Source organism: the organism of the source record quoted next, unplaced genomic scaffold (assembly GCF_019419815.1).
Source record: "Pyrus x bretschneideri cultivar Hongxiangsu unplaced genomic scaffold, Pyrus_bretschneideri_v1 Contig10, whole genome shotgun sequence".
NCBI lineage: Eukaryota > Viridiplantae > Streptophyta > Magnoliopsida > Rosales > Rosaceae > Pyrus > Pyrus x bretschneideri.
Window position 1 is genome coordinate 4998812 of NW_025999391.1, and position 140353 is coordinate 5139164.

At 37.6% G+C, this 140353-nt stretch overlaps 17 protein-coding genes, 1 long non-coding RNA gene and 1 pseudogene across 26 annotated transcripts; 13 read left to right on the plus strand and 6 right to left on the minus strand.

Annotated features, from left to right (window-relative positions):
- The window catches only part of LOC103940027, a 5361-nt pseudogene extending 4795 nt beyond the window's left edge, over positions 1–566 (minus strand).
- Positions 567–3686: 3120 nt separating this feature from the next.
- Positions 3687–9559, plus strand: LOC103940013 (serine/threonine-protein kinase MHK). The gene is made up of 18 exons (XM_009350090.3): positions 3687–3966; positions 4708–5032; positions 5134–5212; positions 5494–5562; positions 5707–5796; positions 5934–6072; positions 6157–6259; positions 6426–6478; positions 6685–6751; positions 6980–7091; positions 7169–7234; positions 7326–7394; positions 7489–7546; positions 7660–7764; positions 8540–8574; positions 8685–8727; positions 8886–8961; positions 9241–9559. The coding sequence occupies exons 2-18, from the start codon at positions 5025–5027 to the stop codon at positions 9368–9370; spliced, it is 1302 nt and encodes a 433-aa protein (XP_009348365.2). The 5' UTR covers positions 3687–3966; positions 4708–5024; the 3' UTR covers positions 9371–9559.
- Positions 9560–13032: 3473 nt separating this feature from the next.
- Positions 13033–17277, plus strand: LOC125469414. The gene is made up of 3 exons (XR_007251718.1): positions 13033–16818; positions 17058–17134; positions 17213–17277. It is a non-coding gene; the product is annotated as an uncharacterized LOC125469414 (long non-coding RNA).
- A 603-nt stretch (positions 17278–17880) lies between these two features.
- Positions 17881–21392, plus strand: LOC103940015. Of its 3 annotated transcripts, none has more exons than XM_048566734.1 (9): positions 17881–18553; positions 18655–18724; positions 18947–19207; positions 19552–19733; positions 19831–20005; positions 20098–20309; positions 20422–20547; positions 20632–20726; positions 20835–21392. In XM_048566734.1, the coding sequence occupies exons 3-9, from the start codon at positions 19002–19004 to the stop codon at positions 21162–21164; spliced, it is 1326 nt and encodes a 441-aa protein (XP_048422691.1). In that variant the 5' UTR covers positions 17881–18553; positions 18655–18724; positions 18947–19001; the 3' UTR covers positions 21165–21392. The 3 variants fall into 3 exon arrangements, with proteins under 3 accessions (XP_048422691.1, XP_009348367.2, XP_009348369.2); XM_009350092.3 differs by having other exon boundaries at positions 17886–18553; positions 18989–19207; XM_009350094.3 differs by having other exon boundaries at positions 17895–18553; positions 18989–19207; positions 20635–20726.
- An 81-nt stretch (positions 21393–21473) lies between these two features.
- On the minus strand, positions 21474–24954 carry LOC103940014 (GTP cyclohydrolase 1-like). The gene is made up of 2 exons (XM_009350091.3): positions 24104–24954; positions 21474–23003 (listed from the first exon to the last, which is right to left on the minus strand). Exons 1-2 carry the CDS (start codon positions 24315–24317, stop codon positions 21835–21837), a joined length of 1383 nt encoding a protein of 460 aa, XP_009348366.2. The 5' UTR covers positions 24318–24954; the 3' UTR covers positions 21474–21834.
- A 6780-nt stretch (positions 24955–31734) lies between these two features.
- Positions 31735–33207, plus strand: LOC103940017 (transcription factor MafB-like). Of its 3 annotated transcripts, none has more exons than XR_007251726.1 (3): positions 31735–32433; positions 32547–32815; positions 32974–33207. XR_007251726.1 is itself a non-coding variant. In XM_048566751.1 (3 exons), the coding sequence occupies exons 1-3, from the start codon at positions 32030–32032 to the stop codon at positions 33021–33023; spliced, it is 588 nt and encodes a 195-aa protein (XP_048422708.1). In that variant the 5' UTR covers positions 31748–32029; the 3' UTR covers positions 33024–33207. The 3 variants fall into 3 exon arrangements, 1 of the variants encoding a protein (XP_048422708.1); XR_007251724.1 differs by having other exon boundaries at positions 31737–32433; positions 32539–32815; XM_048566751.1 differs by having other exon boundaries at positions 31748–32433; positions 32682–32815.
- Positions 33174–37049, minus strand: LOC103940016 (cyclin-C1-2-like). The gene is made up of 9 exons (XM_009350095.3): positions 36671–37049; positions 36457–36563; positions 35592–35631; positions 35458–35502; positions 34699–34817; positions 34470–34584; positions 34253–34303; positions 33868–34015; positions 33174–33406 (listed from the first exon to the last, which is right to left on the minus strand). Exons 1-9 carry the CDS (start codon positions 36700–36702, stop codon positions 33302–33304), a joined length of 762 nt encoding a protein of 253 aa, XP_009348370.2. The 5' UTR covers positions 36703–37049; the 3' UTR covers positions 33174–33301.
- Positions 37050–41102: 4053 nt separating this feature from the next.
- LOC103940018 (dimethylnonatriene synthase-like) lies at positions 41103–43393 on the plus strand. The gene is made up of 2 exons (XM_009350097.3): positions 41103–42144; positions 42492–43393. Exons 1-2 carry the CDS (start codon positions 41158–41160, stop codon positions 43122–43124), a joined length of 1620 nt encoding a protein of 539 aa, XP_009348372.2. The 5' UTR covers positions 41103–41157; the 3' UTR covers positions 43125–43393.
- Positions 43394–45192: 1799 nt separating this feature from the next.
- LOC103940019 (cytochrome P450 CYP82D47) lies at positions 45193–48231 on the plus strand. The gene is made up of 2 exons (XM_009350098.3): positions 45193–46233; positions 47463–48231. Exons 1-2 carry the CDS (start codon positions 45244–45246, stop codon positions 48087–48089), a joined length of 1617 nt encoding a protein of 538 aa, XP_009348373.2. The 5' UTR covers positions 45193–45243; the 3' UTR covers positions 48090–48231.
- A 12821-nt stretch (positions 48232–61052) lies between these two features.
- Positions 61053–63487, plus strand: LOC103940020 (xanthotoxin 5-hydroxylase CYP82C4-like). The gene is made up of 2 exons (XM_009350099.2): positions 61053–62125; positions 62698–63487. Exons 1-2 carry the CDS (start codon positions 61178–61180, stop codon positions 63322–63324), a joined length of 1575 nt encoding a protein of 524 aa, XP_009348374.2. The 5' UTR covers positions 61053–61177; the 3' UTR covers positions 63325–63487.
- Positions 63488–65018: 1531 nt separating this feature from the next.
- On the plus strand, positions 65019–67340 carry LOC125469434 (xanthotoxin 5-hydroxylase CYP82C4-like). The gene is made up of 2 exons (XM_048566772.1): positions 65019–66062; positions 66633–67340. Exons 1-2 carry the CDS (start codon positions 65115–65117, stop codon positions 67257–67259), a joined length of 1575 nt encoding a protein of 524 aa, XP_048422729.1. The 5' UTR covers positions 65019–65114; the 3' UTR covers positions 67260–67340.
- Positions 67341–86924: 19584 nt separating this feature from the next.
- LOC103961233 (ER lumen protein-retaining receptor erd-2.2) lies at positions 86925–90184 on the plus strand. The gene is made up of 6 exons (XM_009373769.3): positions 86925–87311; positions 88291–88490; positions 89166–89306; positions 89396–89476; positions 89584–89711; positions 89886–90184. The coding sequence occupies exons 1-6, from the start codon at positions 87086–87088 to the stop codon at positions 89926–89928; spliced, it is 819 nt and encodes a 272-aa protein (XP_009372044.2). The 5' UTR covers positions 86925–87085; the 3' UTR covers positions 89929–90184.
- Positions 90185–91725: 1541 nt separating this feature from the next.
- On the plus strand, positions 91726–93571 carry LOC103961753 (ninja-family protein Os03g0419100-like). Its single transcript, XM_048566777.1, has 2 exons — positions 91726–92721; positions 92864–93571. Exons 1-2 carry the CDS (start codon positions 92043–92045, stop codon positions 93364–93366), a joined length of 1182 nt encoding a protein of 393 aa, XP_048422734.1. The 5' UTR covers positions 91726–92042; the 3' UTR covers positions 93367–93571.
- An 11005-nt stretch (positions 93572–104576) lies between these two features.
- On the plus strand, positions 104577–108059 carry LOC103961224 (nuclear transport factor 2). The gene is made up of 10 exons (XM_009373761.3): positions 104577–104756; positions 105198–105265; positions 105368–105505; positions 105674–105962; positions 106050–106357; positions 106542–106707; positions 106809–106930; positions 107025–107084; positions 107314–107374; positions 107471–108059. Exons 2-10 carry the CDS (start codon positions 105209–105211, stop codon positions 107761–107763), a joined length of 1494 nt encoding a protein of 497 aa, XP_009372036.2. The 5' UTR covers positions 104577–104756; positions 105198–105208; the 3' UTR covers positions 107764–108059.
- A 1165-nt stretch (positions 108060–109224) lies between these two features.
- LOC103961216 (galacturonosyltransferase 8) lies at positions 109225–111845 on the minus strand. The gene is made up of 3 exons (XM_048566784.1): positions 111565–111845; positions 110125–111375; positions 109225–109768 (listed from the first exon to the last, which is right to left on the minus strand). The coding sequence occupies exons 1-3, from the start codon at positions 111763–111765 to the stop codon at positions 109493–109495; spliced, it is 1728 nt and encodes a 575-aa protein (XP_048422741.1). The 5' UTR covers positions 111766–111845; the 3' UTR covers positions 109225–109492.
- Positions 111846–113902: 2057 nt separating this feature from the next.
- On the minus strand, positions 113903–115174 carry LOC103961209. Its single transcript, XM_009373743.3, has one exon. It carries the CDS (start codon positions 115172–115174, stop codon positions 113903–113905), a length of 1272 nt encoding a protein of 423 aa, XP_009372018.2.
- A 6396-nt stretch (positions 115175–121570) lies between these two features.
- Positions 121571–124381, plus strand: LOC103961742. Its single transcript, XM_048591182.1, has 5 exons — positions 121571–121578; positions 122113–122184; positions 122813–122877; positions 123068–123186; positions 123457–124381. Exons 1-5 carry the CDS (start codon positions 121571–121573, stop codon positions 123898–123900), a joined length of 708 nt encoding a protein of 235 aa, XP_048447139.1. The 3' UTR covers positions 123901–124381.
- A 489-nt stretch (positions 124382–124870) lies between these two features.
- On the plus strand, positions 124871–130119 carry LOC103961201. Of its 5 annotated transcripts, none has more exons than XM_018650867.2 (7): positions 124871–125271; positions 125944–126041; positions 126269–126372; positions 126597–127355; positions 127443–127574; positions 127948–128889; positions 129798–130119. In XM_018650867.2, exons 2-7 carry the CDS (start codon positions 125999–126001, stop codon positions 129843–129845), a joined length of 2028 nt encoding a protein of 675 aa, XP_018506383.2. In that variant the 5' UTR covers positions 124871–125271; positions 125944–125998; the 3' UTR covers positions 129846–130119. The 5 variants fall into 5 exon arrangements, with proteins under 5 accessions (XP_018506383.2, XP_048422754.1, XP_048422757.1 ...); XM_048566797.1 differs by having other exon boundaries at positions 125947–126041; XM_048566800.1 differs by having other exon boundaries at positions 125950–126041.
- Positions 130120–132041: 1922 nt separating this feature from the next.
- Positions 132042–133496, minus strand: LOC103961189 (wound-induced basic protein). Its single transcript, XM_048566810.1, has 2 exons — positions 133330–133496; positions 132042–132299 (listed from the first exon to the last, which is right to left on the minus strand). The coding sequence occupies exons 1-2, from the start codon at positions 133398–133400 to the stop codon at positions 132227–132229; spliced, it is 144 nt and encodes a 47-aa protein (XP_048422767.1). The 5' UTR covers positions 133401–133496; the 3' UTR covers positions 132042–132226.
- Between the last annotated feature and the right edge of the window lie 6857 nt (positions 133497–140353).

The window sequence follows — 140353 nt, forward strand, 5'->3', positions numbered from 1 at the left end:
AATAAATATAATTAATTAAATGGATATAACAAGTAACTGATCCAAAATTTCAATCCAAGTTTTAATAGGGTAGTTTAGGCATTCGGAAAATACACAATTTGAAAAGGTCAAACTTAATTAAAGAATTTACTTAGTTGGAGCATAGTGCATGAGCTTTAATCAAGATAACAAAAGGGAATAGGTTTTAGTTAAAGAAAATATATTTTCAAAGAGTAATGTCAAATTTACAAAATAATAAAAGGAGATATGTAGGAGATGAAGAAAGAAAATAGAGAACTTTTTAAAGCAAAAGTTCCTCCTCCATCTCCATAGCTATCGTACTAAACCACTTGCATAAGTTTTTGACATCGGAGAATGATTCTCTTCCTTCTTAATCTCTATTTCCTTCATACTTGAACGATTACCATTAAACTATGTCAATATTTCATATTAATATTTTTATACAAAAAACAATATATAAGAAAAGAGAAAGGAAGAGAAAGAAAATAGAAGAAAAGCGAATCTTACTCCTTAACACCATGTTGTCGTACCTTACTGAGTCGGAAGAGACAGACGAGTAGATTCATATTTGTAGAGAGAGACAGAGATAGAGTCTCTTTATTCTTGCCGGATGGATTTTTGACGTATTATCTACCGCACACACGTGGAGTTACTTTGGTTGCCAAGTGTTGAATTAGGAAAACGCTGGAAATAACCCTCTAATTTTGTTTGGCTTTATTCCATCACAATTTTTAGTGTATATCGTTATATCAAATAAAAATGTAATTTTCACCATTTATTTGTATTATTATGTATATTATCTTCTTAATAGAGATCAGAATCATAAGTGTTGGTATGTTCTACCTCTATTAAGAGCACTTCAACTCTTACAAAGTTCTTTGGGCAATAGGCAATTCAATCCCCAAGTGAATAGTAAAGTGCATCTCCATCTTAACTAAATAGGCAGGCCGTTGGTATTAAAATATTATTATCATTAAAATAATAATAAATTATTTTTAATTTCGGATAGCAATAAAATATTAGTTGAAAATATTTATGAATATTGAAATGTTGTGTAAGATGAAAGAACATGATTAGGTATTTACAGAAAAAAAAAAATTTCTATTGTTAATTAATTTTTAAATTTTGTTTGTATTTTTAACAAATTTTTATAATCTTTTGCATTTTTAATTAGTTTTTCTAACTTTTTTATTGAATTTTTTTTTTTTTTTAAATTGACTGTGGCAGATGTCACGCTCATGCAACCTTGCCTCACATGGCCTAGGGGTTGGGCCAGTTGATTTTGGCATGGTGAGCAACTAGGCTTCCTCGAGCCCAGTGGATTGGAATGGGATGGAAGAGTTTTAGAGGGAGGGGATTTAATCCACTATCTCATAGGGAATTTGAAAGGGTGGAATTGTTCTAAGAGATGGTACAAATAGATGGTAAGTGTAGTGCTCACAAGTATGTGTACTATTATGGGTTGCCTTAATTATATTTACGACCAAGAGTAGTATTATATTGACTAGAATTATCGAAATACCGTAGCATGATTATACAGTCATACTTATGTTACTGCCCATCATACATGCTTACACTAACGTTTATTCACCTGAGGCCAGAGCCAGTCTTTACGTGTATGTTCACATCGAATTGAATTCGCTTACGTTGGATCTATTGTAGGTGAAGTAACATGTCCTAGATTGCTATGGGCAATTAGGACTCATATGTGATGCATATAAGGCCAATTTGCACGTGATTGTAGTACTAGAGCTTAAATCGGTATTACATCCAATCTTATTTATGTCAGAATATCTCTGCATAAACTTGTGTGTTAGCATATGTTGATCAGTACCGGATGTTATATGTTTTATATGCGAAGTATTGTGAATTATTGCATTCTTGGGGTATTACTGTTTATGGTAAGTGTTTTCATACTATGCGTAGTATGATATTTGTAAACTATACTTGTTTTACGGCAAAGGTTAATATGTTTTCGAAAAGGTTTTACAAAGTTTTATTTTTAGGCCCACTCACTCCTATTTTTCGCCCCTCCAGTATTTAGTAGCAAAGTTTTTGTATCGACAAGGATTCTTGGCAAATGTTGATATTGGAGATTACTTTCGATGGTATAATTCTTATTTTATTTTTACTGTATTTTACTTATGCTCTGACATCACGTGTGAAATGGATTCAATTCCACGTACACGCGCACTCTTGCATTTAGTCACTTCTAGGTTTAAATTTACTCACATTTTCCACGTCAATACACTTTTTATTTGTTACCTTCCTGATATCGACCAACATAGCTTGATTAGAGTCAAGGTGGACATTACTGGTCGGGGTGTGTCAAAAATAAGTTTGTTCTCATTTATTTTGTATAAATAAATAATAAAAAAAAAAAAAAAATTCAATTTTTAATTTAAAATGTACCCATTCATGTTATTTTTCAATTTTTTTATTGAATGTACCCATTCTTAAATATATCAAATTGTTATATGTAAAGTATACCATTTGTTTAGATGTAAAATAAATCCATTTTACGTAAAATTCATAAAAAAAAAAATTCTAACCCATTTTTAAAATTATATGGGTACATTTCTCTGGTTGATTTAAGAATGTATACATGTCAAGTTTATTCGAATAAATTTACTAATATAATTAAGCCTAATTTATATTATTATTTTTTTGGTTTTGTGAATGTACCCATTTTTCTGGTTTGACGAATCTTCCAAACGGTTTATGGCACAATAATGTTTTGGTTAATGTATAAATATGCCATGTCGATATATATATATATATATATAAGGGAAGAGACTTTCATTTTATTATAAAAATAGAGATCAGTTGTGGGATCTACACCACGTCGAACCTTAACAATTTGAAACATTTATTTTTCAAGTTGCACCTTATAGATTATCCTTACAAAATATTAGCCAAATCAGAAATATTTAAAATATCTAATTGGGTTAAAAAAATTAACGAATATTTTGTTATATAAAAACCAATAAAATTTTATCTTGATAATTAAATAAACAAATGATTTCGGATTGAATTGAATTTTTGCAAAAATAATCTATGAATTGAAAATTACAAAATAAACAATTTGAATTGTTGAAGTTTGATGTAGATTGTACTTCACGCCTAAGTTTTATTTAAATTCTCATTAATAAAATAATGACCAACATGGAAATACGTGCTTTATTAATGTCAAGGCTTTAATAAAAAGCTAAAAACTAAGAAGTTTTTTTTTTTTTTGAACAAATGATACTACCTATATTAAATGAATGAGAAGTTAACTAAGTTTTATACTGAGTTAGCTAATATAATGTAGTTCAAATTCGTTTTTAACGAGATTTGAACTTAAAAAACCTCTGATTTACAAATGAAGAATAACCAATAAACTTTCAGTAAAAAAATTTGGTAGCTAAAAACTGCATTCAAAGTCTTGTTTTTTTATTTTTAGTCTTTATTAATTTAACAATTGAGATTTGTTCTTTGCTATTTTCATTAATTTTCTTTAGTTTTTTATAATTAAAAATTAAAAAGTAATCGAGGACAATAAAGCGCGTAACCAATGAATAAGCCGCGGGACCACCTGGACCACCATCCTTCCCCACCACCACAACAAAGCATTTTCTATTTCTCATTTTTAATTATATTAACGAAACCCAATAAAAAATTTATACTAACGAACCGATAAAATCATTAGAGCAAATAATTTATAATATTTCGGATTTTAATAACAATTTTTGCTTGGTTTCTTCTGCCTTTGCTTCTTATGCGGAATCCTTCTCCCTCTCATGGCTTCACCAGCAATCCAAATTTTCTCTCTCTCTCTCAAGTTTCCTCTCCTCTCAAACGAAATTTTCTCTCTGAAAAATTCCCTCTTTGTTTTCCCTGGAAAACTGTTTGTGCATTGTTGATCTGTTTACCTTCCTAATTGTTTCTCTGGTTATCTCAATTATTAGCTTCAATTGTAAATTTGTAAGTTCATCCTTCAATTTTTCTTGTATTATGTTGAGCACTTTTATGAATTTTTGGATTGTTTTTAGCTGTCTGCAACTTGAAATACACGAGGTTTTCATTTTTGGGCTCTGTTTGGTTCTTAAGAAAATCAGGAAAAGCAAAAGAAAGAAAATTTAATTCTGGGTTTCTAGTTTTTGTTAGTTTTGGTACCAATATATAGTCTAACCATGGTTGAATTGGTGGAGTTGATTGTTGGGTTTTAATCAAATAGTACAAATTATATGGTGATATTGTAAAGTTTGAATCTTTTTAGTGTATTTGGATTGCTTGTCTAGTTTGAGTTTGTTGTTTCATGTTTAGGATTTGAATTGATGGGATGGGATATGGATTTAATAGATTTGTTGTGTACGAAAATTTCGTTGTTTGATCTTTTGAACAAGGTATAGGATGGGGAAGGGCTACAAAATTTTGGCTTGTAGAGTTCATTGTAACATTGAAATAACGAAAGGAAAAGGCTTTGATCTTGCGATTCTAACGAATTTAGTATTATTGTAGGGCTCAATGTTTTAACTTGGGAAACCAAAATGTTGTATGTTTTTTTATTCGGGTTCTGTTTTTCTTTCTGTGTCTTTTTTTTTGTGTTGGCCAAGAAGGCAAACAGTGATTTGTAGGCTTGTAGCTATTAAAAGACATGATCTTTGTTTGATGTTGAATGGTTGGGTTTGTTAATTTGACTTCTGACTTTGCCATCTACTGCAGCTCAATTGCCCCGGTTTTTGATACGAGGCTATAAGTTAGTGGGTGTAAAGAAAATGGATTAGCCGAGTTTAATGCTTGGTCCCTGGAGTTCACGTGGAGGGTTGCAAAATGTTGATAAACTTCTTCCCGACTGTTAACCGCTCCTCCAATGACAAGTGGATGCTTGATGAAGCCAAATGCTGGATGCTAGACTTAAGCACTATACAATGCCTACAAGCCAGTGATCAAAACCGTGTTGTCAGCGAAGACACCTCTTTTTGGAGATTGTTTAAATTCCACTGAACGATTGTTGGACTGTTACTGTTCACACATAAAAAATGGAAAGGTTATTTGCTTTCTAATGCTTTGAATTGTTTAAAACCAATAGGTTTTCATTTTTTTTTAATTCTTATATTTTTTTTTTGTTTACTTGAATTCTTTTCCCAGATATAAAATTTTGGAAGAGCTTGGTGATGGGACTTGTGGTTGTGTATATAAGGCTCGTGATTTGAGAACAAAGGAGATTGTATGGTTCTCCTTACTAAAGAAATGATTACTTCTCCTAATATTTGTTTGATCTTGACCTGTGAATTTATTTGTTTTTGCAATTAACCCCTGTGAACTTTTGGTGATATGCTTTTGATTTTATCAATCTTGTGGTTTATACAAATATTGAGGGAGAATACGGACTCAATATTAATTGTTGTCTCTAGTATTGTAACATGAATGAATTAGTTAAGAGTATAGAGTAGGCATTTATACGAAAACGATATCCTTCCTGGTATTACTTAACCTTTCTGACCTCAGGTTGCTGTCAAGAAGATGAAGAGGAAGTTCTATTTCTGGGAGGAATACTGGAGGTTACGAGAGATTAAGGTATGTACCACAGTAACTTTAACAGTTCAATATTGTTGTGCCATACGAATCAATATGAGCTTTTACATTTTGCATATTGCTAAATGAAATAGATAATGCTATCTGGTTGTTTCCATTGATTCAAGTCAAAATCTTTTTTCCCAGGTACTTCGTAAACTAAATCATCCCAATATCATAAAGTTAAAGGAGGTTGTCAGGGAAAACAATGAGGTGTTCCTCATTTTTGAATATATGGTGAGGGACCTTTTGCCTTCTCATTTAGTTTTGTTTACGTTATAACTTATATATCATATAAAATGATATCATCCTCTTAATTTGAAAGTTAATCTCATTATGTAAGATGTGTTTGATTCCAAATTTCATGTTTCCAGAACTATAATTTGTACCAAATAATGAAAGAACAAAGAAGACCCTTTTCAGAGGATGAGATTCGTAGCTTTATGTCTCAACTGCTGCATGGACTTAGTCACCTTCATAAAAGTGGATATTTTCACCGAGATCTAAAGCCAGGTAAATTATGTTCGGCAACATTGTGTTTTCTTGCATCTCTATATTTTTGTTAAGAAATTAATCGAACATGATTTTCCCTTGAAGAGAATTTGCTGGTGACAAATGACGTTCTTAAAATTGCTGATTTTGGCTTGGCTCGAGAAGTATCATCGATGCCTCCTTACACTGAATATGTTTCCACACGCTGGTGAGTTAGTCATCTTCAGTCATCTTATCTTGTCTTTCGCATTTGTGAATGTATGGTTTTCTGGAGAGGGGGGTTAATGTCGAGTCGTGTTATCTTATTGTGTGCATAAATGTCTTTGTATGCACTCTGATCTTTTACATTTTACGGTGCTTGTTTGGCATCCTAGGTATCGAGCACCAGAAGTCTTGTTGCAGTCCAAACTATACACTCCTGCAGTTGGTAAGCATGGTCTTTATTACTTCTTCATTGAACAGCTCCTCGCCCAGAAGTTCTGTAATTTCTGTGTTGAAAATGTTTCAACTGAGGTTTATACTGGTATTGTATATCTATGATTAGGCTGCATGAGATTTTTCTATATCGAGCTTGAGATCAAATATCTCTTTGTGCTTCTTTGAGTGGCGATTAACAAATGAAAACATATGCAGACATGTGGGCAGCTGGCGCAATCCTAGCTGAGCTTTTCACTTCGTCCCCTATTTTCCCTGGTGAAAGGTGATTATATCATTCTATATTTATTGTTTTTGGTCTTGGTGAGAAAAATGTGCATAAAAATGATTCTTTTGCAGTTACCTCTACGTAGTCCATTTATTTTACCTGTCGTACCGCACAAAAAAAAAAAAAAAGTGCGCTATAGATGTGTGCTAAGTTTTCCTTCTTTAATATGAAGATATGTTGGAGAACTTCTTTACATCTTACAAATCTAGTTTCTTCAATGGACAGTGAGATAGATCAATTCTTCAAGATCTGCTGTGTGCTTGGTACACCAGACTTGACTGTCTTTCCTGAAGGGACAAATGCCTCTCGATTATATAGCTTTATCAATTATGAAAAGGTAAGCTTTTGCATCGATCTGTTTACTATCAATTCATAATGCTTGGCTTTCACTCACTTTTTCATTCTTTTTAATAGATCTTGCCTGCTAACCTCTGCGATATCATTCCAAATGCAAGTCCAGAAGCAATTGATTTGATCTCGGTAAGAGTTGTTTATACAGTTCTCTTTCATCAGTAATTCCTGACAATATTTGTTAAATGCTTTAATATCTTGATTTCTTGATTGTCGGCAGCAACTATGTTCATGGGATTCCTCGAGGAGGCCAACCGCCGATGAATCATTACAACATCCTTTTTTCCAGGTAAGATGTGTTCTCAAGTTTTCTTCTCTTCTTCGCTGTTGTTCTATTTTGCTATGTTATAAATTTGATCAGCTTACTAACATAAGATGGATAGGTGGGCTGGATTCCTCGTTCACTTCCTGATTCACTTGACCTGAAGCTGAGTAACATGGGTAAGGTTCCGTTTTCCCATTCTTTCATGCGTACCTAGCTACCTTATTAGTTTCCTTTAGTTTTTTTTTTTTATCTTCATTTTCATGTATGATTTTTCTCCATTATTTCACAGGGGCAAAGCCAACACTCGAGTTGAAATTATCGGACTTTGGTGCTGAGCCTGAGGACTGCTTTCTTGGCTTGACGTTGGCTGTGAAACCCAGTGTTCCAGACTTCGGTAATTATGTTTATTCCTGTGGAGTTAGTTTGTAAGGCATGGATAGGGATGGCAATGGGAAAAATAAAACAAACTTTTGGACAAAATTTTTGTTTTATTGCAATGTTTGCAATGTGTCTTGTGTGCCTTGCATGCTTGGGCTCATTCCTAAGTGTAGTAGCTTATGTTTTAGCTTTTTTCTCATCCAGTTAGGTTCAGGGTGGCGTTCTTGGTCCATAATTAGCTTTTTTCTCATCCAGTTAGGTTCAGGGTGGCGTTCTTGGTCCATAACCTAATTTACTTCCACTTCTGCTTTAGCACTAGTCGACCACTCAAAGTTTAAGACAGGCCTTGTGTATTAGGAATTGCTAATAGCAAGTCTGGATGGACTGTTGAAGTGAAAGTATTTCAACCTCCCCATGCTTCCGCTTCATTTACTTAGTACATTCTTTTGTCTCCCATGCATCATTATTTAGACATCAGGATATGGAATTTCAAGTTTAAATGGTGTCATTTCTGTTTGACTGGAGATAATTCCCTTTTTCTCCTTTTTATTTTGTAGCTGGAGTATTGATTATTCCACGGAGTTCAGCTGAATCATAAGTTAATATTTCAAGGATCTATCTTTAATTTTTTGAGCAAATTCAAGGATCTATCTGAGCAGTCATATTTTATGGGAAATTTTTAGACTTTCCCTCCTTTTTGTAAATTCTTTATATTTTGGTTTCACCTCATATTTATATCTTTTCTGGAGGGCTATATTCATCTCACTGTGTATTGTAATTGTTCCCTGCAGATGTGGTCCATGATGTATCTAATCATATGAAAGACGTGAGTGCACGGGCTTCTTTTGGGAATGTTTTTGTGGAATCTTGTAGCATTAGAACCCAAATGCTGCTTAATTTACCGTTGTTTTGAATTATGTTTGTTTCATTTTGCAGGATGCATTATGCTCTGGTTTGGAAGATCGTCCTGGACGATCTGGTAATTCTTTGGATCTTTCTTTAATATCATCGTTTCAGATTAGAAGGCTTGCCTTAATTAGGGAGAGAAATGTGGATTAAGACAAGAAAAAACTATTTGCCTTCTCTTCTTAGCTTCTCTTTTCTTGAAACTGATGTGTCGTTGCAACTGTTCTCCAGTATTTTGGTCTCTGATGCCCCCCGACCAACGTGGAATTTGTGCCCCAGTAGAGCCTTCCTTTTCTTTATCATTCAGGTCAGTTCGCATGCCCGTATAGTAATATTGTTTATGTGCTCATTGTGTAAACGGTCTACGTGGTGATAATGTACACAATTTTGTTTCCCTTCTGCTTTAATAATATGGCTTGTTGACCATCTCTCTTATGGGGATATTGATATGATGGTACTTCCAATACACCAAGAAGCTGTAGATAATGTTATAGTTGTCTTGAGGTTGACTTTTCGCAGAACTGAGTTTTATCCATATTGTTCTGGACTAACATGCTGTCTGTTATTCCCCATGCCTTTCTTGCAGTTCAATTCAACATCCATCCGTCAGAGTTCCACAATCGGCTGGTTTCTCCATCCCATCCTTGCAGCCGAACATCTTAGATGGTCGATTTTTGACCGTGTCTCCTCCCTTCCCACAAAGCCATTGCCTTTAAGTGAGATGATCTAATAAACTGCTATTGGAATGAAACGCGGGCCGTAATTTATTACACATGTTAATATAGAGTTGCATTGAGCACTGTCATACAGTCTGCCATTGTATCATGAACATGTAGAGTGTATTCAGAATATTCTTACTCGAATTCTTCAATATTGTAAAGCCAATCGACATTGTACCATGACAATTTAGCTTCTGAGATCGAATTATGTTGACAACTTAGCGATCACTTGACTCCTTAGTTCGTGCATCATTGAAGCTCAAACAGTGTTACAAATTGACGTTTTTCGACTACTTTTAACGGATGCAACCGCACACTGTTTAATTGACCAAACAAAGTGACTCACTTCTTTCACCGACGAGCGGAGCGAGCGGGCGACTCAAACTTGGGATCTCTTCCTGCACAGTGTTTTGTTTTAATGCAGGCAGCAGGTGTTGTGGATTTTGGTGGTGCGATTGAGGGGAATGTGGCATGTTTAATTGAAGTGGACAGACGTTCTGATTGCGAGGGGGAATGGATAGTGGCAATGGAGACGTTGGAGAGGGAATGACAAAGCAAAGCAAGAACAAGACAAAGACAAAGGTGACGCCGCTGAAATTGCTTGGCGTAAACGCTGCAAATGGGCGGCAACCACACGTGCTTTTGTTCGCAAATGCATCGCATCTGAAGGGTAATGGCCGGTTTGGTTCAGTTTGGCTCGATTGTGAGTTCGAGTTTTTGTGAACCGGCCAAAACCAAATTAGATTAACCATTTATACATTATTCCTCTCATTAGCTAATACTCTTTCGTTAAAATCGAAATGAAATAAAAACATTTACTGTAATTGGTCCGGTCACGATTTTAATACAAGACTGATACAATTTATATACGTCTACGGCCTTTTTGTAGTTTGAATGAGTGTAATACTTATATATAGAAATCATGCATTTTGAGTTTGATACATATAACTACTGTTATACTAGTATGAGTTCAAAATATTGGCCTCACATTCAAATTTTCCCGCTTAATAGAAGAGTGTGGTTCCAATATAAATTCAGTATATTAGTATCCACTCACTTTTTCGACCTCTTGACCACCCTTTCCTTCAAACCAACTAACTAGAAGCCGACATAAAGATAGAAAAAGGATCAAGAACAGCTTAAAAACCACAAATGCCAAAACTCTATTAACACGTAGATTATTAGATCAACAACAATGTTATTCTTACCATTTATTTGTACAAATTTTCTAATAAGGATGAGATCTACATATGTCTATTGCCACCTGGTCCTTTCCTCTTCCCTTTTTAGGGGATTTGAGAGACTGAGAACATTCGGAGAAAGAGGAGAGGAGAGAGAGAACCCTCCTCCTCATAGCACATCACATCCAACAATTAGAAGATCTAAAACTATAAAGCCCAAATTACACAAGCACACCCCTTTTTATTCCATGCACTCTCTTAATTTGCGATCGGCGAATTGACTTAATTAAAGAAGATCAAAGGATATAAATTAATAAGAAGAGTATGAGAAGTAAAAATAGATGTATGAATAACCACAAATACACTCTCATACAAAAGATAGAGGTAGACGCATTTACATACATATACACAGAGAGAGAGAGGGACTCAGATAAATCCCTCTTTTCTTTTCTCTCTTTTTTCAATGAGATCTTCATATTCTTCTCCAACAATGTTTGCTTTGTAAAATCCAAAAGTTTTTATCTGTGTTTTATCATCCATTTTGTGAAATTTTCTTTCTTTTTCTCTTCTTGGAAACATAAAATCAAAACCCTCAATCCCAAGTAGACCTGACAATTTCTTACACGACTCGTTAACATGATATGTAAATGACACGAAAATAACAGGTTTCGGGTCAACATGATAACTAATTGGGTCTCTATCAGGTCACACGAGAAAAACCTGTTAATAACTACAGGTTTACACGAATGTGACACACGAGTAACCTGATTCGACACATTAAGAAAAAGTTAATTTGATGGTTTTATGTTTCTAAACTACTAAAAAAACTTACTATATAATACAGTAGCCATGGTGTATATGTATATATTATATATTAAATATGTATTATTGTATTATTATTCTATATAAAATTAAAAATTTTAAGTTTTATATATTTTTATAGTATACTATAGGCAAAGAGTGAGATTTAAAAAATTATAAAACACATTATAAATAAAAATAGCAAGTAAATAAAAAATACCAAACACATTACAAAATTATAATAATTAATTTACAAGTGCAAAAAATGTGCAAAAAAAAATGCAAACGCTCGTGATAACATCCTCTAGCTTTGAGTTTGGGTATATTGTCGTTTGAATTTTTAAAACCATACAAACCCTAGTGAATAGTATTTTTAAAGGAGTTCAAAATAAATAAAATTCATAATCATTAATGTACAAGTCTGAAAAATGTGAAAACATATATAAACGTGTAAGGTTCCTCAATTTATTTTGCATATCCATGAACATTTGATATTTTGTAGTAATGTACTAAGGTTTTTTCATTAGGCTCTATTTTTGGAGTATGTAATACTTGAAAGACAAATGTTTTATTTTTATGTTTTGAAGTAATATACATGTGACAATATAATATGTGTATACTAATTTAGTATTATTTTTTTCATTTTTTGTTTGTCAAATTATGTTTTTCATTTTCATTATTTATTGATTTAAAATATATCTTCTTTAATTGGTAACGGGTTAGGTCATATTACCTGATAATATTAACGGGTTGATTTCAGGTCGGATCATATTACCCATTTACTTTAATAGGTGTTACATGATACGACTCGTTAAAATATCAAATATGTCACAAAAGCGACACGAACACAAAAAACACGATACGAATGACATATCTAATCCCAAGTCTTCAACTTTAATTTTTGCTTGTTTGGTGGGATTTTATTATTTCATTTAATTACATCGGTTTTCACGTAAATTGGGATTGAATTTCTTGAAATTGGTCAATATTGGCAATTGGGTTTTGTTTTGTTTTTTTATTTTTTTATTTTTTTATCAAATGATAAATTTGTTAGATTCGATGTTAGATTAGAAAGTTGATAAGATTCGAACTCACGTCTTGGTATAAAAACAACACTTCTAATCAGAACTGTAGTCCCACCCTAATTGTGATTTTTATAGTAATTTAGGGTTATATTTTACAAGAAATTCAAAGTTGTATTTAGAAACTGAGGCTGTGGATTTTGTAACTTCAATTTAAAGCTTTTGATTATGTTGGACGATTATCTATATATTTAGTAGCTCTAATTATAAGTCTGCACGTTGATCTGCTAGTTTTGGAAATTGGGAACTGTAATAAGATTTATGCTGGATTGTGACGGTGCACCGAGAACTTCTTCGAATTCGAGGTTGTCGTCTGTGTTGCATTTGTTGTAATGAATTTTTGGCCTTATAGTCAGGACATGTTCCTGATGTTGGCTTTTGCTGATGAGCAGCTGATCAGTCTCTATTAGATGAGCAAACGACCAAAAATTAATATTTTCCGGTACCAGTTCCTATTCGAGGGTGGAACTTGATAGAGATGGGTTGTGTGACTGAGATTATGCCACTTGTATGAAGATTAGAGAGTCAATTAGTTAGTTAGGTTGTTAGAAGTATTGCGAAGTGTATAAATACTATTGAATGTACTTGCTTAATTGCTAAGAAATTAATACACTGAAGTTTCCCATTTTTACTTCTTTCTCTAAAACCTCTCGAGCTCTCTCTCTCTCTCTCTCTCACACACACACACACACACTACATTTCTGAAGGTTAAGATGGTATCAATTGCCATGAAAGCTCCCCTTGATCTCAATCCAAGTCTTCCGCCGTTTTGATTCTTCGATCGATCTTTGTCTTCATTGATCTTCTTGCTTCTTGTTCGTGGTTCTTGATCGAATTCACTTCGTCTGCTCTTTAATCTAGGGTTTTCTTCATCCCTAAGGCTTTGCAACTGCGATTCCGGTTGTGACTTTGTCTTCTACAATTTGTGCCCTCCAGGTGTTTGGTGCGTGTTCTCAGAGATATTTCTGCCAAATTATAAAAGTCTTTCACTCGTAATACAGCAACAATGGTAACTGCTTCTCAATTACAGCTCCTTCAATCACCGATAACTGTTTTGGTTTCATCGATTTCCACATCTGTGAGTGTTAAACTTGATGATTCGAACTATCTAAATTGGCATTTTCAATTGAAATTATTGCTTGAAAGTAATGGAATCCTAGGGTTTGTTGATGGCTCGCATCCCTGTCCTGCTCAATTCATCTCTCAGTCTGGAGAATCTGATGTAAATTCGTCAAATTCATCGTCTTCCTCTGTTAATGATGAGCATTTAGTTCGGATGATGCATGATAAAGCCCTGATGCAATTACTTAGTGCATCTTTAAGTCCTGTGGCAATGTCATGTGCTATGAGGAGTACCAGTTCTAAGGATATTTGGATTCGACTACAAGAACAGTTTTTAACTGTCTCTAAGACCAGCATTTTCAGATGAAATCGAATTTGCAAACAATCAAAAAGGGCTCTCATTCTATCACTCAGTACTTACAAAAGATAAAGCAAGCTAGAGATGATCTTTCTGCTGCTGGGGTTTACTTTCTTAATGAAGACATTGTTATACTTGCATTAAATGGTTTACAAGCAGAGTACAATACATTTCAGACTGTGATAAGGGGGCGTGAAAATGTCATTTCTTTGAAGGAATTTCGAACACAATTGCTTGCTGAAGAAGCCATTCTTGAGTCCACTGTTAATGCACTGTTTATAGCCATGATTGCCAATACTCCAACTCAGAGAGGGTCTAATCAATCCAGTTTTGTCTCTGGTGGATTCAAGTAGTTTAATGCCAATATGAACAAGGGTAAGGGCAGATTTAATCAACATCCAAGAAGTTTTTCACCTAGACAGTACATGCCTACTCAAACACATGTCATTCAAACTCCAAGTCCTGGTATACTTGGTTAATTTTCAAATTCACATCAGCATATTCCTTCTGCCCCACCTGAGAAGCTAAGATGTCAAATCTGTGGGAGATTCAATCACAATACCTGGTTTTGTTTCTACAATGAGAAGGGTCCCAATTATATTGGTGCTGGAGCTAATTCGACTTACTCTCCGATGTCTTCATATTCTTAGCAAGGATATCAATACTCTCTGGTTAATGCCTATCCACAACAAAAGGCTCAATCATAGTTCATTGGACAATAGTCTCAATCATAGGCTCAATTGCATGCCTACCATACTATGGCATCACAACCAAATCCTTCACATGCTTCTTCATCTACTTCACAAGTGTGGATCACGGATTCAGGCACAACAAATTATACGACTGTAGATCTCTCAAACTTATCTTTGGCTTCTCCTTATCCCACCAATGAAATCATTTAGACTACAAATGGTGAAGGTTTGCATGTATCACACATTGGTAACATTGTTATCAAGCCTTCCATACATCCTATCAAACTGAATTTTGTATTATATGTGCCCTAATTATCACATAATCTTTTATCAGTGCATAAAATTTGCTTGGACAATAACTGTTGGCTTATATTTGATGCCTTATGTTTTTGGATCTAGGACAAGGCCACATGGAGGATACTCTACAAAGGACTGTGTAGTAATGGACTTTACTCAATCTCTTCCCTTGCTAATACTTGTCCTGCAGCTTCTCAAGGCATGGTTTCCAATAAAGCCCTTCTTGGTCAGCTTGTTAACTCCATTACCTGACACAATAAACTAGGACATCTTTCTAAGTCTGTTGTGTATTTCATGCTACATAAATCCAATATTACATTTACTAAAAATTCCAGTTCTATAATGTGTCAAAGCTGTCTAGAAGGTAAATTCTGCAAACTTCCTTTTTCACCAAGTGTCAATAAATTTGTCATTCCTTTTGAAGTGGTGCACAGTGATCTTTGGGGTCCTGCACCTTGTGTATCTATGGATGGATATAGGTATTATGTTACCTTTATTGATGAATGTACCAGGTATTCTTGGATCTTCATTTTGATCAATAAATCAGATCTTTGTGTTACTTTTATTGGTTTCTAGCTTATGTTCTTACTCAATTTTATGCAACAATAAGAATATTGCAAAGTGATGGTAATGGTGAGTACATAAGTAAATCCCTTCAGTCATTTCTTCTACAAAAAGGCATCTCACATAAAAAATCCTGCCCTTACACTCCAAAACAAAATGGCATGGCTGAACGAGAACACAGACATTTCATTGAAACCTCAGTTACACTACTCCAAACAGCTCAAACGCCTCCTAAGTTTTGGTCTTTAACATGTCAAACAGCCATTTACCTTATTAATAGGATGCATACTCCTATTTTATCCAATAAATCTCCATTTGAAGCCCTGTATGGTGCAGTTCCAATGATTCAACATTTAAGAACTTTTGGATGTGCTTGTTACCCTCTTCTCAGACCATATAACACTACCAAAGTTCAACCCAAGACAACAAAATGTATATTTTTGGGTTATGCATCCAAATATAAAAGGTTCATTTGTTATGCAGTTTCTCAGCACAAGTCTTTATTTCTAGGCATGTTGTGTTCAGTCAACAGGAATTCCATTAGAAAGATTTATTGGCATATACCAATCCCACATCATCATGTTCTGTGAATTTTGATGTTCAACCTTCTCCCCCTAAAGTTACATCCCAGAATGTAGTCACTATACTACCCCAAGACACTAATACAAATTCAATACCTTCTTCACTGTCTCATTCTCCAAGTCATACTTAGTCATCATTCCACTCATCATATGTTGCATTGTGTCCACACATATCTCCATCAGCATCACTATTCTTAGATACACAGCAGCCTGCTCAGTCCATTACTAGTGCAATTTATGATAATCATATCCTTGTGGTACTTGACCATAGTCCTGATACACTTCAAGTGGTTCATTCCATATCACCACTCAATCTTCATCCTATGCAGACTAGAAGTAAGAGTGGTATCAGTAAGAAAAAGGTGTTTTTGTCCACACTTGCTGCTTCTAAGTATGTTGATCTGTCTCTCTGTGAACCCTCAACATACAAATCAGCTCTTAAGAGTTCAGTTTGGTTTCAAGCCATGCAAGAGGAAATTAGTGCATTACATGTCAAGGTATATGGAGTTTGGTTCCATTACTAGTTAATAAGAACCTAGTGGGGTGCAAATGGGTCTTCAAAATAAAGAGACATTCAGATGGGTCAATATCAAAGCATAAAGACAAAGTGGTTGCTAAAGGATTCAGTCAAGAACCTGTTATTGATTATAATGACACTTTTAGTTTTGTTGTTAAACCCACCACAGTGAGGATTGTTCTAACACTTGTTGCACATGTCCCTTAGGTAACTTGATGTCAAGAGGCCTTCCTACATGGCATTCTCCAAGAGGAAGTGTTCATGGCTCAACCACCTAGCTTTGAAGATCCACATAATCCCTTATTAGTGTGTAAGTTGCACAAATCTTTCTATGGATTGAAGCAGGCCCCAAGGGCATGGAATGATAGGTTTACTCTGCCTAAATTGGGATTTCACAACACTTATTCTGATTCTTCCTTATTTGTTAAAACTATTGGATCCAATATTGTGATATTATTGTTATATGTTGATGATATTATCATCATAAGGAGTGCAACCATTGAGATACAAGAAGTGATCACTGATTTAACTTTTGAATTTGATATCAAGGACTTAGGTCTTCTTCACTTCTTTTTGGGGATTCAGATTTCTAAGACTACCAATGGCTTGTTTCTGTCACAACAAAAGTATGTCCAGGAGTTACTTGTTAAAACATAAATGATTAAATCCAAGGCCTGTGATACACTCTGCCTCCCCTACAACAGGTTACTAAAGGATGATGGTGAGCTCTATTCTAATCCAACATTATATAGAAGTGTGGTTGGTGCCTTATAGTATCTTACATTCACAAGGCTCGATATTGCCTTTTCTATGCATCAAGTGTGCCAGTTCATGCAGAATCTCATGGTTTCTCATTTCACTGCAGTAAAGAGAATTTTGAGATATTTGAAAAGAACCATGGATGTTGGTGTTTCTTACTCACGAGGAGATTTGGCATTACATACTTTTAGTGATGCAGATTGGGCAAGTGATCCTAGATTGGTTGTGTTCTTAGGGAATAACCTCATTTCATGGTCTTCCAAGAAGCAACAAATCGTATCAAGTTCCTCAACTAAGGTTAAGTATCGAGCTTTGTCTTCTACAGTAGCAGAGCTTGACTGGATTCAACAAATTCTTGCTTTTCTTCAATTTCCCATATCTGCACCTTCTGTGTTGTTTTGTGATAACCTTTCAGCTAGAGCACCGTCCTTCAATCTAGTACAACATCAACAGACCAAACCCTTCGAGGTTGATGTGCATTTTGTTTGAGAGAAAGTAGCCAAAAACAAGCTTCTAGTGCAGTTTGTGTCCTCAAATGAGCAGTTTGCTGATATTTTAACCAAATGACTCAGTGCTCCAGATCCAAACATGCGATTGAGGGAGGATGATAGAGATAAGTTGTGTGGCTGAGATTATGCCACTTGTATGAAGGTTAGAGAGTTAGTTAGTTAGGTTGTTAGAAGTATTGAGAAGTGTATAAATACTATTGAATGTATTTGCTTAATTGCTAAGAAATTAATACACTGAAGTTTTCCATTCTTTACTTCTCTCTCTAAAGCCTCTCCAGTTCTCTCTCTCTCACTACATTTCTAAAGGTTAACAGAACTGGCCGAACCGGATCGTGCGCATCCAGTTTGACTGTTAAGATGAAAAAAAAGATTAATTAAAAGGAAAACATCAATCAACGGTGTCATGCCCAACACGTGGCAGGTGCGCCGTCTTTGTCAACCTGGTTTCTCAACTATCAATCCTTCCTTCCTTGAAAACATTCTGCTAATTTAGTTACTTTTTAAGCTTGTTCATTTGTCAGTAATGAAGAAATAAAAAGTTGAATAATTCAGAATGGAAAAAAAAAAACAAAAAATTAAAGAAATTGAGTTGACACCTTCCTTAGTTAATTTGACATTTTCATTACGGATTTTAGATGGGGAAGTAGTAGTCATGAATGGAACCTAAAACAAACGAGGCCTTTATTCCTTCTCCCTCTCCTCCCTCTCTCTCACTCTCTCTCTCTTTCTCTGAAGACTGCAACTCCCAGCGAGCTGACATGGGTGGCGATGGCAGAGGTGAGTTATCAGCTCATCCATAAGCCATGTATAGCTTTTTCACATGTGATTTGGGTAAGTAAAGTTAATAACCGACTATTTCTCTAATGGTAAAAATACAGTTACTGGGGAGCAAGAAGAAGACTCCTCACTCAGCGAAGATTCCTCCCAACTCTCATCACAACTTCTAAGGTACCTCATGGATTCCCATACTCCCATTCGTTCTCTCGTTTTCTTACTTCCCGTTTGGTTCCTGAGAAAATATGATGAAACAGACATGATCAAAATTGGTTTTGAACTATAGGACTAGATTCTCGGAAATCATGTTTCAATTTCTTGTTTGTAGCGTAATACACACGAAAACAGAAATTGGGTTTGTAGAAGGCTGATCAAATTTATGTCTGTTTGTGAAAGTTTGAAACTTTAAAGTGGGTTCTGGTTTTTCAATGGGGGCAGAAATGGTGTGAGCATGAATATGGAGGATGCTGCAGTGGATGAACAAACTGGGCCGGGTTTTCAAGAATTTTGCGGAGTGGGAAGTCAAATTTCTTCCGCTTCTTTGGATTTTGAAGCCGATCAGAGGATGGAAAATGTTTATAGGAAGATTTTGCAAAGTTATGATGACTTGCGGATTCGAAGCAAAGATTTGGAAGAAGCCAAGAGCAAAATCTTGAGGTATAATATTTGTTTAGTACGAGACCTTTCGGTTTAAGATTTATGTGCATATCAGAACGATTCCGGTACTTCGCAAGATGCTTTGTCCTGAAATTCCTCGGGCTATACGCATGTTATTTGTAATGTGTGTCAAAGATATGCTCTTTTTCCATATGTGGTCAGTATAGTGGAACAATAACTCGTTGAGATTGATGTAGAATTTTCAGAAATTAAGGCCTATTTTTGGTATCATTTTAGGACTTAACGATATAGGATATCTTCTGTGTTTAGGACTTTTTATTGTTTATATTGGCTAGATTGGTTATATGGTTGCTTGAAGTGATGTGGTCTCATGGATTTAACAGCTACACCCCCGGTGCGTGGATTGATAGAGTAGGTGCTGTGAAACCGAGGGACTATGATGTGCCAAATACAACAACACTTTTATTGGTTGGTCCAAAAGGATCTGGAAAGAGCAGTCTTGTAAATAGAATCTCGAAGGTGTTTGAAGATGATAAGTTTGCTTCGGAAAGAGCCCAAGTATCATGTATGGCTTCAGTTGTGAATCATGAAAGACTCTTATTTTAAAATGAACTTAGTTATGTATGTTCCACAGCTTAACCTGTATTGTTTCATTGTGCCAGATAATTCATCTATTGGAGACGGAACCTTTTTCCTCCATGAATATATGATACCAAGATGTTCGAGTTCTTTTTGCCTTTATGATACTCGTAGTTTGTCTGATAATTCACCTGAAAACATAAAAATACTGAAGCATTGGATGGAACATGGTGTTCGTCACGGGGAGCTTGTTGTAAGGTCTGCATTTCCAAGTCTGTACAGCCGTCTCATTTTGGCTTTACGAATTTGTTTACTTTCATTCACTTTAATTTATCTCAATTGACTCTCAGGGATTCAGACAGTCCAAGTTTGAGGAACACAATGATGTACAAAGATCGTGATGATGGTTATCTGTTCAGTGAGATCAAGAACGTTAATTTTGTCATATTTGTTGTTAATGGTCTTTCAGTTCTGAAATCAATGGAAAGCAATGAAGATGCAGAGACACAATATACTGAAATGATCGCCTCAGCTTTCAAATCTCGATACTTGGCATTTAAAGGTATTTGGATGTTGAAGTTTTATGACTCAATCTTTATTTCAATATTTGAAGGGAAGTGTTGGAAGCTTGAATTTAAGGTGTTTAGTCACTACCTCTCCCTTTTTTCTTCCAGATGATAAACCCCTTCTTGTTGTTACACATGGTGATTTACTTTCACTTGATGAACGTGCTCGTGTTCGTGTCCATTTGGGAGAACTGCTTGGTATTCCTCCTACAACACAAATTTTTGACATCCCAGGTGACCCTTGAAGTTATCCCCTTCTCCGTTATGGTTTTCATATTAATTAGTTTTTACAAAATTTGATGTTTCTCTTTGTGCTAATAGAAAGCAGTGATGCGGTAACTCAGTTGACAATAGTTGACATGATACGCTATTCACTTGAGCATGCCGAGAAAAATCTTCCTCGTAAAAGAAAGGTCAGTACTTTTGCAAACACTGACGGAATCTGTCATCTGTTTGCTATGATCTTTCCCAAATCTTTCCAGTACCTTATTGGTTTGCTGATTGTGGTTAATTACATGCAGGTCGAAACTTTGTCACTGTTATCATGTATGCTCCTGCTACTATTCCTCAGCATTGCCATAATGATCATGTACGCTCCTGTTAATATTCTTCAGCACGGCTACTGCCCTTCACCGCAAGCACATGTTCACAATAACCCAACACCCCCCTCACCGCCTTCATCCACTTCGCTCCAAGAGCATATTCAGCATGATCCTTCGGTGGAAGAGCATATCGACAATAGCCCTTTGCCGAGAGTGGAACTTCAGAATATCAGGATCGATTGGAGTAAAATCCGACCCTTGTGGTTAGACGACGGGATCGAATGGAGTAAAATCCGACACTTGTGGTAAGATGAATAAGTAAATTTGTTTCAGTGTCTTATAATTCACTCCTACGCGGTATAATCGCGTTGTTCCGACATTTTGTGTATATGCGCCTGTTAAAGTGCTTATGTTTATATGGTTTTGTAATCTGTATATGCACGTTCGATCTGTTTCGCTTGCAGCGAACGCCCTTGTTGATAATGTTGTTCATTCTCTGTATTGTATTAAGATTACTCAAAGTTGTATTTACGCGTATTTCCCAAAGATTCGTACACTCGAAATACATTTGCTCCAAGTAGTAATGGTGTTTCTGTTGATGAATAAATAGAATCAATCTGAAAAATTGTTGAACGTATTATTCGTATTCAGCATTCTTCCTTCGTATTCCAGAAAAGGAACAACAAAAAAAGCACCGAGAAAACATAATCTTTGAAACAAAGACAGGCCTTGGAATCTCGCAAGGGCTTCTGCTACAGACAGTAGAAGAAGATAAAAGACCAAAACTTTGGACTCCTCGAATCAAAACTTCAACACCCGCCAACACCAAAAATGGGCAAGACTACCGAGATTTGCTCGGAGGACATCCTTGAGCTTCGACTTATCACGGTCAAGCTGGTACGATGGATAATCAAATGCCTCGCCAAGAAATCACGTGAGAAAAATAGATATCTTAATAAAATTTGTTGATGAACTAGGATCATCGTCCTGAAACGGCGGTGTTTGGAATGCTCTGCATAAACTTGGCTCTTGCAGCAGGGTCAGTTGAAAATCGACCCAGTACAGCAATTGTTGCTGTACTGCTTCCAAACTTCTCGATTCCTCTAGAGATCATACAGGTGTGGCTAGCCTCCACAACCACAATCACATCTCCACCTAACAGTGGTGATATCGTCTCTGCTATCTGTCGCGTGAGTCTTTCTTGTACTTGGAGCTTAAAACCGTAAAAACACACAATCGATTGCAAAAGAGATTTTCCAATGGGATTGGATCCTTCGGTGCACATATATCCTATATGCACAACACCGTAGAAAGGAAGTAGATGATGCTCACACTGAGACCAGAATGACAAGTTCAGCTCGGAATGGATGTGCTTTTCCTTGAAGTTATCTCCATTGTCAGAAACAAAGCCATTCAGCTTCATATCGAAGTTACTATTTTGGAAGTTCATCAACCACTTCACAAAACGAGAAGGTGTTCCTACAAGCTCCTTCCTTAATGGGTCTTCACCCAGTGACCTAAGAATTGAAGCTACCGCAGTCACCATTCCCGGATTGACAGATTCCATCTTGAAGGTAGCAATTGCACCAGCAGAAGATCGAGATGGACACCAATGGTGATTTTGTTTGTCTCTCACGCGAGTTTTCTCCACATTTATGCCTCTGAATCTCAGCAGACTCCAAAAATCAGCCCAAATATTGGCATTTTTATTTTCAAAGACTCCTGAACCTGCGCTGACCAGTAACTCTACCCATCCTTGGTGGTTCGAGTCAAGAAAAACTGATTCCAGATTTGGGAAATGGACGTGCAAACATTGGAGTACGACTGCAACACCTGCTGGTTTGATTCCATGCTGCAAAGCTGAACACACTTCATTCGCTAGACGTTGGGGATCTTGGAGACGTTTTGCGAACACATCAGCTACTCGAGAGAGCTTGCTTAAGCCTACAACCCGTTGACCAGAAGGGACATAACCCACATGACATTTAACCTGGAACGGCAGCATACAAGATTCACAATACGAGAAGAGGTCAAGATCTCGAACGACTACAAGTCCACCAGCTCCTCCAGCATGACCAACTGCATTGTCCAGACCAGCTTCAGGAAATAAAGCACCTTGCACAATGTCCTTAACCTTTTGTCTGTAACCTGGGAAATAATTAAGGTTTCCGAATCAGTACTCGGGATAGCTTCACTTTTAAGTGAATATTTTAAAAGAAATCAGCACCACCAATAACATCCATGTCATTTTAAAAGCAGGTGAATGAATCAGGAAACATGCTTCATGCTGCATAAAGAATCAATTCTGAAACGGCAATTGAGAACAACTTCTTAACTTGGAGATAACACACACGCACACACGCACACACATACATATATGCCAACGAAGAACTTAGCCTCATAAAGAGTTGGAGCACAATTCCTCACCCCTAGCAACCTAGAAACAGAAGCAATTCTAGATGTTTTTGGTAGCCATGATGGATAAACTTAGACTTACGCGTATACAGAAAAAAAAGATGATTAAAAGGAATAAAAAATAGGAGGGAAAATAAGGTCAGCATCTAGCTTCCAATAAATTACACAGAGTCAGCATTCCAAAAGAAAAGTCTATGTTTTTGAAGTTCCAAAAGAAGATGATCCGTGTACTGGAAGTCCGAAAAATGCATACAATTGCAATCCTGAAATCTGAGGTCAGAGTTTTCGAGGTCAATAAGTTGCGGAAGCCGGCTGCAAGTAGGAAGCATTTTGTATCATTGCTAACAATTTTCCAGATAAAAGGTCAATCCAGGAACTTGATCAATGGGAATAGTGTCATCAGCTTGAAAGAGTAACACAAAACGTCAAAAGTTTACCACAATCTCTTCCTACCAATATAGGCCCACGAGGATTGCATAACAGCGGTTTTCGTGTCAGGATCCTCTTTTCATATGGAGTGCCAGATACTTGGAACACGACTAGTTTGGTACTAACATGAAAATTCCAAATTATTGAACAGAGATTGACAACTAAACCGAAATACTACCAACTAAACCAACTACCCAAGACCCTCAACAATTCAAAGGTAATACAAAAACTAAGGAAAGAACGAAAATTGAGAACAATGGTCCACACAATAACACAACAAAAATCAGAAAATCCCGCAAATAAAAGAACTGAACAAAGTTTGTAAAATTCAAATTCGAATCTCCCGCAAATTAGAAAAGTTTAAAACATCGTCTTTGTTAAACAAAAGTTAGGAGAGTAATTACCCCTTGTTCCTTCTCTGAGGGCCTTCGCAACCCGAAAAGGCGTCTTCTTCAAGCCTTCTCTGTTAACATCCTCCCCCAAGCCCTGCATGAGAACTTTGACAGCATCCTCAATAGCTATGGTTTCGGGTTCTTCCTCGAAACTCAGCTCAATGCAACCCAGCTTCACTCCATTCTCAAGCTCCGAGCAGAAATGCCCCTCGTCCAAAGCGCCCATTGACGGACCTCCAAATCCAAAAACAGCACCGACGCAGATCCCAAATCAGGCCCCAAATTCCAAATCCCCAAAATACACAGCTAAATCAATCGAAATCAAAGGTGCCCAGATGAAGAAAATCAAAATCAAATCTTTCAAAAAAGCCGCGACGAATCAATAAAAACACTCAAAACCAGAGCTACCCAGATGGACCAAAGAGAGAAAAACCAATAACCCGAGGTACCCAGATGAAATTAACAAAAAATCAAACTATTGAGTTCAGAAACAAGGATAGAGAAGAAGAAAAAACAGAGAGGAGTGAAGTTATAAAGGGAGGAAGCTAAAGGCTTAAGGGGATGGGAGAAGGAAACGTAGGGCTGGGTCTTACGTAGGAATGTGTGGATCTTCGTCTCTGAGGATTTGGGAATCTCTCATCAGAATGTGGGACCCGACCCAATTGCCCACATGAGGGGGGAAGAGAGAGAGGCTGTGAATTGGGGTTTGGTGGCTCTCTGTTTTTTTGCACGGGACCGAAGGACCTGGGTCGGTTCGGTTGTGTCTGCTCAGTTCTCTTCTGTCAATGCAGATATGTACGTATATATATATAGACCATACAGAGAGAGATAGAGAGAGATAGACATTTGACGCTCATACCAGTCAGAGCACCAAAAGCAAAGCAAAGAAAACAGATATGGTGTTAGCGTATTGGCCTATTTCTATAAAATAGTACCTTTCACCAACCCATCACCGCCAAAGAAGACATTACCACTCCCACCAACCGCAGATCTCGGATCTCTACTTTGCCTTTTGCTCTTTGTTTATGGTTAATAAATTCTTTGTAGACTAATATTAAGAAGATCAAAATTTTAAATTAAATTTATAAATTAAATAATATGTTATTAATATAAAATAAATATATATATATATACTTTTTTTATTTGTAAGTGGTTCATTTACCATAGTGATGGAAAAATGTCAGAATGTCATGCGTTCAAACCCCAGCAGTTAATTTAACAAAATATATCATTTGACAAAAAAAAAAAAACAAAAAAGGTTTGAACCTACGCCGTCATGTAAAGACTCAATACATTTCCATTATTGTGGTAAATGGCCAATCTCTTTCATTATTTGAACCAAGCAATGGATGGATGCTTCTAACTCAAAATCAATTCTCAATGGCTGGAAATGTCCAAGAATTTTCAACACTTAAGTTAGACTTTTATCCTTCAATATGAGATGTTTGGTTATGTTCAACCAGCGGATTCGTGACACCACTTTTTTACACAACTTCAAAACTTGATACTAGATATTTGGTTATATTTGACCAAAAAGATATATAAGGAACTAGACTATGTTTGTATGAGAGATATGTAAGTACCAATAAGATTTGAAAATTTTAGTTAGAAATGAATTACAAAACATTATAAAAATGAATTTGAAACACACTTCAAAACATTAGGAAGACGGAGTCGAAATGAGTCATTTGTAAATCTCTTTCAATGCATTGTATATGGTCGTTTCAAATTCCTCAAACGAAATGTTTTGCACCACATTTCTAACTAACCCAGGCTAAATCCTTTGGCATTTGCAAATCCCTCCACAGATTCATGGATGTTATACATGGAATCCCTATATCTCAATTATTTCAAGAAACTAGGGTCAAAGATTAAAAATGATGATGGATGAATAGTACCTCACTTTGTTAGAGCGTTTCCAAACAAACTAAATGACATTTGACATAAACTCCCCTAAAAACATAAACTCCCCTAAAACCAGTACTACAAACTAACCATCCACAAATCACTTTTAGTTTCTTCTAGAAGCAGTCTTAAACAAACTCATAGTCTGATACATATAAAAATAGCTGTTTTCAAATTATGAACGTAAAAGTTTATGCATGCATTTCAAACTCTTATCTATATGCAACGAAAAATATTTACAGTAAGAAGTTGTGTATTTTTTAAAAGTTTATTCTATTTTGTCATATCTTATCGGTCGTCAAATTTATTTTTATCTTTTTTACCAAATAAAAAAAATTCAGTCGTAGTAAGAGACTTCATAAAATGTTAAATATGGCACGATATTGGTATAAGAGTGATGTTAGATGGCATCAGTGTTTAAAATATCGGTATCGATGGAAATATCGATATGCAAATTTGCAAAAATATCAATGGATATATCTGATATCAACATTGATATCGATTGTCTTCGATGGAAATTGTGGAAATTTGCTAAAAAAACATGAAAATTTGAAATTATTGTTTAGGGGATGTCATATGAAGCCGCAACACATGTATAAATCAAGAATTAATGATTAGATACTGTGTAAAAAATAAGTATGTGATATGTGAGAAGGAATTTTTTTTTTTTCTAATGACAAGTAATAGAATAAAACATTTCACTAGAATGAATAATTTACACATAATTAATTGAAACTTTCATCATGAAAGCAATACAAATTTTATTGAATTAAACTAATACCATACAAAATGCATAAGTTCATGGAGTTAAAACTGATAGTCAATCTTCATCTTTTATTTTGATTAGGCATTCATGCGTAGTACTTTCCAATTGCATCAATCTCCATATATATGATAGATTGAAAACTAAATTCACATAATAGAAAAAGAAACAAAGAAGGAAACGTGAAAATAAAGGAAGAAGAAATTTCAACCACTAGTATGTAAGGATACATAAAATATTGAAGAAATTGACTGATTTCCAAAAATATTGGGAATATGGGGTGAAATGTACACTTCACCCCCCCCCCTTTTCATTTCGTTCCCTAAATTTTTGGATATTTCAATAGAAATATCAGCATATTCAGGATATTTCAAACACTGGATGACACAAGGTTTATATTTTATTATGATTAATTAGCACTATTATTAAGAAATCACAGATGTTTAAATAATCTGATATGTTTAGCAACTGACATTTGGTCATGTGATATTTATCCCATCAATGCTGAAAAATGTTTTTAAGCTCGAGGTCTTTTCCTAGAATATCTCTTAACCTATTTTTGAAGTGACTGAGGTTGGAAGATCGAAGATACTAATGATTTATTAACCTTACCTACCAAATTCTCCCCATCGTATGCGAATTTCAAATGGGGTTTGTGCTTTTTCTTATGAAAGTGATATTGCGTAGGAAGAGTCATTCGCAACCTTGAATGCACGATAAACACAACAGCTCTTCACATTAGTGGTTAGGATGTCATAATGATTATGTTTTCACGAAAGAAATAAACTTGAAATTTGGATAAAAATAAGAATTTATAAATTAACATACATTAATTTTCTTGTTTGGATTTATAAATATAAAAATTTAGAATTTTTACGTGGATAAAAATACAAGGAAAAATTACACTTAGAGTATACCTTTATACTTAATTTTAAATTAAGATAACACTTTTTAAACATTTCAAAGAAAGATAAAAGTTAATATATGACATCATTGGCTTTTTCATTTGAAGTGTAAGGTACAAAAATACCCTTTATAATAGTAAAGTATTTTCACACTTCTTATCTCCTTCACTTGGTCATTCTCTCTTCTATCTCTGCAATGTCCTCACCCGTCGTCGCCTTCACATCCAGAACCCATTGCCGCCTTCTCCACACCCTCGCTTCTGGCTATGAAGGGCCTCCATCCTCGTACGGCTCTGTCTACGTCCCTCGCTACAGACTCGGATCCTATCTGGATGCTTGTGGTGCGGAGCCTGCAGGCCAATTAATCTCAGCCTTTCACGTTGCCTTTCACTTTATTCTCAGCCTCTCTCCTTCATCGCCAAATTCGCAAAAATTAGCCTCTCCCCTTCACCGCAGATTCCCATTTGCTTTGCAAAAAATTGTGAACTGGAATGTGTTGGAACACCAACATCCAATAGAAAAACGAAAACTAAACACTCTGCTCAAGAATTATGAACAGAAACGGATCCAATCTCACAAAAAATTAGATTGCCAAACAAATTGTGCATATGTTATTTATCTTTTAATCTCTATTTCTTGAATATCAGTGTAATATCGCAGAGAAATTTTGAAAAAATTGCATCAAGAAGAGTAGCAGAGGCTTGAAGCTTGAAGCTATGTGCAAGGGATATTGGGCAGAAGATATTGGAAAGAATCCCCAAAGTTCACTGTAATTTCTTAATTCCTTTTAGAAAAGAAAGGATCAAGCCTACGTGCAAAGGATATTGTGAGAAATGTGAAAGAAGATGAAGATTCCATTCAGGTCATGGAATGGCCGAATTTAAAACAAGTCAATGTTACATTGACATGCCCTAACCTAGAAAAAAAAAAGTCATCACTGTACAAAAATAATCATCCCACCACCATCATTTATGTACGTATTGAAACCATTCTTATACACATCACATCACATGCCATGCAAGTATGTGACTAATATTAATCAATATTACTCATATTCTTATTTGTAGCGTCGTAATTTTTTTTATTTTGATGTTGAAATACTTATTTCCGGATTAAAAATAAAATTTCTGCAAAAATGATCTATGACGGATTGAACTGATTCTGCCAACATGGTCGAGAGTGAGTTGAAATGATTATACAAAAATGGTCAATGACGGGTTGAACTGATTCTGCAAAAATGGTCGATGAGGGTTGAGCTGACTCTGCAAAAATGGTCGAGGATCGGTTGAACTAATTCTGCCAAAAAAGTCGAAGCCGAGTTGAACGGATATTCCAAAAATGGTCGATGACAAGTTAAACTAATTCTGCAAAAATTGTTGAAGACAAGTTGAACTGATTCTGCCAACATGATCGAGAGTGAGTTGAACTGATTATGCAAAAATGGTTGAGGACGGGTTGAATTGATTTTGCAAAAATGGTCGAGAATGGTTGAATTGATTCTGCAAAAATGGTCGAGGACCGATTGAACTGATTCTGCAAAAAAGTCGAAGACGAGTTGAACTGATATTCCAAAAATGGTCGATGATGGGTTAAACTAATTCTACAAAAATGGTTGAAGACATGTTGAATTGATTCTGCAAATTGGTTAAAGATAGGTTGATCTGATTCTCCAAAAATGACCGATGATAGAAATTGGGTTTGTAGCGATATACACGTGAAAACAGAAATTGCAGAGAGAGGTTGTGATTTGGGGGCTCTCTGTTTTTTTTTTTTTTTTTTTTTTTTTTTTTTTTTTTTTTTTTTTTGTACGGGACCGACGGACCTAGGTCTGTTCGGTTGTGTCTGCTCAGTTCTCTTATGTCATTGCAGATGTATATGTATATATAGGCCATACACAAAGAGAGAGAGAGATAGGTGTGTGATTAGAACATTTAGACGCGAGTAAATTGTAGCAATGGTTTTTCAACTTTAATCAAATTGGAGCAATGATCCTTCAACTAAAAATTCATTACCATTGGTCCATCAACTCATCAAAATGTGTAGCTATGGTCATTTTCGTCAACTTTGTTAGAATTTTGTCAAAATAAGTTATGTTGGAAGGACCATTGTTACAATTGAGGTCCCTCAACTCATCACAATATGTAGCTATGATCATTTTTGTCAACTTCGTCAGAATTTTGTCAAAATGAGTTATGTTGGAATGAACATTGCTACTATTGAGTTAAAGTTGAGGGACCATTAATTCAATTGAGTTAAATTGAGGGACTATTTCTCTGGTTGGATTAAAGTTGAGGGACCAATGATAATTGATTTTTAGTTGAGAAACCATAGCTGCACGTTTTGATGAGTTAGGAGACCAATGATAATGAATTTTTAATTAAAGGATTATTACCCCAATTGAATTAAAATTAAAGAACTATTGTTACAATTTACTATTTTGACGCTCATACAAGTCAGAGCACCAAAAGCAAAGAAAACAGACACGGTGTTTGCCTATTGGCCTATTGGTATGGAATAGTACCTTTCACCAACCCACCACCACCAAAGAAGACATTACCACAGTACCACTCCCACCAACCGCATGTCACGGATCTGTACTTTGGTTTTTGCTCCTTTGTGTTTATATGTTTATATACCAATAGAAAATAAATATGTTAATAAATATTTAAATAATAATTTAATATCAACAACAATGTCATTTGATTTAAAAAATTTGATCTTCATAGCATTGTTTTCCTTGTATTCTATATGCCATTTGTACTCTGTTATTATTTAACACGAGAAGTTTTTTAGCACGACGATAATTTAGTATTATGATGTTACTAACTTACATATTTTATGGTTAATACAGTAACTTACCACCACGTAACGATAGTTTAAGTTTTCATTATCTTAAAGAAAAAAACATAGCTATGACATGAGAGAGAGAAAAAAAAATATAAACAATATGGGGTATGGTGTACAAAAATTTCTCTCGTTAGTGTTTCAACGATGGCAATGGCAATGACAATGTCAAATTTTTTTTCTTTTGGTGGATAGCAATGTATGCATATAAAGTTTATTATATTTTTTCTTTTGATAAGATATTGGTGGTTGGCAAAGGTTTTATTTGTATATAAACTTTATTCTAGAGGATCTAAGAGAAAGATGTAAAGTATATGAAGTTGATATTAGTGGTTGCCAAAGGTTTTAATGTTGATGGGTGTCGCAAGGGGAATGCCAACTTCATTGGTGTTGGTGGTGTTCTCAGAAATTTGTCGGGGGCATGGGTTTCTAGGTTTTGTGCTAATCTTGATCGAGATGAGATTCTATGTGCTGAAGTTTGGGGTGTTCTTATTGGGCTGCAACTTGCATGGAATAATAGAATTAAGAAGATTATGGTAGAATCGGATTTTGCTCTTACAGTTCAATTGATTTCAATGCAAAAGTGGATATGCACCAAAGCTAGTATTGTGAAATTCGTCATATCTATCGTGAAATTTTTTTTGTTGTTGATGATTTGACTCATTTGGGTTTGTCATGCAGTTTGGGTCTAGTATTTTTTAAGCAAGCTCCTCCTTCTTGTCATCGGCTGCTAATTGCAGATATAGCTGGAGTCTCGTGGCCTCGAGATATTCTACTGTAATCTTCCCTTTTTTTTGTTTTTAATTTTTTAATTATTTTTCAGGCCTATGCCCGTTGTCAAGCAAAAAAAAAGTATATAAAGATTGTTGTAAAGGGTCAAAAAAATTTATCTTTCATTATTTGGACTAAGCAATGGATGGATGCATCTAACTCGAAATCAATTCTCAATGCCTGGAACTGTCCAAGATTTTTTAACATTTAAGTTAGACTTTTATCCTTCAACATGAGATATTTAGTTATGTTAGAGTAGGCGGATTCGTGACACTACCTTTTTTTATACAATTTCAAAACTTGATACTAGATATTTGGTTATGTTTGACCAAAAAGATATGTGTTTTTTTATAATGTCACGGATCCGCCCCCATATGATATATACAGATATATTTTCAAGTTAAAATACATCTCCAATAAAAAAAGGGAAGTGTTATTGGCACTCCAAAAATCTCATTCTAGACTCCTCACAAGTGTATTTTTTTTTTTAAATATAGAAAGTTTGAAGTGTAGAATGAGAAATTTAAAGTGCCAATAACAATTCCCTAATCAATAAAAGCCCACTTACACTTGGATTAAGAATAAAAAAACAATTTTTTTATTTCTCCGAATAAAAAAATGATTGCTCTTAATTAACTGAACTACAATTCTTATTGCGGTTTCATGTTTCTATTCTCACTTGGAAGTTTTATAGAAGTGGCTTATGATAACCGACTAATCAATAAAAGCCCATTTACACTTGGATAAAGAATGATCGAGTTGGACCAGATCGGCCGGACCCAGCCCATTTGGCCACCGCATTGTTTCAACCCATATCTAGTTCGGATCTTGAAACTTGAATTCACTCCATCCAGCTGCCCATCACTGATCAGTCTTCCAACAAAACCCATGGATCCTCCACATGGAGGGAGGCCATGCTTGCTTCACCATCCCCACCACCACCTCCACCACCATCACCACCGCCACCCTTTATTCCTCAGCCCTCTCCACCACCGCCGCCACCACCACCACCACTTCCACCATCTCCGCCTCAATTTTGCGTCTTTTCCTCAAAACCGAGAACCCCCAGCTGCCGCCCCCATTCCTTTCCCAACCCATATGAATTCAGAACCTTCTGAGCTCAAAGAAGCGCACTACGACGATCCTACCTTTCTGTGAGTAGCTTCAAGGTCTAAGTATGATTTTGGTCCCTCTAGTTATAGTTAATTGCTGCAATTCTTGGAGGCTAGCTTAATTCCGCCATTTTTTTTTTCTTCAAGGGAATTAGGAATGTGAGATGAATGCATATGGCGTTTTTGCACCTCAAGAAACTCCAATTTAGGTTCACACATGCCGGATGCAAGCAAATTATTGTCCTCGATTTGGCAATTCAAGATTTGGTTTCTGATCAGTTTGTTAACAGGACATTGCCGGAGCAGACGTATGGTGAAATCGGTGAAGGTGTGGTGGAAGAGGAAGAGGATGATGAACCGATTTTCGTCTTAACAGACGAGTGGAAGGAGTTTTTAGCAAAATGTGAAGCTAAGAGGAAACTAGGTACTCTTTTCTCAGTCTCTCTGTTCTCTACTCTTCACTTCACTTGAGGAAAATAATTTCCGTGCAACTTTTTCTTGTGTGCGGAAATCACTTCCCTTGCATCTCGAGAACATTGACTTGTATTAATATGATTGTGTGCTTGGTGTATGTAATTGCAGAGAAGCAGCAGGCCAAGAAGAAGGGAAAATATAAACAGAGTCAAGAGTGAAATCATAAGTTTCCTTTGGCTACGAGCCTGACTTGTAAGTGGCGTTTTTATTTTTTATTTTTGAAATATTGGCAACGATGAAATGTTGAAGTAATTTTTGTAGAAAAATGTAGCAATTATGCCAGAGAAAACCCTAATGTGACTCCAATGTTCATCGAAAGGAAGCTTTCTGATTTATGTGACACTATTGTTCTCCCAGAAGGTTACCGTGAAAGATACATTGATAGAGTTCTTCGTACATTGACTGGCTGTGCTAGCGGGAACGCTTGTCCGGCCATCTATGGTTTGTAGGCTAGCTTGTTGAGTGCAGCATTAAACCTTTCCTCTGGGATCATGCGGTGGTTTTCGTAGAAATCTAATAACTCCATTGATATGTTTTTCACCTGTCAAAATATGCGTTATAATTAATTCCCAGGGTACGAACAGAAAGAGGGCACGCTACACTGATTTGTTATTACCAACTCTAGAGTACGATGATATGCTAAATGAAGATGCAACAACTCTATTTGGATTGAATGATGACATGCTAAATGCAGAAACAAATACAATAATCTAAAGCGACATCGCGAGTGCGTATGCTGGATTGAACGAAACCATATTTTTTTTCCCTATTTTCAAGCCATTTGTACAGAAGTTCCCGATTAATGCTGCTCCAAATATCAAGTAACAAAGGCCAGGGCGGTATTGCTTTAACAAATGCACAGCCAGACGTTGTAAATGAAATCAGCATTTGCAATCAAATGATGAACCCAATTAGGGTTGCGCCTTAAACAGATCAAAGGTCTTTTTTCTCTTTTCATACATAATCATAAGGAAACAACGCAGATATATCCAGAAGACTCACCACATTCATGTCAACACGGAGCTCTTCAAACCATGCTGTGGTATCTTTATCTCTAAGTACGCTAGCAATGTATATGCAAGCTAAAGCAATCAGGTGTGGAGGATGTACAAGCGCAAGGTCCATCTTGTAAGTGTCATTTACAACTCCCCTGTACATAAAAAATGTCAAGGTTACCTCACGTTTAAGTTCTAGAGAGTGCGATAAAAATTTGCTTATCAGAAACACCAAAGAGGCATTTCTATATTAAAACCCCTTGACAACAAGCGGAGCCCTAAAGAAACAGCCCCCAAATAACAAGGCTACGGGTTGTGGGTTTCTGGAGATGATGTTTAGAATATGGATCACAGCGTTTGAAAATAAGACGCTTGGTAGATTGGACTCTTACCAAGTTAACTGAGTCATACTTATATCGTTTAAGCCTGCATCTTGAAGCAACCTGGAAAGAAATGGAGTGAAACTGTTTTAAGTAATAATCGAGGGGGATTAAAGAGAAAATTACTGTAGTTAGAGCGTTATCAAGGTGGGAACTAAGCACTAGCAGGTAAAGAGATATCCATCTTTCCAAGCATCCACTAATCAAAACTGACAGAAAAAGTACGTACTGAGACAATGAACGATAAGGATGGTATACAACCAGATAATAGTTGAGCGCTTCTAAAATCTTCATTTCCATTTCAAGTATGTCTTTGACCTCATATCTATACTTATCATCCAAATCTGTAAAAGAAATGTGGCAGATCGACGTCAGTGTTTCAATATAAATAGAACGACAAGTAAATCATAACAAAAATTGGAGAAAGGCATCTATTATTTCCAGGAACAAATACTTACACATCTTTTTTATATAAAATACTAGAAGTTTAGCTTGCCTTGTGCTTTCTTCCGCTTTAGATGCCAGGTACAGGCAGGTTGGAGCTACAAGACGTGGATCATACTCAGACATACTCTTCCTGAAGCAATAACGAAACGTCATGCTTGGAAAGAAAAATCACAACTAAAATACAAAGTGCTGCGATGATAGATTACTAAACAGCAAGCCCAAAGAAAGGAATGTCAACCATAACTGTGCAGTGAATTGAGACAAAATTGCGTTGTGAACCCAGAATACAACAATCAGAACAATGCAATCAGACTACAATAAAGATTGAACACCCATACGCATGCATACATGGCACTGAACTTTTGGGGGGAATAAGTACTAAGAAGTTGATAAGTTCAAACACTCATCTAAACAACATCTGATAAGTAAGTGGGGTGAACTATAAGCAGATGAAAACAAACAAACAACAGGCAGGTCCAATCATGATTGACAATCAATGAGTCGAGGATATGCGTAGGTTAGTAGTTATTGTGATAAATCAGTTCAGAGACAAAAAAAGTAAAAAAAAAAAAAAAAAAAAAATACGTAGCTTAGCTAAAGAAATTATTAACTTGACAGATATGAACTCAGTTATGAAAGGAAGGATTTGGAGGTTAAGTTTAACAGCCTCAGGACTAACAAAAGAGAACAACCACAAATAAGCAATAAGCCATGAACTTATGGCTAGCGACTGAGCATTTCTCGTACAATAGGACAATTAGTTAACGTACTTGGTGTACGCACGTCTCATATATGTAACTGCGGTAGCTACAACCCTGAAACCAGTAAATAAGAAATCAGATAGATAGGCAGAAGTGAATTAAGGATTTTCCAGAACATAAGCAGATGAGGAAATTAGTCCGACCTTTGTCTCACTTTTACAAGTTGTGCCAATCTTGATATATCTGAAAGCAAGGAAAAGGGAAAAGAGGAAAAAATGATTAATTTACAGTAAAGCAGATATGAAAAATATAGTGATCAGCAGTATTATGCACGTGCATTTGAGCAACATCCATTAATCTTGTATCAGAAGCTCTATTCCTAAGAGTTTAATTACTTGAAAATAATAACAATATGGTATAAGGATATTCATAGCAAAATAACATCACATCAACAAAGAAGATGCCCAAACCAAATTTGTAAGATGGTAAGAAGCCAAGAACCATATGACAACTTCTAGGGGAAATGATCATTTAGCAGAGAACCAACTCACACAACCGCATGACAGAATAACAATCAGTTTCTTCTGTCGTTTCAATCCAGTGAAAAAGCTCCAAAGGTTACATTTCATCAATTAGGAATTCTTGATAATCCTGCTAAAAGTTACAATTCATTCTGTGCATTAACCCAAACAATAATCCGCAATCAAGCACGTTCGGTAATGCATAGTACCATTCACTGAATTGTTATATCATGATCAAACAAGAATCTCTATATCCATCCCAACACTCTGATTAACTACAGCTGAACTATCAAATTTTAATTCTTTTGTATCGATTAGCATGTCAAATTCAATGCAGCTGCTGACTCATATCTAATGAAGTTCTTAAATGCAAGGGCATAAGAAGCTCAATCGAAACCAAGAAAGTTCAACAAAAATGTAACAATTCAGCATCCACCACAGATATAATCAACAAATAACAAAAACCCATGTTGGGAAACACATTTAAAACCCAATCCACACAAATCGAAACAGAAACATGAGAGAGAGAGAGGGAGCGAGGAAATACAGTTAGCCATATGCATCTTTATAAGCTTGAAATCTTCAAGAGTGATGCCCTTCTCTTTATCAAGCGGGGACACCACATCAACATCTTCCTGCTCCAAAAGCTGTTTGCTGAGTTAATCAAAAAACTGAACGACATAAATCAAAACCCACCAAAATCAAAACAAACAACAAAATCAGAAACACGGGAAACAGTTTCGGGATCGAAAAGAGTGTACTAGTGGGACGAAGTCCAGAAATTGGCCGCCATGTTTTCCTTTCTGGGAGATTTCCAAGTCTGAGTTCCCCCAACTGTCAATTATTCCGCCGTTGCGAACTTCAGATTCTGATTTCCGGGAAAGTAGAAATTGGACTTTGGATTGAGCCCATTTCGTTGACCATGGGCCTTGCAACCCATCTATTTGAATCCAATTCAACCAAAGCGGTCCAACCCAACTAGGAAAAAAATACAAATGATAATCTACCGACAGAGTTTCACCCTGAGCATAGCGCCCTGCACATGAGCCGACCAAAACCCCTCTCATCCACTCGTTTTAAAGCTGTAAAAATGAAGCTGGAATTATTGTGCGAGATTGTAATGGGATTTTTTTTTTGCTGGGGATGTCTTTTCAAGGCTGTTAGTTTGTGTCTTCGGTTAGATTCTCCTCCAAAGTCTATTGTCGATGAGCTCCTAGAGGATGTCTTTTCAGTCTAATGGACCGGGTATGTCGGTAATGTTTTTCGTTTGTTAAGTTGCAGATTATGGTTATATAAATATTCATGTGCTATTTTTGTAGAAAATATATGTATTTAATATCCAACATATATTCATACTACTTATACTTCATATCATAAACCAAAAAACTCATTTCCTGCGTGTCATGTATTAATATTTTTCTTATCACTTTGCCACTTTCTATTATTACACTGAAATTTTTGTAACATTGGAATCGTAATCCATTATCATTCAAAATGGTCCCTATTATTATTTAGGTATAAGTCATATTATAATAAGATTTTCTTAATTATTTTTCGGTTACTCTCATTAGAAAAAATTTCTAACTACGTCCTTATTCACCTTCATCGAAGTATTGTCATTGTATTAGTTACCACGTAATAATTATTTTTTATTGTGGTGGGGTTCATTGTATCAGTTTCCACGTAATAATTCCATTTTTTGGTGGTGGGGTGTTTTATTGTGGTGGGAGTTTTTTGGGGTGGGGGCCCTTCATCGGAGTATTGTCATTGTATCAGTTTCCAAGTAATAATACCTTTTTAGGTGGTGGGAGTGTTTTGGTTTGGGGTGGGGGGCCGGGGCAAAACCTAGTAAATCCAATCATACATAAATATGTGGTCAATAATTAACATCAGTCCCCCTTTTCTCCCACGTTGATCGTACTTATACATATCCGCACGTCTATGGTTTTGCCGAACCAGTGAGGGTGAAGAGGGAAACGAGTTAGGTTTAAGTTAGGTTAGCGGTCGATTGGGGTCGAACTTAAGTTGAAAAGAGATGCTCTCACCGAAGCACCTGTGGATGAGTTTCATTTGCTTTCACTATTAATGTTAAATCTATATTTCTAAAAGCAAAACACGTTAGGGTTCTTGGAATGTAATATAAAAAAATACGGTCGACCGGGCTGGGTCACTGTGAAACATTTACATGAATATTGTGCTTCATATGTAAAGGTAAACTCTGGTAGTTGAAATAAGAAAGAATCATTGGAAGGAAAAAAAATAATAACGATAAAGAATGTTGTACACTAGTTTTCGTTAGGGATGGTAGTTTTAAACACGACATCTTAAAATGACTTGAAATCATCATAAAATGGGTGGTACTATCCACGTCATTTTTTACCTCTCAAATCTTTTTTAATATATGATCGTCGGATTGAATTAATTGAAGTAAATTTAAAAATATAAATTAACAAAAAGTGTGAAAGAGATAAAAATAAGTACATGTATATCATTACCTTAAATGTAAAACTTGACTAGAAGCTAGCGTTACTCATGAGCTTTGGATTCATGCATGTGTCATATCATTCAACTAGCTACATTTGATTTTTTGTAGGTAAATCATTCATGAAACATGTGTGGATTTCAATTGCCAAGCATGACCTTTGTGCGAGGTTCATTTTCCTTCAATTTTGTATGTCCATTTGAATAGTCAAATGAATGATCTACCTCAATCAGTTTTTCCCATAAATACTGATCCCAAAATCTACTATATCCTACACACAATCTTACCACCAGTCAACTCTCTCTCCCAACACCAGTCTTCTTGGAATGTAACGGAAAAAAAATATGGTCGGCATTTACACTGAATATTGTGCTTCATATATTAAAAAAATATGGCAGTTGAATTAAGAAAGAATCATTGGAAGAAAAAAGTTAATAACGATAAAGAATGTTGTACGCTAGTTTTCGATAGGAGTGGTAGTTTCAAACGCCCTTCTTAATTTATGAATCTCGTATTGAATAAATAGGAGAATATCAAATAATAAAAAATAATAATAAAAATAAGTATGTGAATAACTTCAACCTAAATATCTCGAAGCTAGCACCACTCATGATGTTTCGATTCATACGTACGTGTGTCATGTCGTTCAACTAGGTACAACATGTTGGGTGGCTAAGAATTAATTATACTCATTTGTCTCCGAAATTAAAAGTTTGCAGCGTGACAAGCATAAAAAAATATAAAAAACGTGAGGATAATGCATATTGATGAGTAGGGAGTAAACGCAAAAATATAAATAAAAGAGTTCCTGCCACTTAAATGTGAAAGATCTTGGATTTGATTTTCGTCAAATGTGACTTTAAATCATAATATTGCTAGCTTATTGGTGAGGCATAACTAGTCCCCCACCACCTTAGATACTATCGTTTATTAAAAAAAATAAAATAAATAAAAGAGTTCCTTAAAGATAGGCCATGTAACTCTTGTTTCTTAAACTTAAACTCATATCTTTAAACATCCAAATAAAACTCAAAATTAAAATTTGTTAACTTGTGGGAAACAAGTAATCTATTATTATCTCTACTAATTAATAAAACTCTCTTTGTCAACCAAAAGAGGGTGAAAAGACAAATTAATCTTTTATCATACAAAAAAAAAAAATTATGGGCAATAATGTAATTTCATAGGTCCAAATTTTACTGTTTTTTATTGAAGCCTCACCTACCTGTAATGTTAAAATACCTCCAATATTAAAAAAAAAAAAAAACCAAAAACAAAAACCTCCCACTTCCCCACGTTCTCTCTCTCTCCCTCTCTCCTTCTCATTTTCTAAAAAAATGTGTTCATAAACATAAAGTGTGTAGGCAAATGCTAGTAAATTATCTAAAAGACCCTAATTATCTCTACTAATTAATAAAACCCTATTTGTCAATCAAAAGAGGGTGAAAAAACAAATTAGTCTTCTATCACACAAAAAAAATGATGGGCAATAATGTATTTTCACAGGTCCAAATTTTACTCTTTTTTATTGAAGCCTCACTTATAGGTGATGTTAAAATACCTCTAACATTAAAAATACAAAAAATAAAAAAAAAAAACCAAAAACAAAAACCTCTCACTCCCCCCCCCCATGTTCTCTCTCTCTCTCTCTCTCTCTCTCTCTCTCTCTCTCTCCCTCTCTCCCTCTTTCTCATTTTCTAAAAAAATGTGTTCATACACACAAAGTGTGTAGGCAAATGCTAGTTTTAACTAATGAATCTTGTTATTACCAAAAATAATGATGAATTTCGTTAAGTATTAACATGCATAATTTCAATAAAATAAAAAATCCTTCCCGTGAAATCATTTTTTTCCATCTAGCCTTCTTTTTAAAGCAATCTAACATTTTAAAATTCAAACAGTAATGCACTATTTGCGGGAGTGAAAAACTGTGTTATTTCAAGAGTTAACTATACAATTATAAATATATGATATGCAAATGTTTACCTACACTTTTTATTTAAAATATAGATAATGAATTTTGAATCAAAAAACATGTCTCTATTTTTGTGCTAATTAAATTTATTAATGATTAGCACGTTATTTATGTTTGTAGATAAATTATTTGCATGTATTATTATTTTATGTGCAAATAATTGACTTATAGTTTTGTGTAAAATATAAAATTATTTTGAATCAAATAACATTTATTATTTTTTACGTAACACTATGCTTGGATGAGGAAAATAAACATAGAATTTTGGTAAAAGTCAGAATTTATAAATTGACAGGCACCAATTTTCTTGTTTGGATTCATAAACATAGAAATTTAGAATTTCAGCGTGGAAAAAAAAAACTTGGAATTTGGGACCTCCAAATCCCAAGTTCAAATTCCATGTAAATAGATGTCATTTCTCAATTTCTATGATTGATAATTTAAAAATAACAAATTCTGTATTCAATTCCATTGTTCTTTTAGGTTAACCAAACAAGAAAACTTACAAAATCTAAAAAATAAAATATCATCATTTCAATTTTCGTCATTTTTAAATTCCTTAATAATTTTAATTTTTTTCACCCAAACATAGTGTAAATCATTCATGAAACACATGTGTGGATTTCAATTGCCAAGCACGATATTTGTATGAAACTCAATTTCCTTCAATTTTGTCTGTTGAACAGTCAAATGAATGACCTTCCTCAATCAGTTTTTCCTATAAATACACATCCCAAAATCTACTATATCCTACACACAATCTTACCACCAGTCAACTCTCTCTCACCACCATGGATTCGATCATTTCTCCATTCCAAATCATTCATACAATATTAGCTTCTCTAATTCTCTATGGTGTCTTGAGAATCATAGCAATAGCAAACACTAAGAAGAACACCATCAACAAAAATACCACGTTGCCTAAAGTCCCTCAACCCTCGGGAGCATGGCCCTTCATAGGTCACCTCCCTCTGCTACGTGGCGAAAACCCAGTTGCACTTATCCTCGGAGCCATGGCTGATCAACACGGACCCATCTACTCACTCAAGCTTGGCCAGCACGAACTGCTTCTTCTCAGCGCATGGGAACAAGTCCAAGAATTGTTCACAAAAAACGACAGAGTTTTCGCCACACGGCCGAGTACAGCCGGCGGCAAGTACTTGGGTTACGACAACGCCATTTTCTCCCTTGCACCGTACGGAAGCTACTGGCGCGACGTTCGGAAACTTGCCACCTTGGAGCTTCTCTCCAGCCAAAGAGTTAAAACCCTAAGCCACATCAGAGCCTCAGAAGTCGGTTCCTTCATCAAAACTTTGCACTTACTTTGCACAAAGGATAATGTGGGTCCAAGTTCCACGTCATCGTCATCAGTGCATATGACTGAGTTATTAGAGCACTTGACGTTCAACATAAATGTGAAGTTGATCGTTGGGAAAAGATTCACGGCTGGCCAATATAACGAGAAAAACAGTGACGTTTGGCGTTTTGAGAAGGCATTAAAAGAGGCTTTGCATCTCTTTGGGGTTTTTGTCTGGTCAGATGCTATGCCATGTTTTGAGTGGCTGGACGGTTTGTTTGGTCACGTGAGTTCTATGAAGAAATGTTTTAAGGAATTGGACTACGTGCTTGGGAAATGGCTCGAAGAACATCGACAAAGAAGATTGGAAAGCAAGACTAATAGGCTTGAGAGTGACTTGATGGATGTTCTGATATCCAAATTTAAGGAAGATGAAATTTCTGGCCATTGCCGTGATAAAGTCATCAAAGCAACAGCACTGGTAAGTTCATTTGGTGTAATATATGTATGGCGCAAACTATATATTTGACGTGGTGTTACGAGTCCACTAGAATCTAACACACTTTCATATTTTAATACCTAACCATAAATACAAAATGGTGCACCCAAGACACTATATATTACACTTAATTACACCTATATATTACACTTAATACAAGTGTGTTACATTTGACGATAAATGTAAACTAAGTGACAAGTTATTCGATGTAACGTGTAATATATAGGTTATTTGTTAAACATAAATAAGGTTCAATTCTATATATCATATCACTTGGGATTGGAAAAATTAGAATAATTTTGTTTTCTATTTTCCTTCCTTTTTTGCAGGTGCTAATGTTAACTGGCACAGAAAGCACTTCTGTGACACTAACATGGGCGATCTCCTTACTCCTTAACAACCAAAAAGCCCTAAAATCTGCCCAGGAAGAGTTGGACATCCACGTAGGAAGAAACCGATGGGTACAAGAATCAGACCTCACAAACCTCAAATACCTCCAAGCCATTCTCAAGGAAACCCTACGCTTATACCCGCCTGGCCCAGTCACAGGCCTCCGGGAGGCCATGGAGGACTGTCATCTCGGCGGCTACTTCGTCCCCAAAGGCACTCGTTTAATAGTCAACATTTGGAAGTTGCAGCGGGACCCACGCATGTGGGCCAACCCTTGTGAGTTTCAACCTGAGAGATTCATGACCACCCATGCTGACGTGGATTTCAAAGGTCAAAGTAATTTCGAGTATGTTCCGTTTAGTGCAGGTAGAAGGTCGTGCCCTGGTATGACACTAGGTTTGCATGTGGTGCAATTGGTTCTTGCTCGTTTGATTCAGGGATTTAACATGAGCAGAGTTGGTGATGGGCCAGTGGATATGAAGGAAGGATTGGGACTTGCCCTGCCTAAAGCAAATGCGCTGGAGGTTCTGCTTGCTCCACGCCTTCCTCTTCAGCTTTACCAACGCCTTTGAAGTACTTTGGTTTGATATCATGATGCGGGCGTGCATGGATTAGTCATTCAGCTGAAGTAATAATGTGATTTGATGATTATCAGCTGCAAGATTGAAGTATATATCGTGAAGGCTGCGGGTCTGCTGTTCCGAAAATGGGGTCTTTTTTTCCTGTCTCCTCCTTCATTTTTTTTGCGCATGTCTTTAACACTTAACTCTAACCTAAAGAGTTGAGCAATTTCCAATGCAGTCAATTATTTTATAATAAAAAAACTCCAGCTTTTATCAAATACTACTTGATTGGGAGCAACAATATTCTTATTTTACATTCAATTAACCCTAATATTTTCACTAAGGTAATTATCCTACTGTTATAGGAAATAGCAAGTGACCCTTTACAATAGTGGTGGAAATGAGTTGAGTTTTTACTTGACGGCCTGAGTTCAAAACCCGTAAGTGACTAATCTAATTTCTAATTCAACGAAGTTTATGGTTTAACGAAAAAAAAATGTAGAAAATACAGATATTTAACATTTATAGTAGAAGCAAACCAATTGTTTGACGGATGCTCCCGAGGAGAGCATTTTTGCTCACCATCATAAATTATGGTGTATGTTCACCATACACCTAATTAATTGACACGTGTCATTTCATTTAATATTGGTTAATTTTTTTCAAATTGAAAAACTAACATATAATATGGAAATTAACTCAAGTTAGGTGAAATAACATGTGTCAATTAATTAGGTATATGGTGAGCGAAAATGCTCCCGCTCCCGAGTAGACAGATGCGAGCCCTGCACAAGAGAGGCATTCGAGTAGACAGATTGTATGCGGGCGAGTGCACAAAAATGTAACAATTCAGCATCCACCACAGATATAATCAACAAATAACAAAAATCCATGTTGGGAAACACATTTAAAACCCAATCCACACAAATCGAAACAGAAACATGAGAGAGAGAGAGAGAGAGAGAGGGAGGGAGGAAATACAGTTAGCCCTATGCATCTTTATAAGCTTGAAATCTTCAAGAGTGATGCCCTTCTCTTTATCAAGCGGGAACACCACATCAACATCTTCCTGCTCCAAAAGCTGTTTGCTGAGTTAATCAAAAAACAGAACCACATAAATCAAAACCCACCAAAATCAAAACAAACAACAAAATCAGAAACACGGGAAACCATTCGGGATCGAAAAGAGCGTACTAGTGAGACGAAGTCCAGAAATTGGCCGCCATGTTTTCTTTTCTGGGAGATTTCCAAGTCTGAGTTCCCCCAACTGTCAATTATTCCGCCGTTGCGAACTTCAGATTCTGTTTTCCGGGAAAGTAGAAATTGGACTTTGGATTGAGCCCATTTCATTGACCATGGGCCTTGCAACCCATCTCTTTGAATCCAATTCCACCAAGGCGGTCCAACCCAACTAGAAGAAAATACAAATGATTATCTACCGACAAAGTTTCACCCTAAGCATAGCGTCCTGCACATGAGTAGGGATGAGCAACGGTTATGGCGGACGGGTAATCACAGTTATTTACCCATAACCTTTTATGTTCATACCCGCATAACCGTTTACCCGTTAGGTAATTGCATAAACTGTTATCCATACTCATAACCGTGTATCTATTTAACCATAATCATTTACCCCTTTACTTGTTTTTGAACCTGTTTATCCTTTTTTTACCCATTTACTTCTTTTTGCACCCGTCTACATGTTTTTTTTAACAACTTGAAAATTACAAAAAAAAAAAAAAAAAACTTTATTAATGCTTCTTCCAAGAAGCACTTTAAGTGCTTTTGGAATCGAAAAACATTTTCTCTAAAAATACTTTCAATTATTTTAAAAACACATCCAAACGAGCCATAAAAACACTTTTAAAATCAAATATCTACTGAATTTTTCTAGCAGTTGTGGAAAAAACAAACATCTACTGAATTTTCAACCCACATGGATTTAAAAACGCCCATATAGTCCAAATCAAATATCTTGCGTTGTAGATAAGCACCAGAAACTTTAGCCAGTACAAAAACATTTGAATGCTTAGTGGGGCCAACAACAAACTCATCACATTTAAACTTGTGTGATGATACAACGATTTCACCATCAACAAACATTGATCAAATTGAAGGTTCAACTTTTATGCACAATATATTTCGAGCACTACTTGTCACCATAGTCAGCATGGATTTGCCTTCTCATCTTGTAGCAATTGGAGGGATTTTACTCTTTATTCTGTATCTATGGAGGGTAAAAATCCAAAGCCACAAAACCAAGGGCATCTTAACCCCACAACCATCAGGTGCCCTGCCAATCATAGGACACCTCCACAAACTTGGAGGCAAAAAGCCACTTTGCAGAACCCTAGCATCCATGGCTGACAAGTACGGTCCAATCTTCACCATACGGCTTGGCAAGGACCCTGCACTTGTGATCAGCAACTATGATGCAGTCAAGGAATGCTTCACCAAAAACGACATCGTTTTCGCAGCGAGACCAAAGTCGGCACATGGCAGGTACCTTGGTTACAATTATGCAGGTTTCGGGTTCTCACCATACGGCACGTACTGGCGTAACATGAGAAAAGTGGTCATCGCTGAGTTGCTATCTAGCCGCAGGCTTCAGACATTAAAACATGTCCAAATCTCTGAGGTTGATTCTTTTATCAAGGGGTTGTACGAAATTTGCAAAACAAAGGGGAAAAATGGTCAAGGCAAGGTGGTGATTAGCGAGTGGATTGAGCACCTGACTTTGAATGTAATTACTCAAATGATTGCTGGGAAGAGGTATTTTGATTGGGGTAAAGTGGGAAATGACTCAGATAATGAGGGAGAGAATAAGAGGATTCGGGAAATCGTGAAGGAGTTTATGCTTGTGTCTGGGATGCCAGTTATTTCTGATATGATTGGGTATCCGGATTGGATTGATTTTCTGGGGCAAGTGAAGAATATGAAGCGTATAGGGAAGGAGTTGGATTCTCTAACGGCAAGTTGGATTGAAGAACATAATAATGCAAGGAAGGAGATTGACTCAAGGGACAAGCTCGACTTCATTGATGTCATGCTTTCTGTGATTGAGGACAATACTGTGCTTGGTTATACTCGTGAAACTATCATCAAGGCAACATCGCAGGTATCTTCTTCTAACTGAGTCTTCATCTCCAGACCTACGTCTCTTTAGGATATGTTGGTAAATTCATTACAACTTTACTTGCTATAACGTGTAAGAAGTCATTTTTTCTTATCTACAAGAAATTATTGTTGTTTCACTCGTTTTTTTTTTTTTTTTTAAATGAAAATTCACTAAAAACAGAATCAAATTATGACATTTCAGTTCCTTTTCCTCCATTGACAACAAGCTTTCAGTTGATAGCTCTCCTCAAAGATAGGGAAGATCACCTGTATTTGGAAACGAATACTTGGCCTTATCAGCAATTGGTACAGTCAATATATATTCAAGAGAATAAACTAAGGAAAACTCATGAAAATAGCTTGAAAACTTTGAATTTTAATCAAAATGACAAAAAGATGTTGTAAGTGAATAGTACCAAAAGTAACTTTTTAGAGTAAATATGTCATTTTCTTTAAAAGCGAACAGTACCATAAGTGTTTCGTTGAAACTCCCAATAAACTACCAAACTCTCTCAAATAAAACAAAGTAGTTTAACTACAGCTTAAATGGAAAGAAAAAAGAATCCAAAATAGCAAACAAATAGAAAATTGAGAGCTAAACAAAAGGCTCAAAGTTAATCCAAGTCAAAATCAATACAAACTTCAAAACCAATTGAATGTCAATCTAAATATCTTATCATCTGCATATAGGAAGAAATTAAGCTTATTAAACAGAATAATAGGCGGAAATGAGTATACTCATATGAGTATACTTTACTTGCAAAGTTAATTATCTGCGAATTTGCTGCAACCATATAACAACTCCAATTCACTTGTACTCTAATCACACCAGATTGATTACGCAATACATAAAGCTTTAAAACCACACAGCATACACAAACTTCAGAAATTCAAACAACAAATCATCAAAAATTACTAAAAATTAAACCTCCCACAGGCTGACGGCATTCGACCAAGTCCGAGTGCGGTAAAAGCATCTCTACTCGTCTTGCTCCTGCTAACAAAAGAAGCAAAATCATTAGAATCGACACATGTACACAAATAATTCACCGAAACCAAAAAAGAAAAACTTATGTACACTTGTCAAATTGTAATTATATGTGAGAAAGAATGACTCGTGACATTAAAAAACAATCATTTTCCTCATTATGATCCCTAACTGGAAGTAAATGTTTGAAAATTGGGGCAATCCATTTTTCTGTTCACCATTTATAATTTTTTATGTTGCAGAGTCTGATCATAGCTGGCTCAGATACCACAGCAATCAGCTTGAAGTGGATCATCTCTTTATTATTAAACAACAGGCATGTTTTGAAGCACGCACAAGAAGAGATAAACCTAATAGTTGGCACAGAGAGATGGGTTGAAGACACTGATATCGAAAACCTAACTTACCTACAAGCCATTGTCAAGGAAACCCTACGTCTATATCCTCCAGGTCCACTCTCAGTCCCACATGAAGCAATGGAAGACTGCCAAGTTTGTGGCTTTCACATTCCAAAGGGCACACGTTTATTTGTCAATTTGTGGAAATTGCACAGAGACCCAACTGTGTGGTCAGACCCTGAAATGTTTTACCCAGATAGGTTTCTTACAACCCAAGCAAGCATTGATGTCTCTGGTAACCATTTTGAGTTCATTCCATTTGGGTCCGGAAGAAGATCTTGTCCAGGTCTCACATTCGCAATGCAAGTTATCCACTTGACTCTTGGTAGATTGATTCAAGGATTTGAATTGGCTACTCCATTGGACATGCCCGTGGACATGACTGAAGGACTAGGCGTTACTTTGCCAAAGGCAACTTCACTTGAAGTTGTGCTAACTCCACGCTTGCCCATTGAATTCTATGAAAGATAGGCATTGGGTTGTGATCATATGCTATGTAATTGTAGACTCTTAATATTTTGCCTGTTTGTAAATGGTATTTGTATCTTATCATGTGAAAACCGTCAATAAATATAGGCCCCATAGTAAGGTGCACGCAACTTCATCTATAAAACTCTTTTGTTAAAAGTAGTAATTTGGTAGTATATGAGATGACTAAAAAAATTTAGTGTTTTGATCCTAATTTTCCCTTATTTTTTATATGGCTATAATGTGATGCATCACTAGTATAATTTATGAATATCAATTTTTTTTTATTGTGAAAAGGGGATTTTCATTCATAACAATGGACAAATACATATCGGAATAACAGTGAAACACACTTTAAAGGTATTGGCACACATACGGATTTCTCTTCCCATACTTCCAAAGAATTTGTAACAAAAAGGTTTTGACACACAAATAAATGTTTGGAACGTCTTAATATTGTAACCCAACTCATTAGAGCCGATAACAAATTATTACCAAGATCTTATGTACATTGAAATTCTGTGCCGCAATAGGACCCACCAAGATACAGAGCTTGCATATTTGGACAAATCACATCTAAAGAAATAAAGGAAATTTTGCTCAATTTTGTTCTATTACGTGTGTGTTAGGCAAAGTATCTCCTTGTCGTAGGTCCATGTACCACAAATTTGCATACCCAACGGCAAAACGTCAAGTACGTATATTCGTAAATCGATCAAAGCCCAAACTTTACCTTTCCACTAGAAATCGAGTTATGGAAATATCTACACGTATCCAAAGAGATCCCATGGATCTATAAGATTTTGATTTTTTTTTTCTTCTAAAACTCATGTTTTGATTTAAAACTTCTAAATCCAAAACCTTGTTTGGAATGCAACTGCTCGAACTAATAAAAATTTCTACTATGCTCTTCCAAAAAAATAAAAAAAAATCGCGAATATTCAGGTCCATTGAAGAACTCATTGTTATCATCTATCTCTCTGACACACTCCAACCCAGAATATCCACCTGAACTTCAAATCGAGTTGTACTGGCCGACACCCGAAGGGTGACAAAGCCATAAAGTGTAGTGATGTGAAAATGTGAATAAATTTAAACCTAAAAGTGCCTAAATATTAGGGTGTGCTTGTGAGCAGGAATGATCCCATTTCACACGTTACGTCAGCGTATAAGTAAAGTACAGGAAGGTAGAATAAGAATTATACCATCCAAAGTAGCCACCTATACCAAGATTTGCCAAGAATCATCGTCAACACGAAAGCTCAGCACTAAAACCTGGAAGGGTGAAAAACAAGCGTGAATGGGCCTGAAAATAAAGTTTTATAAATACTTTTTGAAAACGTTATAACTCCTCGCCGTAAAACATGTATAATTTCCAAAAAATCATACTTCGTATAGGTATGAAATCAAATGCAAATCAACAGTAAATTCAGAAGTATGCCACATCACAATATCTTAACTGTAATATAAGTAAAATCAGGTGTTCAATCAATCTATACTAGCACACAAGTCAGAGTCGCCTAATGCAACCTATACGACTGAATTGATGCTCATCAATCTATGCTAGCACACGAGTCGGAGTTACCTAATGCAACCTGTAAGACATGACTGGATGTAATCATAATATACGCTTTAGTGCTACAATCACATGAAGACTGGCGCTATTCCCGGTCACCTATGAGTCGGAGTTGCCTAATGCAATCTGTACGATAGGACTGACACCTACTTGGATCTAAGGCGAGCATGCGGTGCGGAGGTGAGCATACACGTGAAAGACTAGTCTTGGCCCTAGGGAGCACTAACACCGAGATGCAGCAATGATGAACATACTACATAAATATAAGCATGCCATAACAATTCAATAATTCTTGTAACGCCCCGCCCCAAAATATTTATTTCGGAAAATAATATCGATGATAGGCCCAAACTAAACTCTTGTTTAGTTAACTACCATTAATCACGATTCTCTACCTCAATTTATTATTCCCTCACAAAAATTATAAAAACATTTGTTTACCAAAACATAAGGTTAAATCTCAAATTATTCACCAAATTCATTTTCTTAGTTCAATTTCTCAACAAAAGATTTGTCTCGATTATTTAAGGCTGCATCTAAACTCTGTTAGACTGCCTACGTACCCTTAAGCGAGATCAAGCTTTTTGTAGTTCACATTTCAACTTCATTCCAACTTCCACATATTATTCAATTTATCTAAAATATCCCACATTTGTGCTAATAATTGAAACACGTCAATTAGATACCAAAAACATAATTAGAATAACGAAATTCACATAAGAACGCAATGTTGGCTCACTGGCCATGCGCTGCAGCACGCGCCGTCGCGGGTAGCGATCGGCAGCCCCGACTCGTCGGAAAATTTCACTATTTCTAAAAATTCTCAAATTTTACAGAAATGTAGATCAAGTTAAGGGGAACAACTTTTATACCTGGGCTAAACTTTAGTTCAGCCGGAGATGGCTAGAAAACCCTAAAAAGTGGTGGTTTCAATCCACCACCTCCGGTGCTCCGCTGCCCCAACCAATGCCTGGGCTTTGTTCCTGGCCTCACTAGAAGTAGTTTGATGGCGGTGGTGGTCGGAGTTAACTTTGGGATTGACGGAATCACCACCCTTGAACCGCCATACCCACCAGTGGGGTTCTTCGTGAAATGGAACCCAAACCTCGTCGAGTTTGGGTGGAAAAGGAAGAGGGAGAGTTGCTGAGTTGAATGGTGGTGGTGGCAATACTCAATTCGTCGGGGAAATGCCAGAATTGGCGTATGAGTGTGGGGTATCCGGGTCGGGTCACGCGGGTCAAAGAAAGGACTCGATTCTTTCCCTTTTTCCCCCTCATTTCCCTCTTTCCTCATTAGCCGGTCCCATTCCTCATTTCTCTCATTTCTCTTCTCTCCTTCTCATCCCATCCGTCCATCTCTCTTTCTTCTTTTCTTTTCCTTTCATCCTAGCCACACACGTGGCACTCCCATTGCTCCAGATTTTCTGGAGCCTTCCAAAATAAATGGCAAAATGACTATTTTTGCCTCAACTTCATTCGTTAATAACTTCTTCATTATAATACCGTTTCACGAATGGTTTTCACCTACGCGTTCGTAAGATCGAACTCTATCCAAATATGTCAAGAAACATGACAAAATATATGAGGATAAAATATGTCCTCGTATAATTACGTTATAACAGCTAGGGGCATTTTTGTCTTTTCAACTTAACGATAATTTTACGACATAATTTATAATAATTTCTAGAAACAAACTTTAGAAGTTCTCAATTTAATTTTTCATACCCATATCAATTTATTTTTGATTTTCTCCGCATATATATATATATATATATATATATATATATAAATTTTTCAGGGTATTGCAATTCTAGTCAACATAATATCATTCATAGCCATAGGTATAATCATGGCATCAATAGACATATGCATACCTGTGCATCCCGTAGGATTTATGATCACTTCGTAATTTTCCGTTATTTAGCTAATTCTTATAAGCATTAGTCTAAGCTAGGCATACGTAGTAAATTCTCTTTCAATGTATAAATGGAAACTAACAAATATGTAAATACTATATAAAAGAAAAAACACACTCACCTGAAGTCCGCGCTACAATTCCCTAGCACAAATATCGAGGCGTCACGAACGATCGTCGTCTAAAATAAATATCAAATCACGTCTCAGAATTATTATCGATAGAATACGTAACTTACATAAAACACATCCCCAATGACGTTTTAGAATGATTTACAACCCATTGATCAAAAGTCAAAAGTCAAAAGTCGGTCAAATGTCGACGGTAGGGTCCACAACCCTACGTAACTCCATCCGGAAGATCCGCACCACGGATTTCCAATCCATAACTTCCCAAGAGTTTCAATAAGTTTTTAGAACAACATCCTAAAGTTTTGGAACGATGCAACAGTTGGATCTCCGCCAATTGCTAGAATTGGGTTGCTATCAACGTTTGTTTTACAAACTTAGAAATTCAATTTGAGAAGATCCGTACGTCATATTCCCAATCCGTCAATTTCTATGATCCTCAAATATTACATACTATAACTTATTAAGGTTTGGTGACGATCTAATGATCGGATCATCGAATCATAAAATAGTCAAGTGGCATAGTATTCCATTCTATGTTCAAACTATCGAACTATAACAAACGGTGATCAAATTGAAATCAAAACATCGAATTTAACTTAAAAATGCAGCGTCGGCCCACTGGCCACGGGCCGTTGCACGTGGCGGTCGGCCGCCTCAACTCGCCGAAAAAATCAACTATTTCCAAAAATTCTCAAATTTTACCAGAATGTATATCTTAATGAGTAGAGCAAGTTTTATACCTGTGGCCAAGTCCAATTTCGCCGGAAAAAGCCCCAATTTCACTTGAACCCGCCGGAAACCCTAGAAATGGTGGGATTCGATTTGACTCCATTGATGTTCCGACACCCCTTCTAGTGTTTGGGTCTTATTCCTGGGTTCAAGGGGAGTCAACTGGAGGTGGTGGTGGGTGGTGAAACTCGCCGTAACGGCAAATAGCTGCCAAGAACCGTCGGTGTCACCGTAGCCAAACGCCACGAATTTGGCCCAATTTCCATCGAATCTTGGGTGAAAAATGAAGGAGAAGAAGTATGGTGGTGATTTCAAATGAAGGTGGGGTGAAAATCGCCTGAAAAATGGCTGAGAACTGCCGGAATTTTACCTGTTCGAAACCGGGTTGTCGCGGGTATACGGGTTGACAGGAAGTGGGTTTCGGTTCCCTCTTTTTCTTTTCTCTCCTTTCCCCTCCCTTCTCTTCCTACCCATTGGTCCATCTCTCTCTCTCCTCCTTTCCGATTGGGTCTCACTCTCCTCTTTTCTCTCCTTTTATCTCCTTTCTTCTTTCCTCCGTCCACCATTCCCCTTTCCATCATTTCCCTCAACCAAAATAAAATAAAATAATAATAAGAGAGAGATATAAAATAATATATAGTATTTTTTACAAAAGTACTTTTCAGATTTGTAGTTCCGTAAAATTTTAACCGTAACTCCGAATTCGATTCCGTTTGCGCCTACGTGTTCATATCGTTGAGTACTTCAAGAATACGCTAAAAGAATATTTCGTACATCTCACTATACGTTGATCAACGAAAGTCAATACCCTTGCCTTTAAGATATTTTCATAAATTCACATTTTAAAAATTTATAAAATCGTAGAACTATGAACGGGTTCTCTCTCTCTCTCTCTCTCTCCCTCTCTCTCTCTCTCTACTTCAAGAATACGCTAAAAGAATACTTTGTACATCTCACTATACGTTGATCAGCGAAAGTTAATACCCTTGCCTTTAGGATATTTTCGTAAATTCACATTTTAAAAATTTATAAAATCGTAGAACTATGAACGGGTTCTCTCTCTCTCTCTCTCTCTATATATATATATATATATATAAGAGAATTTTTCAAATGTGCAAAAATGTACCAAAAAATTGGATTAAATTTCTAAAGAATGCACCAAAAAAATTAGACAAGACATATATTCCATTTTAGTTGCTTTTTTCATGTCACACAAGGGTATTATCTCTTACCCTATAATACCTATTGTTCACAATTATCATTTCTTTCATTTTGCTGGTTCAAGAACCATATCAATCAGCTTAACATGGACACTCTCTTTACTATTAAACCATTAGCATGTTTTGAAGCGTGTCCAAGAAGAGATAGACCACAAAGTCGGCAAGGAGACATGGGTTGAAGCTACTGATATCAAAAACTTGGTTTACCTCCAAGCCATAGTCAAACAAACACTTCGCCTTTATCCCTCATCACCATTCTCAATTCCGCACTAAATAATTGAAGACTGCAATGTCTGCGACTTTCTCATTCCAAAGGGCACACAATGGCTTGTGAATTTGTCGAAATTGCATAGAGACCCAAGTGTATGGTTAGACCTTGATTTGAAGCCAGCATTGATGCTTCTAATCAGCATTTCAAGTTTATTGCATTTTGGTTTGGAAGACGGACATGTCTAGGTTTCACATTTGCTTGCAAGTTATGCACTTGACAGTTGGAAGATTGCTTCAAGGGTTTGAATTGGCAAAACCATTAGACTTTCCGGCGGACATGACTGAAAGAATGGGCACTACTTTGAATTCTATGAACATGGATAGGTTGCGAATTGTGATGGCACCGCATATGGTGTTGGAAAAATTAGGGCCTAATCACTATATTAAATCATATCAAAAATAAAAAATAAAAATAAAAAATCATGCAATTATATATCGAAGTAATGCATGCACATGGATAACCAATTTTAAATGAACATAATATAATGGATTAAAAAAAATGGAAATACGATCGAGGCAAGTGTTGGACACTTTGTCCTTAAGACAAGTTCATGCCCCACTACAGTATTTGCTTGTACCATACTTGACCAATCCCGAAACTACTAAGCACCGGTCAACAACATACCGTGAAAGACCCACAAGACTTTTCCTCTAACCAGGAGGCCAATCACAACACGACACATGTCGGTATCAGAAGCCAATCACAGCGCGACACATGTCGATATCAGAGGCCAATCACAACACGACACGTGTCAATGTTAGAACAAAGCTAGAAACTCTTTTTTATAAAAGGGGATCATTCTCCCACAATAATCCCTAATGTCATTTGTACTAAACTATTCACTAGAACTCACAAAAAGAGAGCTTGAACCTATGTATTTGTGTAAACCCTTCATAACTAATGAGAACTCCTCTACTCTGTGGACGTAGCCAAGCTGGGTGAACCACGTACATCTTGTGTTATTTGCTTACCTGTCTCTATTCATTTACATACTTATCCACACTAATGACCAGAGCAACCTAGCGAAGGTCACAAACTTGACACTTTCTGTTGTATCAAAGTCCTTGCCGATTTTGTGCATCAACATTTGGCGCCGTCTGTGGGAATCGCACTTATTCCTACTCTCTCCAACTTTGTCAAGCTGGTTTCCACCATTCGCACACTTTCCTTCGACCAGGCACCCCTCTCCAACATGTGGAGTGAAGGGAGCCACAGCACGCAGAACGACACCCCCCTCGTACTTAGTGCAAAGCAACGAAAGAAGGAACGAAAGAGGTTTGCTCTTCAGGCTAAAGTTGATGAGCTAGAGGCTCAGAACAACAAGATAGCGATAAAGAATGAGATCCTCCAGGAGCAGTATGAGAAGCTCTTCGGAATGCTCCATGAAGCTAGGCATACTCAAACACACAAACTCATCGCCCCCGGGGAGGTCAACCATCACCTGGGTACCCTTCAACACGGGGGATCACCTGCCTTCAACATGGATATCCTTAATGGGGAGCGAGTTACTCATCAAGGTGTTGATCAACATGAGACCTCTCTCGACCCAGCTGCTTCAACCCGAAGCAGGAGAAGTGGAGGAAGACACCTACTTGCAGAAGGAGTAGAAGGATCAAAAGCCGTTTATCACGACTGTCGGGACTTCCTGAGGCAACGTCGAGAGAACCCCATCCACATGAGCTCGAAGGTCAATGATCCAAGGGTTTCTGAAAGGTTCGGTCATCTTCCATGCCCTAAGCCAATTTCCAATCTAGGGAATGAGCTACATGTCCTAGAGGAATATGAAGGTACGGGGGACTCGGGGGCGTTTCGACAGGCTCGCCCTGGAAGTCAGTACGGTGAGTCCAAAAAAAAATCCCATGCCCTTGACCAAGCTTTCCTACTTCCAAGAGGAGATGGAGACTTGCGGAAGAAGGATCTAGCAGTACCTGACTTCACTCAGGACCCCCTTGTCCTACAACTCCTTGAGGAAGTGAACAAGTTGAAGGCTGAACGTCAAGTCGAAATACCTAACTAGAACCAACCTAGGCCTGGCCCTCTTACAAGAAGGATCCTCGACACTCCCTTCCAAGCAAAGACAAAGCAGAAGCTTGGCTTACAACTCTACACTGGAAGGGACGACCTGATTGAACACTTTAACCTCTTTAAGTCCACCATGGCATACCGGATGCATACTGACGAAGAACGATGTCTTCTCTTCCCCTCTACCCTCTCTGGAGGAGCTCTGAATTAGTATTGCCGTCTTCCACCTGAGACAGTAGACTCATTTGAGGAACTGAGGAAACTATTTATCTCTCAACACATCTTCCAGACAGATTGTTTGAATTCCGCAGATGACTTGTACACTATTCGCCAGAAGCCGGATGAGTCACTACGAAAGTATGCCGGCCGCTTCAGCCATGAGTATTCTCGCTGCGCTGAGGCAGATGACAAGATCGCCCTTAAAGCCTTCACGGCAGGCCTACGTGACTGTTTCTTCAAGTACATGATAAATGCTAACACTTGGAAGACTTACTCTGAGGTAATGGCACAGGCTTATAACCATGCCTCTGTCGAGGCAAGGACATATCAAGGGAAACTCCCTACAGCCATCCCTTATCAGCAAATGGGGAGTGGAAGCCAAATCCAACCGAATAAGAAAACCTCAACTTTCCAAACAGCAGCGACGCTTCCCCCTGCCATACCTAATACCTCGCCAAGTCAACATGTGTATCATTCTCAGGGTAAGAGGAAAGACTTCCATCCTCACCAGTCTCATTTTAATAAAAAGAGTAAGGGGCACTATCGCGATAACCAAAAGTATCACCACGATAATACCCGCCCCCAGGCGGTCAATGCAGTGGGCCAAACACGTGTCAAGAATGGTCCTACCCCGAGGTATAAGACATACACACCTTTGAACGCCACATGCACAGCCATTTACCCCAGTATAGCTCACTTGATACCAAATCCAAGGTCGAGGGAGCCAGATTTCAAGTCCACGAAGAACACAGGCATGTTTTGTGGTTACCACAAGTATAATGGCCATGACGGCGAGAAATGTATCACCCTCCGTAATCATATTAAAGCTTTGGCACGTGAAGGAAAAATTGACCAGTTCCTCCTTCACTCTCCAAGGGATAACCGCAACCAACGCTAAGTGAATGTGATATATTCCATAAGCGGTGGCACGCCCATATCTGAATCTTCCAACAAGGCCATGAAAAACAATGAACGAACTTTGAAGCTTGGCCACCAAGTGTTTCACGTGGAAGACATCAGGGGAGGTAAGTATCAAAAGCCTAACTGGGATCCAATATGTTTCTACCCTGAGGAAAAAAGAGGTATCGTCTATCCTCACAACGACCCACTGATTGTGGAGGCTCACATAGCCAACTTTGACGTACAACGAATCCTGGTAGACACGTGGGCGTCGGTCAATATCATGTTTACTAAAGCTTTCAAAACACTTAATGTAGCTGAACACTTGCTCGATCACTCGGTTTCTCCTTTGATAAGCTTCTCTGGTGATGTCGTGCAACCTTTAGGGAGCGTACATTTACCCTTCACCATCGTTACAGGCCTGTACACAGCCACCATCACCACTAACTTCTTGGTGGTTGACTGCCCAACGGCATACAATGTCATCTTTGGGCGCACAGGCATTAATGATCTCAAGGCCATGGTATCCACGCATATGTTGTTGATCTTGTGGAGAATGTGTGTCGACTACACCGACTTAAACAAAGGATGCCCGAAGGATAGCTTTCCCCTTCCTCTCATTGATAGACTTGTAGACTCTACAGCAGGGTGTCAACTCTTGAGCTTCATGGATGCTTACTCAGGGTACAATCAAATCTTCATGAACCCTTCGGACCAAGAACATACGACCTTCACCACTGATAGAGGACTATATTGCTATAAAGTCATGTCATTCGGCCTAAAGAATGCATGGGCGACTTATCAAAGATTAGTCAATTCAATGTTCGCTGAACAGATTGGGAAAAACATGGAAGTTTATGTTGATGATATGTTAGTCAAAAGCAAACATGCTGACCAACACATTGCCAACTTGTCTGAAACCTTCTTCATCCTGAAGAAGTATCGAATGAGGTTGAACCCCAACAAATGTGCTTTCGGTGTGGACTCTGAAAAATTCTTGTGCTTCATAATTAGCCAATGAGGCATTGAAGCTAACCCCGAGAAGATCAAAGCAATCATGGACATGAAAGAACCAGTAACCTCAAGAGACATCCAGAGCCTTACTGGCAAGGTGGCAGCCTTGACCAGGTTCATCTCTAAGGCCACAGACAAATGCGCTCCTTTTTTCAAAGCATTTAAGGGAAGTAAGAAGTATATTACGTGGACTGATGAATGTGCCGAAGCATTTAAGATCCTCAAGGAGTACATGAGTAAAGCCCATCTGTTTTCCAAACCTGAAGTTGGTGACACCCTAATTGTCTATCTATCTGTCTCAGCTTCAGCAGTCAGTTTCTTCCTTATTCGTTGGGATGGTAGTATCGAACGACCTGTCTACTACGCTAGCAAGGCTCTACAAGATGCGGAGACATGATACTCCAACATTGAGAAATTAGCTCTAGCATTAGTCATGTCTGCTCGGAAACTTCGCCCCTACTTCCAAGCACACTCCATCATCGTGCTTACCAATCACCCCATCCGACAAATACTTCAGAGTCCTGACACTTCGGGGCGAATGATCAAATGGGCCATAGCACTAGGAGAGTTTGACATCTCCTACCACCAAAAGCTAGCTGAAAAGGGCCAAGCAGTTGCAGATTTCATTGCGGAATTCACTTATCCCGTTGACATTTCTCCTACACCTGAGGCAGCGGCTTCATCACCCCTGGAAACCCAGAAGGTAAAACCAACACTCCCAGTATGGACTCTATATGTTGATGGATCATCCAACCAACAGGGTTATGGAGCAGGACTAGTCCTGACTACCCCCGACTAAGTGGCAATGGAGTATGCTCTCCGCTTCAAATTCAAGGCGTCAAACAATGAAGCCGAGTATGAGGCCCTTTTAGTAGGCTTATGTTTGGCCAAACACCTTGGAGTTAAACAAATTAATATCTTCAGTGACTCCCAATTGGTAGTTAACCAGGTCACGAACAACTTTGATGCTAAGGATAACTCCATGACAGCGTATCTTGCGCAAACGCAGCTTTTGCTCAAACACTTCCACTACCAGATCACCCAAGTCCCTCGAGTGGTAAACAATCATGCAGACGATTTGGCTCGCCTCGCCTCAGCAGTGGAAGACAAGATTGGGAGAAAAATTCATGTCGAATTGTTGGCAACACTAAGCACCATGGTCACAAAAGTGTGCAACTTGCAACAGGGGGATAGCTGGATCACCCCAATTTATAAATTCCTTGTTCATGGCACTCTCCCAAATGATAAAGTCCAAGCTAAACAGATTCGATACAAGCCTACCCGCTACCTGATCATTAATGACCAACTCCACAAGCGAAGTTTCAACCTACCATACTTACGGTGCCTCACACCTGCGGAAGCGGAAATTGTCCTTCGAGAAATACATGAAGGAGTCTGCGGAGATCATGCTGGATCTCGATCCCTAGCACACAAGGCTTTTCGCCAAGGATATTACTGGCCAACACTTCACCAAGATGCCATCAGAATATCCCGCTCATGTGATAAGTGTCAACGCTACACAGCTATTCATCACTCCCCTCCTGAGCCTCTTATTCCTATGATCAACCCTTGTCCTTTCGCCCAATGGGGACTTGATTTGATCAGCCCAATGCTTGTAGGAAAGGGCAAGGTCCGCTATGCAATCGTTGCAGTTGACTATTTCACAAAGTGGGCCGAAGTAGAACCCTTGGCAACCATTACTGAGGCAAAAATAGAAGACTTCGTATGGAAGAACATCCTTTGCAGATTTGGCATTCCTAATGCAATAATCACGGACAATGGGTGACAGTTCGACAACAAGAAGTTCATGATGTTCTGTTCTAAGTTCAACATCAACTTATGTTTTGCCTCCCCAGCTCATCCCTAGTCTAACGGACAAGTTGAAGCCATCAACCAAATAATCAAGCGCACTTTGAAAACTAGCTTGGACAAGGCTAAAGGTTGTTGGCCAGAATTTGTACCCCAAGTTCTTTAGTCATACCGCACTTCGTATCGAACTTCAACAGGAGAAACTCCATTCTCACTTGCCTTTGGTACAGAGGTTGTTGTCCCAGTTGAGCTTGAGCAAGCAATGTTCCGAGTCCAGAACTACATGCAAAGTGAAAATGACAAACAACTCACCTTCAACTTGAATCTGGTCGAGGAACACAGAAACCAGGCTCACTTGAGGAATGTCGCCTACAAGGGTGGATTATAATTCTAACCAGGCTCACCAGTTGCGTGGAAGGATTTGCGTTGAAGATTATAATTCTAACCAATGGTGGATTTACTTGGGCAAGGTGGATCAACTGACAAGCTAAGAAATCTTCTATGGAAAAATTGGGTGCCCTTTTTTAAAATATGAGAAGCTGTTTTTAAACTGCTCGACGAGTTTCTTTGTGGGTACTGGGCAACGTAGTTGTTAGTCTTATATATTTGTATGCGTTTCTATGAGCATCTATCGATTAGCCCACTCAACATAAGTTGGCATCCTCGCTAGGAAGCTATTGAAATCAGTTGACATACTCGCTCGGAAGCTATTGACATATGTCGACAAAAGTGCAACATGACTTGACAAATGACTTTAGACCTACCAAAGCTCAATGAAATGTCAATTTGCATGTTTTTTTGTTCAAAAAATTTTACATGTTGGACGTGCTATTCTTACTAACCCCTCAAATAATATTTCTTGGATTCATTACTGATTCTAACGACTCCAAAGATCTTTGGGGGAAAAAACAAACTTCTGCTGAATTTTCAACCCACGAGGATTGAAAATGTCCATATAGTCAAATCAAGTAACTTGCGTAGTAGATGAGTGCAAGAAACTTTAGTCAATACAAAAACATTTGAATTTTCAACCCACGAGGATTGAAAATGTCCATATAGTCAAATCAAGTAACTTGCGTAGTAGATGAGTGCTAGAAACTTTAGTCAATACAAAAACATTTGAATGCTTAATTAGTGGGGCCAACAATAGACTTGTATCATTTTAACTTGTGTGATGATGATACAACGATTTCCCCATCTACAAACCATGAATAAATTGAAAGTTCAACTTTTATGCACAATATATTTTGAGCACTAATTGTCACCATAGCCAGCAGCGGCACATTATGGATTTTCCTTCTCATCTTCTAGCAATTGTAGGGATTTTACTCTTTGTTCTGTATCTATGGAGGGTAAAAATCCAAAGTCGCAAAACCAAGGGCATGTTCGCCCCACAACCATCAGGTGCCCTTCCAATCATAGGACACCTCCACAAACTTGGAGGCAAAAAGCCACTTTGCAGAACCCTAGCATCCATGGCTGACAAGTACGGTCCAATCTTCACCATACGGCTTGGCAAGCACCCTGCACTTGTGATCAGCAACTATGATGCAGTCAAGGAATGCTTCACCAAAAACGACATCACTTTTGCATCGAGATCAAAGTCGGCACAAGGAAGGTACCTTGGTTACAATTATGCAGGTTTTGGGTTCGCACCATACGGCACGTATTGGCGTAACATCAGAAAAATGGTCACCGTTGAGTTGCTCTCTAGCCGCAGGCTTCAGACACTAAAACATGTCCAAATCTGTGAGGTTGATTCTTTTATCAAAGGGTTGTACGAAATTTGCAAAACAAAAGGGGAAAATGGTCAAAGCAAGGTGGTGATTAGCGAGTGGATTGAGCACCTGACCTTGAATGTAATTACTCAAATGATTGCTGGGAAGAGATATTTTGATTGGGGTAAAGTGGGAAATGACTCAGATAATGAGGGAGAAAATAAGAGGATTCGGGAAATGGTGAAGGAGTTTATGTGTGTGGCTGGGAAACCAGCTGTTTCTGATGTAATTGGGTTTCCGCATTGGATTGATCTAAAGGGGCAAGTGAAGAATATGAAGCGTATCGGGAAGGATTTTGATTCTCTAATGGCAAGTTGGATTGAAGAACATAAGAATGCAAGGAAGGAAATTGACTCAAGGGACAAGCTTGACTTCATTGATGTCATGCTTTCTGTGATTGAGGACAATACTGTGCTTGGTCATACTCGTGAAACTATCATCAAGGCAACATCGCAGGTATGTTCTTCTAATTGAGACTTTATCTCTAGATCTAGATCTCTTTAGCATACGTTGGTAAATTCATTAGAACATTACTCAACTCTAACATGTAAGAAGTCATTTTCCCGTACCTACAAGAGGTTAGTGTTTTTTCGGTAATTTTTTTTATCCTTTTTTTAGTGATTGGTGTATAGTACTCTTGTCTAGTAAGCGTGAGTTAAGTTTGACCAAAAAAAATATTGAGTTACGCACAAATAGCAAGCAAGCTACTCATAACAAGCTTATTAAAAAAAGTCTCCACCCAATTTACTTTGTTAGGAGTATATTGTTTGGTTTCTTACATATAAATAATTTCTTTTTTATTTACAAATTACAGTCTGACACATGTACAAAAGTAATTCATTAAAACTACAAAAAAAAAAACTTATGCACACTTGTTAAATTGTAATTATCTGTCGAAAAGAATGACTCGTGAGATATAAAGATCCAAGCATTTTTCTTATTATGATCCCTAACTAGAAGTACGTGCATGTTTGCAAACTGGAACACTCCATTCTGTTGTTCACCACTTATAGTCTTTTATGTTGCAGACTCTGATCTTAGCAGGCTCAGATACCACAGCGACCAGCTTGACGTGGATCCTCTCTTTATTACTAAACAATAGGCATGTTTTGAAGCATGCACAAGAAGAGATAAACCTACAAGTTGGCACAGAGAGATGGGTTGAAGACACTGATATCAAAGACCTAACTTACCTCCAAGCCATTGTCAAGGAAACCCTACGTCTATACCCTCCAGCCCCACTCTCAACCTCACATGAAGCAATGGAAGATTGCCAAGTTTGTGGCTTTTACATTCCAAAGGGCACACGTTTATTTACAAATTTGTGGAAATTGCACAGAGATCCATCTGTGTGGTCAGACCCTGAAGTGTTTTGCCCAGATAGGTTTCTTACAACCCAAGCAAGCACTGATGTCTCTGGTCAACATTTTGAGTTCATTCCATTTGGATCTGGAAGAAGATCTTGTCCAGGTCTCATATTCGCAATGCAAGTTATCCACTTGACTCTTGGTAGATTGATTCAAGGGTTTGAATTGGCCACTCCCTTGGACATGCCAGTGGACATGGCTGAAGGACTAGGTATTACTATGCCAAAGGCAACTTCACTTGAAGTTATGCTAACTCCACGCTTGCCCTGTCAATTCTATGAAAGATAGGCATTGGATTGTGATTGTATGCTAAGTAATTGTAGACTCTCAATGTTGTGTCTGTTTGCGAGTAATATTTATATCTTATCATGTGAAAACAGTCATTGAATATAGCTCCCATAGTAGGGTACGCGCAACTGCCTCTATAAAACTCTTTTGTTAATAGTAGTAATTTGGTAGTATATAAGATGAAGAAAAAAATTAGTGTTTTGATCCTAATTTTTCCCTTATTTTTTATATGGCTGTAATGTAATGCATCACAAGTATAATTTATGAATATCACTGTTTTTTAATTGTGAAAAGGGAAATTTCATTCATAATAATGGACAAATACATATTTGGAATAACAATGAAACACACCTTAAAAGTTTTGGCACACATGAATTTCTCTTTCCATACTTTAGAAGAATTTGTAACAAAAAGGCTTTGGCACACAAATAAATGTTTGGAAGGTCTTATATAACAGAAAATCCAAAACAATGAACAATCTCATCATTTTAACATTGTAACCCAATTCACGAAACCAATCGATCTAACCATGAGCAGGTTGAAGAGAGCTCTAACATGGCTCGGAGGACCAAGCCCACGTAACAATGAACAATCTTATCATTTTAACATTGTAACCCAACTCATTAGAACCGATAACAAATTATTAGTAGGATCTTATTTACATTGAAATTCAGTGCCCCAATAGGACCCAACAGTACAGAGCTTGCATAATCTGTACAAATGCCTAAAGAAAATAAGGGTAATTTTGCTCAATTTTCTTCTATTACGTGTTAGATAGGCAAAGTATCTCCTCGTCGTAGGTCCATGTACCACAAATTTGCATAACCAACGGCAAAACGTCGAGTACTTATATGCGTAAATCGATCCAAGCCCAAACTTCATCTTTTCACTAAAAAAATGGAGTTATGGAAACATCCACACATATGTCCAAAGAGATCTCAGGTCACTCCACCTACTCACTTTTATATTCATGGTAAATATTTAATTATGCGTTGAAAATAAATTTCCAGTTGCGTGGAAGGATTTGCGTCGAAGATTATAATTCTAGCGGAGGGCGGATTTACTTGGGCAAGGTGGGTCAACTGATAAGCTAAGAAATCTTCTATGGAAAAATTAGGTGTCTTTTTTTAAAATATGAGAAGTTGTTTTTTAACTGCTCGACGAGTTTTTTTTTTGGGTACTAGGCAATGTAGTTGTTAGTTTTATACCTTTGTATGCTTTTCTATGGGCATCTATTGATTAGCCCACTTAACATAAGCTGGCATCCTCGCTAGGAAGTTATTGAAATCAGTGGACATACTTGCTCGGAAGCTATTGACATATGTTGACAAAAATGCAATATGACTTAACAAATAACTTTAGACCTACCAAAGCTCAATGAAATGTCAATTTGCATGTTTTCTGATAATTTTTTTTTAATGTTGAACGTGCTATTCGTACTAACCCCGCAAATAATATTTCTTGGATCCATTACTGATTCTAACGACTCCAAAGTTTTTTTGGGTAAAAAAAACAAACTTCTGCTGAATTTTCAACCCACGAGGATTGAAAATGTCCATATAGTCAAATCAAGTATCTTGCGTAGTAGATGAGTACTAGTAACTTTAGTCAATACAAAAACATTTGAAGGCTTAATTAGTGGGGCCAACAATAGAATTGTATCATTTTAACTTGTGTGAGGATGATACAACGATTTCCCCATCTACAAACCATGAATAAATTGAAAGTTCAACTTTTATGCACAACATATTTTGAGCACTAATTGTCACCATAGCCAGCAGCGGCACATTATGGATTTTCCTTCTCATCTTCTAGCAATTGTAGGGATTTTACTCTTTGTTCTGTATCTATGGAGGGTAAAAATCCAAAGTCGCAAAACCAAGGGCATGTTAGCCCCACAACCATCAGGTGCCCTTCCAATCATAGGACACCTCCACAAACTTGGAGGCAGAAAGCCACTTTGCAGAACCCTAGCATCCATGGCTGACAAGTACGGTCCAATCTTCACCATACGGCTTGGCAAGCACCCTGCACTTGTGATCAGCAACTATGATGCAGTCAAGGAATGCTTCACCAAAAACGACATCGCTTTTGCATCGAGATCAAAGTCGGCACAAGGAATGTACCTTGGTTACAATTATGCAGCTTTAGGGTTCGCACCATACGGCACGTATTGGCGTAACATGAGAAAAATGGTCATCGTTGAGTTGCTCTCTAGCCGCAGGCTTCAGACACTAAAACATGTCCAAATCTGTGAGGTTGATTCTTTTATCAAAGGGTTGTACGAAATTTGCAAAACAAAAGGGGAAAATGGTCAAAGCAAGGTGGTGATTAGCGAGTGGATTGAGCACCTGACCTTGAATGTAATTACTCAAATGATTGCTGGGAAGAGATATTTTGATTGGGGTAAAGTGGGAAATGACTCAGATAATGAGGGAGAAAATAAGAGGATTCGGGAAATGGTGAAGGAGTTTATGTGTGTGGCTGGGAAACCAGCTGTTTCTGATGTAATTGGGTTTCCGCATTGGATTGATCTAATGGGGCAAGTGAAGAATATGAAGCGTATCGGGAAGGATTTTGATTCTCTAATGGCAAGTTGGATTGAAGAACATAAGAATGCAAGGAAGGAAATTGACTCAAGGGACAAGCTTGACTTCATTGATGTCATGCTTTCTGTGATTGAGGACAATACTGTGCTTGGTCAAACTCGTGAAACTATCATCAAGGCAACATCGCAGGTATGTTCTTCTAATTGAGACTTTATCTCTAGATCTAGATCTCTTTAGCATACGTTGGTAAATTCATTAGAACATTACTCAACTCTAACATGTAAGAAGTCATTTTCCCGTACCTACAAGAGGTTAGTGTTTTTTCGGTAATTTTTTTATCCTTTTTTTAGTGACTGGTGTATAGTACTCTTGTCTAGTAAGTGTGAGTTAAGTTTGACAAAAAAAAATTGTGAGTTAAGCACAAATAGCAAGCAAGCTACTCATAACAAGCTTATTAAAAAAAGTCTCCACCCAATTTACTTTGTTAGGAGTATATTGTCTGGTTTCTTACATATAAATAATTTCTTTCTTATTTACAAATTACAGTCGGACACATGTACAAAAGTAATTCACTAAAACTACAAAAAAAAAGCTTATACACACTTGTTAAATTGTAATTATCTGTCGGAAAGAATGACTCATGAGATATAAAGATCCAAGCGTTTTTCTTATTATGATCCCTAACTAGAAGTACGTGCATGTTTGCAAACTGGAACACTCCATTCTGTTGTTCACCACTTATAGTCTTTTATGTTGCAGACTCTGATCTTAGCAGGCTCAGATACCACAGCGACCAGCTTGACGTGGATCCTCTCCTTATTATTAAACAATAGGCATGTTTTGAAGCATGCACAAGAAGAGATAAACCTACAAGTTGGCACAGAGAGATGGGTTGAAGACACTGATATCAAAGACCTAACTTACCTCCAAGCCATTGTCAAGGAAACCCTACGTCTATACCCTCCAGCCCCACTCTCAGTCCCTCATGAAGCAATGGAAGATTGCCAAGTTTGTGGCTTTTACATTCCAAAGGGCACACGTTTATTTGCAAATTTGTGGAAATTGCACAGAGATCCATCTGTGTGGTCAGACCCTGAAGCGTTTTGCCCAGATAGGTTTCTTACAACCCAAGCAAGCACTGATGTCTCTGGTCAACATTTTGAGTTCATTCCATTTGGATCTGGAAGAAGATCTTGTCCAGGTCTCATATTCGCAATGCAAGTTATCCACTTGACTCTTGGTAGATTGATTCAAGGGTTTGAATTGGCCACTCCCTTGGACATGCCTGTGGACATGGCTAAAGGACTAGGTATTACTATGCCAAAGGCAACTTCACTTGAAGTTGTGCTAACTCCACGCTTGCCCTGTCAATTCTATGAAAGATAGGCATTGGATTGTGATTGTATGCTATGTAATTGTAGACTCTCAACGTTGTGTCTGTTTGCGAGTAATATTTATATCTTATCATGTGAAAACAGTCAATGAATATAGGTCCCATAGTAGGATACGCGCAACTACCTCTATAAAACTCTTTTGTTAATAGTAGTAATTTGGTAGTATATGAGATGAAGAAAAAAATTAGTGTTTTGATCCTAATTTTTCCCTTATTTTTTATATGGCTGTAATGTAATGCATCACAAGTGTAATTTATGAATATCACTTTTTTTTAATTGTGAAAAGGGAATTTTCATTCATAATAATGGACAAATACATATTTGGAATAACAATGAAACACACCTTAAAAGTTTTGGCACACATATGAATTTCTCTTTCCATACTTTAGAAGAATTTGTAACAAAAAGGCTTTGGCACACAAATAAATGTTTGGAAGGTCTTATATAACAGAAAATCCAGAACAATGAACAAGCTCATCATTTTAACATTGTAACCCAATTCACGAAACCAATCGATCTAGCCATGAGCAAGTTGAAGAGAGCTCTAACAGGACTTGGAGGACCAAGCCCACGTAACAATGAACAATCTCATCATTTTAACATTGTAACCCAGCTCATTAGAACCGATAACAAATTATTAGTAGGATCTTATTTACATTGAAATTCAGTGCCCCAATAGGACCCAACAGATACAGAGCTTGCATAATCTGTACAAATGCCTAAAGAAAGTAAGGGTAATTTTGCTCAATTTTCTTCCATTACGTGTTAGATAGTCAAAGTATCTCCTCGTCGTAGGTCCATGGACCACAAATTTGCATACCCAACGGCAAAACGTCGAGTACTTATATACGTAAATCGATCCAAGCCCAAACTTCACCTTTTCACTAAAAAATGAAGTTATGGAAACATCCACACATATATCCAAAGAGATCTCAGGGATCTATGAAGGCTCGTTTGATAACTTACTTGAAAACACAACCCATAATTCTGAACTCATTGTTATTCTCTCTCTCTCTCTCTCTCTCTATATATATATATATGTGTGTGTGTGTGTGTGTCATGTATACCGTCTATGTATGAGAGAATTTTCAAATGTGCAAAAAAATGCACAAAAAAAATTTGACTAAACTTCTAAAGAATCCACAAAAAAAAAAAAAAAAAAAAAGATGAAGAGACTTGCAAGTGACTAAATGTGCAATACATATGACAGAATTTTCAAATGACTCATTAGAAAGTGTCATTTTGAAAGTCCCTTGTTTAGAGTCTTCTAATTCATTTGTAATGTTGTAGTAATAAAGTTTGTAGTGTTTGAGTACTTATTGGTAGTCTTCTTGTGGTGTATTTTTAGTTACTAAGTCAAAGTTCCTCATCCAAACATAAAGTTAAGTCCATACCTTCATTTGGTGACTTGGACTGGTGTCTTTGTCTTGGAAAAGGAAGAAGAAGGGATTATTCTAGTCCAGTTCCATAGAATCTCATCATTCTACCCGAGAGATTTTAGCCACAATGTGTTGGATACTTGGATTGTTGTCCAATTTAACGAGTTATACCCAAATTCATCAACAGAGGACAAGACATATAGTCCATTTTAGTTGTTTTTTTTTTTCATTTCACACAAGGGTACTATGAATCCCACATTGGTCGTAGAAAAACAAAAAGTAATAGTTTAAATATCATAATCTCACTCTAACTAACACTGAGGTCTTTTGTGATAAAACTTCATACTTAATGGATTGTGCAGGTGGTAATTACCAAGTTGAGGACAGTATCGGTGTTATTAGAAGTGGGTCTTTGGCCCATCTCTCTGATAATTTGACATGGTATCAAAGCTAGAGAGCAGGCGCGTAATGTATTGCCACATGATGGGTGGGTCCCTTGGCCCCCCGAGTGGATGATGGGTCCCCCTGGCCCCCCGCATGGATGGTAGGTCCTTTACCCCCGCACGATGATGGTGAGTCCTTTGACCCCGCATGTAGTGCCTGAGTCTAACTAACACCGAGACCTTTGTGATAAAACCTCACACCTAAAGGATTGTGCGGGTAATAATTACCAAGTTGGGGATAATGTCGGTGTTGTTGGAAGTGAGCCTTTGACCCGTCTCTTTGATAATTTGACACTATCTTTTACCCTATAATACCTACTCCAAATATAAGAATGCAAAAATCTCCATCTTTATAAATTTATAGGGTCATAGGAAAATTTCAACACTTTGTTAATTGTTCACAATTATCATCTCTTTCATTTTGCAGAATATAATGTTAGCTGGTTCAAAAACCATATCAATCAGCTTAACATGGACACTCTCTTTACTATTAAACCAAAAGCATGGCAAATGGCCCTTTATCACAGTGATGGAAAAGAGTTATACCATTGCATCTCTGCTTGAGTTCAAATCTCGTCGCCTCTCTAATCTAACATCTAACCACTAAGCTATCGTTCTTTCGAAAAAAAAAAAAACCATAAGCATGTTTTGAAGAGTGCTCAAGAAGAGAGAGACGACAAAGTCGGCAAATGGGTTAAAGATACTTACTATCAAAAACTTGGTTTACCTCCAAGCCGTAGTCAAAGAAACACTTCGCCTTTATCCCCCAGCACCACTCTCAGTTGCGCACGAAGCAATCGAAGACTGCAATGTCTGCGACTTTCACATTCCAAAGAGCACACAATGTTGAAATTTTTTAGATCGACGAGCTCGGGGGGCCCACTCTAATGACCCCTTCGCGTTAAGAGTCCAAACTTGTTTTCCATCCTTTTCAGGAAATGACTCTTAGAACTCAGAGGCCGACTCTATGTTAAGAGTCCAAACTTGTTTCCAAGCCCACACTTCACTTCCTTGTGATAAGCCTTTGGCTTGCACGACCCCCTCACATGTAACACCATTTAGTGATTCACACGTGGAGATCCACACATCGGCAATTGAAACTCAGAGATCGGCTCCAATGGAGTCCAAACTTGTTTTCAATTTTTTTTAGGAAATGACTCTTAGAACTTAGAGGCCGATTTTATGTTAAGAGTCCAAGGTTGTTTCCAAACCCACACTTCCTTGTGACAACCTTTTGCACAGGCCCGTAACCATGGGCTCTAATACCATGTTGAAATTTTTTAGATCGACAGGCCTGGAGGGCCCACTCTAACGACACCGATACTATCCTCAATTTTACCATCTGCCCAATCCGTCAGGTGTGAGGTTTTACCACAAAAGGCCTCGATATTAGTTAGAGTGGGGTAATTCTATTTAAACTCATTGGTTTCCTTTATCCCCACCGATGTGGGACTTTAACACATAATTGCTTGTGAATTTATGGAAATTGCATAGAGACCCAAGTGTGTGGTTACATCCTGATGTGTTTTGTCCAGATAGGTTTCTTACAACCCAAGTAAGCATTGATGCTTCTGGTCAGCATTTCGATCGAGTTTATTCCATTTTGGTCTGGAAGACGGTCATGTCCAGGTTTCAAATTTGCATTACAAGGTATGCACTCGACAGTTGGAAGATTGCTTCAAGGGTTTGAATTGGCAACACCATTAGACTTGCTGGTGGACATGACTGAAGGAATGGGTGTAAAACTATTAAGACCTAGAGTTAATACTACAAAGAATTCAGATCCATGCAATCGTAAAAGTACAATATTATGGTGCTGGGTTTGTGTCTGGTTTGTACCTGAAGATGCCATTGCAAGGGTTCAAATTTCTCTAACATTCGATTCTTCTGCTGAATGGAAAGCCTTACTTTCACTACTAGTAATGGGTCTAGAATTGTCACAAATGGAACCCGTACATTCCTTGAGCAGGGACCAAGTATATATATACATACTCACTCGTATAACTGCATCCCTCCATTAAGGATAGCAGTTTCAGTAACTGCGAGTATCGTGGTTAACTTGCAATCATGGGTTGTTCCACGTTTCCATCACGTATTCCTTAAGATCCTACTTTAAAGAAGATAGAATTAATCCAGTCATTAACTCTTAAATAAACTCTTATATCAGATTGGATAATTAACTTATTTAAAATTGGTAGAGTCCAAACTAAGTTCCAACATTCTCCCACTTTGGACTTTATTAATTACATTCAATTACCACCATTTAACATCTAATCTAACAAATTCTATCATTTGACCAAAAAAATAAAAATTACCACCTACTCATAATAAGGTTCAGTTCCTTAGTGATCACATGAGTTAATACATAATTAATCATTTCCTCACACATCTGTCATGATTGACTTGTAAAATCGAACTTCAGAAAATCTTGTACTTCCTTTTAGTACAAGCACTCTAAAATCACAAATTTCTTTGTTCATCATACATAATGCTATATTCATACATTCTGGAAAAAGGAGAGTTTTTATCATGGTCTCATTTATCAACCTTATTGGCACTCAGTCATTCGCTCCCTTGATATTTATAATACATGTTTGCATATATATATATATGAGCCAAATACGACAGACCAAAACCAGCATTCTTTGAATCAACATTACTAACATATGTTCATACATATTCATTTATAAAGAGAACTTAAACATGAAACAACAAACTAAAGAACTTGAACAACATACTATCTTTTACGCCCACGTTTCCGCTGACTTAAGAGATTCAAGGCTTCCCATTTTCGCCACATGTTCTTTGAAAACTCCCACTGCTAATGGCTTTGTAAGATGTTCAGCTATCAATATCATCAAGATTTTATCAATATGTTCAATAGATACAACCCCAGCTCTTACATTATCTTTGACTGACAGATACTTTACATCCATTAATCGAGTGGCAGATGACACTACTAAATTGTTATCACAGTAGATCAATAAAGGTCTTGGTATTGTGTCAACCACTTTCAGAAAAGATATAATGTTTTTCAGCAGCATTCCTCGTTCCATAGCTTCGAAACATGCTATATATTCTACCTGCATTGTAGATGTAGCTAGTGTCTTTTGCTTGGCACTTCTCTATGATATTGTTCCTCCTTCCAAGAAAAATATATAGCCACTAATAGATCTCCGATCACCTAGACACCCTACAAAATCAGAATCTGTATATCCAAACAGTTCCAAATTGTCTACATTCTTGTACACGAGTTTGTAAGCTTTAGTTCTTTGCAGGTACCTCATCACTTTCTTAGCTACCACCCAATGTTGTTCACCAGGATTAGACTGAAATCTCCCCAACGCACTAATTGAAAAGGCTATATCAGGCCTAGTGCACACTTGAAAATACATTAAGCTCCCCACAAGTGATGCATAACGTTTATTTTGCATGCTTTGCCTTTCTAAATTGTTCTTAGGGCACTGATCTTTGTTGAGTGTGTCACTCTTTCCCATTGGCACTTCACCTTTTGAGTAGCCTTACATGATAAATCTCTTCAAAACTTTGTCTATGAAAGACTTTTGTGACAGCCCATAAGCTTTATTTTCCTGTCTCTTGTTATCTCAACGCCCAAAACAAATGATGCTTCACCTAAGTCTTTCATATCAAAAGTCTTGGTAAGCAGTGTAAAACTTAAGAACTCGGGTTTTTTCAAGATGATTGCATACCCATTTAACTATGGGATGCTTGTATTTATACTTGCTTCATGATTACATCAGAGGGTTTGAAACCCCTATTTACAAGGAGATTCGAAATTCAAATAATACAAATCAGAAAAGCAACAGTTTGCACATATTTGAAAATTACATCCTATAAACAAGGAAGCCTAATCAGATAGAACTCCAAACAGAACTAAAGTCCTCAAAGCACGTTGGAGTCCTCAAAGCACGATGAGTGAAACTGCATTTTGACTTCATCTAACAAGCAGTTCCTTCGCTAGAATAACAATTCGCACCAGAGGACATGGAAAGAAGATCGATTCATCCAGCTAAAATATACGCTGGTAAAACACCGTTGACAACTTTGAGAGATAAGATAAAAACCTTACAGAAAAAGCAAGGAGACAACCGTAGCACAAGACTGGCTAGGGAGTACATCTCTCTAAATTAACGGAGAGAAATAGAAAACCCTAGCTTATTCTTAAGCAACAACATTCGACCGGGAAAATAAAAACCTGAAATTGAAAAGGGAATAGCTCTGTGTGCATGTCCGCCTTGTAGCAACATTTCAACCATCAACTAAACCGTAGGGCTATAGAATTCCAACAATCAACGCGGTGATATACTCCGAGGATGATTACTTCAAGTTGCTTTGTTAAAACAAAAGTTTGATCCATAAAGAGGAAAACAAACGTTAGATGTTTTATCACTGATGGATCCCATTTGGTTCTACCTGGATAATTTTCTCAGAAGAATCCACTAGTAAAAAAAAAACCCTTGCGCGACGAAAAACACATCGTTGCGCAAAGTCTTTACAAAAATAAATAAAATAAAATAAAAAAATTTTTAAATGTTTGCGCGGCGTGATTCAAATATTTCGTCGCCTAAACCAATTTATTTTCGTTTTTTTATTTTGTACGTATAACACTTAAGAAATTGAATGGTATATATGTAACATCCCGTCCCGGGATTTATTAAAACGTACGTATGAATTTATGATTTTACCCCTAGATCGTTTTTGTCACGTTATTAGTTGTTGGTGCGGTGTGGAATGTATTGGATCACACCCACACACACACACACTATCACTTTCCGGGATTCCCTCCCTTTTTTCCTCACTTTCTGTCACTCTGTCTCTCAGTCTCTCTCTCTTTTTCTCTCTCTCTCTCTCTCCCCTAGTCCATTTCCTCTCTTCTTCTTCCTTCTTCAACACACGGACATACACACAAACTTACTCAATACTTCACCAATCGAGAAACCAAGACCACCATCGTGTTCGTGGAGCTGAGAGGAGTTCAGAGGTGCCATTTCCAGGTAAGAATTCGAACGTTTTCACGTCGTTTCAACAATGGCCGAATTATTGCACTGTTCATGCAAACCTAAACTAGTGTGTTTTTGGAATTTCTAAGCTTGTAGATGTGTTTGTGAGGTCCCAAGGAGCCTCGGAGTGGTTCGTTGGGTGAATTTGGACGTCGGGATCGTCCTGTACGAAGTTGGCCGATTCTTGAAGTTGAAGACAGGTATGATCTAGCAATTTTTAGGCCTTAAAACTAGTCTAACGTTGTTCTACTAGTCCTAAGCTTCATTTTGGTATAAAGATCGTGAAAAATGGTTAAAAAACGAAGGAGAAAACTTAGTTTGAAAATTACCCAGTTTTCCGGCGCCGTCGCCGGCGCCGGAGTCTCGTCGGAGAAGACAGGGGAATATTCCGTTAAGTCTAACGGAATATTCCTAACGGTAGTGACGGAATCTGGTTAGATTTAACGGAATATTCCGTCAGTTTGACGGAATATTCCTGATGGCGTCTGTTGACACCGTCAGTGTGCAGTGCACGTGGCCGCGCGTGGGGGCGCGTAGGGCCGTGCCTTGGCCGGCGCGTGGGGGCGCGTGCGTGGTCCAAAAATTTTTCTAAAAATATGGGTGTGATCCTGAGGTTGTGTAGGTCACGTTGGTATATTCAATTGTCCAATTTGAGCAATGTATGAGAAGTTATTACGAGAAGTTGCTTAGGTGCTTTTAAATTAACGTTTTCATAACTTTGTCGCGTTTAGGTGATTCGTATTCCGAGGACGAGCGTACACACTCGAGGCAGGGGGGCTACGACCCTTCTAATTACCAGTGAGTGGGCTTTTGTTTTCCGTATATACCTATATACATATTAATTCCCAGAAATTAAATAGAAAAGGTTATTTGTTTTATGCCATGCATCATATGAATGTTGTTTACGCATCATCGCATGTATTAGTAGTGGCATACATATATATATAAATGTGTATTTGGTGCTGTGGACGCACAGGTAAGTGCCAGGTAAGCGGTATTCATGTGGTTATGCATTCCTGTTTATTATGCAGTAGTAGTTTGAAATGCTTAGAGAGCTCATAATCTGCACCCCCGGTGTTAGTGCTCCCGCCCAGAGAGGGGCAGAGTCCTTCACGTGATGTTCACCCGCACCACACGCTCGTCTTGGATCCAAGTTAGGTGCAAGCCTTGTCGTGCAGACCACATTAGGTAGTTCCGACTCGTAGGTGACCCGCGATTATTCGCATAGTCTTCACGTGATCGTAGCACTAGAGCGTATATATTACACCCAGTCCTGTCGTACAGACCACGTTAGGTGGCTCCGACTTGTGTGCAGATTCAGATGTTGAGTTGAGATTGGAGCTCTATATGCAGCGGTACATGTCACGTTAGGTGACTCCCGGCTGCCAGATTATATGTTATTGATGTGGTTATGCTTGAGCATTTATATTTGATTATGAGATTCTGTTGTGGCATATTCTCAAGCATGAATGGCATATTGTGAGCATGAATAGCATATTGTGAGCATGAATGGCATATTGTGAGCATGAATGGCATATTGTGAGCATGAATGGCATATTGTGGAGCATGATTGGCATACCTATACATACGTATATATGTTTATTTTCTGGGAAGTATACAGGTTTTACGGCGAGGGGTTAGAAAGTGTTTTGCTAAAGAGTTTTCAAAGAACTTTGTTTTTGCCCACTCACGCTTTTGTTTTTGCGCCCCTCCAGGTTCTAGTGGTCTAGCAAGTTCGGTGGTTTATACCAGAGGGCGTCCCGGCATTTCTGACAGACACTCACCATTGTAGGGTCACCTTCGGGTGTAAATATGTCGTATCTTTTCCTTTTGGACTGTTGTAGACTTGCTCTGAATTGTGTCTCACATACACTAGTACTTTGTATGCTATTAGGTTTTTAATTATTCGTACTTTTATATTACCTTCTTAATAGCTTCCGCACGCGCACATGGCTACGTCACATTCGTGTGACGGCCAGCACTCCCTGATCTCGGTCGGGGTGTGTCAGTTTGGTATCAAAGCCTAGGTTTGGCAGTCCTGTGTCTTTGTGAGTATTCTAATAGTTGGTGTCTTCTGTCAGAATCATGCCGCCTCGTCGGGAACCACGTCGCTCAGATGAGTCTAGTTTCCCCGATCTTACTCAGTTGGGGGAAGTGATTGCTACAACCCTTCAAACAGTGATGCGCCCTCCCCAGAGGACTCCTCTGGAAACTATGTATAACCTGAAGTTGGATAAGTTTAAAGGTAACGAGGGTCATGAAGGTGCAGAGCGTTGGTTGGAACACATAGAGAAGACTTTCCGTGTGTTGCATAACCAGGGGAACCTTCCTATGGATAGGTGGGTTGAGACAACCTCTTGGTTTCTGGAGATGGAGTCTGCAGCTTGGTGGGAGCAAGAACTTCGTAGGTTGACTCCAGCTCAGAGGACCGATTGGAATGTTTTCAAGGATGTGTTTCAGAGGAGATTTGTACCCCCTGAGTATATCGACCGTAAGAAACAGGATTCACTGAGTTGAAACAGCGAAAGATGACGGCTAACGAGTATTATCGTAAGTTCACTGATTTGTCTCGTTACTATCCTGATGTCGCTGGTAATCCGGCGGAGATGCTTCATCGTTTTCACTTGGGCACTAGAAAGAGATGGCGTTCTATGGCCACTACTACTCACTGTGAGTCTTACCAGGATTTCTATGAGATACTGTTGAGGATAGAGGACTCAGAGAATATGTCGAGTGACAGTGATGAAAAGAAAGATGACAAAGGGAAAAGTCAAGTGTCGCTTGGGCCTCGCCAGACTCAGAACTTCAAAAGGGGTGGTGCCAGTTCGAGTTCGTCTAGTGGTGGTTTCAGTGCCTCTGGACAGGGACGTGGAGGTAGGTTTTATGGAGGTGCTCGAGGCCAGAGACAAGGTGATGGTGGTCGAAACCGAGTTCCATTTTGCCGTAGATGTAATAACCGACATTTCGGCGAGTGTAGGCGTGGCAGCGGTGGTTGTTTCACTTGTGGACAGATGGGACATATAGCGGTGAATTGTCCCCAGGGTCAGCAGCAGAAGCCACAGCAGACCTTTATGCCGCCACCTGCACCGATTCGGCAAATCCAAGGTCCGAGTAATTATGGTCAAGCAGGTAGAGGTGGTGCCTATCACTATCAGGGTGATGTTGTTCCCTATGCCCCGGGACCGTATCAGTACCCCCAGGACCCGTATTCACAAGGTGGTTATCCCCCGTATCCCAGCAACTACATGCCGTATCCTCCAGCTCCAACGGGTGGTTCTCAGTGGTACCAAGGAGGACAGTATCAGCAGGGTGAGATTGCCACTAGTAGCGCAGGGTCTTCGAGACAGTTGGGTCAGCCCAGTCAGGGGCGTGGAGCTCAAGGTCGCGGTGTTCAAGCGAGCAGAGGTCGTGGCGGACGACAGCAGGGCCAGAGGCGTATTCACAATATTTCCCTGCAGGATGCTCAGAACAACCCGGACTTGATAATGGGTACGTTAAACATTCTTGGTTATTTTGCTAGAGTCTTAATTGATTGTGGAGCTACACATTCCGTTATTTCTCATACATTTGCTCAAGTAACGTAACCTCGCCCCACACCTCTACGGTACGATTTAGAGTTCGCTATGCCTAGAGGGGAGAGATGTGTTGTAGATTGTATGTACCCAGGATGTCCAGTGATAGTAGAGGGTGTTGTGATGCCCGCTGATCTTATCCCGTTAGATATTGTCGATTTTGATGTGATTTTGGGCAACGATTGGTTGCACTTCTATCGTGCCAACATTGATTGTTACAGGAAAGTAGTTACGTTTCACCGTCCTGGATTACCTGAGGTTACTTTTGTGGGTGAGCAGAGTGGAGTAAGACATGGTGTTATTTCGGCTTTGCGAGCAAAGAAGTTGTTGACTAAAGGTTGTCAGGGGTATCTAGCTCATGTTGTGCTAGAGGAGGCCGTTCCTAGCAGAATTGAGGATGTGAGAGTGGTTAGACACTTCCCTGATGTTTTTCCTGAAGATTTACCTGGTTTACCCCCAGATCGAGATGTGGAGTTCAATGTTGAGTTGCTTCCAGGTACAAATCCTATTTCTTTAACTCCTTATCGTATGGCTCCTGCTGAGTTAAGGGAATTGAAAGTGCAGTTACAGGAATTAATGGATAAGGGATTTATTCAGCCTAGTATTTCACCTTGGGGCGCTCCAGTGTTGTTTGTGAAAAAGAAAGATGGGACTTTGAGGCTATGTATCGACTACAGGCAATTGAATCGGGTGACGATTAAAAACCGTTATCCATTGCCTCGTATCGACGATTTGTTTGATCAGCTGAGAGGTGCTTGTGTATTTTCTAAGATAGACTTGAGGTCTGGGTATTATCAGCTGAAGATTAGTAGGGATGATGTTCCTAAGACGGCGTTCAGGACTCGTTACGGTCATTACGAGTTTCTGGTTATGCCATTTGGGTTGACGAATGCACCAGCAGCTTTTATGGATTTAATGAACCGGGTATTCCAGCCTTACCTGGATAGATTTGTTATTGTCTTCATTGACGATATTCTGGTGTATTCTAAGTCCAAAGCAGAGCATGTCCGACATCTTACTTTGGTGTTGAAAAGGTTGAGGGAACACCAATTGTATGCTAAGTTTAGTAAGTGCCAGTTCTGGTTAGATCAAGTCGCGTTTTTAGGGCACATCATTTCTGCTCAAGGTATTCTTGTTGATCCTCAGAAGGTTGCAGCTGTGGAGAGTTGGGAACAACCACGAACCGTCACTGAGGTGAGAAGTTTCATTGGTTTGGCGGGATATTATCGGAAGTTCGTTAAGGATTTTTCGGTGATTGCCTTGCCACTGACGAGGTTAACAAGGAAAGACGTTAAGTTCGAGTGGAATGATAAGTGTGAACAGAGTTTCCAGCAGTTGAAGCATTGTCTTACTAATGCACCTGTTTTGGCACTCCCGGACGATAGTGGTGATTTCGAGGTTTATAGCGATGCTTCCTTGAATGGTCTGGGATGTGTATTGATGCAGCATGGTAGGGTGATTGCTTATGCTTCGCGGCAGTTGAAAACCCATGAGATGAATTACCCTACACATGATTTGGAGTTGGCTGCTATCATCTTTGCGTTGAAGTTGTGGAGACACTATCTTTACGGATAGAAGTGTAGGATCTTCACAGATCACAAGAGTCTTCAGTATCTCTTCACCCAGAAGGAACTTAATCTTCGTCAACGGAGGTGGTTGGAGTTGCTCAGCGATTACGATTGCACGATTGACTATCATCCTGGTCGTGCAAACGTAGTGGCCGACGCACTTAGCAGGAAGTCACATGGCCGTATCAATGCGTTGTACGCTAGTCGTATTCCTCTTTTGGTGGACTTGCGTGCTACGGGAGTAAGGTTAGAAGCAGAAGATCGAGAAGTGGCGTTACTTGCTAATTTTCAAGTTAGGCCAATCTTAGTCGATCGGGTGCTTGAAGCTCAGGTAGCTGATGAACAGATTCAAGAACTAATTCGAGCTCGAGATCAAGGAAGGAGGCGAGATCTCAGAGTTCGTGATTCTGATGGCATGTTGATGTTAGAGGGTAGAATGTTCGTGCCTAGTAATGCGGATTTGAAGAAGGAAATTCTCGATGAAGCACATATCTCGGCTTATGCCATGCACCCAGGAGCAACTAAAATGTATCATACCATTCGACCATTTTACTATTGGCCGGGTATGAAAAGGGAGATAGCTGAGTATGTGAGCAGGTGTGCTGTTTGTCAGCAGGTTAAAGCAGAAAGAAAGAAGCCGTTTGGATTGTTGCAGCCGCTTCCCGTTCCAGAGTGGAAATGGGAAAATATCACTATGGATTTTGTGTACAAGTTGCCGCGTACACATAATGGCTTTGATGGCATTTGGGTGATCGTTGATCGGCTCACTAAGTCGGCACATTTCATTCCAGTGAGAGAGAAGTACTCTTTGAGCCGGTTAGCAGAATTGTTTATCTCAAAGGTTGTGAAGTACCATGGTGTCCCTGTAAGTATCGTCTCAGATCGTGATCCACGATTCACATCGAAGTTTTGGGTAGCTTTTCAGGAAGCTTTGGGTACGAGACTACTTTACAGTACGGCATATCATCCACAGACGGACGGACAGTCCAAGAGAACTATTCAGACCTTGGAAGATATGCTGCGAGCATCGGTGTTACAGTTCAGTGATGCTTGGCACCAGCGGTTAGATTTGATGGAATTTGCTTACAACAACAGTTTCCATTCAAGCCTTGGCATGGCGCCATTTGAAGCTTTGTATGGTAGATCTTGTCGCACTCCGTTATGTTGGTCAGAGGTTGGCGAAAGAGTCTTAGTAGGTCCGGAGATTGTCGAGGAGACTACTCAAAATGTTCAGGTAATTAGGTCTAACCTGAAAGCAGCTCAGGACAGGCATAAAAGTTTAGCAGATCGACATGCTACGGACAGAACGTATGAGGTCGGAAATTGGGTATTTCTGAAGCTTTCACCGTGGAGAGATGTTGTGCGGTTTGGAAAGAAAGGGAAGTTGAGTCCTAGGTTTATCGGACCGTACCTAGTCACAGAAAGAGTTGGTGAGGTAGCTTACAGGTTGGAGTTGCCTCCGGAGTTGGCTAAAGTGCATAACGTTTTTCACGTGTCTATGCTCCAACATTATGTTGCTGATCCGTTACATGTGATACCTCCTCAACCATTAGAGATTAATCCAGATTTGACGTACGATGAGGAACCGTTAACGATCTTAGATTGGAAAGAGAAGGTTCTGAGGAACAAGACGGTGAATTTGGTGAAAGTTTTGTGGAGGAATCACTCGGTTGAAGAAGCGACATGGGAGACAGAAAATAGGATGAGGGATTTGTATCCTAGATTGTTTTTCGATCGCTAGGGGTTAAACGAGGTTGTTTTGAATTTCGGGACGAAATTCTATTAAGGTGGGTAGGTTGTAACATCCCGTCCCGGGATTTATTAAAACGTACGTATGAATTTACGATTTTACCCCTAGATCGTTTTTGTCACGTTATTAGTTGTTGGTGTGGTGTGGAATGTATTGGATCACACCCACACACACACACACTATCACTTTCCGGGATTCCCTCCCTCTTTTCCTCACTTTCTGTCACTCTGTCTCTCAGTCTCTCTCTCTTTTTCTCTCTCTCTCTCTCTCCCCGAGTCCATTTCCTCTCTTCTTCTTCCTTCTTCAACACACGGACATACACACAAACTTACTCAATACTTCACCAATCGAGAAACCAAGACCACCATCGTGTTCGTGGAGCTGAGAGGAGTTCAGAGGTGCCATTTCCAGGTAAGAATTCGAACGTTTTCACGTCGTTTCAACAATGGCCGAATTATTGCATTGTTCATGCAAACCTAAACTAGTGTGTTTTTGGAATTTCTAAGCTTGTAGATGTGTTTGTGAGGTCCCAAGGAGCCTTGGAGTGGTTCGTTGGGTGAATTTGGACGTCGGGATCGTCCTGTACGAAGTTGGCCGATTCTTGAAGTTGAAGACAGGTATGATCTAGCAATTTTTAGGCCTTAAAACTAGTCTAACGTTGTTCTACTAGTCCTAAGCTTCATTTTGGTATAAAGATCGTGAAAAATGGTTGAAAAACGAAGGAGAAAACTTAGTTTGAAAATTACCCAGTTTTCCGGCGCCGGCGACGGCGCCGGAGTCTCTTCGGAGAAGACAGGGGAATATTCCGTTAAGTCTAACGGAATATTCCTAACGGCAGTGACGGAATCTGGTTAGATTTAACGGAATATTCCGTCAGTTTGACGGAATATTCCTGACGGCGTCTATTGACATCGTCAGTGTGCAGTGCACGTGGCCGCGCGTGGGGGCGCGTAGGGCCGTGCCTTGGCCGGCGCGTGGGGGCGCGTGCGTGGTCCAAAAATTTTTCTAAAAATATGGGTGTGATCCTGAGGTTGTGTAGGTCACGTTGGTATATTCAATTGTCCAATTTGAGCAATGTATGAGAAGTTATTACGAGAAGTTGCTTAGGTGCTTTTAAATTAACGTTTTCGTAACTTTGTCGCGTTTAGGTGATTCATATTCCGAGGACAAGCGTACACACTCGAGGCAGGGGGGCTACGACCCTTCTAATTACCAGTGAGTGGGCTTTTGTTTTCCGTATATACCTATATACATATTAATTCCCAGAAATTAAATAGAAAAGGTTATTTGTTTTATGCCATGCATCATATGAATGTTGTTTACGCATCATCGCATGTATTAGTAGTGGCATACATATATATATAAATGTGTATTTGGTGCTGTGGACGCACAGGTAAGTGCCAGGTAAGCGGTATTCATGTGGTTATGCATTCCTGTTTATTATGCAGTAGTAGTTTGAAATGCTTAGAGAGCTCATAATCTGCACCCCCGGTGTTAGTGCTCCCGCCCAGAGAGGGGCAGAGTCCTTCACGTGATGTTCACCCGCACCACACGCTCACCTTGGATCCAAGTTAGGTGCAAGCCTTGTCGTGCAGACCACATTAGGTGGTTCCGACTCGTAGGTGACCCGCGATTATTCGCATAGTCTTCTCGTGATCGTAGCACTAGAGCGTATATATTACACCCAGTCCTGTCGTACAGACCACGTTAGGTGGCTCCGACTTGTGTGCAGATTCAGATGTTGAGTTGAGATTGGAGCTCTATATGCAGCGGTACATGTCACGTTAGGTGACTCCCGGCTGCCAGATTATATGTTATTGATGTGGTTATGCTTGAGCATTTATATTTGATTATGAGATTCTGTTGTGGCATATTCTCAAGCATGAATGGCATATTGTGAGCATGAATAGCATATTGTGAGCATGAATGGCATATTGTGAGCATGAATGGCATATTGTGGAGCATGATTGGCATACCTATACATACGTATATATGTTCATTTTCTGGGAAGTATACAGGTTTTACGGCGAGGGGTTAGAAAGTGTTTTGCTAAAGAGTTTTCAAAGAACTTTGTTTTTGCCCACTCACGCTTTTGTTTTTGCGCCCCTCCAGGTTCTAGTGGTCTAGCAAGTTCGGTGGTTTATCCCAGAGGGCGTCCCGGCATTTCTGACAGACACTCACCATTGTAGGGTCACCTTCGGGTGTAAATATGTCGTATCTTTTCCTTTTGGACTGTTGTAGACTTGCTCTGAATTGTGTCTCACATACACTAGTACTTTGTATGCTATTAGGTTTTTAATTATTCGTACTTTTATATTACCTTCTTAATAGCTTCCGCACGCGCACATGGCTACGTCACATTCGTGTGACGGCCAGCACTCCCTGATCTCGGTCGGGGTGTGTCAATATATCTCTAATAAGTAGCTTTAAATTTATTATTGTAGTTCAGATTGGGTTTTTGTTAGAAAAAATATATTATTGTAGTTCGGATTGGATTTTTGTTAGAAAAATGTATTTTAAATTGATGATCGAATTAGTTCATTATATTCATATAGGGTCAAGGAGTGTAGCTATAAAAAAATCATCAAAATTGGAGTTGAAATAATCGTTAAATCGTGATTTTTCGTTTATAATCGTCGAAAAGTTTTGTTCCATTCCTTGATCTCTGAATGTTTGTTTTTTGCGATTTTTGGCGTATATGATCTCGAAGTATATACAAACAAGTTTGATTGTTGGACCGTTGAAACTAGTTTCGTAGAATGCATATCCCATCAAAACAATAGATTCACTAACACTTAGAGTTTATGTATACTTTCAATAAGTATGACATAAGATTTTGTGGTATCCATTAGTGTAAATATTTTAAATTGAAGATCGAATTCATTCATTGTATTCATATAGGGTCAAGGAGTGTAGCTGTAAAAAATCATCTAAATCGAAGTTAAAATAACCGTTAAATCGTGATTTTTCGTTTATAACCGTCGTAAAGTTTTGTCCCGTTACTTGATCTATGAATGTTTGTTTTTTGTGATTTTTGGCGTATGTAATCTCGAAGTATATACAAACAAGTTTGATGGTTGGATTGTTGAAAATAGTTTTGTAGAATGCGTATCCCATCAAAACAATAGATTCACTAACACTTAGAGTTTATTTATACTTTCATTAAGTATAACATAAGATTTTGTGGTATCCATTAGTGTAAATATTTTAAATTGAAGATCGAATTCATTCATTGTATTCATATAGGGTCAAGGAGTGTAACTGTAAAAAAATCATCAAAATTGGAGTTAAAATAACCGTTAAATCGTGATTTTTCGTTTATTCATATAAGTGTAGTTGTATACATGCGTCGTGCAAACCAATTTCTTTTTGTTTTTTATTTTATTTTATATTATAAATTTTAAAATATAGTTGTTTTCATAAGTTTTTATTATTTTTTAAAAAATTTACGCGACAAATATTAATATTTTGTTGCCTAACCGTTATTTACTTATTTTTTATTTATTTTTATATTTTATATTGTTAAATTAAATTTTTTTTTTATTTTGTTTGCGCGACGAATACACATTTGGTTGCCTAAACCTTATTTATTTTAATTTATTTATAAAAATTATTTTCTTTTTTATTATTTATAAAAATTATTTTTATAAATTTTGCGCGACAAACCAAAATTTTATTGCGTATAATTCTTAAATTTGGACGGGAGCCAAATGTGGGACGCGGGAAATTTTTTTTAAGACTTTGTGTGACCAATATTCGTCGCACAAAACTTTGTGCAACCAACACTTCCTCGCTCAAAACTCTAAAAATTTGGGCGGGCACCAAAAATGGGACGCGGGAATTTTTTTTTTTTTTAAGACTTTGTGCAACCAATTTTTCGTCGCACAAAACTCTAAAATTTTGGGATGGCACAAAAAATGGGACACGGGAAATTTTAAGACTTTGCGCAACCAACACTTCATCGTGCAAAACTCTAAAAATTTGGGTGGGCACCAAAAATGGGACGCAGGAAAATTTTTTAAGACTTTGCGTGACCAATATTTCATCGCGCAAAGTGATATGGCTTTTAAAACCAAAATAACTCCTTCACCATTTTCTCAATGTCTTTCTCTACTCTTACCTCTCCTCTCTCTTTCCCTCTCCCCAAATCTGACCCTCTCTCTCACACTCACTCCTCTCAATTAATCTCTCTTCTCTCTCTTCACTATCTCTCACTCTCACTCCCTCTCTCATCTCTCTCCCACTATCTCATTTTATTCTCTCACACTCACTCCTCCCTCTCATTCTCACCCACTCTCAATCTTGCCAAAAGGTATATTCTCCCCAAATTTTTATTTTTTTTCATTAATATGTGTTTTTGGAGTTAGTTTTGAGTTTGGTGCAGGGTTTGGGGGCAAGTATAGGATGAGGAGTGGAGTTTGGGGTCGGATTTGGGGTATACCAATTTTAGGGGAGATAATGCCAATTTTTTGTTATTTTTTTGTTATTTGACCATTTTTTTTTTGTAGGGAATCATCGAGACTTTAACGGCTAAAGTTAAGGATTAGGACGCTATCAAAACATATCCCCCACCACTACCACCACAATAGACTTGTATTAGGATTTTATAATTGTACTTTGTTAATTTATATGTACATTTTGAATATATTATATATATTGGACAATTTGTTCACTATTTTTCATATGTAAATTTATTTTGAATATGTCAATTTAAATTAAAGTAATTAAAAAAATAAAATCATACAATTAAATTAAATTAAAAAGTAAAAATTCCAAAAATCTTGCACTACCAAATATTTCGTTGCGTAAAAAATTAATATAATTAAATTAATATAAGAAAAATAATAAAACAAGAAGTCAAAAACCTTGCACAACAAAATATTTCGTCGAGCAAAATATTTAATTAATTTATTTTAATTAAAAAAATTTAAAAACAAAATTTTAAAATATTTCGTCGCGCAAAGCTTTGCATGACCTATCGTCACGCAAAATTTGAGCGACAAATTAATTTTCGTTGCGCAAATCCTATCATCACAAGCTTTGCTAGACGAACCATGCGCAACCAAGATTTCGTCGCCCAAGGTTTTGCATGACGAAATTGTACTTTGCACAACAAACTTATTTCGTCGCGCAAAGTGTTTTTTGTAGTAGTAATCATATACCAACTTATGCAAAACACAAAAACCCACAAAATATTTTCTAGCCAAAGGAATAAACTAGAAGCCTCCCCGCTCAAATCAAAGCTGCAATATTTGGAAGTTCCATCAACGCAAAACCTCCCCAAAAGAACCCGATGAATTGAATCAGACCCAAACTGGAAAACTGTTAAAATCGTGGGTGTGGTGTGTTGGCGCCTAATGGCAATTTGGTAATAAATGTGTGGATAGAAATTCAGGTGAACTTAGATGGGCGGTAGTGTTTAAATAAAAATAAAAATTTACAAATCATATTCCACGTTGAATTCATTTAAAGGTACTTGGAAAGATATTTGAATTTGTGTGCGACAATAATCATTCTGCTCTAACCAATTTAGCTAAATTCAAATTAACAAACTCAAAATTTTCTTAAAAATTGAAGTTGTGCAATCAAAATTTTACCATTTTTTTTTTTTTTGACTTTTATCGTCTTGCAGGTGATACATACGATTTTTCATTTCACTATAGTATAATTCAAAATCAGAATCTCGTTTGTAATTAAAATAAAAATAACTTTTATGGTCTTATTCTCTAAATTAAGCATGTTGTTTTCATATTTAAGAAAGGTCAAGGATTTCATACTCAACCCATAGCCTCCAAAAGGCAAGCCACTAACTTCAGGATCCAACCTAATTCTGCCTTCCCTAAAAACCTATATTCCATACGTGTCCCTTCCTCGTTGGTCCTCCAAATGGAAACAGCATAAATGCCACGTCGTATCGGACCAAATGCATGCCCAATCCCCCGTCAAAACGCTCACACTCTTTACCCCCAACACCACGCACAAAAAACACACAAGATAAATTCTGTGTCTTTTTTGACTCTGCCAGTTTCTCTTCTTTCTCTAGAAAGGGATCGATCGGGCGCGCTGCTGTGCCACCAGATTTACGATGGGGAGGAGGAGGAACTCGCCGGTGAACGAGCTGTTTCAATGGGTGAGGAGGCAGTCAATCAAAGTCAAGGTTTGTCTGGGTAGCCTGCTGGCATTGTGTGCTTTGGTGGCACTGAGGTTTTGGGTGAAGAATCACAACTACTTTTTCATTGCCTCTGAAGTCGTGCATGTCGCCGGGATCGTCGTCCTCATTTACAAGCTCACTACTCAGAAGACTTGCTCGGGTATCCAAGCCCTTTCTATTGCTCAATTCTTCATAATTTGATTTTTTATTTGGGATATTATTTGAGTTCTTGGGTTTTTATTGATTTGATTTGTCATGATTTCTGCTGGTTTGGAATCGGTTTGTTTTTGTATCCAATTTTTAATATCACTAGAGTCACATGCCTCAAGCCCTATATTGGGAGAGTAACTTTAGCCGTTTACCCCACCTAAAATTTTATAAATAGCCAATTTTTCTCCTAGCGTTAGATTTTAATATTTTTCATCCAATTTTTCATTCTTTTTTTTCTTGTGCGATTGTCATGTGTTGTTCGCGTGATCAAGGTGGATGGTTAATTGGATGAAATTTTTCAAAATATAGCGTCAGGGGAAAATTGGTTATTTATAAAAGTTCAAATAAATAATCAACTAAAATTAAGGTTCAATGAGGAAATTGGATAACTATAAAAGTTCATGGGGTAATCGGCTAAAATTAAAGTTTATTGGGGAAATTGACAACTCTATGCAAGTTCAGAGAGCAAATCGACAAAAATGTCAATAAATTATCTCTGTAAATTATAAAATTATTAGGATGATGTTATTGGCACTCCAAAAATATCATCATGCACTCTTTTCTATGCAAATATTCCCTATGTTTAATAAATTTGGAGTACAAGATGACTTTTTTGTATCAAGCTCATTCATTATTGTGGTAAATAAATCGAAAGTAAGTACGGCTCATGATTCTGCAGTACAATTATTCAATTGATTAATCTGACCTCTAATTTGATCCAGTAGTTCGAGTTTAATCTTACCTCTCATTTGATCAGGTGGTTAAATTCGAGTTTAATCTGACCTCTCATTTATCAGGTAGTTAAATGAGTTAACATTCTAAGTAATCGTTTCAGAGTAATACATTTGCTAATTATCAGCTTTAGTGCATATATATTTTCAATGTGCCAAGTTTTTTGGCTAATCAGTTGGTTTCTATTACATCCTCAGGTCTTTCCCTGAAGACTCAGGAACTCACAGCTCTCTTCCTAGCAGTAAGATTATTTTGCAGTACCATGATGGAGGGCGACATTCACACCGTGCTCGATTTTTCTACTCTCGTTTCAACAGTGTGGGTCATATACATGATACAGTTTAAATTGAAGTCAACCTACATCAAGGAACTGGACAATTTTCGCTTATATTATGTGGTAAATCTTTAATTTGTTGCTGGTTTTTATTGTTGTTAGTATCAAATTTATATTAATCTCCCTTTGTCGTAAGTGTTTGTGTATATATATCGGCCAGTATAGTTTGAAGAGAAAATGCATATATGTATACATGTGCGTACCCTACATTTCATATGTTGATTCATCAATATCATATGCTTTGTTTATGTAGGAATTATTTGATGACAATATTAAACCACTGGTGCTATTGACAAATATACCATCCTCTTTAGCGCTTCTTAGAGATTAAAATTTTCGAGTGAGACTAAATTGGGGACGTAAAATTGCTTATTATTTGTACTTTCTTTTCCCTACCATGCATCTCCATAGCATGATTTGCCATTGCCTCATGTAATAAAACCAAATGGCGTCTCCTTACAAACCGCACATAGGAAAAGAAAATTAGACTTCCGATTTGAGAAGATTTGAAGCTGCTTCCATGTGCATGAGTTGCATTAACTCTGGCAACCTCAATCCACTGTTCATAGTTCATACCCCTTACTGACAATGTGCAATGATCTTGAATGTACGTATTTGCTCTGCTTTAACTTTGAAGCAAAGAAGTTGGAATTTACATTGCAACTTTATAAAAGGTGCGAGATTATTATACTTGTTTTTAACCACAAAAACCGCAACTTAATTTCATTTGAATTGCAGGTGGTGCCTGCTGCTGTCCTTGGCGTGCTTGTCCACCCGTATACACTATATAACCGCATCAGTCGAATCCTTTGGGCATTTAGTGCATACATGGAAGCCGTTTCAGTACTGCCTCAACTCCGTTTGATGCAGAATGCGAAGGTTGCGATTACATCAGATTAAAGCTCTTGAACCACTCATTTACCAGATCAATTGATCTTTGTTTTCTTCTGATGATGATTTTCTTTCAGATGATCGAACCATTTACCTCACATTACGTATTTGCATTGGGCATTTCAAGGTTCTTCGCGTGTGCTCATTGGATTATTCAGGTTAGGCATGACTTCTTGCAGATCTACGAGACTAGAGGGAGATATATATTTGTACATACATAACGACGTGTATCGGAATAATGCAATACTTTGCCATTCTCTTGCAGATCTACGAGACCAGAGGAGGATATATATTTTTAGTCGGGAGCGGGTATTTCTGGATTTTGGCAGTTTTCCTCTGTGAGATGGTCCAAACATTCATCTTAGCTGACTTTTGCTACTACTACATAAAGAGGTTAGTCACGAAGAAGAAAAATCTCGTATTCAACCCCTTCTCTTACATTCAGCCCCTCGCTTAATGTGATCGTTTTTGTAAGGGGGAGCTTGTATACAATACGTTACACTCTAATTACCAACCCCGACTCCCATGTTCGCATAACCCTTTGAACACTTATTGTGTGTTTCGCAGTAAAATGGAAGGGCAGCTGGTAATGAGGATGCCTCCGGTCTAGGATTACACCCGCCATCGGTTTTCGGATGACTATACAAAGTTACAATCATCACGTGACATGAGGAAGCAAACGAGGAAACCAAGCTATGTAATGGCCTCTTTTCTTTTTTTCTTTTTTTTCTTTATTTATGCTTTTGGGTGTAGTAAGACATGGTTAGTACAAAACAAAAGAAAAGGAAAACCGAAAGACCAGAGTTGTTGTGGTTTATCTATTTTTTTTCGCTCATCATATGTACAGATGAATTTTGTTGTGGTCAGTCGCATACAGGCATTGATTATTGATGAGATGTGAATTTCACATCATTAGTAGTCATACATCACACTTGTGTGCTGGCGATGGATGTGGCTACATCAGCTCCACAAGTAGATACCTATGAATTCAACTAAGGCCTTGAAAATAGTTAGAAAATTGTCTTCAACAGAGGGTTAGGCCAAAAGGCTTGTAGGCTCCACCAGACCAAAACCAGCCAATCAGGCCAACGGGCTAGCCATCTTCAGCCAGCCAGCCCACTTTTTTTTCTGTTTTTTTTTTTGCCCAGCCCATTTTTTTTTTTTTGGATTTTTTTTTAATTTCTAATTTTTTTTAACATCATTTCTCACATATTTTTCACCATTCCATATTATTTTACCTCATTTTATTTCAATTCTTTGGATATAATTTTTTGTCACAGAGCTATGTTTGGCCTATGGTCCTCTGGCCCCTCGGTTGGAGATGGTAAAAAATATGATCATGCATTGTTCATTAAAATATTAATTTCTTAGAGGACCAATGGGCTAAAACGAGCCCTCTGACTCTTGTTCGGTTGGAGATGACCTAACTAAGCTTAATTGTAAGTCTCACATGCATTAATGTTTAAAAATTACTCACATGTATGTTTCTGAAATAAGTTACTAACATTTATCTGACTGTTTATGAGATATGCGCCTGTCATGCTCCAGTGGTAAGAAATTGCTCAAATCCAACATGCATAAACAGTCAAACATTACTTAAGCGCATTCACGGGCTCTATTCAAACACCTATCCGACACCTATCTATCTATAAAAAGTCTTAATTTTATGAAAGTCTCCTAAATTGGCCCACGGTGACTTATGACTCCCAAAAAACGACACATGGCAACCAACCATCGTACATTAGAAAGGCCAATCCCTTCCTTACGACACCCAAAAAAACCGAGCCAAATTTCTCTACCCCACCGCTTCCATAAATCAATATCATGGCAACGCAGATCTAAATGCTCATATTGGATCCTTGGGAACCATCTGAAGCGTCCGTTGTACGCGTTTCAAACCTGGTGTATGCGCTACACACCTTGCCCTCTCCTTTTCGAAACAAACTCATCTCCGGAGACGCCGCCACGTGTCCAGTGCCCTACGTGGACAACCGACTCCAACCACTCCTCTTCCACCGCGTGTCGGCATCACCGTACATAAACCACCTCACACTTCAACATCATTTTCCGTAAAAGAGGCAGACCAACTTGACGTTGCTGAGCTGTGACGCGCCACGTTTCGACCTTTGCTATATGGGACAAGGCCCCAGACTGATACCCGACGACGACACGTGTCGATAAAGCACATTGCCACGCAGACTTTGCTTTCCTGGGATACCTGGACTGAAAAGGACGGTTGAGATTCGCGGGTGACAGGCTGACTGATTTTACAGAGCTGTCCGCCTATCCGCTGTTAATTTCACGGGAGCCAGGCGCTTACGCGTGTCAGTAACCAAGCTCTTCATGCACGTGTGACACGTGGCGCGCGCTGCGAACCAACGAGCGTGCGCCGGACTTCTCATTTCACTTGAGAAGAGATTGGTTCCCGCTAAATTAACGTATTAACAGGCAAAACATGATTAGTTTTAGCGCTAAACAAGGATTAGTAGCTAATCCTTTTTGCTAAATATATTCAAAATATCCTACGTGTCCACCCACCGTCCCTGTCTCCTTCTGATTTTCTGCCACGTACAGCTCTCAATCGCTTCGGTCCCCGGCTATTTCCCCGCTTTCCCCTTCTCTCCCTCAGAAATTCTGAACCTAAAAAACCCTAAGGGATTTTCAGAGCAAACAAAAAAATGAACTTGAAGCTTGAAGCTTTTTAAAATTTTAAGTTCTGCAAAAATGGGAGAGGTATCCAAATCGGGATTGAAAGAGGAGGAGATTGAGCTGGATTTGGGGCTGTCGATCGGCGGCAGCTTTCGAAGGCCGGAGAACTCGAAGCTGGCCAACGGGTTCGATGTAGCTCCGAGAGAGAGCGAGTACCAAACGCTGCCATCCCAACCGCACGTGCCTTCTCCGTCGACGATCGAACCGTCGGAGCCGGAGAGCGCTCGTCTGGATCCGCAGACGAAACGGGAGATGCAGGCGTTGAGAAGGCAGGAAGCGAAGAGGAAGCGGGAGGAGAAGCAAATCCGGGGACTGAACGGTTCCCAAGCGGAAGAGCAGCCTGGGGTGAAGAAAGAGAGAACGGAGACGAATGTGAATGTGAATCTGAATTTGAGCAACGGACAAAGGGAGCTGCGCTACCCGGTTCAGTACCCGTACCTGCCGGTCCATTTTGTTCCGTACACGAATCCTTGCGTGATGCCTTGCTGGGGCCCAAGCGGCGGCTGGGGTTTCCGGCCTTTTCAGGCGCATAAGCCGAAGTTGAATAACGGGTGTGAGACGGAGCAGAATGGTGGGTCGGGTAAAACGGCGTCGGTAAATGGTGGGTTGGGTAAGAAACCGGCGCCGACAAATGTTTCACCAGTGTGTAGTTCCTCCACCGTGTCAGATCATCAAAGCGCAGCTTCTCATGAAGGTATGCTAAAATGTTTTCAAACTCAGGAAATGATTTCCGCGCACTATTTTTGTTTATGCGTTTATTGTATTGATCCAAACGCCAGAAATAAAGGGTTTAACTCGGGAAATGATTCTGACTTTTTGGTTTTTGAAATTCTTAGGTGGTGGAAGCAGTGAGAGCAGAAGCCATTCAAGCCAGAGCATACAAGAAAACATAGAGCCGGTTTCAAATTCCTTGGAATCCAATTCCAAAGGGAATGAACAAAAACTGAATCCAAAAACAGAACCCAAATCAGAACACGCGGAACCGGCTCCAATCCCAAAACCCATCTCACCAAAACAAGAATCTTCTCCTCCATTTCCTCCACGGAAGGAAATTGCCAAAAGGGACCCAATTTCCAAGCCTCCAAAACCCCCGATGAGGAAACATGGCAGCAATACCGTTTCCCTTCCCCAAATGCCTTACGTCTCGACGACCGGGACCGGCCCGAATGGGAAAACGGTTCATGGGTTGTTGTACAGATACACGGAATCGGAGATCACCATCGTGTGCGGCTGCCATGGAACCACATTCTCGCCGGCTGAATTCGTGCAGCATGCCGGAGGCACCGATGTTTCCCAGCCGCTGAGGCACATCACTGTGATCCCATCTGCTTTTGGATGATGAGCCGAGTTGAAAGATGATCGAGTTAACTACTGACCCGTTTCATTTCTTCTAATTTGCTACCTAGTTTTCTCTTCTATTTTAATCGTGGCTGATGAGAATTGCTGGTATTAATGGGACTGGCAGGCTTACATTTTTTGCATTCGTTGTGTGTAAAAGCTGCTAATCTAACTGTGATTAACGTACATTTAACCTTTTTAGATCATATATTCCTGTTCATGTAAAATGGTGTGCTCCTTTTTTTTTGCTTTTCCAAGATTTTGCTTAACATATGACTGGTTTGGCATTGTTGTGTTTTGAAAAAAAAAAACTACTTTTATTATAATGCGAGAATAAACTCATTTTTACTGCTTTATGTTTTCAGCTTTTTTTCACCTAAAATTGTGAAAATAAGCTATTTTTCAGTGTTTACCAAATATTTTTTTTAGCTCAACTTTTTTTTATACCCATTTTCTATAACAGTACTTCAGTACCAAACCAGTACTTAATGTTACCTAAATTCTTAACATTTTACTTACTGCGCTTTAACTAAATCTTTGAAAACAACTATGAATATTTTTTTGTTATTAGCGTGTATTCTTTCTTAAACATTTCTTCTGCATCTCTTATACTATTATACTTCCTTTTTCTTCCCTTTTTAACTACTTTCCTCGTACGTCAAGCACAAACAATACTAAATATCTTCCTATTTTTTGGGCATTGCCCGCCGCTTAACGAAAGAAATCACAATCTTAGAGTTATAGTTATAATTAACAGTTAGATTCAGTAGTTCAGAGGTTGTTTTAATTTTATCTTGAATGCTGAAAATGTCAGAAAGTTGAACATTTTCCATCCCATCATCAAGTGTCCCAATGGAGCATTTGAAGTTGTAAAGTGTAGATGGTGCTTGTAAAAATTGTGAGAGTCCGAGTCTGATTCCTTTGTATATGTTTATGAACTATATATTGTTGGGAAGGGAATAAGCAGGAAGATACTTGAGTATGGAGATGTCGTTGAAGAATGTCACGGCAGCGGAGTTCAGTCACATTATATAGAAAAATTGTTTCTTAAGTTTAAGCATCTACAAATAAAAGAAGCAAATACCTCTTATGACCCTAGTGAAACTTTGCTTAATAATTCTAGTAGGTCCGTTGCACAACTTGAGTATGCTAGTGTAATCGAAAGTTTAATATATGTCATGCATTGTACCAGGCCAGATATCACATTTGCAGTAAACAAACTTTCTAGATACACTATTCATCCAAGTACTACTCATTGGAAAGCAATATATAGAATTTTTGGTTATCTTAAAAGAACTATTAACCTGAGTTTAACTTCCTTTGAGTTTCCAGCAGTACTTGAAGGTTATTCAGATGCAAAGTTGGATAACAAGTGCTAATGATAATAAGTATACATCGGGTGGATTTTTACAATTGTTGGAAGAGCAATTTCTTGGGCTTCGAAGAAGTAAACATGTATAGGATATTCAACTATGAAATTAGCGGCAGTAGGTAAAGAAGCAAAATGGATTAGAAATTTGTTATTGGAAATAGACTTGTGGCCACAACCGATGCCATCCATTTCTTTATACTGTGGTAGTGAGGTTACTTTGTCTAGAGCATACAATAAGGTATACAATGGAAAGTCTAGACATATTAGCTTGAGACATGACTATGTCAAGCAGTTAATAGCTGATGGAGTTATTAATAGTATTTATGTTAAATCAAGTAATAACTTGGCGGATCCGTTAACGACAACACTTTCAAGAGCTTTGGTAGTTAGTACATCTAGTGGAATGGGGCTAAAACCCTTTACTGAAAATTAGCCACCAATAATGGTAACCCGACTTTGTCTAGAACATCACTAGTTTAAAAGTTTAATGGGTAATAACAAGTTATTGATAAGTGGTTGTGAAAACACTAAAAATTAATATATAGCTCATTCCAAGATGATCAGTGTAAGACTGCTACGTTTAGGAGGTTGAGTTTTATCTCTTAATGATGTGATTTGTAATTAGGTATATGGTAGCAGGGACATGGGAATGAACCTCACATATATGAACATAAGAAGTGGTGCCGCTTCTACCAAGAGTTAGGTTTTCTCTTGTAAATGTTCATGAAACCAAGATGAAGCACAAGACCATTGTCACATCCCAGACCGGCTCCACCGTAGCACGATATTGTCCACTTTGGGCCTTGGCCACGCCCTTATGGTTTTGTTTCTAGGATCTTACGTGAGAACTTCTCAGTGGGTCACCCATCCTAAGATTGCTCTTGCTCGAACTCGCTTAACTTCGGAGTTCCAATGGAATCCGAAGCTAATGAGCTCCCAAAAAGCCTTGTGCTATAGGGAGGGGAGCATGTACATATAAGGCATATCACCCCCTCTTTGATGGTCGATGTGGAATCTCACAGCCATAATGGTGCTTAATTAGTTCATAAATTTCTTTAAGGAAATAAGACATAGTCATGTGTGTAGTGATTTCGGTTTTAACATAAAAATAGTTGGTTTAAGCTTAGATCATCATCGCATTCGTTATAACTTTGAATTACTTACACTAATTAAAGGTTTCATTTGAAAGACACCTTTATTGTATGCATGATTATATCAGTATGTTTGTGGTTAATTATAAAGAGAGAAATGTTATTATATTATTTATCATATTATTGAAATTGGAAAGTATTGTTAGAGATTCAATAATAAATATATAAATTATTATCATATATATATATATATATATATGACTTGGTACTGCATTGTGCAGCATGTGTGTGTGTAATCTATAAAAGGTTGTTGCGGTGTGCAGAAACTATATGGGCGGCAACCTTTACAAAAGTTTGGGCTTCATTCAACTTTTTACAGTTGTATATTTTGTTGAATAGTTGTAATTTTTGGTTAAAAGATATGATACTTACTAAAATTGTATGGGTAGAATCAAAAGATGTAATTAATCAATATTTATTTTCTGAAAATTTTAAATAAAAGACATGTCTTTTGGGTCAACACTATTAAGAATGGTTGTATATCTTCAACTAAAATGAAAGGACTCGATGAACGGGTGCTTTAATGTCCATAAATACCTATTATGGCATAATGTAACATTCACACAATTTCATAAATTTGTTTCTACATTCCTTGCTCTCCTCTCTCCATCACATTCATACAATTTATTTCTTGTTATTTCTAAGGGAATACAATTTGGTTTTGCTAATCGAATATTTCATATTTTGTTGTATTCTGGAAGTGATTTGCCAAGAACCCTTTAGCAAACTCATTCGAGTAGGGACAAATAACACTTTAAAGAAATGATTCAACTCGTACTTCAAAATCATCATCCAAATTATTCTCTATATTCATACATTTCTACATTTCCTCTAACACTAGAGTTCGTAATAAACTACGGTTCACTATCCACAGTATACTATAAAGCCAAATTTGAAATTTCCATCATCTGTTCACAACCACCAGTTGTCCATCAATGTTGCCTCATCCTCAGTTGCTTTCAAGTACGGTTACACGTGTCACTCTCCTAGATTATCTATCCTCATTTTCATACATTTAAATAAGCTATAAGGCTAATATACGGTTGGATTCCCGAATCACTCAGGGAGCAGGATAGAAGGTAGTCACATAGTTCTAGACTCACTCAAAGGAACCAGCAAGAAAGATTTCGACGGGGTCCAAACCAACTCAATGGAACTGACTAGTAAATCGGATTTCAGACCAACTCAATGGAATCCATAGGATGTAACCATACCAACTCAATGAAACCTAATAGGATATAGGAGTCCAAACCAACTCAATGTAATCTAACTAGGTAGTGATCACTAATTATGGATTTACTAAGCATGACGAACCCTGAAATACATATGATCACCCATTACGTATTAACCAAGCAAAACCACAAGCATAACTTGATATACGTCGAGTATGATACACGGTTAGACCTATCGTATAATCTCATCTCATTTTATGGCGCCCGGTTAGACCTATCGCACCATTCCATCTTCAAGCATGATATAAAATTAGACATGTCATATCTCTCGTTCTGTAAGGCTTTGAAATTCCAAATAGTTCGATGGAGGTGGCTGAATCCAACTGTAGAATTGAAGAAGTGCTGATGACATTGCGTGGCTCACTTCTAAGAAGCCTTATGTAATTTTCTCATGCCTCTAAATCTTTTCATATTTGTGCACGAAAAAGATAAATGAAATTGTTATTGACATTTTGAAAAAGTCATCTCTAATGAAATAAATAAGGGAAATAGGAGCGACGATAATCCTTTATAGTGCTAATAACATCATTTTCTTTGTTACTTAGTTCCACATTCATGGGGTCTTGTATCATGGGTTGTAGGTTAAGATTAACGTGTGTAGTGTGCCAGAGAACTAAGAACAACAAAGCGACTGCTCTTGTACCATCTGCCCCAGTCTCTAAATCACTAGTTTTTAGCACAACAAGCGTAAGAAAAATTGAGAATAGTTTAGAGACCAAAAGGTCGGAAGGCGAAGACAGCTCATAGGTGAAATCGGGATGAGCTAGCACCGTCTACATTTGCTATGGAAGCACATTCTCACTAACTAAGGGGCCATTTGATAGCCATTTCGTTTTCACTTTTCACCTTTTTTTTAAAACTATAAACTAAAAACGAAATGCTTAACAAACAGCTTCTAAGCTTTCACCATATGTTGGAGACATAATTGTGATCAATATATGTTATGCAAATCTTACATGCGTTTTCCAAGAGTGAAATATTTGTTGAGTATGGTTTATAACAAAAAATTGAAAATCATCCTATGCATCTAAAAAAAGTCATTTTGCACTCTTCAGTTCTGGGCATTATACTCTTTTTATTACTCAAGGAACGAACTATGGGACCGTGAGAGTGTCATGTATTTTAGGATCGGACGGCTCATTATCAGAATCTTATAGAAAAAAAATATAAAATATATAAAATAGTTTTTTTAGAGTGCTAATAATATTCTAACAGATAAAAATTTAGATCTATCACCTGAACATTCAAGATAGGCTACATGGTATTGATGGAGGGCCCAAAGAGAGATGATTGGGTACCCAGGCTATTGATTGTTTTGGGCTCACACAATAGTGCGGTAGCAGCAAGACCGTTACGCGCACCCAAAGGTTTGCTGAGGGGCGCTCAGCATACTTTTTTTCTTTTCAAAACGATAACTTTAGTTGGTTAACTTGTTCGTTGTTAGGAGAAAGAGGATTAATGAGGATCGAAATTGCTCCAAATTACATAAACATCTCAGTTTTTCGTCATTATAATAAAACGTCGTCTGTGTTAAAATTTACACTTTAAACACTAATAATTTTCATCCTAATGTAATAAACCATGTGAAGAATGAAATAAATAAATGAATGAAAATAAACCTTATTGATCATTCGTGGAAACCTAATCATTACTTGTCAATCGATTCAAAGAGTTAGCCGATTGGTTGGCCAATCATAAAATTCCTTCTTTGAAGCTCTCATTGCCCTACTTATGACACGTTTATTTATCATGAATAAGTATACAATAGACTCGTATCAATTAAATTTTTAACATACAATAAAATTAGATACCCATGTATGAACAACTAGATATCATATCACTTAGGGACTAAACAACATATCATTTTGATTTATGACACCTTCAATTTCAAATAAGTAACATGTCCTTATATATTCAAGTACCCTAAGTAAGGAATTAGTGAATGCTTAAAACAATAATCATTATCTAAAAGGAAAACTAATGAAAAAAAGTTTCAAAACTTTTAATTTTAACTAAAACTCATTTACTAGTCTTTTTAATGATAAAGACAAAAAGAAAAAGAAAAAAAAACCTAAAAAAAGCGCGTGCAACTCAAACCTAGTTGTCAACTCGCTCCGTCACCTCCATCACTTCGTTTTGCAGCAGTCTCCGTCTCCTCACATCACTTTGTTTTGCAGCAGTCCCTTCTAACAAATTTCACAGCCGAGTTCCCTCCCTGGCGCAGAAATCAGGTGCGGCGTAATCCAAACGCACTTTTAAAGGCCTTTGTTGAGCGCTACTACGTACATGTTTGATGCCAACCGCGCGGCCATGGCTAATCTATACCAGGAAAGCTCAATGTTGAGCTTCGAAGGTCAGAAGATCCAAGGAAGGCTCTTGGGTATATTTGTTTCGATACAACATGGAATGTATATTTGATTTGATTTAGCTAATCTATGATTTGGTTAACCTATACCATGAAGGCTCAATGTTGAGCCTTGAAGGTCAGAAGATCCAAGGGTCATAAAAGCATCATAGGCAAGCTTACTTTCTGAATAAGGTTGAGAATTAGACAGAAAAATGATTTTGAGGCACGTTAATATGTTTTCTTTAACGTGATATTTGCTCCCATTCTAATATGAGTTTGCTAACAGATCTAAAGCAAATCACTTCCAGGATACAATAAAGTTTGGAATTTTAGTTTAGCAAGAACTGAAATTCCCTTAAAATCTTCTAAAAGGAAACTGTATGATTTTGATGGAGAGAAAGAGGATAAGAAAATATTGTTTAAAGAATTGTATATATAAATATGCAGCCAACTTGGGCTATATATAGATACGATGAACCCCTTGAAGATGGATCAAAGTGTGCATATAAAAGTCATGTTCTTTCCTGCATCATTACCACCGAATGGATGCATCTTTTAATTAAAATCACAACTTGCTGCATCCTTTCATTTTCTGAAAAGATGCAATCCCATTGCTAGTGACACGGAACTGCAAGAAGTCATAACTTTCTGATTTCATAACAAGGGACATATCCCTTAGTTATGTTTCTTCAATCCAAAAGACACGGAATTGCAGCCATGCTTCTTCAATCCAAGAGACATGTCACTGCAGCCATGCTTCTTCAATCCAAGAGACATAGCACTGCAACTTTTGGTTGTGCTTCTTCGCACAAGGCACTGCAGCCTTTGGTTGTGCGTCTTCACACAAGGCACTGCAACCTTTCTCCCATCATGCACGCAACATCATATTTCAATTTCATGTATGTGTGTGTGTGTGTATATATATATATTAATGAAATACACCAAGACTTACTAGCCTCCCCTTCCAGCAGTGCCAGCACTACTGTGATTTTGGCTATGGTTTTAGTGATTTTGGCTTTTGTGATTGAGGTTTAGTCGATCTGCTAGAAACTTGATTTTGGTTTGAAAAATAATCAGTGTTTAGTTTACGAAATAGTGACAGTACTAGTTTACGAAATAGTTATAATACCAGTGTTTGGTTTGAAAAATAGTCAATGCTTACTTTACGAAATAGTAATACTACTATTACTTGGTTTAATAAATAGTCTATTTAGTTTACGAAATAGTGACAGTACTAGTGTTAGGTTTCTAAAATAATTAGTGTTTAGTTTACAAGGTGTTCGGTTTAAGAAATAGTCAGTGTTTAGTTTATGAAATAGTAATAGTACTAGCGTTCAGTATAAGAAATAGTTAGTGTTCAGTTCAAGAAGTAATGATAGTATTAGTATTCCGTTTAAGATATAGTCAGTGTTTAGTTTAAGAAATATTGTTCAGTTTAAGAAGCAGTCAATGTTCAATTTAAGAAATAGTGTTCAGTTTAAGAAGTAGTCAATATAGTATTTATGAAGTAGTCAATGTTTTGTTTAAGAATTAGTGACAGTATTAATGTTCATATAACTAAATAATGAAATTTTTCTTTATTTTTTATCTTGTAACATTATTACTTAGTTTGCTCTAAAACAATTGGAAGAATAGTCAAATAAACAAATAATAAAATAAAAAATAAATTGTGTATGGAGTGAGGTGAAAGGAGAGAGAAATGTTGAATATATCACTGCCAACTCATCTCTGCCAGCTCATCAAAACAGTTGTAAAGGATTGGATGATATAATAGTTAGTTGAAAAAGTTAGTTAGTCTTCTAGTCAGCTATATATAGCTATTGTAAACAGATAGTAAAGTTAGTTCATTGAGTTTAATACAAAAGCTTCATTCATTTCGTTCTCACATTTCTCTTCTCTTTGTGAACCTTCATTTCTTGATTTGATAATTGTTCATCTCTGCTACTTCTTCAATGTAGTTAACATGGTATCAGAGCCACCAGGCTCACGCCATTGATTATGGTGGTTCCACTTTCGATTATTTTTCATCTATTTCTAGCTTAGTTCTTTCCAAATTTTCATTAGATGTTCGGATAAATTTCTGGGTGCTTCCACGATCGTTGTTTTATTTCTGTGTTGATTTTTCTGGACTGTGATCAAAGATTTCTCTACTCAACGTGATTGATTTTCACCGATCTTTACTTTTCATCGATTTTGGGGATCGATTTTCTTGTTCTGATACAGAGTCGGTAGGTAAGTACCCTGAGTCATGTTCACAAGGTGTTCAAAGGAAAGCCTGAGAGAAGAAGTGTGGTACCTGAATCTGTTTCTTGATGGACCAATTTTGATTCACGGTGTTCTTGGTCCGTCCTCCACTTTGGATTCGAGCGATGTTAATTAGGGTTGGGATAATATCCTATCGCCAGCCTGTGATTCTAATTCCAACATGGTTTCTGATGCCAAGAACATGGTCGAATGGTCCCGGATCATCCTATTGTTGTGCTTGAAAGGGTTCGTTTCTTTCGTTGTCGCGTTGAACTCTGTTCTTGATCGTCGTTCAGGCATTTCTTGTGATGCGATGGCTTCTTGGGCTTGCAGGGCACCGTATAAGGCTACAGGTTCTTGAAAGCTTGTGAATTGTGTTCTTGCTCTGTTTATGTCGGACGATTTGCTGTTCTTGGTGTCGAATCTGGGTATTTCAACAGGGAAAAGATATGTGCACTCCATCTGTTTGTTTGATTGTCTCAATGAAGAAGGCACAAAATCTTCTCACTTTTGATAATTTTGTCAGGATTTGAATAATTGTTTCTATCTTCGGGGCTGTTCTTCCGTTGTGATCGTTGAGGGTTTCTTTCTGTTCGTCGGGGTTTTTTGGTACTTGGTGGTTTGGTGGAGGTTCTCCGATTGGGTTTTCCGATCACGAGCTTGAGTCTCAAGTTTTGCTTCTAAATTCTGCACTCTATCTGTTTGCTTAAATGCCACAATGAAAATTTGTTTTCTTCGATAAGGTTTCTTGTATGTAAGTTTATCTGTTAAGGTCGATAGACATTTTCTGCGAGATTGTTGAAGGAATACAAAGGCCGATAGCCATTCCTTTTTGTTGTGTGATTAGTTCTTGGTTGTTTGTGATTTGTGCACTCCATAAGGCCACTTGCCAATAGTGTGTTGAATGCAATTTGTTTCCTCCATAAGGCCGATAGTCAGAGCAAAAAGTTCTGTCTCAGAAATTGTGTGTTACTCCTTAAAGGCCGATAGCCGAAGTAACGTTCTTGACAAGTTTTGTTTGTTGTTATTGTGTGCAACTCCATTAAGGCCGATTGCTGGAGTGCAGTTCTTGTTCCCTTTCTTCATTGAAGGCCGATTGCCCAAGAAGGTTGTGTTTCTTGATTTCTGTTATTGTAATGCTTGTTGTTGGAATTTGTGAAAATTGAAGGTCTTCTCAGAATGTTGATTGTGAAATATTGGAAACCTTATCGCAAAGAAAACAGTAGCTACAAAGTATGGATTTAAGTTTTGAATACCTGTTAGTTTGAGGAAGGTGCAGATCATGTAGTTGAATGTGATTTGACTGTTACAGAAACCCATTAGAGAGTTGAGAAGAATTGGGTTTTTTGGTGCACTTATGGTGAAGAAATATGAAATTCGGAATTTGATATTATTGTTGAGAATTTAAGAGGTTAGTGAGAGCTAAATGCATTTTCAAGCTCAGGAGGGCTAGAAGCACATGGACAAGAAGCACTTCATAGTTCTGCATTTGTCAAAGCACTCATTCAATCTCAAACTAGGGAACCCAGTTGAGATTGAGGGGGGATGTTGAATATATCACTGCCAACTCATCTCTGCCAGCTCATCAAAACAGTTGTAAAGGATTGGATGATGTAATAGTTAGTTGAAAAAGTTAGTTAGTCTTCTAGTCAGCTATATATAGCTATTGTAAACAGATAGTAAAGTTAGTTCATTGAGTTTAATACAAAAGCTTCATTCATTTCGTTCTCACATTTCTCTTCTCTTTGTGAACCTTCATTTCTTGATTTGATAATTGTTCATCTTTGCTACTTCTTCAATGTAGTTAACAAGAAAGAGTGGGGAGAGGTGAAAAAAAAAAAAAAAAAAAAAGTTGATGTGAATAGGTGAGGTGAAGGGAGAGAGAAAAATTCATGGGAATATATGAAAGAAGGAGAGAGAGAAAGAGGTTGTACAGTTAAGTGAGGAAGAGAGTGTATGTGTGTGATGTACCGCGCGTTAGTATATGTTTTTTTTTTTTTTTTTTTTGGTTGTTATGTAAAATTTTTATCATTTTCATTAAATTTTGAACCTTTTTTATTAAATAAAATTAGTAAATGATTTTTGGTTAATTAAAAGTTTTGAGAAACCTTTTTCATTAAAACTCCCTTATCTATATTACCTAAAAAGATTTTGTCATCCAAAAGAGGATAAAGAGTCAAATTGTTCTTCTATCACAAAATAAAATCATGAGCAGTAACCATACTGTAATTGTGCACGAACTAAATTTTGTTATCTTTTTCAAACCTCACCCCACATATCATCATACAATCTCTATTTTTTTTTTAACCCATATTCTCCATCTCTTTAGCTCCCTCACATTTTCTTTCCAACTTCTCTCTTTTCTCTATATATATTTTATTTATTTATTATTATTTATTTTAAAAAAATTGTTTACTGAGCTTCATCTAGTCATAATTAAGTTTTATTTTGTCTAATGAGGATTAGATTAAAAATTGCACTTAGGACTCCACCTTTGTTTTATTTTCTAATTTTTCCGTCCTCAAATTTTTATTCATTTGATTTTTCCACACTACTTGTCCTTGCCTTGGTCGTTGTCTCAAGGCCAATCTAAACTGTTTATTATTTTTTTAAATAATATTGAATTAGTTAAATTGAAAGGGTACGGTATCTATATATCATTTTTAACTTTTCACACGTTTTTAATTTTTTTACTATCAAATCGAATGAATTAAAAAATATTAAAAGATGAAGATCAAAGGATAAAAATTAATGAAAAGTGTATGAAAAGTAAAAATGTCAAATTAAAAACTTAAATTTGTGCAAGAGAAATAAAATAATAAAAAATTTCAATTTCCTTATCTCATATATAATGACCCAAAAACGCTTTTTCTCACTTCCTCTCTCCCACTCTCTCCTCCTGTACCAACGCTGTCGCGCCTCTTGGAGATCCGCTCAAAACCCTAGAAACCGCCAAGCGCCGCCGAGAGGAGGTGAGAGAAGTCGCCGAGCTCTCCGCCTACCTTTTCTTCTTCTCTCACCTCACTTCCGCCGATCCGCGCTTAGGTAACTCTTTCTCTCTTCTCAAATCTAACACATTTCATTACGCTTTGCATATTTTCAAGTGTATTTTTGTTGATTTTCGCTCGCTTTAGATCTCCCTTTGTTTCCTAGAAATCTGAACTCGTTAGCTTTAGCTTGTAGTGAAGTGATTTGAGCTTCAATTTTTTTTTATTTAATTTAATTTTTGCTTAAATGTTGTAGTGTACGAACTTGTGCTGAATTTCACTTAATATTTATTTTGGAAAGTATGTATTTAATTTAAGGAATATACATATATATGTTAATGTATCTTCAGTTAAATTGAGGAAAATATGTTTGATGTAATTTTTTTTTAAAGTAATTCTTTTGGTGCTGGTAATTTTTGTATTTATGTTTTGAATAAATGATCTAGTTAAATTTTTATGGTTCTACATGTAATGGTTTTGTTTTTGTTTGGTTCTGGAGGTTGATCAGAGATGGCAACGATGGTGCAGCAAGCCCCAGCTGCGAGTCTCGCTCCTACTGCCGACGTTGTATGTATTGATATTAAACGTGTACAGTTGTCAATGATCGATTACCGTATGGATCCTGATGGTTGCTAACTGAATTTTGTTGGAACATTTTGTTAAATATAGGTTGGCAATGCCTTTGTTCTTCAGTACTACAATATCTTGGAACAATCTCCTGAGCTTGTTCATCGATTTTACCAAGATACCAGTAAGCTTGGTCGTCCGGGAGATGATGGGATCATGAGCATTACAACCACTATGGAGGTAAGCTCCTTACAAGACCCTACCTTTGTGACAACTTCATGTTTACGCCAGATCATGTTTATAATTGTTACTAAAGTTCAGTATTTGTGGCGTAGATGTTTATGCTGTGGGTATCTTTAAATTTTGTCCACTGAAATTGTGAGAGTGTTATTGCATTTTATTGGACAGGAAATCAACAAGAAGATACTTGATTACGGAGAGCTCAGTGCAAATATCAAAACTGTGGATGCTCAAGAATCTTACAATGGGGGAGTATGTGTTCTTGTCACTGGGTATTTAACTGGAAAGGACCTTTTAAGGAAGACATTTACTCAAAGTTTTTTCTTGGCACCACAAGACGTAGGCTACTTTGTTTTGAACGATGTCTTTAGATATGTTGAAGATTCCAACCCTGAAAACGAGGACAATGGATTGGTTGTTGATGTTGAAGTTGAACCTCCTATTACTCCCAAACATGGTATGGCTTAAACTGCTGCTTCTTTAAGTCTTTCAAGTGGGTAATTTTGGTTCAATCTAATTGAGTTTGAGAATATTCTTTTTGCAGATGCTACTGCTTTGCAGGACAATCATGTCCCGGAGCCTGTGATTTCAGTGCCTGAGGACATTGTCAAGGAGGAACTGTTCAAACCTTCTGAAAATGGAGTAGTTTCTGTTGAAGAGAAGGAAGTACCAGAACCTGAAGTCGTCAATGAAATTCCTGATGATTCCCAAGTAGTGATTAAAGTTGAAGCTGAATCATTCGCAAAAGTTGAAGCTGAATCCAACCCCAAAGTTGAGGTTGAGTCTAGTTCTAAAGTTGAAGCTGAATCTAACTCTAAAGTTGAAGCACCAAAGAAGTCATATGCCTCAATTGTAAGCAGCTGTTTTGCAACATCTCATGCCTCTAGATCTTTTTATATCTGTTAGATATGTGTTTTTGGTTGTAGTACTACATTTCTCATTAGTTTTGTAATTAAATTGTATAAAAGAAGTCAATACTTTTCTACTTTCTTTGTTATTGTTCATGCTTATTTGGGGTCTTTACCAATTGTTCCAGCTTAAGATCATGAAGGAGAGTACTGTCCCATTTTCTACTCCAGCACCTGTGAGGTCTGTTCCAAAGAAGCAGGAGCACCAAGTGGCTACTGCTCCAATATCTGCTCCAGTTTCAGAAACAGTATCCAGCACAAATGCCAGAGAAAATGGGAATTTAGAGCCCGAAGGTGAGCAGTTCGTTGTATTACGAGTTAACGTACTTTCTGTTGCACATGTTGTATGTATGCATTAGTTTGATACAATTGTTAATTTTGTTTGTTGTGAACAGCTGAAGGTCATTCTATCTACATTAAAGGTCTGCCAATGGATTGTACAAATACTGTAATCGAGACCGAGTTTAAGAAATTCGGAGAGATCAAGAAGAATGGTGTTCAAGTTAGAATGCTAAGGGTTTGTGATTTATCAGCTCAAGTTTGTCTGTTGTTTGATGTTGGCAATCCTTCTGTGAATGATATACTTAATTGTCTCTTCATCATTACAACAGGGGTTCTGTTTTGGCTTCGTGGAATTTGAGGCTGCAAGTGCTGTGCAAAGTGCGATGGAGGTACTTAATAGACATTGACCCATTATCCTTTTTATGATCTGCTTCTTGGACGTTTGAACATATCTATTGCTGTATTTGTTTGAACCCTACGGAATAGCAGAGAACCCAAGAAATTTGCTTGTGAATCATGAATGCATATATATTTAATCCTTTTGATATAACAATGTCTTTATGTTCTTGGAGATTTTTAAGTTATTGTGCTAATAATATTTCTGCATTGGTGTTTTAGGCTTCACCCATCGAGATCAGTGGACGGCAAGTTTATGTTGAGGAAAAGAGATCTACTCGAGGTGAGTTGAATTTTGTGTTCCCAACATTATGTTTTGTCTATTTCTAGCTTTCTTGATTCTAATTTTTTATGCTCATCCTTTTCTTTATTTACGCAGGGAGGGGACGGTTTTCTGGGAAGGGCAACGGGAACGGGTACAGGACTGAGGGACCAAGAGGACGTGGAGGCTATGGAGGTAGTAGGGCTTATGGCCGTGGCGATTTCAATGGTGGTCGTGGTGATTTCAAGTCTGATTATGGAAGTAGGAGTAGCAATAGGGGAGGATCATCGGGCCGTGGAGGAGATGGATATCAGAGGTCTGACAATGGTGGTCGTGTGAATCGTGCTGGTGGGGTGGCGGTTAATGCAGCAGCAAAAAGCACAGCACCACAGGTGTCTGCCTCAGCATGAGAACGCCTGCTTTTGAAGTTTGGTCACAAACGGCGACAGATTAATTTTTTTCTTTGAAAGTGTATCGATGGTGAAGTTAATTGGATAGCACTGAGAGGTTCGTTTCTGATCGTTTTGCGGATGAACCAGCCACCTAGGATGTTCCATAGGATTTTCTTTTAACCTTTTTTATTTTCGGGTTTTTATATCGAAGCTATTTTGGAGGCGATAGCGGTGTTAGATTTTGTGCTTATTATATTTTGGATAAACTGTTTGTAGCTCCATTGGTTTTTATGTGGATGGAAATTGGGAAATGACGATAGGAGTGGAAACTTGGAAGTGCTCATATTTTTGTTTAGGGTTTTTCTGTTGTAATGGCTGCCTCATGTTGCAGGTTTCCGTGATCTCTGTCATGGAGTTTATAGCTTTCTATGTTTTTGTAGAATCAAATTTTACGGCTACCTAGAATTAAAAGTTTAATGGAAAACGATGCGATGGCTAGGGTAGGAGAGCCCACCGCCATACCAAAACATGTTACCTTCCATGTCAGTTGAAATACCAAGTCTCGGACGACTCAGATGGTGTGGCTGGTAGGTGGACTGCTCGAGCTGCTCCCGAGGGTTTGCCGCGCTAGTGTTTGTTTGCACGCCCGGGATAAGGGGATGGCGAACCCCCTGAGCCCCGACGTTAACACTGGTTCTCAAGTCGTTCTGCTAGTCAGGATCGGCTTGTCCTAGGTAATGCTAATGTTGCTCGGCTTAGTATGGTCCAAATAGGCCCTCGCGGTACACTAACATGAGCTCGTACGGCGAAAATTTTCGATTGTGTAAATTGAAGGACCTAAAAATCGTGGGCCAACTATGAGAAGCTTATCGTGTGGGAAAATTTCAATAAAAATGGAGCGTTCTCCGCTTTCTTCATACTTTCCTCTTCTTGGATTTTACTCAACGCTGTACACATCTATTTCCATTTCGCATTCTCTGGTTTGGTCCGTTGGTGGCGAATCGCAACTTTGCTTTGACTTGTTGGCCGCGAATCGCAACTGTGCTTTTGACTTGTTGGCGGCGAATGGTTGTTGTGCCTACATATCGGCCAACGTATGGGTTTTAGAGTTTTCAATGGAGCTTAAATGTTGGCCAACAAATTTTTGTTTCTATGATTGCACTTTCAGGCTTTTGCATAATATATCCCTCCAAGTAGCAAACTTTTGAGCATCAACATCAGAATAACGATTCCGATGACCTTCCTCGACGAGAATTGGATTCCCGTCCCATGACGAATAGAAATGTAAGGGATACTCCATGCACACAAAGTTTTGTAAAAATATCTGAAGATAATTTTAACAATTTGTACAAACACTGCTAATCCAGACTGGGAGATGCTTATAATTTCACTAAATTTGGGGAAATTGGTAGAACTTAGTAGTAAGTAGTAGCCGAATATCACAATGATATGGCAGAAATAAGCGAACAACAAACGACGTGTTTGACAGTTTACTGTAAATTTCCACCAACTTCAGTAATTATCATCTTCCAAGTGAACTTAAGTTGTATGAAACAATAAAAAGAAGACCTAGATTAACATGGAAAACAGGTATGCTACACTTAGATTGATGCATATCGTCCCTATACTAAGAATAATTAGTAAACGTGCAACGAGCAACTACGGAATCCAAAAGAGGGATAGCTTACTAGCTGTAGGACTAGCATTGGCAGATTCTCCAACTAGAGCTTCAACAAATCCGGTTCGTTTAAAGACCAAAATTGCAGGCCTGAACGAACTCCATATCATAACTGACGTGTTTTTCCCAGAGTGGCTTGAACTGGCTCATGGCAATATCAAGCCAAGGCTTCATATTCCCGTTGAAGTGCACCACTGCAGCATTGCGAATCTCGTCCATGCTGATGCTCGGATTATAGCCAAGTCCCAGAACGTGCCATGACTTGTCTAGTGGCTTTGTTGTCGAGTAAAATGTGATTAAACCTGGCGGAAGTGTCCCCAATTTCCACAGGCTACGGTTCTCGTTCTGCAATAAGATCAACATCCCTAGTCAATGCTACTCAAGAGATGGGAAAACACACAATTAACAGAGATATAGCAGAACAGAATAATTTATAAGAACGACGTTATAGCATCTAAAAAGCATTATGAGTAAGTTTCCTTCTTTTTTCACTGCAGCTAGTGGCACATTCTTTACTATGGATCCCTTTAAGGTACCACTACGGCAACCAAAAGCTGCAGATTCGAAACAACAAAAACAACAAATGCACAAAGTTTGCACAACCAAGCAGTTTTTACAACATATGCATATATACACATCAGATACCGCTATTGATTTCAAAATGCAACACAAATTTGACCAAAAGAAAAGTAATCTCTTACCAGATTTTGCCAGTAATGATAATCGGCAGTACAATTTTGCTTTCTCCACGCATCCAGATCAAAGAAGTTCATTCCATAAGCCCACGCGCACGCATTAGGATTAAACTTCTCCTTAATCAGAGGATGTGAGAAATTCATGTACTGTGCATAACGATGGAAAGACCCAAAACAGGTCTCAACCGCCCCGTTCACCTTCCCATCCATATCAATCCTCCACAAACCAGTTAAATCCTTCTGAACCACTATATCGTCATCCAAAAATAGAATCCTATGCAATTTCGGGTACATTTCAGGCAAATAAAACCTCAAGTGGTTCAATATGGACAAATACTTGGGGTTCCTGAACTTCATGTTTGTTGCGTCTTTGGTTGCATTCTCGAGCTTATTCTCAAAGTAAAATGATTGCAACTTTGCGTTTTCCAATTGCTTTAACACCGGCACATATGAAGAATTCAAAAACTTATAATCCTCCACAGCCTTCACTTCAACATGTGACCCATTATAGTCCTTGCTTTTAAACATAACCTGCATTGCTCCAAGGTTCATCTTATCAGTCACGACATGGAAGACATGTTTCCATGGCTCCTTGGCGTTCTTCACCGCCGAATTCACCACCACCGACGCTGCAATCACGTTATCCGAAAATATAGCATAATGGTACAGATTGGGGTCCTCAATTTCCGGGGGAATCGGCTTCCCTTCATCAGTGTACTTCTCCGGATGCGCAATTCGCTCCTCCATCAGCCGCATTGCGACGCAATGCAAGCTCTTGGGGATCGACTTCGCGGCAATCAAGCTCGAGAAAGCCCCTTGCTTCTTAGCCTTCGTCAGCTGCTCATTCACTTGGAAAATGGTGTCCTTCAGCTTCTGAATCTTGAGCTGGTTATCGAAAGACTCTTTCGCTTCGGCAATTACTTGTCTAGTAACTTTGATTCGCTCTTTCACTTCTTTCTCGAACTGTCGCAGCACCGATTCGTCAATGTTGAGAGCGTCTGATTCGAATAGGGAGCGATAGGCAGGTTTGTTCATGAGATCCCAGTAATTTCGGGAGAGATCGGCGAAAACCCGAACCAGCTTGGAGTTCTCGAGCTTCAGCTTCCGCGCATAGCTCGCGTACGCTAGGGCTAGGGTCCGATGATCGTCTGCCTGCTTCCGGATCTGGTCCAGTCGGGGCTTCAGTGGGTCCGATTTCAGAGCTAGTACGGTCCTTCTCGTCGATCCAAATCCACCAAACGAACCGGAATCCAAACCCTAATCACAATTACCATCAAAATATCAAAAATTGCTCTTATTTTTATTGGAAAATTTGGTACTTTGGTACTAAATCCAGTTCCAGCGCGGGAACGAAAAACGATTAGATTAGATCGGGAAATACAAATCATGAACTTCAAACTCCATTGAAGCAGCGAGAGTGTGAAAGAACAGTAGAGACACACTTACCGAGTCGCCGACATCGGAGGAGTCGGTTCGGGAGGCGAAGACGAAGGAGAGCGAAAAGAAGAAGACGACGGCGACTGCAATGGCCATGGCAAGCACTCTGAACGAGGCGACGGAGCTCCGCGCGGCTCCTCCTCTACCGCTGCCGGAGATTCGAAGGTTCGGCATTTTTCGAGTTGTTGCTTCTCTGTGAGGCTCTCTCATTCACTCAGACTCAGTGTCGGTCTCGGACTCGGAGTCTGACATTAACTTTTTGATTCTTTGTTTCTGTTAATGGTTAACTGTAAAACGCGGATTGGCGACTGCCACTTGGCGGTGCTCATTAAAACCTAATCATGTGGGGCCCATGTAATTGACTTTTTCACTTGTCGGTTAGTGGGATTTGGGTGTTCATTAATTAGTTAACTACGCATTATCACCGGAGTTGCGCAATGTTAACTCAAGTGGCATTCACCAAATTTTCTACCTTCCTTTATTAATCTACCGCATAATACGCAGTTTAATATCTGTTAATTAACGTCAGTTATTGCTAAAGAAAAAGATTAAAAAAAAAAACAAAAGATGACTGAATTAGACCATCTTCAAAGTAGATTTTAAAAATGTCAAATAGACTTATAACAATAATAAATGATTTACAATTTACTCTAATTGATATGTCAAAATTGACACAAAGAAGAAGGCTGAACTTCAAGCGTCCAAATTGATGCCATGAAGCAATGGCGTCAAATAAGTTTTTTCTTATCTTCAAAGGCATTCAACTTACCTCACCTTAAATGCCTATCATATTTAAGTGTTTTTAACCCAACTTTTATTATTTTTGTTTGAAAAAAAAACATAAATGAAGCAATAAATTTTGGCACAAAGGAAAATATTGGCAATATGTCAAATTGCCAAGTCAGCCATCAAACTGAAATTGTTTTGAATTTGACATCTCTTTTGGAGATGCTCTTAAGATTCATTGTTGACTCCACATTAATTGCTATGTTGTATAAAAGTCTTCAAGCGTGACCATCGTGTAATATTATTAATTTATCTTTGTTAATTATTTTGACGTGAATTAATAATATTACTAATTTCATTCATGTTTGGCCATTCACAACTCAAAGTGGTAAATTGGTTCTTGTCTTAGTCTTAATGGGACTCTCAATGAGAACAACGTCAAGGTATAAGCTATTATAAAAGTTGCAATCTTGAAGGGTATCATATACATTGTGACATTCATACCATTATGATTTTTTTTTTTTTTTTTGGGTCTGACGGGTGGATCACGTCACTCATAGGCCACACATAAAAATGGGACCTCGTGTATTGTCTTAGACATTCGCTTGTTAGTTCAACTCCCAATACAAAAATTCCTTCTTTATATATGTGTTTGGATGATTGACGAGGCCCATTGAATCGAGAAATTTTTTCTAGTACTAGGTATTCAAGCGGTAATCCACCTATTATAATACAAGTTAAAAAAATTCCTCACACTTATTCTATAACATGTGAAATATCCGTTTTGAATACGGGCAAAATTTCTTTATTGAATCAAAGCATTTTTCCATACCATTGCAGTTGGGGGCACAAAACCCTACCTTGTTATATTGCAAACAATTAAAGCATAGCATGTGACTTTTTATAACCCAAGGGGACTCATCATTAAAAGAGCATCCTCTTAACTCCATTATTAGAAAACCAAGACCAGAGAAATATCAAAGAACCTCTATGCACTCACTATATGTTCTAGATGGTACGTAAATAATGAATGACCCAAAGTCATTGAAATAAAACCACTAGCTAAAGTTGTGCGGGTAGAAAGGTTGCTCTTTTGTGATGGAAATGTCATATATTCAAGTTGTGAAAACAACTTCTTTATAAAGTAAAAATAAGGCTGTGTACAATAGACGTCACCCAATTCGACCCTCACAAAGCGAGAAGCTTTGTTAGCTTGGGGCCGCTCTTTTTAAAATCGTTCGGGCATACACCAACCCTAAATTGTACACGATGAGTTGACTTCTTAAGTAACTTTATATAGCAAATAAATTGGTAACTAGAAAACTTGATTAAGGATGAGATAAGAAAGAGATAGATGGAAATAGAGGAACAATCTGATTTTATAGTTAATTTAAGCACTAGATCATGAAACACAAAACATATTTACTCGTGATACTCTTACTCAAAGTACACACAAAAATTACCACTTAATTTAGCATTAACCAAAGTAAATTTAGAAATCTTTTTTTTTTTTTTTTTTTTGACAAAACGAAATATATTCTTAACTGCTCTCTAATTTAGCAGAAAAGAGATTTGAATTTGGAGACAAGAGAGGCTGATTCACTGCCCTGACCAACTGGTATCAATGGTGCCCCTTCTTGCCATGCTTGGTGACATGGTGTAACCATCCAAACCCTTTGAGTGCCTTGGAAAACTTGACAAGATTAGGCCTTCCCATCCCCAAATTCATCTTCCCAGCTGAGAATTTCAATGCCTGTAAGCAGCACAATTGCCCATCAAACTCTTCCTCTTCACCATCATTGCTTTCAGCTTTCCCATCTTTCCCCTTCTTTGACTTGCTTTTTTTACCTTTCACCACTTTTAATGATTCTGTCTCATCATATGTCTCCCAAAGCATGTCCATCCCTTCTCCTCCTCCTCCTCCTCCTCCTCCTCCATCCACATTTTGATGCCTCTCCTCAAAAAGCTTGCATGCCAGTGTCCTTCTCCACTCCTTCTCTTTCCTCATTGATCCAAAACTTCCAAGATTTGGACTCATGTTGTAGTAACATTCTCCTACATCTGCTCCAAGGGTTTGGGGATTTAACCTGGATTCCCAAAGATTTGCTCCTAGGGTTTGGGAATTTACCCTGGATAATTTGGAATTTAACTCACCTCCATCACCCAAATAATCCTTGGATTCTCCTCTTCTCATAAACCTTTTTTCTTTTACTTCTTGTACTTCAACTTTCTTGGACTCTGTGCTTGGTGGTGGCTTGATCACTTCTTCTTCCTCTTCCTTTTTGCACAAGTTTTCTGGCCAATTCTCTTCTTCTTCTTCTACGAATGCCTCAGCTGGGATTTCGAACTTGTCGTCAAAAACATCACTTGCAGCATCAGAAACATCAGAAGCACAATTAGCTTCATGACTTGACACATCTTCAACTTGTGCTTCAAAGACTTGTGAGCAATTTTTCTCAGCTGGGGTCTCGTTGATTTCGAACGTGGACGTGTCAAACACAATTCTATACGCTTCAAGCTCCACGGAAGACCGGAATTCTTCATGATCATGATCACGATCACCGCCATCACTGTCATCAACTCTAAACTTGTGCAAACCTTCCAAAACAGTTTGGTACGCAGTGACAAGACAACCCAATTTGACTTTCGACGATTTGGAATCAGCAACTTCGTGTTGGACCGTTAGATAGGCAACCACAAGAAGAGCTGTGGTGATGAAAAGAGGAGATAGAAAAGAAAGGAGCTTGAGGAGGTAGGGTGAGAAAAATATGAAGTAGGAGAAGTAAAGAGGGTGCGACAAAATGCAGAAACAAAGATTGAACAAGTCGGCGAGAAGAAGACTAGAGATTTTGATTTTCTTGGACGTGTTTGGTTGGAAAGAAAATTCTGACATTTTCTTAAGAAAGGAAAGAAAATTTGAGAAGGATGGATGGATGGATGGATGGATAGTGATATGGTGAACAAGAAGAGAAAGGTTTTGTGTGGTTTGTTGGGGATAGAGAGAGAGAGAGAGAGAGAGAGTGAGTGAGATTGGAAGTGAGAGCGCCGTGAGTAAAGGAAATAGACTGGGAATTAATATATGAAGATTACGAAAGTGAGAGTGATAGATTAACCAATTAAAAAGTAACTTTAGATTAATCAAAAGAAGCAAAGAAAAAAGAACATGTCTGGAAACTTTCTTTTGCTTTTCCTTCCCATCAACAACCATCCAATTATGTGTGCCGTTTGTGCGTAATACAACGGAGATCAAATTTTGTAAATCACGTGGTTATTAATGATTAAATTATTACTTAAATATTAATTAACGTGCCTACTTTCTATTCGTAGCACATTATATAACTTGTAAAATTTGATTTTACTAGCATGATTTTTTCTAATTTGGATTTACCTAACTCCCTAACTCACCCTCCCTTCTGAATTACATTAGTACAAATCCCATCAATGAAATTTAATTACTAATTATTCACATACGAAGGTAGTTATATTGGAAGGGACTACACTTGTGTTTACTAGAGGGGTATATTCACCTCATTGTTTGGTTGTGATTAACGCATTTTTTAATTAAAGATTAATTGTTTAGTTAGTGATATTTATCGAGTGAATTAATAATTTTGGTGACTAGTAACTCTCTTAGGATGTTGTTCAGTTAATTGATGCATATGAACGACTTAAAAATCTCCAACTGGATTGAAATTTTTTTTTTATTGCAAATAAAGTCTTTCGGTGATGATTAAGAAAATAAACAAATATGCTTGCGACATTTGTACGATGAAAACAAATTAATCATAACTGAGTGAACAAGAAAATGCATCAATTCAAAGGGTGGAGGCAAGTATCATCCGGAATGTTGGAGTATTTGAATTTTGTACAAAATTACCTAGCTACAATAACTACTCCTTTTAAGTTACGACAGTCCAGTAATAATTTTGGCAACGAAAACCGGTGGATGTCATCTTAAACATGGACTAGCAATTCAGATCATGAATGGATGTAACTACCACATATCATAGAGACGAGCAGCTAACCTACTCTTAACCACACTGATATTATTGTAATTTAACCATTTAAAGCTAAGTGTCGAATTTTATCACAAAAGACTTCAATAACAAATCACATTGCATTTTATTTTTCTCAATTTCCAGATTTAAGACTTATATTCAACAGTAATAGATCATGGTCGAGGCATCATATATAGATGTTATTTAGAGCAACTTCAATGGAAGCTAAATTTTCGTACTAACCAGTTTGAACTCCACCTTTGCTTGTACCTTCGGATAAAAAATAATAAAAACGGAGCTTTATTAGCAACTCTGCCATGATAATCTCAAGAGATTTTTCGGTATGTTCGGAATACAGGGCAGTACGTCATATTTTATTATACAATTGGATGAACACTTCAAAATTTAAAATAAAAAATAAAAAACCTCCCTCTAATTATATAATAACATATGATATATCACCTTATGTTTCGAACACACAAAAAAAAATTATCGATAACATCGGGGGAATATCGGTTAGTTATTGAATGGTCAAGTATAATAACTAATTAAGGCTAGTTAATGATTATTACTACAGCATAATTAGCATCCTATGCACTATGTACGACTTCCTACTTCTCCACAAGTTGCACCTATCATCGCCAGCTTTTTCCTTTTTCTTTGAAACCAAGTTACTGAAGAAGTCAATAATCGAATGGGAGACATGGGACACGATGTAGATAAAAGATGATGAAACAAATGTGTGGGAGCAACAATTAACATCTACGAAATGAAGGCAACCGCACGAGTAGATCGTGTTGTTGCGGCGTTTATGTTAATAATACGATGTTGCGTTAATAAATATTATACATTTGTATTATTGACATAAAACGTCATTGTATGAGTGTAACCATATTATATAAGTTTTTCTTCTTAAAAAGCAAGAAGAAGAACTGAAAGCAAACATATAAAACACGAGTAAACTATGCTGTTGTGGTATTCTATGTCAATAGTACAATGCTGTGTGAATAAACATTATACAAATTTGTATATCATAAACATAAAACGTCATTGTAACAATATATTCATAACAGTTTTTCTCCTTAAAAGGCTACAAGAAGAAGAAACATAAGGTGTGGATTGAGGTCAATTAGGTGCACATGGGAAGTGTACTCATTGTCACTCGAGTACCCGTCACGCAATTGCATCCTTGGTCCGTGGCTTTTTCACACCTGTATGGGACCCATCTAATTGCCTCTCGTCACTCTCCTAGCTAAATCATGAATCAAAGGGCACCGACAGTCATTTGGCAGATTTATTCTTTTGTATGTTTGACTACTGAATCAAGAATCCATACCGGTAGTGTATGAGAAGCACTGATATTTAAGTAGTTAGATTGAAATTATTCGGGCTAGAATTATTTCTTGCATAACTTTTCTTGTTTTGCATGTTGGGTAAGGTCTGTTGTTTGGTTTTTTATAATATAAGTTTGTCACTAGTTTGAATGGTGCTTTTGTTGAGCTTTTGTTAGGCCTTGAGGCTCACAATCAAAGCTAATTTAAGTATGAGCGTGCCACTGTGCTTTTTATTTAACTGATTGTTTTATTGGTTGTTTAGGTTACTGTTTACTTGCACCACGAGTCACTTTGACTCCTTGACTTATCATAATTGTTCACAGATGGGCTAAGTCTATATTAAGTTTTGTAGACATGTAAATTTCGTTGCATACAAATGATGCATCACAAAGCTCCACGTGGCATATGATTCATCACAAATGGACAAGTCATCAATGACATGTGACATAAATCAAGCAAGAGAAGTATAAAACGTTCCCAAAATTCAGCTCAAGGGCAAAAATTCCCTTAATTTCAGCAAAAGGTTAAGTGATCCTAAAACCGGAAAGAAAGCAAAGGCACCTTCACAAAACAAGTAAGAATTGAAGACTGTTCACAAAATAGGCAATAAAGCCTCTAAATTTCGGCCAAGGGAGTAAAGGTGGTTGAAATTAAGACACAAAATATGCCTAAATTATCCCATTGATGAATCAAGACACAAATCAAAGCTAAATCTATCCAAATGCAAGCTTTGAGAAGTCTATAAAAACAATTTCCTCCCACAAGCATAGGGTCGAAAATTCTACATTGAGAAGAACCTCTGCACAAATCTTTGAAGACTAATACGCTGCCAAAGTGATGGTCCGGGATCGTATCCACCTTAGGTTTCATTGAGTTTGGATTGAGATAGCTTCAAAGATGTAGGCTTCGGCCGAACTATGTCGCTCTAACCCTACTTTTCATTGTGTGTATGAGAATATGGTTGTGAGATGTTGTGATTGTTTCAGACGAACCATTGGATGTCTGGGTGACTCCCTCAGAGTTTTCAAAAGTTTGGTATTGATTTCTTATGAATGATTTATATTCAAGGTTTATAAATTGTGATTGATGGTTGGTTTTATTATTGTATCACATGCTTATATTATTGCACTCACCTGAGCCTCGCAACTTATCTGAGTGCCTAATTTGCCAGTGCACCAATCCCATAATGTAGGCATTGACTTTACATATGACAGGTCTGGGTAGATTACAAGAAACCGCTTGATATTTTGGTTCCGTTGAGTGGTTCGGAACCTGATGTTGTTGGATTCCGTTGAGTGGTCCGGAATCCTTGCTCTTGTTCATTTCCGTAAGGTGATCTTAGAATCCTAAATTCGAGTGGATGGGAATTACCCATAATAGATATTGTGAATATAAATTAGAATTACCATGTTTATTACTCATAATCCAAGTGGGGAATTATATAGAGTTCCTTGGTTAAATTCGTGAAATGTTTTGATATCGTATTGCTTGATTAACGTAATTAAATGCTAAGATTGTGCATCTTGATTCACGAATTGATTAATTGACGGGATTGTGGAATGATGTTGGATATGAGTGTTGTTATTATGATTATTTTAGTTGATTAATATTTCTAGAGAATAATATTGTGCTTTGTTAATTCTTTAATATGTTGCACGCTATGAATTGTGATTTTATGTGGGAACGTGATGATTTATGTGATGGATGAAGTGGAAATGTTATTCGTCTTGTGGGATTATTATGTTGGATATCATTGTTATTGTTATGACTAGACTTGTTGATAAATATGGCGAGAGAATATGATTGTGCTTCGTCGTTTGTTCTTTGAAATATTGCATGATATGCATTGTGATATTTTGTTGGGACATAATGACTTATGTGATGAATGTTCAAGTGTAGTGAAGTAATGAACTATGAATGGCTTGATCCCTATTTAGGGTACGTAGGCAGTCTAACGAGAATGTTAGATGCAACCATAAAGTCTACGAAGAATTATTGTGCAGTTGGATCTTAGGTTATGTTTTGCCTTTTTTTCGGAGGCGGGGTATGTTAGAGACGGGTATTTGGTGACATCACATGTCGATTCTAGACGTATGTCGGGATCGGGGCGTGACACCCTTGAATCAACGAAATCCTGCATCAACATCACCCTTTACCACAACTTTGAGGTGAAGACCATCCAAATGTTGTTTCAAGCTCGAAACTTGAAGTAATCGTTCAATCGTTCGTCCGAGATCAAGTCATCGTGACCCTTGGATCAACAGCATACGCATCTACATCAAATTTGAAGACTGAATCAAAGGAAAATTGTAAACAGAGATTGTAACCCTGCAAATTCAAATCAATACAAATCTACTTTGTACACGTGTTCTCGTTTCATTCGTTACAAGAATTTTCGCGTTTACAAGTTCTTTTCTTGCCTTTTAGGTCAAAGAATTTTTATTTATAATACCATATGTTAGTTTATGAAGGGAATCAAGATCATTCAAGTTATTTCCTTAGTTATCAATTTAGGCCGACAACTAGAAAACAAGAATTATTAGTCAACAGGGTTAATCATAAATAAAACTAATGGCAAATGTAGTTAAAAATCACATAAGAACTAATGAAAGATGCATAAACAACAGATTTACTTTATGTAAGTACACATAAAGGAGATTCGGGCAAGATTACAATCTTGTCTGGCAATATTTGTTTTCTTGCAAACACTTCTCCTTGTATTTTACAAAGATTGAAGTCTTGGAAAATGAAAATACAAACAAGGTTTATATTTAAAGGATTCGATACTACAACAAAGGGGATGGTAGCAGAGCTTCTAAAAAACTGACAAGATAGCTTTCTATGGTGGACCTACAACTAACAAGGGGTAAAGGGGTGAACAAACTAAGGCTTTCTAGCTTTTTTTTGTTGAGTACAAAGTTAAGTATGGCTTTTCTGATTGGTCGAGAGAGAGACTTATGCTCGTATCCTTTGCTACGTTTATAGATTTCTTAGCACGAGTGTTCAAGCCTTCCATTTTGGTGATGGCCTCCAGAGCACAGTGAGTCATCATCTGCTTTATTAATTACCTACCCATGCCATGGAAAAGTGCTTTTTGCTGAAGGTGAGCTACCTTCTGTTACTTGTCACTTATCACATATGCTTGTTGCCTATTAATTGCCCAAAAAGGGTTTTTAAATTCATAATGGGCTGCCACCTTTCCCAGCCCAACCCCTTTCTATTTTGCGCACGCCTAAGCCTTCAATTGCATTGGGCCCATTGTTAAATATCCACCCAAACTGAAATTACTAAAATATAGTTGTTCAATGCACTAAACCGTAGGAGTGTATGACAAATATCAGTGTTTAAACGATTAAAATGACATTATCAAAACTTGGCCATGAAAATCCAATCATTCAATGTTTCCATATATGTGAGCACGAGATACATCGGTATTTAATATCATTGTTTATATTATCTCTTTAATAAAGATAGAACCCACTAACACATGTGAGTCATATTTTTATTAGAGAAATGATACAAATAATAATATAAATAATAAAACAAATGCATGGTAAAAGTAGAATTTTTGAATTAAAACTATCAAAATCTATACACGCCAATGCATTAGAAGCGTACTCATAGTCATGTCATGGATGTATGGTTTTCTGTGTCCAAAGAGAGATGTATATTGAAACGTTCTTTTGTTGGCCTCTCCTAGAATATCCCTTTCTGTGATTAAAAAGTTAGTGGGGATCTACACTGATATACAACTAAGTATACATTATCATTCAAAATATCAAGTAGCATTTATATTACGAAGTCGATCGAATGATTTAACAATTAAATCCACTGTACAGAAAGAATTATTACAATTGCTTGAATTCTCTTAACTGGTATTTAGACGGTTTAATTGAAACTACTCAAATTCAATCATGCAAATATAGTCGTTCAAAACACCAGTGTATACGTATATAGATGCACTGGTATTTAAATATTTGAATTTAGATTATCAAAATCCAACCATGACCTGTCCAAATTTATCGTGCATCACATACACCATCTCCAATACCAAGACTCAAAATCTTCTTTTTCTTTCCAAGTCATCAGTTTTGGTCAATTTTTTTTACCTAATAGCGACTTCTCTCGTGTAAGTAATCTTACATCATCTGAAAAGTGAAAACTTCACTAAAAGAAAGAAAAAAACAAAACTTTTAGGATGTTTATTTGGGTCATAGGTTCACTTCCATGGAAAAGCCCGAAAGGCCTGCAAGCCCAAAATAATAACATAAGGACCGGAACTCGGTTTGTGCAAAAGTAAAGTTTTACGCTGTGGGCAAGTGCAGCAGAGCTCAAGTGTCACAAACCAATCAAGATCATTCAACTATTCTGCGTTCGACGACCGTGATTTACTCTCACGGATCTCTCAAGACGACGCCGTGGCTCTCACGGTCTGAACCCGAAGAAAACGGGAAAGAAAACAAGAATAGAACGCGGTAGATGCAGAGACTTTGAGCAAGCGGTCTCGTTCAGCTCGCTCTCCATTTCTCAGGGATTCAACAACATCATCTGACTATCTGCCTCCTCCTCAGGTACGAAGGAAACGACTTTCCATTCCCAATGGATTCTTCGTTGTTTTTTCTTACTGGGTTTTTGATTTCTTGCTTTCTTACTGAGTTTCTGGTAATGGGTATTTTGCATTTGTGAGCTTCAAGGGACACAAGGGTTCTTCTTTGTTGTTGGGTTGCTGGGTTTCTATCGATGTTCTGGTTTGTATATTTAATATTTTGGATATTGGGTTTTGCTTTTTAGCTGGGTTACCGGGTATGTTGGTGGGTTTTTTCTTTTGAAACTCAAACCCTCTTTTTGTATAAACGAAGATAATAAACCCGGTCGAGAGAAAAGATGTTGCTTGCTTCTGCTGTTTCCGTTTAATTTCAATAGCCCGAATTGAGAGAGTAATTTTATTTTTCGTGGTAGCAATCGAAATCGAAATACAAGGTTTAATGATCTGACTGGTAGGTGCTGTTTCTCTTGTTCATTATAGACATTAGTTTAGTCGAACGATCTTTAAGCTTCGCATGTTGTTTGTAAATTCAGTTGGTGAAATGCTAAACACAATCTGTTTAAGTGGTTTGATGTGTGTGATTTATGACAGTTTAATTGTTAAGTCATTCTCACTATTGCTACATGGTAATTAGTCTGCTTGTTTTATTGAAGGATACATCATCAGAAAGGGCAGGCCGCCAAGCGAGCTCTTTGCATCGAGTTGGGAATCAACAATGGTGAGCTTAAGAAGACACACACACTATAGACTATGTGCTGGTAAATACTTGTTGAAATGTGATTATACTAGTAATGAGTCTATGACTAATTGGTTTTGATGTTCTTTTGGAGAAGAAACAATCTGATCCACTAGGTTTTTGTTTATTCTTAAGGATTTTTTTTCCACACAGATTGTTGGTCTTTTTGCAGGGAGAACTCCACTTCCTAAGTTCTCTGACATCAGAACTGCTTCTCAATATCCCAACCACGAAAAACCAAAAAGTTCGCATCCCACATGTTCAAATAATGTAATTAATCGACCAGAGGGGGTAAGAATGGATTACCAATCAGTCCATATTATTATATAACTTACATCAGATGTAACACTGTTTTCTTTGAAGGTTTTATCATTTTTAACAACAGTTTAAGATACAATGCGATTTATTAGGAAAGTTTTGATGCGATTTATATTCTGGTGCATAAATTTCTCGTAAAACTCAAGTGCATAAGATTCAATGCTTGATCAGTATGTCTTGATTTCTAAATTGATGTCTAATAACTAATAAGATGTGTGTATGTTCCAACTGTAATACTACCAGAATAGGACTGCTATAGGGGCTTCGGCTAAGAGTTTCACTGATGCGGTGCTGGCTTTGCCTGCTTTTGTAACTGTGGGAAATGAGGCAGGACACTCTCGTATACACAAGCTGCATTTTCAGAAAAATGGGGATTCTCTTTGGGCTGACGTATCTCAAAGCAGCCAAGTTAGTTCCTTGGAGAACCAAGTAAATGATCCGGGGTTTGATGTATCTCTAAGCGGCCAAGTTAAATCCATGGAGAGCCAAGTAAAAGACCCAGGGGATAAAGTTCTAAGCAGCCAAGTTGAATCCTTGCAGAGCCTAGTAAAATACCCGGAAGCTGACGTATCTCTAAGCAGCCAAAATGAATCCTTGCATAGCCAAGTAAAAGACCTTGAAGCTGACGTATCTCCAAGCAGCCAGGTTAAATCCTCGGAGAACCAAGTAAACGACCCAGGGGGGTGATGTATCTCTAAGCAGCCAAGTAAATTCCTCGCTGAGCCAAGTAAAGTTCCCAGAGTCTTGCACCTTTCAGCTTGAGAACAAGATAGGCAGCTTGCAAGCCACGATGGATAAGCTAAAACAGGAGAAGCTGTGGGAAAAGGTAGAGCTCATGCGAGAGGTAGACTTGCTGATGGTGAACCTAACCAAATGCAGTTGAGGGAGCTTTTGCAGAAGGTTGAGAAGTTGCGCGAGGATCTCAGCATGGCCGCTCGTGGTGCGGTTGTGGAGGATTTTGCAGCTCCAAAGGCAGAAGAGTACAGAAAGATTTAGGACTAAATTCTTTTTCAAAGTCTTGCTCCTTTGAAACGCAAATGACATGAGATTAATACTACATATCAGTTAGATCATGCACGCAAGCACAGATATCAATATACTAAAAAAGGATAGGAATTAGGAAATGATAAACACACTTTTTCTTTTTTTACATATTTTTGTTTAATTATTTCTGTTTTTTGTTATTTGATTTATTTAATCTAATGATTAAAAATAAAGAAGAATGTTTGAGAGACCAACAAATGATGTTCGAAAAATATTCTCTTTTCATTTCTTTTCTCATTGAACACATAAAAAGAGTGGTGTTATTCGTACACTAGTTTTACCTCTCACGCACCGTTCTCAATTTCTGGCTGTCAAATTGAATGGATTGAAAAAGATCAATGAAAAAAATTAACAAGGGTATATAAGAGGTAAATATAGGTATGTGAATAACATTATCTTTTCAAAAACTCTGAAACAAATTGAGGACAGAAAATAGCTTGAGGCCCAAATTTGTGGACCAAATTTGTAATAAATTAAAGAAAATTGTTATTAACATTTTAAAAATCTTATTTTACACTCTTCACAAGCTTATTTTATTTCTAATTATAGAAAATTTGAAATACCAAATGGAAATAACAATTCCTTAAAATAAACTTCATAAGTTATGTTGGGTGATGTCGGTAGTAAGCAATTTTCCATGGGCGCAATGGGTGTACTGAGTTTACTGACTACTATTGAGCTTTAACTCAGAAGGAAGATCCTCTCGGCTACTACTGAGCATCAACTCAGAAGGCATAACCATCCGTCTTCCCGAGCAAGACCCTCTCCACATTCCCCCTTCCTTAAATCCCCATCTCCTCCCGCTTTCAGGGATTCCTCCGACTCGCTCTGATAGTCTCACTCTTACCTCCTGAGCTGCAAAAAGTACCAACTTTTCTCTTCCCGATCGCTTGTTTCTTCCTTTTTTTTCTCTTAATGGGTGGTCCAGGAATCTCATTACTGGTTTGTTTACTGAGTTTTCTGATCATTTGACTTTCTGGGTACCAACTCACTCTGCCCTCTTGAGCTGCAAAGGTACTGACTTTCTCTTTCCATTTGCTTTTTCTTTGATGGCTCTTTCAATCCTGGATTGTGTACTGGGTTTCTGGCCATGGGCATTTTGCATTGATGAGATTCAAGTAAAAAAGGGTAATTATTTGTTGATGGCTTTGTGGGTTGTTCTTGATTTTTATGTTATGGCTTTGTGTGAGAGTGTCTTTGGAGTTCGAGTTTACATTTTGTCTTATGGGTTTTGCTGCTTTTTGTATTTTACTAACAGCTCTAACTTTCCGGGTTCAGAAATTATGAATTTTTTTTTTAATTTAGGTGCTTTTTGAAGCTGTGTGACGAAAACGTTTACCAGTTATTTACAGCTTTACCAATTGAAATCGAGTTTCACTCTCTGATCATGTGACTATTGGGTGGTCTTTCATCTTGCTCATTGTAAATATTAGGTTTCATCCGCCGTGCCTTTAACCGTCAGACTGTTGCTAATGAATTTACTGGTTGCCAGTTCCTTCAAGGCTCCTTCTCATTTGTTACTTGAATTATGTTTTGCTCTTTTGGTGGGGTACCTTGTTCATACATATATATCAGGCTACATCAGTATCCAAAAACATGTTATAGTAGTTTCAATTGCTTTATCAATTCCACTTGAAATTCAAATGTACAATACATCACTTTGATTTATCTGTTTCTTTATCGAAGAAGTAGCTTGATACATGAGAACGGCCACCAAGAGATCAATGACATAAAATCAACCATGGTGAGCTTAAGAAAGCGCAAACGCATGAGACTGGTCTCCGGTAAGAATTAGCTGAATTGTGCTTGTGTTTGATGGCCTGTATTGTTCTGCTGATGTTTGTGTTTAGGGTGTTTATTCTTGCGAGTTTTGAGCTGTATAATATGATCACATGTCAATGATTCCTGATCAGTTTTGGTGACTGATAATTGTTCCAATAGGTTATCTTTCTGTATTTATTATTTGGTCTAGGTGAATATTGTTCACCAAATTGCTGGTTGGTGCTTGCAGGGGAAAGTAATGCTTTAGTTCCACTTCCCAGTTTTTGGGACAAAGAAATTGCTCCTCAAGATCCAAACCGCATGCCTTCAACTGATGTCATTCAGCCAGAGAGGGTAAGAATTGGTTAATATTTGATGAAGGTTTTATTTACATGGTAAGACACTTGCTAGAAGTAGAGTAATATGTGTTATTTTGCTATAGTTCCAGAAATAGTGTGGGTTATTTTGGTTCAGTTTCAGAAATAGTGTGTTATCTTACTTTAGTTCCAAAAATAGTGTGAGTTATTTTACTGTAGTTCCAGAAATAGTGTCAAATTTTTAAACTGTCATTGTTGCAGATGAAAGAAACCAAGAAACCGAGGATAAAGACTTTTGCTAAGAAAAGCCCAACAAAAAAGAAGAAGGATTATCTGCAATATAGATGCAACATGACGGGCTTTGCAGATGCCATGCAATTGTACAAGCCTACGCTTCAACAACGTCAAGACATCTGCGACGAGTTAGCCAAGACACCATTTTGGAGTCTACTAAAAATGTACATGGATGACATATTGATCGCCACGGATAGAAAGAAGAAGTCCGGTATGGATTTAATAAAGATCATGCAATGCTACAACTCAAAGGAGCAAAAATTTAAGTTTGGAGATAATGAAGCAAAGGGAATAACGAACGATGATGTTGTTCAGATATTTGGTCTGAACAACAGAGGAGTGGAGCTTCCAAACACGGACAAGTCCACGAAACATGGAAAAGAGGACCCCTTCATTGACAAATACTTTAAGCATGCAAAAGTTGTCAAAAGGAAGCAACTAATAGAAGCCTATGAAAAATCACTCCTGGACCAATCTCCTCAAGGTGCAAAAGATACCGCTTCCATAATCTGTGCTCATCTCATCCAATCACTTCTTTTTGCTAATTCTGGCACGTATATTACCTGGAGTTTCTTAAAGATATGTGGGGAGTTGGATGAGATCAGTAAATATAACTGGGCGAAAGGAGTGAAAGATTACCTCCTCAAGATGATAAACAAAGCACAGAAGAAGAAAAAAAATAGAGGAGAAGAACCAACAATTAGTGGCTGCACCGTCTTTGTTTTGGTAAGAAATAAGAATAATAGTACGAAGAGCATGAATTGTTTTTTTATAAATTTCACAAAACTAACTTTAGTTTACTGATTCATACAGTATTGGATATGTCTTCATACAAATGTGGTTAAGACGGTCAGAGGACGAGAAAACATGATTCCAGCAATTGCAAGATGGGATACAAGTATGATACACAAAGCAATCAAAGATGTCCCAGTTGAACAAATCATGGTAATGACCAATAATCAAGTTATTTCACTCTACATTTCAGTAAATAATGACTATTTGCAGTTTACAATTTCCCAAATATTTCATGTTTACTCTTCTAGAAATAGTGCATTTGTATAGCTGTTTTCAATTTGCAATTCTATAAAAATAATGATCTCTTTATTTAGAAGCACAATTAACAACAAAATATTGTCAGTAAACAATTATACAAAATAATGTTTACAATTTCAGAAATAGTGTCTTACTGCAAATTCGTAAATAATTCCAATTTGCAGTTCTAGAAGTGGTTTGTTTATCAATCTTTGACATTGTTTATCAACAAAAAATAATTACATTACTATGTAAGTTAACAACTATATAATGTGATTGTGTGCAGATTGATGGTGTCATTCCTTGTGCTCATCCACAAGAAGAATCTTCGAAGAAAAAACAAGAAAAAACAAGAACGAAGAAAAGAAAGCAAAGTGATGTCATTCCTTATGCTCAACCTGAAGATGATAAATTGGATGACCATTCCCACCAAAAAGAGGAAGCAAACAAAGATGAGATGGCAGAGGTTGATAAAAATTTGAAGAAGAAAAAGAAGAAACAGAAAAGGAAGCAAAATGATGAAGAACATGAAGGCATCAATATAAATGAAGCTCAAGCACAGTTCGATCAACTGTACAAAGAGGAAATGAGCAAACTCGATGCCATTCATCAGAGATACATCATTGGCATGGATGGAACCTTAAGTGTAGATCTTTTCAATGAGTTCAAGAGTGCTAGGAGCATTGATCAGAAAAGGTACCTAACCTTCAAGACGTTGATGACATATGCACTGGACTCTTCAAACAAAGAGTGCATAGCACTCAGGGAATCAAATAAAATGCTAAACCATGAAATGAAAAAGATTCTACGACAAGAGGAGCTTGACAAGAAGAAAATGAATGCACTAAATGCTGATTTATTATCATTGCAGACAAAAAACAGTGCAGCTTCTCTAAAAATCAATGAACAGCTAAATGAGATTGGGGCTTTGAAGAAGAAGTTGGAAGAAAAGGAAGCAAAAATTCCAGGTTTGAATGCTTCTGTACACGAACTTCAGGAAGAGTGGAATCAAACTGCTAGTGATTCCAAAGTTCAATCTCCGTGGGGTGATGAAATGATCAAAAAGGCCAACTTTCCAATTCCTCATAGCTTATCAGGCGAAATCGCGGAGCTTGAGGCGTCTAAGGGAGCCGAATCAAGCGCCGACTCTAAGGAAATACCTAAAGCGATTTCTCCGGTCAACTCCGAAGCTGCTTCCGAGGATACGTCTGCCGAGGTTAAGGTTAAGGTTGTTTGATATTACAAACACCTCCGAATCTTAGTCACTGTTTTTACTTTTCAGTGTTTTTAGACAATTTCTGCTAAAACACGTTAGACGCTAATTGGGCGGCGGATTGAGGTCTGGTTGCTAAGCGGACTAGGCGGATTTAAGTGGATCTATTATATTTCGTGTAAATAAATGTCATAAATTACAAAATAGAATGATATATATATTATGAAGTATTGGAATATAAGGAAAAACATGGGGAACAAATATATAATGCGTGTGTTCATTTAAGTATTCAATAAGTCTCTTACAATTTATTAAAAAAAATAAAATACAAAGTGAAAATTTTTACAGTCTAAGCGAGTCGCAACCTAGGTGGGTGCCTAGGCAAGTCTGGGTGGGCTAGGGGGATGCCTAGGCGGTCCAGGAGGGCGCATCAGCAGGTCTAGCCATCATTTTCTTAATTTTCAAACGTCTAGACATTAATCTGAACGGTGGCCAACCGCCTAGCGCCTAGCGTCTAGGCGGGGCGGGGCCAAGTGGGGATTTTTAGAACTGTATCCAAAATTGAACAACTTGCTATTTGCCAGAGTCATGAAACTTTGGCTGTTTTGAATTTATGATATATGCTAGTGACTTTGTAAAGAGAAACGAAAAGCAACTCCCATGAATTCAGAAAGAAGTATCAGATGCAGGTAACCGAACATGACTACACCCGACTTACTTTTGACACTCATTTTATTGTTAATGACACTATTAATATCTCTTTAAACTCAAATTTGTTATCTAAATTACCCTCATAAATCCTATTCAGTACGTAAATTTATTTTTACACTAATTTAAAATAATAAAAAACCCGAAATCAAAGCATTTTATTTGTAATTAACGATACTACTTCATATTAATGGAATGCATAATATTTGTTGCAGGTAATCAAGATTGCATGTCGCCTCATAGAAATATGTAAATCAGATTAATTATTGTGATGGGTTGTTAATTATCCTTTATTTAGAAAATCTAGTGAAACACATAGCAGATGCCGAATAGTATGCAGATGTTAGCCGGAGAGCTGGAGATGATAAACATATAGAAGTGAAGGAAAGAACACTACACACAAGAAGCCTTGATGTGCAGTGAGAAACTTATTGTTCATTTGTAATGGATGCTGTTATTTTTGGTGTAAGAGAAAGAAGCATAAACATAAATATAAAAACTATATTGCTGATCAATTTTTTAATAACATGATTTGTACTGGTGCTGTCGTTCTTTTTAGGGTTTGATTATTAGCTGTGTAGGTTTATTGATAAATCTTATTTTTATTGTTAATTTTATCTTCTATTAAATGGTGATTTTGCAATAACGTAATAAAGACATTTCATATGTAGAGTTTAAATTGAGTGTAGAAAAATGTTATATGAGTTCAAATAAAAAAAATTTGTGACTTTTAATCATCAAGAATTTTATGTGATCAAATAAATTAACAGATTTTGTTTTATTTTCTACTTTTATGGCCATGGAGGGCAAAGCCCAATGTTTATGCCGAAGAAAGGGAAACTAGCAAAGTCAACTCATTCAATTGAGGGAGAAACCAAAGTTATTGAGGGCATCTCCAGTGAAAACACTTAAATTTGAGATGCAACATTTACACCTCATTTTATATTTTCGAGAGATGTATATTTCAATTCTACTCTAATGAAAAAGATGCAAATTTAAGAGTATCTCTAAATGAGATGTCAAATTTTAAACATCAAAATGATAGTTGATAGTTTATGTGGCAATTTGACATATTTTACAATATTTTGCTCCATCCGATATGTTAAATAATAATGTCATTTAATAAACTTTTTATCTTTTTGTGGAGTCCAATAATTAAGTCAACCAATCAAATATTTCAAAAACATAACAACATTTATTATATATTATATTAATCTATTAAAAATCATTTAATGAATTTGACATCTGCTGTCAAATTTGACAGCAAAAGGCTTTTTCTTCAAATGACTCAGTGCCACATAAGAAATTGAAGGCTCGGCTGGAGAGAGTTTGCTGCCATTTTTGCTGTTGTATGCCTACGTGATAATTTTGACATTTCCTTTAAAGATACTCTAAGATTTCATTTATTTTTCTCTCTTTAACTGGTAAGATCTCCAAAGTACGTAAATTTGCATTTTTATTTACATCTTTCAGAGCTTTTTGGACAACAAAAAATAGAATATGCCCCCATTTTAGGCATTTTTCATTGAAGATGCTCTAAATAAAGAATAAGCCCCCGATCCTAAAAGCATAAACGGAATCCCATACCGATCTCTTTCGTGACGAGATTTCGAAAACCAAAAACCGAACAGAAAAATTCAATATTTCCGAAAAAAGAGTCAATTTTTCGGTACAGTTCGGGACTATGCCTTCAGTCCCTCACTCTGTCTCTCGATCGAATTCAGCCAACAGTTAACACCCACCCATTGCTTGCTAAATTTTGAAACCAATCCACTACTTCTTGCTGAATTCAAAACCAACCTATTTAGCTTCACAACATTTCACTTTTCAAACCATTCAATTGCAAGCACCAATTCACACATAGAGGCAGATCCGTGACATTATTTTTTTAACACAACTTTAACACAGGTTTTTGTGAAACCCACTCCATAATGTATTTCGATCCGAACTTCAGCCAACAGTTAACACCCACCCATTGCTTGCTAAATTTTGAAACCAATCCATTACTTCTTGCTGAATTCAAAACCAACCTATTTAGCCTCACAACATTTCACTTTTCAAACCATTCAATTGCAAGCACCAATTCACACATAGAGGCAGATCCGTGACATTATTTTTTTAACACTACTTTGACACAGGTTTTTGTGAAACCCACTCCATAATGTATTTCGATCCGAACTATCTATATTTTAAGTCTTCCCTCATCCTTGTAAAAAATTAGACAAATAAAAAACCATTAAAGCATTCATATGTAGTAAAAGAAAATATCCAAATACATTAATAAGTATATCCCACAAAAATTTGTGTCAAAAATTTTAAAAAAATATAATGCCATGAATTCGTCGCATTATACCCAAATGGCTTGTTTTCTTCTTATTCTTAATGGGTGGCCCAGGAATCCCATTCGTGGTTTGTTTTACTGAGTTTTCTGGTCATTTGGCCTTCTGGGTTGCTCTGTGTGCAACTCAAATGAGTGTAAATCATAATTCCAACGGTCAAAAGTACATATAACTATAAATGGTTGCTTAAGAAGTTACCGAAAAGCCAATACGTAGCAATAATCTTGTCTTAAACACATAGTACTCATCTAGTTAACAACACCAAGGGTCCTAAACCAGTTCATAGCTTATATGTCAATCTGTTGTCACTCATTCATAACAGGCTTATTCTCACTGGCCTTTGGTCGATGCTCCTTCGGCTTCTGCTCTTCCAACTTCCTATAGTTCCCAACGAAATAAAACGATAGGTTAGGATGCATGTAATGAAAACAAACCGATCGCACAGAACAGGAAAGGAAAAAAGAAACACGGAAAAAGGTAAAAAGGCAGAGGGCACCAAATAGAAAAAGAACCATCAGAGCCTAATAGCGTATGCAATTCTACATATTAAAGTTTCAAGGAGCACAGCAAGAACTGAAGGAACACGAAAAATAAATATATAGAAGGGGAGCCCTGTTACTGAGAGCTGTTATACCCTTCAGAAGCACTCATCGAGACATTAACTTCCCTCCCTTTCTTTCTTATCAGATAATAAACCTTTCCAAAAATTGACACCCCATATACACCATCTAAAATTGCATGATAAAGTTCAAAGTATCCATAGGGGATAATTCAAGACAGCTTCAATTAAGTAAAATGAGTTCCACTACAGCGGTTAACGAAAAGTTTGTATCAAAGCTCATGGCATAGATGACACTTGACTCTCAACACATAATGTTGGGAGACTATATGAGCAAAAAGAACAACGGAGACCGATCACACATTAACATACATACTCTTTATATACATAAAACCTTGCACTCCACAGATTATGCGTGTACTTTATACACAAAACCGTGAAATTGAGTTTAGTAACGCCGATGCAAAAGCTAAACTAAACAAGACTGCTACGAAAAACCCATGAATCATCAACTTCCCATCCACAGATATCAAAAACAATCTTTTTGATAGAACACACAACTGACATACAAATTAGAGCAAAACCTCAGCTGGGAAAGATTAAGAAAAAAAATGCATGAAATTGAATAAAAAGTCATATTCCTTGGGTTGATTGAAATCCCAAATTATCAACAACAAATTGTAGTCTTTTCATTACGTTCATTTCAACAAAATAAGAATGCCAAAGTTTTCGTTACCAAAAATATATACGCAATAATCGAAACAAAATGCCCCAATTTTACAAGAAAGATAAACCCCAAAAGCATAAAGAGAGAGAGAGTGAGAGAGAGGATTGAGGATAGGGTAAGACCTTTTGTCGGAGGAGCCACCTTTCTGGCTGAGGAAGGATCGGAAGAGGGGGGAGTTCACGTCGTAGATCATTGTCGCGATTACTCTGCTTAGCCGATTTGGCACTAACGATTGAGAAAACCCTAACCCTAATTTGTCTCTGGCTTCTGCTACCTGCGGTTAGAATGCGGAGGTACGGCGGGTTTTTTTAAAGTGGGAAATTTGGTGGGCCGGGTTTTTAATCAGTACCCGCCTCTACATCGTATTATTACTGGACAAATTTTCGGATATAAAAGAGAAAAAGCCCAACTAAGTTCTTTATGATTAATAAAAAAGGCCAATTTCTTGTTTGGAGGGTGTTTCTTAAAGAGAGATTATTTATCCACCAACGTATCAAATTTTTTTAGCAATTGAATTGAATAAAGCAACCACGTCAAAATGATAGAGTTATGGTTCTTTTGGATATACTTTTAAAATGACTGAAAATGCTTTTAGAGAAAATATTTTTTTGTTCCAAAAGCACTTAAAAGTGCTTTCTAGAATTTCCTTATATTTTTACTAAGAATTAGTTCCAAAAACATTTTCACGAAAAGCGCTTTCAGTCATTTTAAAAGTATATCCAAACAAGCTCTTAATCTTTTTTAACAATGCACTTTTCAGATTGAGAAAGTTGAATTGATGTTACATTTAACCTCATTAAGGCCCAATTTACGTCATTATGCTCAATAAAAGGGGTGTGCACGAAGTGAAAAAGATCCATAATAAAAAAGGGTGTGCACGAAGTGAAAAATATTGTATAAGTCACTCCCATGCTGAAAGTTCTTTTTTTTTTTTTTTTTTTTTGACACATAAATTCCTTTAAAGAAAATTTATGTTCTTAGAAACTTCGTTCCAAAAACAAAGTGGATAAGTGATTTATGGTATGCCCCTCATCTTCTAACTTTGGACAATTTTAAAAGCTGTTTTTTTCTTTGCTTCGACATACATAGAAACTAATGAGTCTCAACTCATCCCAAGCCTAAACACGAAATGTGGCATGTTTCTTATGGTAAATTGTATTTTATTACTTTGCTAGCAAATTGTAACGATCTATGTTTTTTTATGTTGCCGCACATGTCTTACCTGATAAAATAAACAAACAGATAAGCGTATGCAATCCATCACACGTACAAGGTTTTCTTCTTGTGGAAAGATCAATTCTTTTTAGTTAATCTCAACTTTGCGGAGGAAATCTTGTATATGTCAATGTAAACCTAATCTAAAGATTTACATACTACCTAGTATCGTCACTTCATGACGTTATTTTGTATTCTCATAAGCACAACATCAACATAATACTATGACCCAAGAATTTTCATACTACTTACATAATGGAATTTTAATAGAAGTAGAACTGTTGAGAATGAGCATGCATAGGTTTATAAGGAGTTGAGCTACTCTCCATATGTCATATTGTATGAGTACTTTCTTCAAAAACTCAATTATATGAGCAAATTTCATCTTTATTCAGAGTAAGATATATAAACATAGGCAATTGTTATTGGCACTCCAAAAATCTCATTCTACATTCCAAACTCTCTATATTTGGAAAGAAAAATACACTTGTGAGGAGTGTAGAATGAGATTTTTGGAGTATCAATAACACTTCCCAAAACATAATACATGTACCATTACTCTCGTGATTAATGAGGCATCTTATTCCATATCAAAACCTTGTATGTAAAGTACTGACTAAGAAATAGCCAACATGGATCTCTCTCACCGAAAACACAACACACATCTGCCGACCCTAGCCCTTTGGCTTGGGTGCCGGTGGCAACCCCCTTTTTTCTCCTCCTTATCTTCTTCCCTTTTTCTCGTATTTCAATTTTCTTTTTTAGCTTTGTCTTAGTTTTCTTTGAGCTTAATTGGTCTCAAATTTTCTTTTGAGCTTGTCTCGAATTTGGCCTTCATGACCCTTTCTCGGTGTTCATCGCAGCATCTCCGGCGTTTTTCATTAGTTTTCATTGCCTTTTGTTATTTAGTTTTCCACCCTCTCTCTCCTATGGTCGTGCCTTATCAAATCCAAACCTCCATCTCCCCCCATCCCTTCCATTTACCTCCCTTCTTCATGACCCATCCCCACCCCATCCTTTCCTTCGATGTGTGGGCTCTGAACCTAAAATGGATGCCAGATCTATTTCCCTCCCTCATTTTCCCTCCCCAACCAGCATGCCGAAATCCTCTCGAGGCCAAGTGTTCTGCAACTTCAACCAAAGTAAGGTAACCCTTAGCCTCACCTTTATGTATGTGTTACTATTTTTCTATATATTTTTAGGGTTTGATGAATGAAATTTGGATCCAGTGACTATTTATTAGTTTCGCATTTCCGATGACGAAATCTGATTGTGGTGTGCTTTTGGTTACAAATTTGTAACTTTTGTGCTACAATGTCTTGGTCGAGTTGACCACTCAGCTGTTTTTTCTAGTGTTGTTGCTTTGATGCTGGCAAGATGTTCACGACGGCGACGATGGGAGCTGTTTTCTGTGTTTGGAGGATAGGGATGAGGGTCTTAGTTTGTTTGCTTATTGGATTAGGCTTTTGCGTTTCTGATTTCCCCAGTAGGTTTTGAGTAATTTTGTCTTCCCTTAAGTTAGCCTATAACATATTTTCTGCTTAATAAATCATAGTTTTCGACTACGAAAAAAGAAAAAATAAAAAAGAGTGCCGACTACACCCAGTTTCCAATGTTAGCCAACCTTTATGTCATGACATCATGGAAGATTCAAACTACGGGAGATCTTTGTTTCGTTCGCTGAAAACATACATATGATTTGACTAGACTCTCACCCCCATTCTATCGGACGGCCGGTATGTGGCTATCATGTTATACGTGGCATCTGATTTCATGCGTCCGAGAAAGAGTGGGCCATGTGAAAGGGACCAAAGTTGACAACCTGGGCATCTATGAACAAGAACAATGCGAAGTAAAATATGCTCAAGTACACGACTGACTCAACTGATTTTTGTCACTACATTTTGGGCAACATTTTGACCAGTGTTGTTTGGCCTAATTTTTCCCGTAGTCGTTTTAATTTTTCCAATAGTACATGTTTAGTTCGCTATCAAAATAAGCCATATGTAGTCATTTAATGAAGTTGGTCAGAATCACTAACAGATTCAGTTCAATGTAGATAATTGCTCATATTTTTTATTCAATTACAACATGTTACTTAAAACATAACAAGAAGTTTGATAAAATATCTTAACACGAAAGTAAAGAACATTGTAATAAATTGATGACAAAGACTTCAATTTGACCTTGTTAAAATGCCTCAAAATAAAGTCAAGTACGTATCGAAGCAGGGTTTTTTAACTTTAATCCTTCAAGATGATTGAAATTTAAAATAAATCAGGTGTTAGATTACATATTGATTATAGTCCCTTGATGTGTCCTTAATTCAAAATAATTAATGTACATTTTATTTAATGTCTCCCACTAAATATTTAAATTTATTAATATACAAATTTTAATTTATTTTTTGACCAAAAAAACGTTTTTTTTTTTAATTTATTAATTTTATTTAACATTCTTCAAACTTGAAAGACTCAATTAATGTACCTAAATGTATGTATCAAAATGTATTATATTGAACTAATTTATTTAAATATTAATACCGAAATGTATGTACTGAAATATATGCACTGAAATGTATTATATTAAATTAATATACCTAAATGTGTGTACTGAAATGACACACCCCGACCGAGATCAGGGCGTGCTGGCCGTCACGCAAAGGTGACGTAACCATGTGCGCGTGCGGAAGCTAATGAGAAGGTAATATAAAAGTACGAATAATTAAAAACCTAATAACATACAAGGTACTAGTGTATGTGAGACACAATTCAGAGCAAGTCTACAACAGTCCAAAAGGAAAGATACGACATATATACACCCGAAGGTGACCCTACAATGGTGAATGTCTGTCAGAAATGCCGGGACGCCCTCTGGGATAAACCACCGAACTCGCTAGACCACTAGAACCTGGAGGGGCGCAAAAACAAAAGCGTGAGTGGGCAAAAACAAAGTTCTTTGAAAACTCTTTAGCAAAATACATTCTAACCCCTCGCCGTAAAACCTGTATACTTCCCAGAAAATGAACATAATATAAGTATGTATAGATATGTCAATCATGCTCCATGATATGCCATTCATGCTCGAGAATATGCCATTCATGCTTGAGAATATGCCACAACAAAATCTCATAATCAAATATAAATGCTCAAGCGTAATTCACATCAATAACATAATCTGGCAGCCGGGAGTCACCTAACGTGACATGTACCGCTGCATATAGAGCTCCAATCTCAACTCAATATCTGAATCTGCACACAAGTCGGAGCCACCTAACGTGGTCTGTACGACAAGACTGGGTGTAATATATATACGCTCTAGTGCTACGATCACGTGAAGACTATGCGAATAATCGCGGGTCACCTACGAGTCGGAACCACCTAATGTGGTCTGCACGACAAGGCTTGCACCTAACTTGGATCCAAGGCGAGCGTGTGGTGCTGGTGAACATACACATGAAGGACTCTGCCCCTCTCTGGGCGGGAGCACTAACACCGGGGGTGCAGATTATGAGCTCTCTAAGCATTTCAAACTACTATTGCATAATAAACAGGAATGCATAACCACATGAATACCGCTTACCTGGCACTTACCTGTGCGTCCACAGCATCAAATACACATTTATAAATGTATGTCAATTACCAATGCACGTGATAATGCGTAAACGTCAATCATATGATGCATGGCATAAAACAAATAACTTTTTCTATTCTATTTCTGGGAATTTAGAGGTATATAGGTATATACGGAAAACAAAAGCCCACTCACTGATAATTAGAAGGGTCGTAGCCCCCCTGCCTCGAGTGCGTACGCTCGTCCTCGGAATAGGAATCACCTATACGCGACAAAGTTACGAAAACATTAATTTAAAAGCACCTAAGCAACTTCTCGTAATAACTTCTCATACATTGCTCAAATTGGGCAAATGAATATACCAACGTGACCTACACAACCTCAGGATCACGCCCATATTTTTAGAAAAATTTTTGGACCACGCACGCGCCCCCACGCGCCGGCCAAGGCACGGACCTACGCGCCCCCCACGCGCGGCCACGTGACCTGCACACTGACGGTGTCAACAGACGCCGTCAGGAATATTCCGTTAACTGACGGAATATTCCGTCAAATCTAACCGGATTCCGTCACTGCCGTTAGGAATATTCCGTTAGACTTAACGGAATATTCCCCTTTCTTCTCCGGCGAACCTCCGGCGCCGGCGACGGCGCCGGAAAACTGGGAAAATTTCTAACTTTGTTTTCTCCTTCGTTTTTCAACCAAATTTCACGTTCTTTATACCAAAATGAAGCTTAGGACTAGTAGAATCACGTTGGACTACTTTTAAGGCCTAAAAATTAAGGAATCTCACCTGCAACAACGATCCAAGTTCGGCCAACTTTGCACAGGACGATCCCGACGTCCAAACTCACCCAACGAACCACTCCGAGGCTCCTTGGAACCTCACAAACACAACTACAAGCTTAGAAATTCCAAAAACAAGCTAGATTAGGTTTGCATGAACAGTGTTTCAAATCGGCCATTGTTGAAACGACGTGAAAACGTTAGATTTCTTACCTGGAATTGGTATGGTTGTGCTCCTCACAACCTCACGAGTTCAATGGTATAATTGGTTTCTTGTTTGGTGAAGATTTGATTGGTTTTGTGTGTAGTCCGTGTGTTTGTATGAAGAAGAAGAGGAAATGGAGCTCGGGGAGAAAGAGAGAGAGACTGAGAGAGAGAAGAGACAGAGTGAGGGAATGAGGGAGGGAATCCCGGGAGAAAAGAAAGGGTATGAGTGTGGGTGGTCCTACACACCACACCATACAACACAAAACTACCCGTAAGTTTAACGAACTAAGGGGTAAAATCGTAAATTCACGCGTACGTTTTAAAAATCCCGGAACGGGATGTTACAACCTACCCACCTTAATAGAATTTCGTCCCGAAATTCAAAACAACCACATATAACCCCTAGTGATCGAAAAACAATCTAGGATACAAATCCCTCATCCTATTTTCTGTCTCCCATGTCGCTTCTTCAACCGAATGATTCCTCCACAAAACTTTCACCAAATTCACCGTTTTGTTCCTCAGAACCTTCTCTTTCCAATCTAAGATCGTTAACGGTTCCTCATCGTACGTCAAATCTGGATTTATCTCTAACGGTTGAGGAGGTATCACATGCAATGGATCAGCAACATAATGTCGGAGCATAGACACGTGAAAAACGTTATGCACTTTAGCCAACTCCGGAGGCAACTCCAACCTGTAAGCTACCTCACCAACTCTTTCTGTGACTATGTACGGTCCGATGTACCTGGGACTCAACTTCCCCTTCTTTCCAAACCGCACAACACCTCTCCACGGTGAAAGCTTTAGAAATACCCAATCTCCGACCTTATACGTTCTGTCCGTAGCATGTCGATCTGCTAAACTTTTCTGCCTGTCCTGAGCTGCTTTCAGGTTAGACCTAATTACCTGAACATTTTGAGTAGTCTCCTCGACAATCTCCGGACCTACCAAGACTCTTTCGCCAACTTCTGACCAACATAACGGAGTGCGACAAGATCTACCATACAAAGCCTCAAATGGCGCCATGCCAATGCTCGAATGGAAACTGTTGTTGTAAGCAAATTCCATCAAATCTAACCGCTGGTGCCAAGCATCACTGAACTGTAACACCGATGCTCGCAGCATATCTTCCAAGGTCTGAATAGTTCTCTCAGACTGTCCGTCCGTCTGTGGATGATATGCCGTACTGTAAAGTAGTCTCGTACCCAAAGCTTCCTGAAAAGCTACCCAAAACTTCGATGTGAATCGTGGATCACGATCCGAGACAATACTTACAGGGACACCATGGTACTTCACAACCTTTGAGATAAACAATTCTGCTAACCGGCTCAAAGAGTACTTCTCTCTCACTGGAATAAAATG

Excerpts from the sequence above, each read along its gene's own strand:
- LOC103940013 (XM_009350090.3), top strand. Across the intron at positions 6,752-6,979 it reads CCTATTTTCCCTGGTGAAAG|TGAGATAGATCAATTCTTCA; the intron begins GTGATTATATCA and ends TTCAATGGACAG. Across the intron at positions 8,962-9,240 it reads TCCTTTTCTTTATCATTCAG|TTCAATTCAACATCCATCCG; the intron begins GTCAGTTCGCAT and ends CCTTTCTTGCAG.
- LOC103940015 (XM_009350092.3), top strand. The coding sequence starts at position 18,433 with ATGGAACCTAAAACAAACGAGGCCTTTATTCCTTCTCCCTCTCCTCCC. Across the intron at positions 20,006-20,097 it reads CACGGGGAGCTTGTTGTAAG|GGATTCAGACAGTCCAAGTT; the intron begins GTCTGCATTTCC and ends ATTGACTCTCAG. Across the intron at positions 20,548-20,631 it reads ACAAATTTTTGACATCCCAG|TAGAAAGCAGTGATGCGGTA; the intron begins GTGACCCTTGAA and ends TCTTTGTGCTAA.
- LOC103940014 (XM_009350091.3), bottom strand. The coding sequence starts at position 24,317 with ATGGGCGCTTTGGACGAGGGGCATTTCTGCTCGGAGCTTGAGAATGGA. Across the intron at positions 23,004-24,103 it reads CCTCAGAGAAGGAACAAGGG|GTTACAGACAAAAGGTTAAG; the intron begins GTAATTACTCTC and ends ATTATTTCCCAG.
- LOC103940017 (XM_048566751.1), top strand. The coding sequence starts at position 32,030 with ATGATCGAGTTGGACCAGATCGGCCGGACCCAGCCCATTTGGCCACCG. Across the intron at positions 32,434-32,681 it reads TACGACGATCCTACCTTTCT|GACATTGCCGGAGCAGACGT; the intron begins GTGAGTAGCTTC and ends GTTTGTTAACAG. Across the intron at positions 32,816-32,973 it reads TGAAGCTAAGAGGAAACTAG|AGAAGCAGCAGGCCAAGAAG; the intron begins GTACTCTTTTCT and ends ATGTAATTGCAG.
- LOC103940016 (XM_009350095.3), bottom strand. The coding sequence starts at position 36,702 with ATGGCGGCCAATTTCTGGACTTCGTCCCACTA. Across the intron at positions 34,585-34,698 it reads ATTTTATATAAAAAAGATGT|ATTTGGATGATAAGTATAGA; the intron begins GTAAGTATTTGT and ends TTTCTTTTACAG. Across the intron at positions 34,304-34,469 it reads CCTTATCGTTCATTGTCTCA|GTTGCTTCAAGATGCAGGCT; the intron begins GTACGTACTTTT and ends ATTTCTTTCCAG.
- LOC103940018 (XM_009350097.3), top strand. The coding sequence starts at position 41,158 with ATGGATTCGATCATTTCTCCATTCCAAATCATTCATACAATATTAGCT. Across the intron at positions 42,145-42,491 it reads TCATCAAAGCAACAGCACTG|GTGCTAATGTTAACTGGCAC; the intron begins GTAAGTTCATTT and ends CCTTTTTTGCAG.
- LOC103940019 (XM_009350098.3), top strand. The coding sequence starts at position 45,244 with ATGCACAATATATTTCGAGCACTACTTGTCACCATAGTCAGCATGGAT. Across the intron at positions 46,234-47,462 it reads TCATCAAGGCAACATCGCAG|AGTCTGATCATAGCTGGCTC; the intron begins GTATCTTCTTCT and ends TTTATGTTGCAG.
- LOC103940020 (XM_009350099.2), top strand. The coding sequence starts at position 61,178 with ATGGATTTTCCTTCTCATCTTCTAGCAATTGTAGGGATTTTACTCTTT. Across the intron at positions 62,126-62,697 it reads TCATCAAGGCAACATCGCAG|ACTCTGATCTTAGCAGGCTC; the intron begins GTATGTTCTTCT and ends TTTATGTTGCAG.
- LOC125469434 (XM_048566772.1), top strand. The coding sequence starts at position 65,115 with ATGGATTTTCCTTCTCATCTTCTAGCAATTGTAGGGATTTTACTCTTT. Across the intron at positions 66,063-66,632 it reads TCATCAAGGCAACATCGCAG|ACTCTGATCTTAGCAGGCTC; the intron begins GTATGTTCTTCT and ends TTTATGTTGCAG.
- LOC103961233 (XM_009373769.3), top strand. The coding sequence starts at position 87,086 with ATGGGGAGGAGGAGGAACTCGCCGGTGAACGAGCTGTTTCAATGGGTG. Across the intron at positions 87,312-88,290 it reads TACTCAGAAGACTTGCTCGG|GTCTTTCCCTGAAGACTCAG; the intron begins GTATCCAAGCCC and ends TTACATCCTCAG. Across the intron at positions 89,712-89,885 it reads TGCTACTACTACATAAAGAG|TAAAATGGAAGGGCAGCTGG; the intron begins GTTAGTCACGAA and ends TGTGTTTCGCAG.
- LOC103961753 (XM_048566777.1), top strand. The coding sequence starts at position 92,043 with ATGGGAGAGGTATCCAAATCGGGATTGAAAGAGGAGGAGATTGAGCTG. Across the intron at positions 92,722-92,863 it reads AAGCGCAGCTTCTCATGAAG|GTGGTGGAAGCAGTGAGAGC; the intron begins GTATGCTAAAAT and ends TGAAATTCTTAG.
- LOC103961224 (XM_009373761.3), top strand. The coding sequence starts at position 105,209 with ATGGCAACGATGGTGCAGCAAGCCCCAGCTGCGAGTCTCGCTCCTACT. Across the intron at positions 105,506-105,673 it reads GCATTACAACCACTATGGAG|GAAATCAACAAGAAGATACT; the intron begins GTAAGCTCCTTA and ends TTTATTGGACAG. Across the intron at positions 105,963-106,049 it reads TCCTATTACTCCCAAACATG|ATGCTACTGCTTTGCAGGAC; the intron begins GTATGGCTTAAA and ends TTCTTTTTGCAG.
- LOC103961216 (XM_048566784.1), bottom strand. The coding sequence starts at position 111,765 with ATGAGAGAGCCTCACAGAGAAGCAACAACTCGAAAAATGCCGAACCTT. Across the intron at positions 111,376-111,564 it reads CCTCCGATGTCGGCGACTCG|GGTTTGGATTCCGGTTCGTT; the intron begins GTAAGTGTGTCT and ends AATTGTGATTAG. Across the intron at positions 109,769-110,124 it reads ATCATTACTGGCAAAATCTG|AACGAGAACCGTAGCCTGTG; the intron begins GTAAGAGATTAC and ends ATCTTATTGCAG.
- LOC103961209 (XM_009373743.3), bottom strand. The coding sequence starts at position 115,174 with ATGTCAGAATTTTCTTTCCAACCAAACACGTCCAAGAAAATCAAAATC.
- LOC103961742 (XM_048591182.1), top strand. Across the intron at positions 122,878-123,067 it reads CGAGTTGGGAATCAACAATG|GGAGAACTCCACTTCCTAAG; the intron begins GTGAGCTTAAGA and ends GTCTTTTTGCAG. Across the intron at positions 123,187-123,456 it reads TAATTAATCGACCAGAGGGG|AATAGGACTGCTATAGGGGC; the intron begins GTAAGAATGGAT and ends TAATACTACCAG.
- LOC103961201 (XM_018650867.2), top strand. The coding sequence starts at position 125,999 with ATGGTGAGCTTAAGAAAGCGCAAACGCATGAGACTGGTCTCCG. Across the intron at positions 126,042-126,268 it reads ACGCATGAGACTGGTCTCCG|GGGAAAGTAATGCTTTAGTT; the intron begins GTAAGAATTAGC and ends TGGTGCTTGCAG. Across the intron at positions 128,890-129,797 it reads CTGCCGAGGTTAAGGTTAAG|GTAATCAAGATTGCATGTCG; the intron begins GTTGTTTGATAT and ends TATTTGTTGCAG.
- LOC103961189 (XM_048566810.1), bottom strand. The coding sequence starts at position 133,400 with ATGATCTACGACGTGAACTCCCCCCTCTTCCGATCCTTCCTCAGCCAG. Across the intron at positions 132,300-133,329 it reads GGTGGCTCCTCCGACAAAAG|GAAGTTGGAAGAGCAGAAGC; the intron begins GTCTTACCCTAT and ends TGGGAACTATAG.